This window comes from Salmo salar, chromosome ssa11, assembly GCF_905237065.1.
Source record: "Salmo salar chromosome ssa11, Ssal_v3.1, whole genome shotgun sequence".
In the NCBI taxonomy this organism is placed as follows: Eukaryota; Metazoa; Chordata; class Actinopteri; order Salmoniformes; family Salmonidae; genus Salmo; species Salmo salar.
This window is the reverse complement of record NC_059452.1, coordinates 63,905,701-64,049,879: the sequence shown is the minus strand read 5'-3', so window position 1 is coordinate 64,049,879 and position 144,179 is coordinate 63,905,701. Positions and strand designations below refer to the sequence as shown.

Genomic DNA, 144,179 nt, shown 5'->3' with positions numbered 1-144,179 from the left:
CAGTGTGTGTCCTTGTTTGTTTACATACATACTTGTGCATGTACACACACATACACGAAAACATCTCATGCATGTACAGTCGTGGCCAAAAGTTTTGAGAATGACACAAATATTAATTTTCACAAAGTCTGCTGCCTCAGTTTGTATGATGGCAATTTGCATATACTCCAGAATGTTATGAAGAGTGATCAGATGAATTGTAATTAATTGCAAAGTCCCTCGTTGCCATGCAAATGAACTAAATCCCCAAAAAACATTTCCACTGCATTTCAGCCCTGCCACAAAAGGGCCAGCTGACATCATGTCAGTGATTCTCTCGTTAACACAGGTGTAAGTGTTGACAAGGACAAGGCTGGAGATCACTCTGTCATGCTGATTGAGTTTGAATAACAGACTGGAAGCTTCAAAAGGAGGGTGGTGCTTGGAATCATTGTTCTTCCTCTGTAAAAAAATGGTTACCTGCAAGGAAACGCGTGCCGTCATCATTGCTTTGCACAAAAAGGGCTTCACAGGCAAGGATATTGCTGCCAGTAAGATTGCACCTAAATCAACCATTTATCGGATCACCAAGAACTTCAAGGAGAGCGGTTCAACTGTTGTGAAGAAGGCTTCAGGGCGCCCAAGAAAGTCCAGCAAGCGCCAGGACCGTCTCCTAAAGTTGATTCAGCTGCGGGATCGGGGCACCACCAGTACAGAGCTTGCTCAGGAATGGCAGCAGGCAGGTGTGAGTGCATCTGCACGCACAGTGAGGCGAAGACTTTTGGAGGATGGCCCGGTGTCAAGAAGGGTAGCAAAGATGACACTTATCTCCATGAAAAACATCATGGACAGACTGATATTCTGCAAAAGGTACAGGGATTGGACTGCTGAGGACTGGGGTAAAGTCATTTTCTCTGATGAATCCCTTTCCGATTGTTTGGGGCATCCGGAAAAAAGCTTGTCCGGAGAAGACAAGGTGAGCGCTACCATCAGTCCTGTGTCATGCCAACAGTAAAGCATCCTGAGACCATTCATGTGTGGAGTTGCTTCTCAGCCAAGGGAGTGGGCTCACTCACAATTTTGCCTAAGAACACAGCCATGAATAAAGAATGGTACCAACACATCCTCCGAGAGCAACTTCTCCCAATAATCCAGGAACAGTTTGGTGATGAACAATGCCTTTTCCAGCATGATGGAGCACCTTGCCATAAGGCAAAAGTGATAACTAAGTGGCTCGGGGAACAAAACATCGATATTTTGGGTCCATGACCAGGAAACTCCCCAGACCTTAACATATTCGGGCTAGGGGGCAGTATTTTCACGTCCGGATGAAAAGCGTGCCCAAAGTAAACTGCCTGTTACTCGGGTCCAGAAGCTAGGATATGCATATAATTGGTAGATTTGTATAGAAAACACTCTAAAATTTCTAGAATTGTTAAAATTATGTCTGTGAGTATAACAGAACTGATATGGCAGGCGAAACCCTGAGGACAAACCATCCCCCCCTAAAGAAAATTCAGCTTACCTCTATTTTCAATGGCTAGTACTATAATTATAAGCCCAAGTCCTCCCAAATTGCAGTTACTAGGGCTTCCACTAGATGCCAACAGTCTTTAGAAAGAGTTTCATGCTGGTTTTTGGAAAGATTACCCAGAAATTTTTGTTTTTATAGGTGGCTCTCATTTTGGCTTATAGTGTTTCCATGCGCATGGATAAATGCGCATTCTTTTTCTTTATCTCCGGTAAAGACAATAATGATTCCCCGTCTTAAATTTTATAATTTATTTGCGTAATAGGATACCTAAGGTTTGATTATAAACATTGTTTGACTTGTTTGGAAAAGTTTATTAGTAATGTTTAGGATTCATTTTGTAAGCATCTTGACGGAGGGAAACTGAGTGGATTTTTGACTGAATCGCACCAGCTAAACTGAGTTTTTATGGATATAAAGACGGACATTATCGATCAAAAGGATCATTTGTGATGTAACTGGGACATTTTGGAGTGCCAACAGAAGAAGATCATCAAAGGTAAGGCTTTTTTATATTGCTATTTCTGACTTTCGTGTCACACCTCCCTGGTTGAAAATGATTTGTTATGCATTTGTATAATGGGGTGCTGTGCTCAGATAATCGCATGGTTTGCTTTCACCTTAAAGCCTTTTTGAAATCTGACATGGCGGCTGGATTAACCTCTCTGGGCTAGGTGGGACGCTTGCCACCTACTCAACAGCCAGTGTAATCCCGTGGCGCGATATTCAAATACCTCAAAAATGCAAAAACTTCAATTTTTCAAACATATGACTATTTTACACCATTTTAAAGACAAGACTCTCGTTAATCTAACCACACTGTCCGATTTCAAAAAGGTTTTACAACGAAAGCAAAACATTAGATTGTCAGCAGAGTACCCAGCCAGAAATAATCAGACACCCATTTTTCAAGCTAGCATATAATGTCACATAAACCCAAACCACAGCTAAATGCAGCACTAACCTTTGATGATCTTCATCAGATGACAAGCCTAGGACATTATGTTATACAATACATGCATGTTTTGTTCAATCAAGTTCATATTTATATCAAAAAACAGCTTTTTACATTAGCATGTGACTAGCATGTGACTAGCGTTCCCACCGAACACTGCCGGTGAATTTACTAAATTACTCACGATAAACGTTCACAAAAAGCATAACAATTATTTTAAGAATTATAGATACAGAACTTCTCTATGCACTCGCTATGTCCGATTTTAAAATAGCTTTTCGGTGAAAGCACATTTTGCAATATTCTCAGTAGATAGCCCGGCATCACAGGGCTAGCTATTTAGACACCCAGCAAGTTTAGCACTCACCAAAGTCAGATTTACTATAAGAAAAATGTTATTACCTTTGCTGTTCTTCGTCAGAATACACTCCCAGGACTTCTACTTCAATAACAAATGTTGGTTTGGTCCCAAATAATCCATTGTTATATCCAAATAGCGGCGTTTTGTTCGTGCGTTCAAGACACTATCCGAATGGTAAAGAAGGGTGACGAGCACGGCGCATTTCGTGACAAAAAAATTCTAAATATTCTATTACCGTACTTCGAAGCATGTCAACCGCTGTTTAAAATCAATTTTTATGCCATTTTTCTCGTAAAAAAGCGATAATATTCCGACCGGGAGTGGTGGTTTTCGTTCAAAGAGAGGGAAAATAAAAACATCTCGTGCCCTCGTGCACGAGCCCCAGTCTAATGGTCCTCTGACAGGCCACTATCCAAACGCGCTAATGTGTTTCAGCCTGGGGCTGCCTCGATATCATTCAGCTTTTTCCCGGGATCTGAGAGCCTATGGGAGCCGTAGGAAGTGTCACGTTACAGCAAAGATCCTCAGTCTTCAATAAAAAGAGCCAAGATGAACAACAACTTGTCAGACAGGCCACTTCCTGTTCAGAATCTTCTCAGGTTTTGGCCTGCCATTTGAGTTCTGTTATACTCACAGACACCATTCAAACAGTTTTAGAAACTTTAGGGTGTTTTCTATCCAAAGCCAATAATTATATGCATATTCTAGTTACTGGGCTGGAGTAGTAACCAGATTAAATCAGGTACGTTTTTTATCCGGCCGTGTAAATACTGCCCCCTATCCCCAACAGGTTTTAACAACAAGTTAAGCTTTATTTTGATGTATTGCACTTGTGATTTCATGAAAGTTTAATATTTATAGTAATTTAATTTGAATTTGGCGCTCCGCAATTTCACCGGATGTTGTCGAGGGGTTCCGCTAGCGGAATGTCTAGCCGTAACTTAACAGCACATTACTCAACACTAGTGAGACTCATGTCGCCTACGGTAGGCCTACAGTATATTGAAAAAATATGACGTGACTCTCCGCCAATAATTACATATAGAGGATTTGAGGATTCTAAATTAAAACCAAAAACCGCCTCATGGGTCTCCCGGTGGTGGCCGGCATGGGTATCGAACTTGCATCTGTAGCAACGCAATTTGCACTGCGGGAGCCCCCATCCACAAAGTATCAAAATACAGAGGTGTTGGTAAAGGTATATTGTCCTGCTAATAGCCCATGGTGTCCAGGTCAGGATAACCAAAACATTTCTTTATTATAGACTATCAGAAAGAATGTTGTTACTTATTTATTTTGATCCAAAGCCATGAATGAGTGAGTCACTCAGCTTTATGTAGATGCTGGGCTATATGACTGTGCCAACAACTTGATAATATATAATGATATTGTGGAGGTGATTTCATTTTCAAAAAAACAAAAGTGAGCGATTGTAATCTGAATAAATGCCAAAATAATATTTGTAAAGGCCAAAACATTTATTTCTGATTTTAGAGGGAGAAAAACGCTGGTCCGGAGCAATGAAGAAGTGATGCAGAGTATTGTACTAAACCACAAATTACCTGTAATTCCCGCAGCATAATCGCAAAACTTTTAGTGGAACAACCACTAAGTGGAGCAACCAGGCGCCAGTTTAAACCTGGAGCCTGGTGCATGGTTCACAGCAGTCGGACCATTGTCATCACTCTTCCATAATTGGGGAGGATTATTAGGGTATTTTATAGGACTACTGTTCAAATCCCTCTTGTACACTTTTATCACTTTCCAATATTTCATGGATTGAACAATTGAATATGGCAAATTTAAAGATGACTGAAACCACTGTATTTTTGGGACAGTGAAACATCTTTTGGCGATATACTCTAAAGGTTTGGATTTGAAATCAGACAATGACTGAGGTAAAAGTTTAGACTTTAAATGGAAGGTATTTTCATCCATATCGGGTGAACCGTTTACAATTTACAGTACTTTTTGTACATAGTCCACCCATTTTAGGACACCAAAAGTATTGGGACAAATGCACTTATGTGTATTAAAGTAGAACAAAGTTAAGTATTTGGTCCCATATTCAAAGCATGCAATGACTACATCAAGTTTGTGACTACAAATTTGTTGGATGCATTTGCTGTTTGTTTTTGTTGTGTCACAATATTTTGAGTCATAATTTGGACTCCTATTTGATCATATAATTTGAATTGGGCAGGAATATGGTTTACAGAGGTTCTATGACAATGACTGATGGTTAGGTTAAATAACAGTAGTTCAAGTTGATGCTCTCAGTTTAGATGAATAGAATTTAATGTTATTGATCAGATTGCCCTTATTACTGTTGCTTAACATATCATAATGCTTTAGCTACTTAAACTTTATTTTGGCTCTGGAAATTTGAATATCTTCATAAAATCCCAGAGAATGAAATATATAAAACTCTCAATTTCAGATGTAACATCAATTTCCCAAACAAATGCAAAACAAGACTATCCCTTAAATTCAAGTAACAAGAAAAAACAAATTATAATTCTAGTCGCGTCCTTAGTCATAGTGCAAATATGGTTTAAGCAAGGTATACATAGACCCTTCACTATAACCCTGAAAAGACATCACCTGACAACACAAAACAACTCCAAACGGGAAGAACCACAAAATAACAAAAACAGTCAAAATTGCTACCAGTTGAAGCTGAACTGGAAAGAACGCTTTCCCCAGAAAGCAGCCATGACACAGGAAGCGCAACTTTGTATGCATACACTGGCCACTATGAAGGCTATCACTTCTCCCCCTCAACTAGCCAAACTATATGTTATTTGGTTGTCTTCAATGGGAATTTCCGTGTTTTTGTTCTCATCATGTCATGTATGTTTAATTAAAGATGTGACAAACAGTGCTTACAAACTGTTAGGGCCTACATAAAGCTGTCCCAACAGCAGAGATTTATTTTCAGCACCATGGAGTGAATCCTTACCACGCTACACCTGGCTATCAGCGGAGTCTTGTCTGGCAGTGAAACAGTTCATTCAACCTCATTTACTGCCATTTAAAAAAACATAGCTGATATGACTGACTTGCTTTATGTGGTTTCTACTGACAATTGAGATGTGCAAACTATGGCATAAGGGGATGAAGAGTGGATAAGAGGCAATCCGTAATTTCGATTAAGACATTGATGAGTGAGCTAGGACGGACATAATCAATATGAGTATTTGTTCAGCACTTTTGAAATGTACAGCGACAGATTTCAGAAGATAGGCCTTTTTTACAGTATGTTCCCTGTACACCAAGTCAGAACCGTAGGATAAATAAAGGGGCATATAAGCAGACAATGGAAGCTCTTACAATATTCAATGATTACATTTAGCTAAAATGGGCTATAGGCTACATGTGCACCACCAAGTCAGAACAGTAGGCTAAATTATGAGGGGGAAAGGGACCAAATTATTAGGGTGAGGCACATGGGTTACTAACAGCTTACTACACAACATACACTTAGTATTACTTTCGTAGCTACAGTATACATATCTCCATGGCATGTTACATAATTTATGCAGCAGCATACAATACATTAATGGACTCACCTTGTTGTGCTCACTTGAACAGGAAGGTGGCGCAGGGGTCCTTGTCGGCAAATTTTGTCATCAAAGTCTGGCATTCTTTAAATTTACGGGGCTTTCAAGACAACTGGGAACTCGCAAAAAACAAGTTCAAATCATGATGTCAGTGATCTTTAGGTCCCGACTTGGATGACCGTTCAAAACTTATTTTCCCAGTCGGAGATAATTTTTTTCTGAGTCCCAGTTGTCTTGAACTTCGCAGAAGTCATGATGGATTGACCGCATGAATGTTTATCATTTTAAGCTTGGGAAAGAGACCAGTTGTTGTTTACTAGTTGTGGTAAGTAGTGGTCAGCAGTTGTGTGCTTCTGGTCCTTAGTTGTGTGCTCAGTAGTTGTGATCAGTAATGGACAGTAGTTTTGTGGTTGTGTTCAGTAGTTGTGATACGTAGTGGTCAGTAGTTTTGTGGTTGTGGTCAGTAATGGTCAGTAGTTTTGGTAAGTAGGTGTGTGGTTTAGTAGTTGTGGTCAGTAGTTGTGTGGTTGTGTTCAGTAGTTGTGATACGTAGTGGTCAGTAGTTTTGTGGTTAGTAGTTGTGTGGTTGTGGTCAGTAGTTGTGTGGTTCAGTACTTGTGTATTTCAGTAGTTGTGGTTAGTAGTTGTGTGGTTGTGGTCAGTAGTTTTGTGGTCAGTAGCTGTGTGGTTCAGTAGTTGCATGGTAAGTAGCTGTGGTGGTGAGTATGTGTGGTCAGTAGTTTTGGTAAGTATGTTTGTGGTTCAGTAGTTGTATGTTTGTGGTCAGTAGTTATGTTGTTGAAGTCAGTAGTTGTGGTCAGTAATGGTCAGTAATTTTAGTACGTATGTGTGTGGTTTAGTAGTTGTGGTCAGTATTTTTGTGGTTGTGGTCAGTAATTGTGGTCAGCTCCAAATACACCTCTGCTGTTTTCAATCAAGATCTCAGCGATCACTGCCTCATTGCCTGCATCCGTAATGGGTCTGCGACAAAACGACCACCCCTCATCACTGTCAAACGCTCCCTAAAACACTTCTACGAGCAGGCCTTTCTAATCGACCTGGCCGGGGTATCCTGGAATGACATTGACCTCATCCCGTAAGTAGATGATGCCTGGTTAATCTTTAAAAGTGCCTTCCTCACCATCTTAAATAAGCATGCCCCATTCAAAAAATGTAGAACTAGGAATAGATATAGTCCTTGGTTCACTCCAGACCTGTCTGCCCTTGACCAGCACAAAAACATCCTGTGGCGTTCTGTATTAGCATCGAATAGCCCCTGTGATATGCAACTTTCCAGGGAAGTTAGGAACAAATATACACAGGCAGTTAGGAAAGCTAAGGCTAAATTTTTCAAACACAAATTTGCATCCTGTAGTACAAACTCAAAAAGGTTCTGGGACACTGTAAAGTCCATGGAGAATAAGAGCACCCCCTCCCAGCTGCCCACTGCTCTGAGGCTAGGAAACACTGTTACCAACGATAAATCCACTATAATTGAACATTTCAATAAGCATTTCTCTATGGCTGGCCATGCTTTCCAACTGGCTACCCCTACCCCGGTCAACTGCCCGGCACCCTCCACAGCAATCCGCCAAAGCCTTCCCCATTTCTCCTTCACCCAATACAGATAGCTGATGTTCTGAAAGAGCTGCAAAATCTGGACCCCTACAAATCAGCTGGGCTAGACAATCTGGACCCTCTCTTTCTAAAATGATCTGCCGAAATTGTTGCAACCCCTATTACTAGCCTGTTCAAACTCTCTTTCGTATCATCTGAGATTCCCAAAGATTGGAAAGCTGCCGCGGTCATCCCCCTCTTCAAAGGGGGAGACACTCTAGACCCAAACTGCTACAGACCTATATCTGTCCTACCCTGTATTTCTAAGGTCTTCGAAAGGCAAGTTAACCTGTTGGGGATAGGGGGCAGTATTTGCACGGCCGGATAAAAAACGTACCCGATTTAATCTGGTTACTACTCCTGCCCAGTAACTAGAATATGCATACAATTGTTTGATTTGGATAGAAAACACCCTAAAGTTTCTAAAACTGTTTGAATGGTGTCTGTGAGTATAACAGAACTCATTTGGCAGGCCAAAACCTGAGAAGATTCCAAACAGGAAGCGTCCTCTCTGACCATTTCTTGGCCTTCTTTGTTATCTCTATCCAAAACAAAGGATCTCTGCTGTAACGTGACATTTTCTAAGGCTCCCATAGGCTCTCAGAAGGCGCCAGAACGTTGAATGATGACTCTGCAGTTACTGGCTGAAAAACAGTAGCGCATTTGGTAAGTGGTCGATCTGAGAACAATGAGACGGGCGTGCGCGTGCACGAGATGACTCCATTTTCAACTTTGAGTCTTTGAACGAAAACAGGGTTTCCCGGTCGGAATATTATCGCTATTTTACGAGAAAAATCGCATAAAAATTGATTTTAAACAGCGTTTGACATGCTTTGAAGTACGGTAATGGAATATTTTGAATTTTTTGTCACGATATGTTCAGTACTTGTGTATTTCAGTAGTTGCGGTTAGTAGTTGTGTGGTTGTGGTCAATAGTTGTGGTCAGTAGCTGTGTGGTTCAGCAGTTGTATGGTAAGTAGCTGTGGTCAGTAATTGTGGTGAGTAGGTGTGGGCAGTAGTTTTGGTAGGTATGTTTGTGGTTCAGTAGTTGTATGTTTCTGGTCAGTAGTTATGTTGTTGAAGTCAGTAGTTGCGGTCAATAGATGTGGTCAGTAGGTGTGGTCTGTAGTTGTTGTTTAGTAGTTATGGTCGGTAGTTGTGTGGTTCAGAGGGTGTGTGGTCGGTAGTTGTGATCAGTAGTTTTGTAGTTATGGTCAGTAATTTTGTTAACCTCTTACATCTAGACGTTCCGCTAGCGGAACACCTGCTCCAATATCCAATGATAGGCGTGGCGCGAATGACAAATTCCTCAAAAATACAAAAACTTAAATTTTTCAAACATATGACTATTTCACAGCATTTTAAAGACAAGACTCTCCTTTATCTAACAGTTTTAGAAACTTTGGAGTGTTTTCTATCCAAAGCCAATAATTATATGCATATTCTAGTTACTGGGTAGGAGTGGTAACCAGATTAAATCGGGTATGTTTTTTATCCAGCCGTGAAAATACTGCCCCCTAGCCATAACAGGTTATCTAACCACACTGTCCGATTTCAAAAAGGCTTTACAACGAAAGCAAAACATTAGATTATGTCAGCAGAGTACCCTGCCAGAAATAATCAGACACCCATTTTTCAAGCTAGCATATAATGTCACAAAAACCAAAACCACAGCTAAATGCAGCACTAACCTTTGATGATCTTCATCAGATGACACTCCTAGGACATTATGTTATACAATACATGCATGTTTTGTTCAATCAAGTTCATATTTATATCAAAAACCAGCTTTTTACATTAGCATGTGACTAGCATGTGACTAGCATTCCCACCGAACACTTCCGGTGAATTTACTAAATTACTCACGATAAACGTTCACAAAAAACATAACAATTATTTTAAGAATTATAGATACAGAACTCCTTTATGCAATTGCGGTGTCCGATTTTAAAATAGCTTTTCGGTGAAAGCACATTTTTCAATATTCTGAGTAGATAGCCCGGCCATCAAGGCTAGCTATTTTGACACCCACCAAGTTTGGTACTCACCAAACTCAGATTTACTATAAGAAAAATTGGATTACCTTTGCTGTTCTTCATCAGAATGCACTCCCAGGTCTACTTCAATAACAAATATTGGTTTGGTTCCAAATAATCCATAGTTATATCCGAATAGCGGCGTTTTGTTCGTGCGTTCCAGACACTATCCGAAATGGTAAAGAAGGGTCGCACGCATGGCGCAATTCGTGACAAAAAAATTCTAAATATTCCATTAGCGTACTTCGAAGCTTGTCAACCGCTGTTTAAAATCAATTTTTACGCCATTTTTCTCGTAGAAAAGCGATAATATTCCGACAGGGAATCTCCTTTTCGGCAAACAGAGGAAAAAATCACAAAGGCGGGGGCGGTCGGGTCACGCGCCTAAGCCCAGAGTCCCTTGATCGGCCACTTGAGAAAGGCGATAATGTGTTTCAGCCTGGGGCTGGGATGACGACATTCTGTTATTTCCCGGGCTCTGAGCGCCTATGGACGACGTAGGAAGTGTCACGTTAGAGCAGAGATCCTTAGTAAAAGATAGAGATGGAAAAGAAGTTCAAGAAATGGTCAGATTATGCAAACAAGGATGAGATGGTCAGGGACTGTATTGTATTTGGAATACATTCACCGTGAGTGAGAGAGGAACTTTTGAATGTTGGGTCTGAGCTAACGTTGGACAAAGCTATCGACATAGCCAGATCTCACGAGCTAGCACAGGCTCAGATGAAAACCATTTCGCATGGCAGCATGAGCGCATCACAAGCAGTGCATGCAGTCAGGCAGACATCAAAGCACACCTCTGGTGCCCAGAGAGCGCGTTTTAGAACGGAGAGAGACATAACTCCAAAACAGAGCGACACAGACTCAAAACGCCCCAAAACATGTGGATATTGTGCATACAAAGTGCATGGCGAACAAGGAAATTGCCCAGCTAAAGGCAAACAGTGTACTAAATGTGGAAAATGGAATCACTTTGCAAAAGTGTGCAGAGTTTACCGTGGAAAAACAGTACATGCAGTGAGTGAAGATGAAATGTCAATCAAAGAGTCAAACACTGATGAACTGTTTATTGATTCAGTGACACAGAAAAGTAAAATATCAGAGAGCAAGCCTTTGCTGACATTGAGATAGGAACACAAGGCACAGAGCTAAAGTTCAAACTAGACACTGGTGCACAAGTAAACATTATTCCTCTGAATAAGTACCGCAGCTTGACATCTGAGTGCGAGCTACAGCCCACCACGTGCAGACTGACTGGTTATGGTGGTGAACAGCTCCCAGTAAAAGGCACATGCACTTTCAAATGCAAATACAAGGAAAGTGACATGATGTTGGACTTTTACGTTGTTGACACTAGAGCACCTGCAGTGCTAGGTCTTAAAGCATGTTTAGACATGGACCTCATCAAGCTAGTTTTATCAGTGACAGCACCAGTAGAGACAGAAAATGTACTGGAGGAGTTTGCTGATGTTTTTACAGGAATAGGATTATTCTCAGGAAAATGTACCATTCACCTTGACCCAGACGCAACCCCTCTGGTCTACCCACCGAGAAAGATTCCCCTTGCTCTCCGTGCCCATCTGAAGAAAAAGTTGGAGAGCATGGAGCAATCAGACATAGTCACCAAGGTTACAGAACCGACTGACTGGGTAAACGCGTTAGTGGTGGTGGAGAAACCACGCACAGGCAAACTCCCAGTATGTGTCGACCCAAGAGACTTGAACAAGGCTATCAAACGCCCCCATCACCCAGTGCTATCAAACGCCCCCATGTCATCACACACAAGCTAGCGGGAGCACACTACTTCAGTGTCATGGACGCTAGATCGGGCTACTGGGCTATCAAGCTCACAGAAGAGTCATCTAAGATCACAACATTCAACACACCGTTTAGATGCTACAGGTTCCGTCGCCTGCCTTTTGAAAGATACGTTTCAGTGAAAGATCAACGAAGTGTACGAAGGCCTCGATGGAGTTGTAGCAATTGTGGACGACATTCTTGTCTATGGTCGAACCAAAGAGGAGCACGACCGAAACCTCCGCGCGATGCTGCAAAGGTCCCGCGAGAGAGGAGTCCGGCTCAACCCAGAGGAGAGCACAGTCGGCGCAACAGAGGTCAGCTACGTCGGACATCTTCTCACAGCGAATGGAATCAAGCCAGATCCACAGAAGATCTAAGCCATAAAAGAAATGGAGCCACCAAAGAACCGTGCAGAGCTGGAAACAGTGCTTGGCATGGTCAACTACATTTACATTTACATTTACGTCATTTAGTAGACGCTCTTATCCAGAGCGACTTACAAATTGGTGCATTCACCTTATGATATAACTACTTAGCCAAGTTCGCACCCAGCCTCTCCAATGCTAATGCACCCCTGCGTCAACTGCTAAAGCGAGAGAACCAGGACCAATCCTTGCCTACTACGACCCCAACAAAGAGCTCAGACTCCAAGTGGACGCGTCGAAGTATGGACTAGGTGCAGTGCTACTGCAAGAAGGAAAGCCCATCGGCTACGCTTCCAAATCTCTCACAGACTGAAATCAACTACGCTCAAATCGAAAAGGAGCTCTACGCCATTCTGTTCGGATGTAAACGTTTCCATCAGTGCGTATATGGACAACTATATGGACGAAGTCATTGTGGAATCCGTCCACAAGCCCCTTGAGTCAATCATGAGGAAACCACTAGCCGCAACCCCGCCAAGGCTACAGAGAATGATCTTTCAACTACAAAAATACAACTTCGCAATCACTCACCGTCCAGGCAAAGATCCCTGTCGCAGACACACTCTCCAGGAAGTTTCTTACCTACAAGCAGCTTCAGTGAAGGCATGGACATGCAAGTGCACACTTTGTACAGCAACTTACCAGTTAGTGACACAAAACTGAAGGAGATCCGAGCAGAAACAGAAAAGGACTCACAACTCACACAGCTGAGGAAAGTCATACAGGATGGATGGCCTGAGGAGAGGAGAAAATGCCCTCAGAGCGTCTCAGAATTCTGGAACCATCGTGATGAACTATCACAGATCAACAGAATAATTTTCAAAGGAGAGAAAATCATTATTCCTACCAGTCTCAGAGAAGAGATTTTGACAAAGATCCATGCTGGACACATGGGCATGGAAAAGTGCAAACAGAGAGCACGGGACATTTTGTTTTGGCCCTGAATGTGCAAACAAATAGAGGACATAGTTGGTAAATGCGCCATCTGTCTTGAACGACTCCCCTCAAACACCAAAGAGACAATGTTACCTCACTGTATCCCAGACCAACCCTGGCAGGTCGTGGCAATATCTGTTCACCTGGAACAACGAGGACTACATTGTAACAGTGGACTACTACAGCAGATACTTTGAACTCGACAAGCTTCACAGCATCACATCTGCAGCTGTGATACACAAGCTGAAAGCAGCCTTTGCCAGGCATGGCATTGTAGAGACTTTGATTTCTGACAATGGGCCCTGTTACAAATCAAATGAGTTTGAATCCTTCACAAAAGCGTGTGAGTTCACACATGTCACCACAAGCCCACATTCCCCTCAAAGTAATGGCTTTGCTGAAAAATCTGTGCAGATTGCTAAATCACTCATGGACAAAGCAAAAGCAGACAAGAGAGACCCCTACCTCAGTATCCTTGAATACCGAAACACTCCAGTTGACAACTTCAAATCACCAGCCCAGATGTTGATGAGCCGCAAACTTCGCTCAATCCTTCCCAGCACCAACCAGCAGCTGCAACCTGAGGTCGTCAGCTCAAGGCAATGCATGAAAAACATGCACAGAGACAACAACAACAAAAGTGAGACTATGACAGGTCAGCTAGACCACTGCCACCCCTGATCGACGGAGAGTCAGTTAGAATCCAGGAGCATGGCCTCTGGAAGCCAGCAGTCATCATCCAGCCAGCTAACACTGAACGTTCATATCACGTCCGCACCGCAGAAGGAGCGGTGTACCGCCGCAATCGTCGTCACCTACTGAACACAAAAGAACAACACACTGATGAGATTAACTGTTCCCCTGAAAGAGAACGTGATGGACTAGACACACACACAGCACAACATACACCATACACAGAAGCATGCTCAGCATCATATCGCACAAGGTCAGGAAGCGAGGTCAAGCCCAGAGCTGTCCTAGACCTGTGAAATGTCAAAGGGTGTAGCGGATCGCTGCCCTAAAAGAGTTCCAGACTGTAAACTTGTTATTGAAAGTGCACTTGAAATGCTTTGGTATTGTATTTGTTTGAAATGTTAAGATGTCATTTCTACAGTGAAAGAGGAGTTGCTGAGAATCCCTTGTTCGAAAAGTAACAGTATGTTGGATCATTGTTTCAGAGTCTATGTTGATTCAGTTGTAGTATGCAATGTAAGTGGTTACTTACCTTGAGTTCAAACTACAGAGCATGTATTCAAAAGAAACGCTTAGAATATGTAAACATTTTTCTTTTGTTTTAAAAGAAGGGGGATGTAATATTCACATGTGTAAACATACTGAATAAAAACAGTCCTGTAAGGCACACAGCTTACATACGGAACAACTACCCACAAAAACCCATAGAAAAACACCCCTACTAAATAGGACCTTCAATTAGAGGCAACGAGGAACAGCTGCCTCCAATTGAAGGTCAACACAATAAACTAAACATAGAAATAGAAAAACTAGAATGAACATAGAAATATACTAACAAAGAACATTAACCAAAAAACCCGAAACACATAAAACAAACACCCCCTGCCATGTCCTGACCAAACTACAATAACAAATAACCTCTTTACTGGTCAGGACGTGACAGTACCCCCCCCCCATAGGTGCAGACCCCGGATGCACCTCAAACAAAAAAAACACAAAAATAAACCCCAAAACAAAAATAATCCCAAACTAAAGGGAGGGAGGGTGGCCACCGTCACCGACGGTTCTTGTGCTACACCCCCCCCTCCCCAATCCTCCTACTATGGAGGTGGCTCAGGCTCTGGCCTTAGTCCCCAACCTAACCTGTCCACCACCGCTGAAGGCTCAGGGCAAAAGCGCGTCACTGGAGAACTCGGGCTGATGCGCGTCGCTGGAGAGCTCCGGACTGAAGGGCGACTCTGGGAGCTCCGGACTGAAGGGCGACTCTGGCTGCGCCGGTTCCGGACCGAAGGGCGACTCTGGCTGCGCCGGTTCCGGACCGTAGGGCGACTCTGGCTGCGCCGGTTCCGGACCGTAGGGCGACTCTGGCTGCGCCGGTTCCGGACCGTAGGGCGACTCTGGCTGCGCCGGTTCCGGACCGTAGGGCGACTCTGGCTGCGCCGGTTCCGGACCGTAGGGCGACTCTGGCTGCGCCGGTTCCGGACCGTAGGGCGACTCTGGCTGCGCCGGTTCCGGACCGTAGGGCGACTCTGGCTGCGCCGGTTCCGGACCGTAGGGCGACTCTGGCTGCGCCGGTTCCGGACCGTAGGGCGACTCTGGCTGCGCCGGTTCCGGACCGTAGGGCAACTCCGGCTGCGCCGGTTCCGGACCGTAGGGCGACTCCGGCTGCGCCGGTTCCGGACCGTGGGCCGTCTCCGGCTGCGCAGGCTCCGGACCGTGGGCCGGCTGCGCAGGCTCCGGACCGTGGGCCGTCTGCGCAGGCTCCGGACCGTGGGCCGTCTCCGCAGGCTCCGGACCGTGGGCCGTCTCCGCAGGCTCCGGACCGTGGGCCGTCTCCGCAGGCTCCGGACCGTGGGCCGTCTCCGCAGGCTCCGGACCGTGGGCCGTCTCCGCAGGCTCCGGACCGTGGGCCGTCTCCGCAGGCTCCGGACCGTGGGCCGTCTCCGCAGGCTCCGGACCGTGGGCCGTCTCCGCAGGCTCCGGAATGTGGGCCGTCTCCGCAGGCTCCGGAATGTGGGCCGTCTCCGCAGGCTCCGGACTGTGGGCCGTCTCCGCAGGCTCCGGACTGTGGGCCGTCTCCGCCGGCTCCGGACTGTGGGCCGTCTCCGCCGGCTCCGGACTGTGGGCCGTCTTTGCAGGCTCCGGACTGTAGGACGTTGCCGGAAGCACTGGACGGGGAACTGTCGCCGGAAACTCTGGACGGGGAACTGTCGCCGGAAGCTCTGGACGGGGAACTGTCGCCGGAAGCTCTGGACGGGGAACTGTCGCCGGAAGCTCTGGACGGGGAACTGTCGCCGGAAGCTCTGGACGGGGAACTGTCGCCGGAAGCTCTGGACGGGGAACTGTCGCCGGAAGCTCTGGACTGGGCTGACGCACTGGAGGCCTGGTGCGTGGTGCTGGCTTTGGAGGCGCCAGACTAGAGACACGCACCTCAGGGCTAGTACGAGGAGAAGGAACTGGATACACCGGGCCATGAACAAGCACTGGAGGTCTGGAGCGCACAGCCTGCACCACCCGTCCTGGCTGGGTAGTCACAGCAGCCCTGCACGAGCAGAGTGCTGGCACAGGGCGAACTGGGCTGTGCAGAGGCCTGATGGCTGCCGTGTGTAGAGCAGGCGCAGGGTAGCCTGGGGCTAGGAGACGTACTGGTGGCCAGATGTACTGCGCAGGCATACTCCTACCTGGCTGGATGCCCACTCTAGCACGGCACTTGCGAGGGGCTGGAATCGCTCGCACCGGACTGTGCGTGCGCATGGGCGAGATTGTGCGCACTTCCGCATAGACCGGCGCTCTCCTGATCCGCTGCTCCCCATAATAAGCATGGTGATTTGGCTTAGGTCTATTACCTGACCTAGCCACTCGTCCCGTGTGCCCCCCCCCAATTTTTTTTATTGGGGCTGCCTCTCACACTTGCCAATCTGCGCGTATAATGCCTCGTAATGATGCCGCTCCGCCTTGGCTGCGTCCAGCTCCTCCTTAGGTAGCCGGTACTCCCCAGCCTGGTGCCAAGGTCCTGCCCCGTCCAAAATTTCCTCCCATGTCCATGACTCCAAATCCCTCTGCTGCTCCTTTCTCCGCTGCTTGGTCCGTTGGTGGTGGGTAGTTCTGTCACGTTCGTCGTAGGAATTGGACCAAGGCGCAGAGGGAATGTGTATACTCATCTCTTTGTTGTGAAGAAAGCCAAAATAAACACTTACACAAAAACAATGACAAAAAACAGTCCTGAAAGGCACACAGCTTACATACGGAACAACTACCCACAAAAACCCATAGAAAAACACCCCTACTAAATAGGACCTTCAATTAGAGGCAATAAGGAACAGCTGCCTCCAACTGAAGGTCAACCCAATAAACTAAACATAGAAATAGAAAAACTAGAACGAACATAGAAATATACTAACAAAGAACATTAACCAAAAAACCCCGAAACACATAAAACAAACACCCCCTGCCACGTCCTGACCAAACTACAATAACAAATAACCTCTTTACTGGTCAGGACGTGACAAATATATCAAAAAGCTTTATACAAGCACACTATTCCAGATCGATCTGCACGTGTTAAAGCTTGAATGACATTTCTAACTGAAACTGTGTAGGAGGAGTAGCGTTCAGAAGAAGAAGATTTAGAATGGGACATTTGCTTCGCAAGTCCCATTAACCCCTGTGCGGCCGGGACGGACATCCAGCGAAAAATCCTATCGCCATTAGCATAACAAAATGTAATATTTTTTTTTTTCAGTTTTTCTAAAAATTATATCGTTTTATAGATACACCTCTCCTGAATCGAACCACGTTGTCCGATTTCAAAAAGGCTTTACAGCAAAAGCAAAACATTAGATTATGTTAGAGGAGTATATCGTAAAAGTAGCCACATAGCCATTTTCCGACCAACCACATGCATCACAAATAACCAAAAAACAGCTAAATGCAGCACTAACCTTTGACAATCTTCATCAGATGACACACCTAGGACATCATGTTACACAATACATGCATTCTTTTGTTCGATAAAGTTCATATTTATATATAAAAACAGCATTTTACATCGGTGCGTAATGTTGACTAACTATTTTCCCTCAAATGCATCCGATGAAACAGCGCTACAATTTACTAAATTACTATTCAAAAACATTTTAAAAATGTAATATTGTCATTCTAAGATTTATAGATGAATATCTCTTGAAAGCACCTGTAATGCCAGATTTAAAAATAACTTTACTGGGTAATCACACTTTGCGATAAAAGGGGATGCGATACTCAGAACAATAGGCTAGCAATAGCAATAGGCTAGCCATCTTGGAACAATCGCATATAAAATCTAGTCTTGTATACTATTGTCAATAATCCCTTACCTTTGATTATCTTCATCCTTAGGCACTTCCAGGAATCCCAGGTCCACAACAAATGTATTTTCGTTCGAAAAAGTTCATCCTTTATGTTCCATTAGCTTGTTGTTGTTAGCGCGTTCTGAAGGCTGCACCAAAAGTTCTGACGTGCGCGGGGCTACTCTTTCAACAAAATGCATTTTTTTTAAATTTAGGTTCGTTCAAACATGTCAAATGTTGTATAACATAAATCTTTAGGGCCTTTTTCAACCAGAGCTCCAATAAGATTCGAGGAGGACGATTGCATTGTGTTTCAAAACGTTTCGAAAGGGGAGGGTAACCAGGGGCGCTGACGTCATAATGGTGATGGCCCTCTCCGTGTGACCACGTTCCACAGCGTGTCATTCTGTCAGTTTTCACAGTAGGAGTCTCAAATCACTTTGTAAAGACTGGGGACATCTAGTGGAAGCAATAGGAAGTGCTCAATGAACCATAGCTCACGGTGTGATTAATAGGCAACGTGATGAAGTTGAGTTCGCAATTCAGAATTCCACTTCCTGTTTCCATCTGTCTCGGGGTTTTGACTGCCATATGAGTTCTGTTATACTCACAGACACCATTCAAACAGTTTTAGAAACTTTAGGGTGTTTTCTATCCACAAGTATTAATTATATGCATATCCTAGCTTCTGAGTTTGAGTAGGAGGCCGTTGAAAATGGGCACGAATTTTTTTCAAAATGCGCTGTATCCTAGGCGACCGTCAAGAGGTTAATAATAACTTGATAGTCATTTTCCATGAAGGATTTATGTATTTTATTCATTTTCTAATGGGGGTGGATGTCACGCCCTGACCTTAGAGATCCCTTTTATTCTCTATTTGGTTAGGTCACAGTGTGACTAGGGTGGGACATCTATGTTTCTATTTCTTTGTTGGCCTAGTATGGTTCTCAATCAGAGACAGCTGTTTGTCATTGTCTCTGATTGGGGATCATACTTAGGCAGCCCTTTTTCCCACCTTAGATTGTGGGATCTTGATTTTGTTTAGTTGCTGTGTAGTCTGCAGAACTTTATGTTCGTTTTTGTACTTTGTTGTTTTTTTCGGTGTCATCAATAAAAGTAAGATGTACGCCTACCACGCTGCACCTTGGTCTCCTCATTCAAACGACGAGCGTAAGAGTGGATCAGCTTTAATAATGCAGATAGATTGTTGATTCCAGCCATGTAATTGTCTGCATCATTTCCAATCCCCCATATATACATTACCGTTCAAAAGTTTGGGGTCACTTAGAAATGTCCTTGGTTTTGAAAGAAAAGTAAAATACACCAGTTTCAAAGTCAACAGTGAAGAGGAGACTCCGGGATGTTGGCCTTCTAGGCAGAGTTCCTCTGTCCAGTGTCTGTATTCTTGTGCCCATCTTAATCTTTTCTATTTATTGGCCAGTCTGAGATATGGCTTTTTCTTTGCAACTCTGGCTAGAAGGCCAGCATCCCGGAGTCGCCTCTTCACTGTTGACATTGAGACTGGTGTTTTGCGGGTACTATTTAATGAAGCTGCCAGTTGAGGACTTGTGAGGCGTCTGTTTCTCAAACTAGACACTTTAATGTACTTGTCCTCTTGCTCAGTTGTGCACCGGGGCCTCCCACTCTTTCTATTCTGGCTAGAGCCAGTTTGCGCTCTTCTGTGAAGGGAGTAGTACACACGAGATCTTCAGTTTCTTGGCAATTTCTTGCATGGAATAGCATTTCTCAGAACAAGAATTGACTGACGAGTTTCAGAAGAAAGGTCTTTGTTTCTGGCCATTTGGAGCCTGTAATCGAACCCACAAATGCTGACGCTCCAGATACTGAACTAGTCTAAAGAAGGCCAGTTTTATTGCTGCTTTAATCAGGACAACAGTTTTCAGCTTTGCTAACATAATTGGGTTTTCTAATGATCAATTAGCCTTTTAAAATTATCAACCTGGATTAGCTAACACAACGTGCCATTGGAACACAGGAGTGATGGTTGCTGATAATGGGCCTCTGTAGGCCTATGTAGATATTCCATAAAAAATCTGCCGTTTCCAGCTACAATAGTCATTTACAAGATAAACAATGTCTACACTGTATTTCTGATCAATTTGATGTTATTTTAAATTGACAAAAAACGTGGTTTTCTTTCAAAAACAAGGACATTTCTAAGTGACCCCAAACTTTTGAACGGTAGTGTACATAGACTTAAAATCACTGGCCACTTTAATAATGGAACACTAGTCACTTTAACATTGCAAACATCTGAAAGCACTAAATAAACTTCAGCTAGTACTTAGTATGGCTGCTAGAATATTTTTACTCCTGTGCTAGCCTCTCTACGCTGGCTTGCTGGGGCTGAGTTTAAGGTTTTACTGCTAACCTACAAAGCCTTACATGGACTTGCTCCTACCTATTTCTCCGATTTGGTCCTGCCGTACATACTATACCTACACGTATGCTACAGTAACAAGGCGTAGGCCTCCTTATTGTTTCTAGAATTTCTAAGCAAACAGCTGGAGGCAGGGCTTCCTCCTATAGATCTCAATTTTAATGGGATGGTCTGACGATCCATGTGAGAGACGTTTACGTCTTTACTGAAGACTCATCTCTTTAGTAGGTCCGATGATTGAGTGTAGTCTGACCCAGGGGTGTAAAGGTGAACGGCAAGGCACTGGAGTGATGAACCTCTGCCTGGCTGGCTCTCCACTGGGATTCTCTGCCTCTGACCCTATTACGGGGGCTGATTCACTGGCTTGCTAGTGCTCTCCCATGCCGTCCCTAGGAGGGGTGCATCATGTTGTGCCAGGCTTTTTCCCCTATATTCGACTTGAGTGGGTTGAATCACTCAGGCTCGTGCCGTGAGGGAGATGTTTGTAGGCTATACTCCGTCTTGCCTTAGGGTAGTAAGTTGGTGGTCTGTAGATATCCCTCTGGTGGTGTGGGGGCTGTGCTTTGGTAAAGTGGGTGGAAGTTATATCCTACCTGGTTGGCTCTGTCCAGAAGTATTGTCGGAAGGGCCACAATGTCCCCCGACCCCCCCGACCCCCCGTCTCAATCTCCAGTATCTATACTATAGTAGTTTATGTGCCGGGGGGCTAGGGGCAGTCTTTCCTATCTTGTGTCCTGTGTGATCTTAAGTATGCTCCCTCTAATTCTCCCATCTTTCTCTCCCTTCCCGGGGGGCCTGAGTCCTCGGACCAAGCCTCATGAAAACCTGGCCTGACGACTCCTTGCTGTCCCAGTCCACCTGGTTGTGCTGCTGATCCAGTTTCTGCTGTCCTGCCTGCGGCTATGGAACTGTTCATCGGACGTGCTACCTTATCCCGTACCTACTGATTCAACCCTCTCTCTCCCTCTCTACTGCACTTCGTTGACCTGTCGTTGACCTCTGAATGCTCGGCTATGAAAAGCCGACTGACATTTACGCCTGAGGTGCTGACCTCTTTCACCCTCTATAACCACTGTGATTATTAGTTGACCCTGCTGGTCATCTATAAACATTTGAAAATCTTGAACGATCAGGCCTTTATAGCCATGTACTCTTATAATCTCCACCAGACAGCCAGAAGAGGACTGGCCATCCCTCAGAGACTCGTTCCTCTCGAGGTTCCTGCACTTCTAAGGAGTTTTTCCTAACTGTTGTGCTTCTACATCTGCATTGCTTGGTCTTTGGGGTTTTAGGCTGGGTTTCTGTATAAGCGCTCTGTGACATTTGCTAAAGTAAAAAGTGCTTTATACATTTGATTGATTAATTGATCCAAGACATCTAGTGAAAACGGTGCCTGAGGAAGGCCCGCAGCATCATCAAGAACCCCACACACCCCAGCCGTGAGCTGTTCACTACCTTTCTGTCAAAGCATGATGTCTGAACCAAAAGGCTCAGAGACAGTTTTATCAACAAGCCATCAGACCTCCGAATACTTAAATGATGCTTTCCTGTACTTTTTTATTGATCCGTTATTTTACCAGGTACGTTGACTGAGAACACATTCTCATTTACAGCAACAACCTGGGGAATAGTTACAGGGGATGAATGAGCCAATTGTTAACTGGGGATTATTAGGTGACCATGATGGTTTGAGGGCCAGATTGGGAATTTAGCCAGGACACCGGGGTTTACACCCCTACGATAAGTGCCATGGGATCTTTAATGACCTCAGAGAGTCAGGACACCCGTTTAACTTCCCATCCAAAAGACAGCACCCTACACAGGGCAGTGTCCCCAATCACTGGGGCATTGGGATATTTTTTAGGCCAGAGGAAAGAGTGCCTCCTACTGGCCCTCCAACACCACTTTCGGCAGCATCTGGTCTCCCATCCAGGGACTGACCAGGACCAACCCTGTTTAGCTTCAGAAGCAAACCAGCAGTGGTATGCAGGGTGGTATGCTGCTGGCATTATACTTCTGCTAAAATGTTTTTTCTATTCTACTTAGCCATTACTTTATGTTCGTATTCTTATCTTTTATTATTTCGTATTGTTGTTGCATTGTCAAGAAGGAACCTGCAAGTAAGCATTTTGTTGGACGGTGTATACCATGTGTATCCTGTAGATACGACTAATAAAATGTGAAACTTGAAACATCCATGACCACATTTTTAGGTTACTGTAACTAAATGTCTTATTATGTAATCATAGAAAGCGTGCATGTTCAAGATAGTATGCAACGGTCACAAGTCTGTGGAGATCTTCACAATTGCGATAATAATCTGTGCAGAGTCTTGAACAACATTGATCACTTGCAATATGGACTTTTAATGGAATCTCAACTGAAATCCAGGTAATTTGGTTGTGCTATTAAATGCAGCACAGTAATAACACATCAAGTTGTTGTTTAAATACAAAATATCTGAAATGTTATTCCTATTTGAACTTTTTTTGCACTTTTAAATTATTAAAAGTACAGTGATAACACATTTAGATGATAACAAAAAAAAAAAATCTGACATTTGTTTTTCCACTGAAATTTGGTTGTGCTTTTAGATGGTTGAAAGCACAGTGATAACACATTGAGAATTCACCAAACTTCTGGCTGTCTTTTTGAGTGGGTGAATAAAGGTAGAAATCTCATTGATAAACATCTCAAACAAATATAATCCACATTTCCACGTTGAAATGACATTATGTGCCCAGTAGGAAGTAACTTAATTTAGCAGCTGACTGCATAATTCCATCAGAAAACGATGTGCTGTATAAAATATGTGCTTCAATCACAATTACTTTTGGAAAAGTTGAAAGGTTGTTATTAAGATAGTTTGAACATGTTCAAATAAACACTTTCTTCTAGATAAAAACAATGGAGAAAATGCAATAGAGAATTTATCTGATATTTCCAGATACACAGCAAAGAACAAAATAATTTATGAAAATCAGGCCTATTTTATGCAAGTGTTTTCGTCCTATTCAGGCTTATGGATCCGTTTATGTTGCCGTCCTCACAAGTGAACGGTCCTCACAAGTGAATGATGAATGATCCAAAAACAGCAGGTTGACTAAAGTATCTTTCTCCATTAGATGGTGAAACACACAATGTTCCTCTGAAAGAGGAAAATAAACGTAGGCCTTTGCGTCCAGTCATTAAACGTGGTTAATTGTTAGGAGTATAAAAATGCACTGGGTTGACACAGCCCAACAGCTGGCAGTGAGAAAATGATCTCAAATCTCCAAAAAACTGGCTGAACTCTGAGGACATCAAGGAATGCAAGGAGACTTGTATAGAAGAGCTCGACACATTTTTTTCTAACATTGTGCTGTGTGGCAACTGGCAACTATATTTTTTAATCTGAAAGAAAAAAAGCATACTTTTCTTTTACATTATTTTCAATATAAATGTAGGTTATAAAACAACTTTGAAATGAAACTGGAACACATTGTAGCTAGGCATAATAGACCAGTAGCCTACACTATTTATTTAATGTAAAACTGTTAAATTAAATAAATGGCACATGATTTATGAATCTAAATGTGCTTAGCAATCTTAGCAATGAGCCGATGTTAAGAACATAATTATTATAGACTTATGATGGATTTTGTTTCCCACATCTCTGGCGTCATCTAGCGGTGAATGTTGTGTCACACGGAACAATTGTATGTCCAAGCCTATGGTCCAAATCAAATCAAATTGTATTTGTCACATACACGTGTTTAGCAGATGTTGTTATTGAGGGTGTAGCGAAATGCTTGTGTTTATAGCTCCAGCAGTGCAGTAATATCTAACAAGTAATAACTAACAATTCCACAACAACAAACACAAATCTAAAGTAAAGGAATGGAATTACAAATATATAAATATTTGGATGAGCAATGTCAGAGCGGCATAGACTAAGAGTAGAATAGGATAGAATACAGTATATTCAGTTGAAGTTGGAAGTTTACATACACCTTTGCCAAATACATTTCAATTCAGTTTTTCACAATTCCTGACATTTAATCCTAGTAAAAATTCCCTGTCTTAGGTCAGTTAGGATCACCACTTTATTTTAAAAATGTTAAATGTCAGAATAATAGTAGAGAGAATTATTTATTTCAGCTTTTATTTCTTTCATCACATTCCCAGTGGGTCAGAAGTTACCATACACTCAATTAGTAGTTGGTAGCATTGCATTTAAATTGTTTAACTTGGGTCAAACCTTTCGGGTAGACTTCCACAAGCTTCCCACAATAAATTGGGAGAATTTTGGCCCATTCCTACTGACAGAGCTGGTGTAACTGAGTCAGGCTTGTAGGCCTCCTTGCTCGCACATGCTTTTTCAGTTCTGCCCACAAATTTTCTATGGGATTGAGGTCAGGGCGTGGTGATGGCAACTCCAATACCTTGACTTTGTTGTCCTTAAGCCATTTTGCCACAACTTTGGAGGTATGCTTGGGGTCATTGTCCATTTGGAAGACCCATTTGCGACCAAGCTTTAACATCCTGACTGATGTCTTGAGATGTTGTTTCAATATATATACATAAATTCCCTTCCTCATGATGCCATCTATTTTGTGAAGTGCACCAGACCCTCCTGCAGAAATGCACCCCCACAACATGTTGCTGCCACCCCTGTGCTTCATGGTTGGGATGGTGTTCTTCGGCTAGCAAGTCTCCCCCTTTTTCCTCTGAACATAACGATGGTCATTACGGCCAAACAGTTCTATTTTTGTTACATCAGACATTTCTCCAAAAAGTACAATCTTTGTCCCCCTGTGCAGTTGCAAACCATAGTCTGGCTTTTTATGGCAGTTTTAGAGCAGTGGCCTCTTCCTTGCGGAGCGACCTTTCAGGTTAGGTCGATATAGGACTCATTTTACTGTGGATATAGATACTTTTGTACCTGTTTCCTCAAGCATCTTCACAAGGTCCTTTGCGTTTGTTCTGCGATTGATTTGCACTTTTCGCACCAAAGTACTTTCATCTCTAGGAGACAGAATGTGTCTCCTTCCTGAGCGGTATGATGGCTGCGTGGTCCCATGGTGTTTATACTTGCATACTATTGTTTGTACAGATGAACGTGGTACCTTCAGGCATTTGTAAATTGCTCCCAAGGATGAACCACACTTGTGGAGGTCTATCATTTTCTTTCTGAGGTCTTGGCTGATTTCTTTTGATTTTCCCATGATGTCAAGCAAAGAGGCACTGCGTTTGAAGGTAGGCCTTGAAATACATCCACAGGTACACCTCCAATTGACCTAAATTATGTCAATTAGCCTATCAGAAGCTTCTAAAGTCATGACATCATTTTCTGGAATTTTCCAAGCTGTTTAAAGGCACAGTCAACTTAGTGTATGTGAACTTCTGACCCACTGGAATTGTGATACAGTGAATTATAAATTAAATAATCTGTCTGTAAACAATTGTTGGAAAAATTACTGTGTCATGCACAAAGTAGATGTCCAACCCGACTTGCCAAAACTATAGTTAGTTAACAAGAAATGTGTGGAGTGGTTGAAAAACAAGTTTTAATGACTCCAACCTAAGTGTATGTAAACTTCCGACTTCCACTGTACATATGAGATGAGTAAAGCAATGTGGATGTGGAGGATGAGGGCTGCAGTAAATATCTCAGATAAGGGGGAGAGATACCAAAGAGGGTTTTACAAATAAGCATCAACCAGTGGGTCTTGCGACGGGTATACAGAGATGACCAGTTTACAGAGGAGTATAGAGTGCAGCGATGTGTCCTATAAGGAGCATTGGTGGCAAATCTGATGACCAAATGGTAAAGAACATCTAGCCGCTCGAGAGCACCCTTACCAGCCGATCTATAAATTAACTCTCCGTAATCTAGTATGGGTAGGATGGGCATCTGAATAAGGGTTAGTTTGGCAGCTGGGTTGAAAGAGGAGCAATTACGATAGAGGAAACCAAGTCTAGATTTAACTTTAGCCTGCAGCTTTGATATGTGCTGAGAGAAGGACAGTGTACCATCTAGCCATACTCCCAAGTACTTGTATGAGGTGACAACCTCAAGCTCTATACCCTCAGAAGAAGTAATCACACCTGTGGGGAGAGGGGCATTCTTCTTACCAAACCACATGACCTTTGTTTTGGAGGTGCTCAGAACAAGGTTAAGGGCAGAGAAAGCTTGTTGGACAGTAAGAAAGCTTTGTTGTAGAGCGTTTAACACAAAATCCGGGGAGGGGCCAGGTCTCATGCATATAAATGGATGAGAGAGCTTCATACTGCCTGAGCTATGTAGTTCATGTAAATTGAGAAGTGCGTGGGGCCTAGGATCGAGCTTTGGGGTACTCCCTTGGTGACAGGCAGTGGCTGAGGCAGCAGATGTTCTGACTTCATACACTGCACTCTTTGAGAGACGTAGTTAGCAAACCAGGCAAAAGACCCCTCAGAGATAGCAGTATTCCTTAGCCCACAAAAATGGAATTGGCTACCGTATCAAAAGCTTTGGCCAAGTCAATAAAAATAGCAGCACAACATTGCTTAGAATCAAGGGCAATGGTGACATCATTGAGCACCTTTAAGGTTGCAGTGACACATCCATAACCTGAGTGGAAACCAGATTGCATACCAGAGAGAATATTATAGACATCAAGAAAGCCAGTCAATTGATTATTGTCAAGTTTTCAACACTTTTGATAACCAGGGAAAAATAGACATAGGCCTATCAGCTTAATCTCCCCCTTTAAATAAAGGACGCACCGTGGCTGCCTTCCAAGCAATGGGAACCTCCCCAGAGAGAAGACACAGGTTAAAAAGGTCAGAGATTAGCTTGGTGATGATAGGGACAGCAACCTTAAAGAAGAAAGGGTCTAAACCATCTGACCGTGATGTTTTGTGACCGCCTGAAGGGAGAATCTTTGAAGCGGCGCAAGGGGAAAAAGGGAGAAGCATCGGGGATAGTTGCATTAGAAGGGATGGGAGATGAGGAAATGTTGGATGGGCAAGGAGGCATGGCTGAGTCAAATAGGAATCCTGACTTAATGAAGTGTTGATTGAAGTGCTCTGCCATGTGCTTTTTGTCAGTAATAAACATCAACATTAAGGGACATGGGCAGCTGTGAGGAGGAGGGTTTATTTATTCTCTTTAACCGTTTTCCAGAACTTCTTCGGGTTTGTCGTAGAATTACAACATTATGTTAATCACATTACTTTTATATTAGAATGTATTGCTATATTAGTACATTCACATTGTCTGTTTTTCTGAGAGGCAACATAATATGGTTTTTATAACTCTCATGTGTCTGTGTGAACTGAGATGAGCCTCTGAGATTTTACGCTGACAGTCGATTTACGATTGCTTGGTGATAAGACAACATTCCATTCCATTCCATGATTAGTGTCTGTGTGCCTGTCTGTCAGTGCCAGGGAGACCCAATCTCCAGTTTATTTTTTCCATATGGAAGATGAACACTGGACTTAATCATTTGAGGGAATGACCTAGTGTCCTAGGTTACATTAGTATTTCTGTATGAACAAGCAATAAAGGAACTAGAGACAGATATTTGGCGCCATGTCGATCTTGATGTCTGTTGCATAAGAGCACAATGTACCTTTGTCTAATTTCTATATCTGTTCTTCGTCACAAGGACTCAGGAAGAGTATAAAGAGTTGTAACCTAACCTTGTTTATTGGGGCTTTCACTCTACACCATCGGGTGACCGTTAACGCTCCGCTACTGCAGTAATTAATTAATAATAAAGTTTAATTGTTTAGAAGAAATCTAGAAGTCTCTCTCCTTTGATTAGAATAGTTACCATGACAGGTTAGACCTACAAAGAGAGAACTGCTCCTTAACCTGTTTAGGATAGGGGGCAGTATTTTCACGGCCGGATAAAAAACGTACCCGATTTAATCTGGTTATTACTCCTGCCCAGAAACTAGAATATGCATATAAGTATTAAGAGTACCCAGCCAGAAATAATCACACAGCCATTTTTCAAGCTAGCATATATGTCACAAAAACCAAAACCACAGCTAAATGCAGCACTAACCTTTGATGATCTTCATCAGATGACAACCCTAGGACATTATGTTATACAATACATGCATGTTTTGTTCAATAAAGTTCATATTTATATCAAAAACCAGCTTTTTACATTAGCATGTGACGTTCAGAACTAGCATACACACCGAAAACTTCCGGTGAATTTACTAAATTACTCTTGATAAACGTTTACAAGATACAGAACTCCTTTATGCAATCGCAGTGTCAGATTTTAAAATAGCTTTTCGGCAAAAGCACATTTTGCAATATTCTGAGTAGATAGCTCGGCCATCAAGGCTAGCTAAACAGACACTCGCCAACATCGAGGCTCAGTAAACTCAGAATTACTAGTAGAAAAATTGGATTACCTTTGCTGTTCTTCGTCAGAATGCACTCCCAGGACTTCTTCTTCAACCACAAATGTTGTTTTGGTTCAAAATAATCCATAGTTATGTTCAAATACCCTCCGTTTTGTTGCGTTCAGGTCACTATCCGAAGTGTGATGCGCGGACGCATGTCGTGACAAACAATTTCAAAATATTCCATTACCGTACTTAGAAACATGTCAAACGCTGTTTAAAATCAATTTTTATGCTGTTTTTTTCTCGTAAAATAGCGATAATATTCCAACCGGCGACGTTGTTTTCGTTCAAAGGCTGAAAGAAAAACATGGCCACTTCTCGGGGCCGCGCATCTCCTGTCTCTGAGCCACCTGCCTGACCACTCACAAACAGCGCTCCTGTACCTAGCCCAGAGACAGCAGAGATCTCATTCCACATTCTGGCGCCTTCAGAGAGCCTATGGGAGCCTTAGAAATTGTCGCGTTACAGCAGAGATGCTGTATTTTCGACAGAGATGCCACAGAAGCAATGGTCAGAGAGGGCACTTCCTGTATGGAATATTCTCAGGTTTTGGCCTGCCATATGAGTTATGTTATACTCACAGACACCATTCAAACAGTTTTATAAACTTTAGAGTGTTTTCTATCCAAATCTACCAATTATATGCATATTCTCGTTTCTGGAAAAGAGTAGTAACCAGTTTAAATCGGGTAAATTTTTTATCCGGCCATGAAAATACTGCCCCCTACCCTAGAGAGATTAACTAAGCCATGCCCGAATGAGGTCAGAAGAGCGTGTCAGTATGATGGAACCGCTCTTTTCGACCAGAGTGCTTAAAAGGACTCGCAAAGAGTTAACATATGCAGATCAGCAGACGTGAAGTGTGAGCTAAATGTAAAATGTTACATGAAACTCTGAAACGCAACACGAGAGCCTTACACCTATCAAGCCATTCCCCATAGTAGGATAGATTGGTTTCAACAGAGAGATGACAGATAAAGACATCTTCATGCAAATAAATTATATTTCTTACCCAAATGGGCAGGGACTCATGTGCAAGGTATATGGTTACTGTGAGCATAGTTACCAAATGTACGATAAATGTCCCTTTCTCTCTATCTCTCTATTTTCCACACCCCCTTCTCCATCTTTGTGTAATAAGTTGTCATATCTTGTCAGTCCACAAGGGACTTTTGTCTCATGTATGTGTATTCTGTGTTATTATTTAGTTAGTCAGTAAATAAATAATTAAATCAGTATAGTTAAATTAATTTGTGTAGAACTGAATAATCAAAAAAGGCTGGGATTCTTGCGGATTCAAGAAATCTGCAACGTTCAGAATGAGACTGACATGAGGTAATGATTAATAAGTAACTGTTACTGTTATCTATGATATATAACTGATATATATATATATATATATATATATATATATATATATATATATACACTGCTCAAAAAAAAATAAAGATAACACTTTAACAACACATCCTAGATCTGAATGAAAGAAATAATCTTATTAAATACTTTTTTTCTTTACATAGTTGAATGTGCTGACAACAAAATCACACAAAAATAATCAATGTAAATCCAATTTATCAACCCATGGAGGTCTGGATTTGGAGTCACACTCAAAATTAAAGTGGAAAACCACACTACAGGCTGATCCAACTTTGATGTAATGTCCTTAAAACAAGTCAAAATGAGGCTCAGTAGTGTGTGTGGCCTCCACGTGCCTGTATGACCTCCCTACAACGTCTGGGCATGCTCCTGATGAGGTGGCGGATGGTCTCCTGGGGGATCTCCTCCCAGACCTGGACTAAAGCATCCGCCAACTCCTGGACAGTCTGTGGTGCAACGTGGCGTTGGTGGATGGAGCGAGACATGATGTCCCAGATGTGCTCAATTGGATTCAGGTCTGGGGAATGGGCGGGCCAGCCCATAGCATCAATGCCTTCCTCTTGCAGGAACTGCTGACACACTCCAGCCACATGAGGTCTAGCATTGTCTTGCATTAGGAGGAACCCAGGGCCAACCGCACCAGCATATGGTCTCACAAGGGGTCTGAGGATTTCATCTCGGTACCTAATGGCAGTCAGGCTACCTCTGGCGAGCACATGGAGGGCTGTGCGGCCCCCCAAAGAAATGCCACCCCACACCATGACTGACCCACCGCCAAACCGGTCATGCTGGAGGATGTTGCAGGCAGCAGTACGTTCTCCACGGCGTCTCCAGACTCTGTCACGTCTGTCACATGTGCTCAGTGTGAACCTGCTTTCATCTGTGAAGAGCACAGGGCGCCAGTGGCGAATTTGCCAATCTTGGTGTTCTCTGGCAAATGCCAAACGTCCTGCACGGTGTTGGGCTGTAAGCACAACCCCCACCTGTGGACGTCGGGCCCTCATACCACCCTCATGGAGTCTGTTTCTGACCGTTTGAGCAGACACATGCACATTTGTGGCCTGCTGGAGGTCATTATGCAGGGCTCTGGCAGTGCTCCTCCTGCTCCTCCTTGCACAAAGGCGGAGGTAGCGGTCCTGCTGTTGGGTTGTTGCCCTCCTACGGCCTCCTCCACGTCCCCTGATGTACTGGCCTGTCTCCTGGTAGCGCCTCCATGTTCTGGAAACTACGCTGACAGACACAGCAAACCTTCTTGCCACAGCTCGCATTGATGTGCCATCCTGGATGAGCTGCACTACCTGAGCCACTTGTGTGGGTTGTAGACGCCGTCTCATGCTACCACTAGAGTGAAAGCACCGCCAGCATTCAAAAGTGACCAAAACATCAGCCAGGAAGCATAGGAACTGAGAAGTGGTCTGTGGTCCCCACCTGCAGAACCACTCCTTTATGGGCAGTAACTAGAATATGCATATACTTATTACATATGGATAGAAAACACCCTAAAGTTTCTAAAACTGTTTGAATGGTGTCTGTGAGTATAACAGAACTCATTTGGCAGGCAAAAACCTGACAAGGTGTCGTTCTTCTTGTCTCTGTTTATTGAAGAGTGAGGATCTTAGCTGTCCCGTGACACTTCCTACGGCTGCCATAGGGTCTCAGAAGGCGGTAAAAAGCAGAATCGTGGCTTTGCAGGCTCTGGCTGAAAAAAAGTAGCGCGTTTGGGTAGTGGCTGGTTACAGTACTGTGAGACTCAGGCTCGTGCCCGCGTCGACCGAAAGCTTTGTTTACTTTCCTCTGTTTAGCTAAATGGACATTCCCGGTCGGAATATTATCGCTTTTTTACGAGAAAAATGGCATAAAATGGATTTTAAACAGCGGTTGACATGCTTCGAAGTACGGTAATGGAATATTTAGATTTTTTTTGTCACGAATTGCGCCTTGCGCTCAACCCTTATTTACCCTTTCAGATAGTGTCTGGAACGCACGAACAAAACGCCGCAATTTGGATATAACGATGGATTATTTTGGACCAAACCAACATTTGTTATTGAAGTAGCAGTCCTGGGAGTGCATTCTGACGAAGACAACAAAAGGTAATCAAACTTTTATAATAGTAAACCTGATATTGGTGAGTGCTAAACTTGCTGGGTGTCTAAATAGCTAGCCCTGTGATATCGGGCTATGTACTTAGAATAGTGCAAAATGTGCTTTCACCAAAAAGCTATTTTAAAATCGGACATATCGAGTGCATAGAGGAGTTCTGTATCTATAATTCTTAAAATAATTGTTATGCTTTTTGTTAACGTTTATCGTGAGTAATTTAGTAAATTCTTAGCAAATTCCTCCGGAAGTTTGTGGGGGGTATGCTAGTTCTGAACGTCACATGCTAATGTAAAAAGCTGTTTTTTGATATAAATATGAACTTGATTGAACAAAACATGCATGTATTGTATAACATAATGTCCTAGGTGTGTCATCTGATGAAGATCATCAAAGGTTAGTGCTGCATTTAGCTGTCTTCTGGGTTTTTGTGACTGTGACGTAGAAGTCCGTCACTGGCCGCGGGCAGCATTTGGTATTTTAACGCACGCACACATTCATCACTCCTCCCTGCTCCGTTATCAGATAAGTTAACAATGTGGGTCGACACACAAGTTAACGTCTCTATCTTAGTACATACATTTCACACTTACTTCAGTAACCAGTTAGGGTATAAAGAAATAAAGACAGGTGTTCATATTTAATATAAGCAATATTTAGTATACTTATCGATGTTATGGATGAGCGCGGTTGTTTGTTCTGTTCCTCTCTCTCTCCATCTCTGTAGCTTCCAGGTATGCTGGATAAGGACCCGAGCTAAGGGAATTGGGCTTACTTTGTAGTGCCTGTCCGGAATGGCTCATTAATGTAAACGGGCATATTGGAAGACACTGTCAGTAGTGATGTAATTTTGTAAATGTTATATTGTGATGTTGTTTCATAAACGTGTTGCAATGTATATATTTTGGTATGTTTAGATAAATGGAAACTGTATGTTGAATAGGTAATTGCTTAATTAATTAGTGTTAATTGTTCTGAGGGGAGGGGCTACCCCTACAAAAGGAGCCTCTCTCAGTTCAAGGAGAGGCATTTTGGATTGAGCTGTGGGTGGGGCAGCTTTGTTTTTAAGCTGTCCCATAAGGTATACGTTTGATGGCAGTACTGTTGTTTTGTTCCGGAATCACTATGTAAATAAACACCGTTACACAGAAGAACTTTTGCGGCTCCGGCATCTTTTTATTTTTTATAGAGGTTAGGTTTTCCAGTTTAGCCTTCTGGCCTACTCTACGTGACATATGGTGGCAGCAGTGGGATGGCGCACCGCAAATCAGTGAATTCCAACAAGAGAGGTAAAGGAATGCGTACAGGATTGCGTTCTCAGCAGCAGCATCAACTGTCATAAAAGGTAATTGAAGTTGAAACTGGGTGGAATACCATGGAATCTTCTGGTGAAGAGGTTAATTATGAGAAACTAGGAGCCCGACCAAGGGGCCAAACACAACCAGAACTGTTTGAACTACCGGTTGAACCAGCAGATACAGCAATAAGAGACCAGCTGACTGAAGGAGCAGTTGGGGGACCAGAACCACACCCAACCATGGGAGCCCTTTTCCAGCAACTTTTCACCTGCCTTGAGAAGAGGGACGAAGACCTCAAGCAGGAGTTTCGGGGCCTACGCCAATCTATCCTCACAGCTCCTCACCAAGCGGAACTCGTCAGTGAGAGCCCAAGATTGGGTCTGCCAACACCAGGACGACAAAGGCTCGACGCAGCAGGGACTTCAACTCCACAGCAGGATCCCCAAGCAGTAATGAGGCCAGCCCCAGCACCAGGAGACCAGTCCAGCAGTGTTAACGTTCATCTTCCAGCATTCCTGAGGAAGGAGCCAAAGATGCCCTCATACCAGCAGGGGGAGGACATTGAAAACTACTTGCTGAGGTTTGAGCGAATGGCCAAGACGTGGCAGTGGCCGGAGGTAGAGTGGGCCTGCAGGCTTGTCCCATTGCTCACGGGCAAGGCCTTAGAGGCTTACACAGCAATGGATGAGGGGCTGTCCAACGTCTACAAGGGCTTGAAGGAAGCGCTGCTGATGAAGTTCGACATCTCCTCGGAGACCTACCGTCAACGCTTTAGAGCTGCATCGACGCCATCGGGTGAGTCACCGACAGAGACGTACCACCGCCTCAAGGGTCTCTACCGACGATGGGTTCGACCAGAGGAGAAGACACAGGACGAGATCGGTGAGGTCATCATCCTCGAGCAACTTCTACAAGTTCTACCACACGACATTCGAACCTGGGTTCGAGAGCACGAGCCCAAGGACGGGCTTATGGCGGCCAAGCTTGCGCTGCAGTACCTTAATGCACGTAAAGGGGGCCCACCACGACCTGCAGCACCCGCTCCAAGGAGTCTCCGAGACACAAGGGACATCAGAGATACCCGAGATGGTGGAGGTAACTCTGGGGGTTATGTGTCTGGGAGGAGGGAGGTAAGGGATTATGCAGTTCGCTCTGATGGGAGTGGTCTGACCTGTTTTTACTGCCGACAGCAGGGGCACAAGGCTTCAATGTGTCCACTACGTAAATCCAAGCTCTCAGGTTACTGTTATGTGCCCAGAGAGGGGGATGGTGTTCAGAATAGACTGGGGAAGGGTCAGTCTTGGTACCTGTAAAAGTGAATGGTAAAAGTCTTACTGCAATGATTGACACCGGCAGTTCACTGTCGTTGATCAGAAAATGTAATGTACCTGTTAATGACATTGATTACGGTCACCAGACACTGATCCAATGTGTCCATGGTGACCAGTCACAGCAGCCCACAGCTGAACTCACAGTGGAGATTCAGGGTCAGAAATACCTCCTCAAAGTTGGGGTAATGGAGAAGCTACCTTTTGAGATGATTTTGGGGAGGGATGTGCCTGTACTCTCTGATCTGTTGGGAAGTGTGGGGGGTCAGCTATATGAGCAGTCAGTTTGCCAGTCTGATGTTCAGGTGTCATGTTCAGTTGTCACTCGTGCACAGGCCAAAGCTGGTTTACAACCTCTGCCTGACTTGTGTGATAGTCTGTGTGAGGGGGGAACCAAAGGGCCCAGAAAGTCACGCCGCCAGCGGCGTCTTGAGAAGTATGTGGGAACCCCTGTACCTGTTGCTGATGTGTCTGGGTTAGAAGTGCAATGGGAAGTTCCACAAAATTTTGCTACACTGCAGAAGTCTGACGCAACCTTGAAAGGTTTATTTGATAAGGCCTTAGCTGGGGACAGCCAATCTTCATGTGGGGGAATATACACAGTAGACAACCACATACTCTACCTTGGGTCAGAAGCAGATAGCAGGAAGTTAGTGGTGCCATCTACATGTAGACCACTTGTTCTCAACCTTGCACATACAGTTCCATGGGCAGGCCATCTAGGGCAACATAAGACCTATCTTAGGCTAGGCTCCCGTTTCTTTTGGCCCTCCATGTATACTGATGTACAAACATACTGCAAAACATGCCCCACGTGCCAGAAAACCAGTGCTGTCCGTAGGTCTGACCGGGCTCCTCTATGTTCACTGCCAGTTATCTCTACCCCATTCAAGAGAATTGCAATGGACATTGTTGGACCCTTGGAGAAGAGTAGTGCAGGTTACCAGTATATATTGGTGATCTGTGACTATGCCACCCGGTTCCCAGAAGCCTTCCCACTCCGTTCCATAACCACTCCAAAAATAATCAGTGCTCTTGTTCAGCTCTTTTCTCGTGTAGGAATCCCAGATGAAATCCTGACGGACCAAGGCACAAACTTCACTTCACGACTGATGGTTCAACTCCACCGACAGCTGGGCATTAAAGGCTTGAGGACCACTCCCTACCATCCCCAAACGGATGGGCTTGTAGAGAGATTCAATCAAACGCTCAAGAATATGCTGAGGAAGTTTGTGGCTGACACTAGTAAAGACTGGGATAAGTGGTTACCCTTTCTGCTTTTTGCTTACAGGGAGGTGCCTCAGGCATCGACAGGTTTCTCACCATTCGAACTCCTCTATGGATGGCCAGTGCAGGGACCACTGGACCTGCTGAAGAAGTGCTGGGAAGGTTCCCCAGTAGCTACCTCAGGACAGGGGATTGTCCAGTACGTTCTCCAGATGCGAGACAGGCTGGAGCGGTACCGAGAGGAGGCTAGGGCAAATCTTCAGCAAGCCCAGAAGGCCCAGAAGCGAGGGTATGACCAGCACGCTCGCCACAGAGCGTTTGAGCCAGGACAGAAAGTCCTGCTCCTCCTTCCCTCGTCTACCAGCAAGCTCCTTGCGCAGTGGCAAGGGCCGTACCTAATCGGGAGGAAGATGGGCCCGGTGACCTACGAGGTGCTGCACCCGGACAAGGGTAAGGAGAAGCAAACCTACCATGTGAACCTCCTCAAGGCCTGGGAGGAGAAAGGGGAACTCTCCAAGGTAAAGTCCTTTCTGGTCCGCAGAGTAGAAGAAGAGGACGAGTCAGATGGGGTCACAGAGGCATGGAAAGGACGAGCAGAGGTCATACTGGCTCACCTAGAAGAAGACAAGCAAGATGAGCTGAAGCAGCTGTTTGGCAAGTATCCGGCCCTCTTCAGTCAGAGGCCAGGAAGAACCAAAGTCCTGGAACACGTCATTCGTTTGAAGCCTGGCCAGAACCCTGTCCGCCAGCATCCTTACCGTGGGCCTGAGAGGCTGGTGGTAGCCCTCAAAGAAGAGGTCCACACCATGATAGAGATGGATGTTGTCGAGCCATCATCAAGTGAATGGAGCAGCCCTATTGTCATTGTCCCAAAGAAGGATGGCTCTTTGCGTGTCTGCATGGACTTCCGTAAGGTGAATGCCATCTCCCAGTTTGATGCCTACCCCATGCCCCGCATTGACGACTTACTGGAGAGAATCGGTAGAGCTCATTACATCACCACATTGGATCTCTGCAAAGGGTACTGGCAGGTGCCCCTGGACGAACAATCCAAGGCCTACACTGCCTTCCGGACACCGATGGGCCTGTTCCAGTTTAAGGTCATGCCGTTTGGCCTTCATGGGGCCCCTGCAACTTTCCAGAGGCTTATGGACAAGGTCCTCCAGGACTGTGACGATTACTGTGCTGCTTACTTGGATGACGTGGTGATCTACAGCCACTCCTGGGAGGAGCACATACAGCATCTTAGCAGAGTCCTGGGGAAGATCCATGATGCAGGCCTCACGCTTAACCTCCTGAAGTGTGAGTGGGCAAAACAGGAGACTAAGTATCTGGGTTACCAGCTGGGTAAGGGTGAAGTTCGACCTCAGGTGGACAAAGTGGAGTCCATCAGGAACAGCCCTCAACCCAGAACCAAGACACAGGTGAAGTCCTTCCTAGGTCTGGCAGGATGGTACCGGAGATTCATTCCGCAGTTTTCGACCATCGCTGTCCCTCTAACCAACCTCACTTCAAAGGTGGCCAGCAACCCTGTGAAGTGGACTGAGGAGTGTGAGGAAGCCTTCAGGATACTGAAAACACGACTGTGCTCATTCCCTGTTCTCCAGACCCCTGATTTTCAGAAGAGGTTTCTCGTGCAGGTGGACGCTTCGGCTGTGGGAATTGGAGCTGTACTGGCCCAAGGGGAGCCAGGAGAAGAGCTTCCTGTACTGTACCTGAGTCGGAAGCTGTTGCCGAGGGAAACCAGGTATTCGACAATCGAGAAGGAGTGCCTGGCTATAAAGTGGGCCCTAGATAGCCTCCGTTACTACCTTCTTGGGAGGGAATTTGACCTGCACACAGACCACAGAGCACTGACCTGGATCCAGACCATGAAGGACCGGAATTCTCGTGTGACCAGGTGGTATCTGGAGCTCCAGCCTTTCAGGTTCTGTGTCCGTCATAAGGCAGGAAAAGAAAATGTCACGGCAGACTACCTATCCAGACTCCCGAACCTGGTCGCTTCAGGAGAGGAGGAAGGTAATGTGACGTAGAAGTCCGTCACTGACGCGGGCAGCATTTGGTATTTTAACGCACGCACACATTCATCACTCCTCCCTGCTCCGTTATCAGATAAGTTAACAATGTGGGTCGACACACAAGTTAACGTCTCTATCTTAGTACATACATTTCACACTTACTTCAGTAACCAGTTAGGGTATAAAGAAATAAAGACAGGTGTTCATATTTAATATAAGCAATATTTAGTATACTTATCGATGTTATGGATGAGCGCGGTTGTTTGTTCTGTTCCTCTCTCTCTCCATCTCTGTAGCTTCCAGGTATGCTGGATAAGGACCCGAGCTAAGGGAATTGGGCTTACTTTGTAGTGCCTGTCCGGAATGGCTCATTAATGTAAACGGGCATATTGGAAGACACTGTCAGTAGTGATGTAATTTTGTAAATGTTATATTGTGATGTTGTTTCATAAACGTGTTGCAATGTATATATTTTGGTATGTTTAGATAAATGGAAACTGTATGTTGAATAGGTAATTGCTTAATTAATTTGTGTTAATTGTTCTGAGGGGAGGGGCTACCCCTACAAAAGGAGCCTCTCTTTCAGTTCAAGGAGAGGCATTTTGGATTGAGCTGTGGGTGGGGCAGCTTTGTTTTTAAGCTGTCCCATAAGGTATACGTTTGATGGCAGTACTGTTGTTTTGTTCCGGAATCACTATGTAAATAAACACCGTTGCACAGAAGAACTTTTGCGGCTCCGCCATCTTTTTATTTTTTATAGAGGTTAGGTTTTCCAGTTTAGCCTTCTGGCCTACTCTACGTGACAGTGACATTATATGCTAGCTTGAAAAATGGGTGTCTGATTATTTCTGTCTGGGTACTCTGCTGACATAATCTAATGTTTTGCTTTCGCTGTAAAGCCTTTTTGAAAACGGACAGTGTGGTTAGATAAAGGAGAGTCTTGTCTTTAAAATGCTGTGAAATAGTCATATGTTTGAAAAATTGAAGTTTTTGTATTTTTGAGGAATTTGTAATTTGCGCCACGCCTATCATTGGATATTGGAGCAGGTGTTCCGCTAGCGGAACGTCTAGATGTATGAGGTTAACAAAACCACTGAAAATATAAAAAAAGAAGGTCCAAGCGTCTTCAACAGAGCGATCAAGCTGATTCTATACCAATTTACAGAGGTAAGGTCTTGAAGGAAGGCTTGCTCATTAAAGGTTTTTAGCAAGCGTCTATGACAAATCAGGACAGGTCGTTTCACTGAGCAGCCATTACGAACACAGGCTGTAAAACAGTGATCACTAAGGTCATTACAGAAAACACCAGACTGATACCTATCAGAATTATTTGTCAGGATAACATCGAGGAGAGTAGCCTTTTCTGTGTGTTTGGAGTCATACCTTGTGGGATTGGTAATAATCTCAGAAAGATTTAGGGAGTCCCATTGCTTTAGGACTTGGTCAGGTGGTTTAAATATGTCCCAGTTTAGGTCACATAGCAGGACAAATTCAGACTTACTGTAAGGGGCCAGGAGAGAGCTTAGGGCAGGTAGGGAACAGGGCGATGCTGATGGAGGACGATAACTCTCAGCAACAGTCAACAAAGAGCTATTTGAAAGTTTAATGCTTAAAACCAGCAAGTCAAATTGTTTGGGGACAGACTTGCTGGAGACAACCAAGCACTGAAGATGATCCTTAACGTAACGATTGCTACTCCCCCACCTTTAGAAGATCGGTCTTGCCAAAAAAGGTTATAACCACAAAGGTTAACATCAGTATTCAAAACACTCTTCCTTAACCATTTCTCAGTAATGACCAACACATCTGGATTGGAGCTGTGAACCCACACTTTCAATTGATCCATTTTTAGGTAATAAGCTTCTAGTGTTAACGTGCAGAAAACCCAGGCTTTTACGAGAGCAAAAATCAGTAAAGCAGATATCAGAGCACAAATTGGGCCTAGCAACAGTAGATGGGCCAGGGTGTACATGCACATTTCCAGATATCGTCAGCAGTAAGACAATCAAGGCACGGCAGAAGACAGGGAGACCTCTGCAGTGTTAATTTTTTACATTTGAATGTGCATTCAATGGCAACAAGATCATATTGTACAGCAATTTCATCAGGTAACATGAATACAAACCCGGCGAGAGATGGTTAGAATAGGATGGGAGGCCAAGAGTCTATTTAACCAATAGAGAGTCAGAGTCCCAAGTGTGGGAACAAACATAGTCTGTCCCATGGTTGGGTAAACAAGAAAGTTCATAGTCAAGAAAGCATGCAGGAGTCATGAAGCAAATAGCAAAATGCACAAGAAAAAATATATAATGACTTGAGGCTAGCCATTATAGGTTCAGAGTCACTCGCCCCAAAAGCGCGTGTGTGCTGGAGGCGAGCGAAAGTGAGAGGGGGGAGTGTGGTGGACCCAAAACAGCAGATGTGGAGGTGTTATATAGGCGGATGACGCTTGAGGGTTGAGGGTTGATGCTTGAGGGGGTTGTAGAGAGAAACGGAGAACACCATCGTGTTCGTGAGAGTCTCATCTTTCCATAGAGGCTTTCCCGTTGGGACATTACAAATTTCATGAGAAGACCGATTTTAGGGATGTCTCATGGTCTGACAAACACCTCTAGCTCTGTCACCTTTCACCGCAGATGTGGGGGTGTTACATAGGCGGATGCGGTGGATTGATATATATTTCTATCTTAAACTGACTGATTTTATGGGGGTTTGTTTATTATGCTAATTATATTTCTGCTGGGGTGCAGACATTAACCTTAGGGGGTTAAACACGCCATATTTATCTACTTACGGCATGAAAAGTTGAGGACGTGGTTCGTGAACCCAAAATAACACAGTAGCACATCCTCGCTCATGTTAATAGGCTTGTGTCAGTATGTAACATTTACATTTAAGTCATTTAGCAGACGCTCTTATCCGGAGCGACTTACAAATTGGTGCATTCACCTTATGATATCCAGTGGAACAACCACTTACAATAGTGCATCTAAATCTTTTAAGGGGGGGTTAGAAGGATTACTTTATCCTATCCCAGGTATTCCTTGAAGAGGTGGGGTTTCAGGTGTCTCCGGAAGGTGGTGATTGACTCCGCTGTCCTGGCGTCGTGAGGGAGCTTGTTCCACAATTGGGGTGCCAGAGCAGCGAACAGTTTTGACTGGGCTGAGCGGGAACTGTGCTTCCTCAGAGGTAGGGAGGCGAGCAGGCCAGAGGTGGATGAACGCAGTGCCCTTGTTTGGGTGTAGGGCCTGATCAGAGCCTGAAGGTACGGAGGTGCCATTCCCCTCACAGCTCCGTAGGCAAGCACCATGGTCTTGTAGCGGATGCAAGCTTCAACTGGAAGCCAGTGGAGAGAGCGGAGGAGCGGGGTGACGTGAGAGAACTTGGGAAGGTTGAACACCAGACGGGCTGCGGCGTTCTGGATGAGTTGTAGGGGTTTAATGGCACAGGCAGGGAGCCCAGCCAACAACGAGTTGCAGTAATCCAGACGGGAGATGACAAGTGCCTGGATTAGGACCTGCGCCGCATCCTGTGTGAGGCAGGGTCGTACTCTGCGAATGTTGTAGAGCATGAACCTACAGGATCGGGTCACCGCCTTGATGTTAGTGGAGAACGACAGGGTGTTGTCCAGGGTCACGCCGAGGCTCTTAGCACTCTGGGAGGAGGACACAGTATGTAACTCAAGCCTTCAACATCTAAATAGATAAAGGCATTTTAAGTGGACAGCATCATTACTGTGGGGGGTTCAAAGACGATAGCTAACAAGTCCAGGTGGTCTTTACCCTTTGGCTCAAGAGTGTGTGACTCTTCGCACAGGGAGTGTAGCACCAGCACACTGTCTCTTATCCTTAGGGGTAGGGTTAGTGTGGGACCCCAGAGAGGCTAAGCCGGCTTGTTCCCTTCCTTCTGCCCTCGTTTGATGCAGGTAACATATCTGGGTATAAGCAATATCTCTGTGTGGTTTCAGCCATAATCCCATCACCTATCCTGTTTTATTAAATCTGTGAAAGGTTAGCGAGCGGGGGCCGAAGGGGAGGGGACAGATCTGCTTAATGAACTACAGCCATGAGAAGCTGCCTTGCTGCCTCTCGGATAAGGAGGGGAGAGGTGGAAGGGCGACACATGGGAAATGTAGTTCTGTAGTAGCAAGAGCCTGTATGAGCTCGGTGACGGTGCCGGCCACGCACTTAGAGTAGTTGGTCAGCTCGCTGCTTGAGCTCATGGGACGGCTTTTGGATGATCTGTGGACAGGGGACAAAGGAGGGACAAAAACAGTAAGGCTATGTCTCTCTAGCTTTCTTTCTCCAACTACTAGGGTCTCTGTAGGACTGATAATGAATCTTTCCTCCAATCCTCTCTTCTCCTCAAAATGCATATGAGAAGAAGGAGAAGGGACTTTGGATCTTCTTCAATACGGTTTAGAAGAAGGTGAGGAGATAGGACGCAAGGAATCCCAGAAAGACTAATTGAGATAGAGCCACAGCACCCATATTGCCTATGCTTCAAGGCTTGGTTCACATCACGTGCTTGTCAGACACTGCAGTTTCATTGACACAATTCAATCATATTTTACCAGCTCTACCTACTTACACTGCTGTGTCTTCCATTTGGGACCATGAAAAGGCACCATAAGACTATTTTTAACTCACACATTTAAAGGTCTTTAAAAAAATAGGGTGAAAAATTAAGATAACAGGCTATTTACAGTTAGCAATCATAGCAAAGACACCTTGTCACTCATTTGAAACATGTTAATATAGACCACTCAGCCTCCACACTACAAAGCACCATTGCATTTTAGTCGAACATGTAGTTAGCGCTTACAAATTGGTAGTGGGAGAGTGTAAGATTCGTTTTGTTTAAAGGGTGGGCAATCCCAGAGCCATAGGCAGTGTCTGAATGTTTCCAGCCATCAAATCCTTGCTTCCCTGTATTTGTTTAAACAATTCCTCCCAAAACGCATTGGAGGAGAGGATCAAGATACCTCACTCAGTCCTCGTCCAATGACCTTTGAAACGAATTGAGGAAACAAGGATTTGACAGCTATTAACTTTTTCAGACACAGGCATAGATAGCCAGGTCTAAAATTATTGGCAGCCTTGATAAAGATGAGCAAAAAAATACTATAAAATAAATAATACAAATACTGACCTACAGTGGCAAGAAAAAGTATGTGAACCGTTTGGAATTACCTGGATTTCTGGATAACTTAGTCATAAAATGTGATATGATCTTCATCTTAGTCACAACAATAGACAAACACAGTGTGCTTAAACTAATAACATACAAATTATTGTATTTTTCTTGTCTATATTGAATACATCATTTAAACATTCACAGTGTAGGTTGGAAAAAGTATGTGAACCCCTACGCTAATGACTTCCAAAAGCTAATTGGAGTCAGGAGTCAGCTAACCTGGAGTCCAATCAATATGACCGAGATTGGAGATGTTGGTTAGAGCTGCCCTGCTCTATAAAAAACACTCACAAAATGTGAGTTTGCTATTCACAAGAAGCATTACCTGATTTTAACCATGCCTAGAACAAAAGAGATCACAGAAGACTTAATATTAAGAATTGTTGTCACGGCCTGACCTTAGAGAGCCTTTTAATTTCTCTATTTGGTTAGGTCAGGGTGTGATTTGGGTGAGCATTCTAGTTTTTCTATTTCTTTGTTTGCCGGGTAAGGTTCCCAATCAGAGGCAGCTGTCTATCGTTGTCTCTGATTGGGGATCATACTTAGGCAGCCTTTTTCCCACCTTAGTTTGTGGGATCTTGTTTTTGCATAGTTGCTGTGTAGCCTGCAGAACTTTACGTTCGTTTTGTATTTTGTTGTTTTGTCGGTGTTCATTTTAAGTAAAATGTTCGCCTACCACGCTGCACCTTGGTCCAATGTTTATGACGAGCGTAACAATTGTAGACTTGCATAAAGCTGGAGAGTGTTACAAAAGTATCTCTAAAAGCCTTGATGTTCATCGGTCCAAGGTAAGACAAATTGTCTATAAATAGAGAAAGAAAGTTCAGCACTGTTGCAACCCTCCCTCGGAGTGGCCGTCCTGCAAAGATGATTGCAAGAGCACAGCGCATAATGCTCAATGAGATTAAGTAGAATCCAAGACTGCCAGCTAAAGACAAATAGAAATCTCTGGAACATGCTAACATTTCTGTTGACGAGTGTACGACATGTAAAACACGAAACAAGAATGGTGTTCTTGGGAAGACACAATGGAAGAAGCCACTGCTGTCCGAAAAAAAACATTGCTACATGTCTAAAGTTTGCAAAAGAACACCTGGATTTTCCACAGCGCTTCTGGCAAAATAATCTGTGGACAGATTAAACTAAAATTGAGTCCATGAATGCTGTAAACAACACTATCTACCTAGAGAGTTTTCATCTACATACCACCACAGACCGATGCTGGCACCAGAACTCACTCAATGAGCTGTATACCGCCGTAAGCAAACAGGAAAACGCTCATCCAGAGGCGGCGCTCCTAGTGGCCGGGGACTTGAGTGCAGGAAAACTTAAATCAGTTTTACCTCATTTCAATCAAGATCTAAAATGTGCAAATAGAGGGGAAAAAAACTCTAGACCACCTTTACTTCACACACAGAGACACCTACAAAGCTCTCCCTCACCCTCTATTTGGCAAATCTGATCATAATTCTATCCTCCTGATTCCTGATTACAAGCTAAATTTAAAGCAGGAAGCAACTGTGACTCGGTCAGTAAAAAAGTGGTCAATGAAGCAGATGACAAACTACAGAACTGTTTTGCTAGCACAGACTGGAATATGTTCCTGGATTCTTCCAGAGTACACCACATCAGTCACTGGCTTCATCAATAAGTGCATCGATGACGTCGTCCCCACAGTGACTGTACGTACATACCCCAACCAGAAGCCATGGATTACAGGCAACATCCGCACTGAGCTAAAGGGTAGAGCTGCCGCTTTCAAGGAGCGGGACTCTAACCCAGAAGCTTATAAGAAATCCCGCTATGCCCTCCGACGAACCATCAAACAAGCAAAGTGTCAATACAGGACTAAGATCGAGTCGTACTTCACCTGCTCTGACGCTCGTCGTATATGGCAGGGCTTGCAAACTATTATAGACTACAAAGGGAAGCACAGCCGAGAGCTGCCCAGTGACACAAGCCTACCAGATGAGCTAAATAACTTCTATGCTCGCTTCGAGGCAAGTAACACTGAAACATGCATGAGAGCATCAGCTGCTCCGGACGACTGTGTGATCACGCACTTCGCAGCCGATGTGAGTAGGACCTTTAAACAGGTCAACATTCACAAGGCCACAGGGCCAGACAGATTGCCAGGACGTGTACTCTGAGCATGCGCTGACCAACTGTCAACTGTCTTCACTGAAATGTTCATCCTCTCCCTGTCCGAGGCTGTAATACCAACATGTTTCAAGCAGACCACCATAGTCCCTGCGCCCAAGAACACTAAGGTAATCTGCCTAAATGACTACCGACCCATAGCACTCACGTCTGTAGCCATGAAGTGCTTTGAAAGGCTGGTCATTGCTCACATCAACACCATTATCCCAGAAACCCTAGACCCACTCCAATTTACATACTGCCCCAACAGATCCACAGATGATGCAATCTCTTTTGCACTCCGGACTATCCTTTCACACCTGGACAAAATTAAAGTGGCCAGTGATTTTAAGTCTATGTACACTACCATTCAAAAGTTTGGGGTCACCTAGAAATGTCCTTGTTTTCGAAAGAAAAGCACATTTTATGTCCATTAAAATAACATGAAATTGATAAGAAAATTATCTAATAAAGGTAAATGAATCAATAATTCATTATTGATTATTAGTTAGGTAGCATGGATATATATATAGCCTGTAACAAAAGTAACTAAAGGGTTAAGTATAAGTCTCATGAGATTGACGAGGATAAGAGAGAAATGGAGGTCTGTGTGTTTAAGTAAACATAAATAACTGTTAAACTGTGGTTGACCTGACCTAGCTCGGACCCTCCAGGTTTCCCTAATCTCAGAGTACTAAAAACTGTCAGCTGGGTAAGAATTTCCGGTGTTGAGAGTTCTGAGGAAGAACAAAAAACTCTCCTTAGTGTGTAATGTGTGTGTGTAAATGAGGAGCCTGGTATATAATGGTGTTTTGTTATTTGGACTTCAGAACGTTCTCTGAATAAAGCTGTACAGATCTTTTGCAGAAAGCTGAGTCCTTGCCTAATTCTTACAAACCCTGGGGATTAGTCAAGGCTTAATGATTGTTAATTATTATCATTAAGATATAAAATTCTGTTAACAGAAATACAGTGTAGACATTTTTTATTTTGTAAATAACTATTGTAGCTGGAAACAGCAGATTTTTTATGGAATATCTACATAGGCGTACAGAGGCCCATTATCAGCACCATCACTCCTATGTTCCAATGGCACATTGGGTTAGCTAATCCAAGTTTATGAATTTAATAGGCTAATTGATCATCAGAAATCCCTTTTGCAATTATGTTAGCACAGCTGAAAACTGTTGTGCTGATTAAAGCAGCAATAAAACTGGTCTTCTGTAGTTGACTAGTTGAATATCTGGAGCATCAGCATTTGTGGGTTCGATTACAGGCTCAAAATGGTCAGAAACAAAACACTTTCTTCTGAAACTCGTCAGTCTATTCTTGTTCTGAGAAATGAATACTATTCCATGCGAGAAATTGCCAAGAAACTGAAGATCTCATACAATGATGTGTACTTCTCCCTAGACAGAACAGCGCAGACTGGCTCTAACCAGAATAGAAAGAGGAGTGGGAGGCCCCGGTGCACATTTGAGCAAGAGGACAAGTACGTTAGAGTGTCTAGTTTGAGAAACAGACGCCTCACAAGTCCTCAACTGGCAGCTTATTAAATAGTACCCGCAAAACACCAGTCTCAACGTCAACAGTGAAGAGGCGACTCCGGGATGCTGGCCTTCTAGCCAGAGTTGCAAAGAAAAAGCCATATCTCAGATTGGCCAATAAAAGAAAAGATTAAGATGGGCAAAAGAACACAGACACTGGACAGAGGACGATTGGAAAAAATTGTTATGGACAGACGAATCAAAGTTTGAGGTGTTCGGATCACAAAGAAGAACATCCGTGAGATGCAGAAAAAATGAAAAGATGCTGGAGGTGTCAAGCATGGTCTGTCAAGCCATGGTGGAGGCAATGTGATGGTCTGGGGGTGCTTTGGTGGTGGTGAAGTGGGAGATTTGTACAGGGTAAAAGGGATCTTGAAGAAGGAAGGCTATCACTCCATTTTGCAACACCATGTCATACCCTTTGGACGGCGCTTAATTGGAGCCAATTTCCTCCTACAACAGGACAATGACCCAAAGCACAGCTCCAAACTATGCAAGAACTATTTAGGGAAGAAGTAGTCAGCTGGTATTCTGTCTATAATGGAGTGGCCAGCACAGTCACCGGATCTCAACCCCATTGAGAAGCTTGACCCTATGGTACGTAAGAAGTGCCCATCAAACCAATCCAACTTGTGGGGGGTGCTTCATGAAGCATGGGGTGAAATCTCTTCAGATTACCTAAACAAATTGACAACTAGAATGCCAAAGGTCTGCAAGGCTGTAATTGCTGCAAATGGATGATTCTTTGACGAACGCAAAGTTTGAACGACACAATTATTAATTAAATTTAAAATCATTATTTATGACCTATATTTCCTATTCAGTTTGCAACTCATTTCATGTATGTTTTCATGGAAAACAAGGACATTTCTAAGTAACCCCAAACTTTTGAACGGTAGTGTGTGTGAGAATGCTATTCATTGACTACAGCTTAGCGTTCAACACCATAGTGCCCTCAAAGCTCATCACTAAGCCAAGGACCCTGGGACCAAACACCTCCCTCTGCAACTGGAACCTGGACTTCCTGACGGGCCGCTCCCAGGTGGTAAGGGTAGGTAACAACACATCCGTCACGTTGATAGTCAACACAGGGGGCCCCTCGGGTGCTTGCTCAGTCCCCTCCATTACTCCCTGTTCACTCACGACTGCACGGCCAGGCACGACTCCAACACTATCATTAAGTTTGCTGATGACACAACAGTGGTAGGCCTGATCACCGACAACGATGAGACAGCCTATAGGAGGTCAGAGACCTGACCATGTGGTGCAAGAACAACAACCTCTCCCTCAACGTGATCAAGACAAAGGAGATGATTGTGGACTACAGGAAAGGAGGACCGAGCACGCCCCATTCTCATCAATGAGGCTGTGGTGGAGCAGGTTGAGAGCTTCAAGTTCCTTGGAGTCCACATCACCAACAAACTAACATGGTCCAAGCACACCAAGACAGTCGTGAAGAGGGCAAGACAAAACCTATTCCCCTTCAGGAAACTGAAAAGATTTGGCATGGGTCCTGAGATCCTCAAAAGGTTTTAGAGCTGCACCATCAAGAGTATCCTGACTGGTTGCATCACTGCTTGGTATGGCAACTGCTCGGCCTCCAGCCGCAAGGCAATACAGAGGGTGGTGCGTACGGCCCAGTACATCACCGTGGCCAAGCTTCCTGCCATCCACGACCTCTATACCAGGCAGTGTCAGAGGAAGGCCATAAAAATTGTCAAAGACTCCAGCCACCCTAGTCATAGACTGTTCTCTCTGCTACCGGTACCGGAGCGCCAAGTCTAGGTCCAAGAGGCTTCTAAACAGCTTCTACCCCAAGCCATAAGACTCCTGAACATCTAATCAAATGGCTACCCAGACTATTTGCATTCCCCCCCCATCTTCTAAGCTGCTGCTACTCTGTTATTGTCTATGCGTAGTCACTTTAATAACTCTACCTACATGTCCATATTACCTCAATTACTTCGACACCGGTGCCCCCGCACATTGACTCTGTACCGGTAACCTCTGTATATAGCCCCGCTGTTGTTATTTACTGCTGCTTCTAATTATTTGTTATTCTTATCTCTTACTTTTTTTAGGTATTTTCTTGAAACGTTTATCAATTATAACTATATAAATTTGCATAAAATAACTCACCAACAGTAGCTTGAACCGTTCAAGCGAGAGACACATCCTATAAAAAAGCTAGCATGCACACCACATTCTCTTCAGGAAACTTAAGCTATTAACACGAAACCAACATCCAAATGTGCAGACTGCCCCAACTTTGCTTGAGAAAATCGTTTTGATATTATTTCGGATTTTTGTATTACAACAAAACTTAAATGAGCTCCCAATGCATTTCAAAGGGAATAAAGTTGCCATAGACTTACAGTTGAACTTGGAAGTTTACATACACCTTAGCCAAATACATTTAAACTCAGTTTTTCACAATTCCTGACATTTAATCCTACTAAGAATTCCCTGTTTTAGGTCAGGTAGGATCACCACTTTATCTTAAGAATGTGAAATGTCAAAATAATAGTAGAGAGAATAATTTATTTCAGATTTCATTTCTTTCATCACATGCCAGTGGGTCAGAAGTATACATACACTCAATTAGTATTTGGTAGCATTGCCTTAAAATTATTTAACTTGGGTCAAACGTTTTGGGTAGCCTTCCACAAGCTTCCCACAATAAGTTGGGTGAATTGGGCCCATTCCTCCTGACAGAGCTGGAGAAACTGAGTCAGGTTTGTAGGCCTTCTTGCTCTCACAAGCTTTTTCAGTTCTGCCCACAACTTTTCAATAGGATTGAGGTCAGGGCTTTGTGATGGCCACTCCAATACCTTGACTTTGTTGTCCTTTGTTGTCCTTTGGAAGTATGCTTGGGGTCATTGTCCATTTGGAAGACCCATTTGCGACCAAGCTTTAACTTCCTGACTGATTTCTTGAGATGTTGCTTCAATATATCTACATAATTTTCCTCCCTGATGATGCCATCTATTTTGTGAAGTGCACCAGTCCCTCCTGCAGCAAAGCACCCCCACAACATGATGCTGCCACCCCCGGGCTTCACTATTGCTGCCACCCCCATGCTTCACGCCTCACCAATATCCAATGGTAGCACCTGGCGCGAAATACGAAAAACCTTAAAAATGCTATAATTTCAATTTCTCTAACATATGACTATTTTACACCATTTGAAAGATAAGACTCTCCTTTATCTAACCACATTGTCCGATTTCAAAAAGCCTTTACAGCGAAAGCAAAACATTAGATTATGTCAGGAGAGTACCCAGCCAGAAATAATCACACACCCATTTTTCAAGCTAGCATATATGTCACAAAAACCAAAACCACAGCTAAATGCAGCACTAACCTTTGATGATCATCAGATGACACTCCTAGGACATTATGTTATACAATACATGCATGTTTTGTTCAATCAAGTTCATATTTCTATCAAAAACCAGCTTTTTACATTAGCATGATTTGTTCAGAACTAGCATACCCACCGCAAACTTCCTTGAATTTACTAAATTACTCACGATTAACGTTGACAAAAAACACAACAATTATTTTAAGAATTATAGATACAGAACTCCTTTATGCAATTGCGGTGTCAGATTTTAAAATAGCTTTTTGGTGAAAGCACATTTTGTAATAATCTGTGTAGATAGCCCGGCCATCATGGCTAGCTAATTTGACACCCACCAAGTTTGGCCCTCACCAAACTCAGATTTACTATAAGAAAAATTGGATTACCTTTGCTGTTCTTCGTCAGAATGCACTCCCAGGACTTCTACTTCAACAACAAATGTTGTTTTGGTTCGAAATAATCCATAGTAATATCCAAATAGCTCCGTTTTGTTCGTGCGTTCAAGTCACTATCCGAAGGGTGACGCGCCGGTGCGTTTCGTGACAAAAAAATTAAAAATATTCCATTACCGTACTTCGAAGCATGTCAAACGCTGTTTAAAATAAATTTGTGATTTTTCTCGTAAAATAGCGATAATATTCCAACCGCGTGACGTTGTATTCGTTCAAATACTGAAAGAAAAAAATGGAGTCGTCTCGTGCACGCGCGCGCCAGTTTCATTGTTCCCAGAAGGACCACTCACCAAAACCCCTGCTGTTTTTCGCCCAGAGACTGCAGAGAAGTCATTCCACTTTCTGGCGCCTTCTGAGAGCCATTGAAAGCCTTAGAAAATGTCTTGTTACAGCAGAGATGCTGTATTTTTATAGAGATGCCCTAGAAGTAGAACAAATTGTCAGACAGGGCACTTCCTGTATAGAATCTTCTCAGGTTTTGGCCTGCCATATGAGTTCTGTTATACTCACAGACACCATTCAAAACGTTTTAGAAACTTTAGAGTGTTTTCTATCCAAATCTACTAATTATATGCATATTCTAGTTTCTGGGCAGGAGTAGTAACCAGATTAAATCGGGTACGTTTTTTTATCCGGCCGTGAAAATACTGCCCCCTATCCCAAACAGGTTAAAGGCACAGTAGTGTATGTAAACTTCTGACCCACTGGAATTGTGATACAGTGAATTATAAGTGAAATAATCTTTCTGTAAACAATTGTTGGAAAAATGACGTGTCATGCACAAAGTAGATGTCCTAACTGACTTGCTAAAACCATAGTTTGCTAACAAGAATTTTGTGGAGTGGTTGAAAAACAAGTTTTAATGACTCCAACCTAAGTGTATGTAAACTTCTGACTTCAACTGTACATGGGGAAAATGTTGAAATGTTGGTGTGTATCTCCTTTTACACCATTTAAGCTATCAACACCAAACCAACTTTGAGATGTTCACACTGACCCAACTTATATTGCTTGTGTTTATTATAACTATATAAATGTTTATAACATTTGCCTAAAATAACTCACTAACAGTAACTCTTCAACCGTTCAAGCTAGAGACACTAAACCAACTTTCACATGTTCAGGCTATCCTAACCTCCAATTCTTAAAAACGTTTATCAATTATGACTATATATATTTGCATAAAATGACTCACCAACAGTAACTCTTATACCGTTCAAGGTGGAGACACCAAACCAATTTTCTCATGTTCAGTCTGTCATAACTTCAAATGGGTCAGCTTTATGCAAGCCCTAACAGTTTGTGGGCACAGTTTGTGGGCACAGTTTGTCACTGCAATAGTACAATGAATGTACAGTCGTGGCAAAAGTTTTGAGAATGACACAAATACTAATTTTCACAAAGTCTGCTGCCTCAGTTTGTATGATGGCAATTTCATATACTCCAGAATGTTATGAAGAGTGATCATGCAAATGAACTGAATCCCCAAAAAACATTTCCACTGCATTTCAGCCCTGTCACAAAAGGACCAGCTGACATTATGTCAGTGATTCTCTCGTTAACACAGGTGTGTTAGGTGTGGACAGGTGTGGACAAGGCTGGAGATCACTTTGTCATGCTGATTGAGTTTGAATAACAGACTGGAAGCTTCAAAAGGAGGGTGGTGCTTGGAATCATTGTTCTTCCTCTGTCAACCATGGTTACCTGCAAGGAAACGCGTGCCGTCATCATTGCTTTGCACAAAAAGGGCTTCACAGGCAAGGATATTTCTGCCAGTAAGATTGCACCTAAATCAACCATTTATCAGATCATCAAGAACTTCAAGGAGAGCGGTTCAATTGTTGTGAAGAAGGCTTCAGGGAGCCCAAGAAAGTCCAGCAAGCGCCAGGACCGTCTCCTAAAGTTGATTTAGCTGTGGGATCAGGGCGAAATCTTTTGAAGGATGGCCTGGTATCAAGAAGGGCAGCAAAGAAGCCACTTCTCTCCAGGAAAAACATGAGGGACAGACTGATATTCTGCAAAAGGTACAGAGTTTGGACTGATGAGGACTGGGGTGAAGTCCTTTTCTCTGATGAATCCCCTTTCCGATTGTTTGGGGCATCCTGAAAAAAGCTTGTCCGGAGAAGACAAGGTGAGCGCTACCATCAGTCCTGTGTCATCCCAACAGTAAAGCATCCTGAGACCATTCATGTGTGGGGTTGCTTCTCAGCCAAGGGAGTGGGCTCACTCACAATTTTGCCTAAGAACACAGCCATGAATAAAGAATGGTACCAACACATTCCCCGAGAGCAACTTCTCCCAACCATCCAGGAAGAGTTTGGTGACGAACAATGCCTTTTCCGGCATGATGGAGCACCTTGCCATAAGGCAAAAGTGATAACTAAGTGGCTCGGGGAACAAAACATCGATATTTTGGGTCCATGGCCAGGAAACTCCCCAGACCTTAATCCCATTGAGAACTTGTGGTCAACCCTCAAGAGGCGGGGGGACAAACAAAAACCCACAAATTCTGACAAACTCCAAGCATTGATTGTGCAAGTATGGGCTGCCATCAGTCAGGATGTGGCCCAGAAATTAATTGACAGCATGCCACGGCGGATTGCAGAGGTCGTGAAAAATATTGACTCTTTGCATCAACTTCATGTAATTGTCAATAAAATAAACTTTAGACACTTGTGAAATGCTTGTAATTATACTTCAGTATTCCATAGTAACATCTGACAAAAATATCTAAAGACACTGAAGCAGCAAACTTTGTGGAAATTAATATTTGTGTCATTCTCAAAACTTTTGGCCACGACTGTATTGTCACGGGTATCGTCCGTGAAGGAGGACCAAAATGCAGCAGGACTGTGTTTGTTCATTTTGAACATTTATTAAATCAAAACGAAACACAAAAACAACAAACAAGAGAACGAACGATCCACTGACAGTCTGGCAAGGCACAAGGCTAAACACAGAACATTTTCCCACAAACACACAGACAAACACACCCAACTAATATAGGACTTCCAATCAAAGGCAACACCACACAGCTGCCTTCAATTGGAAGTCCACCCCAATTAACTCCACATAGAAACACACTTACTAGACTACACATAGAAATACATAAACATAGACCAAAAACCCGGAAATACTAAATCAAACACCCTTTTTCCAAAACACCACCCCGGACCACATAAAACAAATACCCTCTGCCACGTCCTGACCAAACTACAATAACAATTAACCCTTATACTGGCCAGGACGTGACATGTATTGTTTAGTTTTGTGGCTTTGCTGGCATGCATAAAAAACATACATATTTTTTTGCCCTACCAAGATTTACAAGCTAAAATTGCCACTAATAACAACACAACTACAGACTTTAACTCCTGACCACAACCACAGAACTCCTGACAAAAATGAATGACCCCAATTACTGACCACAATCACACAACTACTGGCCACAACCACACAATTACTGACCACACAACTCCTGAACACAACTCCTAACCACAACTACTACTAACTATACATTTGCATCAAATAACTCCTGAACTGTTCAAGCTAGAAACACCAAACCAACTTTCACATGTTCAGGGTATCCTTACTTCCAATTCGTAAAAATGTTTATTAATTGTAACTTTATACATTTTCATAAAATAACTCACCAACAGTAACTCTTATACCGTTCAAGTTAGAGACACCAAACCAACTTTCTCATGTTCAATCTGTCATAACTTCAAATTCTTACAAACTTGTATGAACTCTAAATGTATAACTTAGCATAAAATAACCAACTGAACCTTTTAAGCTAGACATCAAACCAATGTTTGTTCAGGCTATCCTAAATTGAAATTGAAATTCTTTAAAACTTTTATAAATTATAATTATATAAATGTGCACAAATTAGCATCCCACCAACATTAACTCTTGATCTGTTCAAGACACCAAACCAACTTTCACATGTACAGCTTATTTCAACTTCCAAACATATCAACTATAACTATATACATTTGCATAAATCTGGACATGCTTCTCCTTCTACACCATTTAAGATATCAACACCAAACCAATGTTGAGATGTTCAGAATGACCCAACTATGTTGCTTGTGTTTATTATACAGTGCATTCGGAAAGTATTCAGACACCTTCACCTTTTGTTATGTTACAGCCTTACTCTAAAATGGATTAAATAGTTGTTTCAACCTCATCAATCTACACACAATACCCTATAATGACAAAGCAAAAGCAGGTTTTTAGAAAAGTTTGCAAATGTATTAAAAATTAAAATCTGAAATATTACATTTACAAAAGTATTCAGACCCTTTACTAAGTACTTTGTTGAAGCACCTTTTGTTGCGATATACAGCCTCGAGTCTTCTTGGGTATGATGCTACAAGCTTGGCACACCTGTATTTGGGGAGTTTCTCCCATTCTTCTCTGCAGATCCTCTCAAGCTCTGTCAGGTTGGATGGGGAGTGTTGCTGCATAGCTATGTTCAGGTTTCTCCAGAGATGTTTGATCGGGTTCAAGTCCGAGTGCTAGCTGGGCCACACAGTGATTTTCAGAGACTTGTCCCAAAGCCAACAAAAACAACCTGTTTTCACTTTGTCACTTTATGGGGTATTGTGTGTAGATTGATGAGAAAAAAAATCTATAATTTCATAAATTTTAGAATAAGGTAAAATGTGACAAAATATGGAAAAAGTGAAGGGTCTGAATACTTAAATGTTTTTATTTAACCTTTATTTAACTAGGCAAGTCAGTTAAGAACAAATTCTTATTTACAATGACGGCCTACACCGGCCAAACCCTAAAGACACTGGGCCAATTGTGCGCCACCCTATGGGACTCTCAATCACAGCCGGTTGTGATACAGCCTGGAATCTAACCAGGGTCTGTAGTGAAATGCAGTGCCTTATAATACTTTCCAAATGCACTGTAGTTACTGTATGTGCATCTTTCCCCACCTCATCTCGGAAACTCAGTTGAGCAGGTTTGACTGAAAAGGACTCTGTCTGAAGTATGTTTTTGTTTTGCTTAAAGAGAACCACATTCCTAACACCTTTTGTATTTGTATTATTTTTATGACAGGATAGGAGCAGAAGCAGGAAAACAGAATTGAGGGAGAATAAATGTGTATGCAGGGATTCCCACACCCAGACTCCGGGCCCTGCCTGCTTCAGTAATTCATATTAAAGTGAATAATACTTGTCTGTATTGATAAATGTAACACATGGTACATTGGCAAAACGACAGGAGGAACAAGAAACTTTTCCCCAAATGTGTTGTTTATTTACTATAAAGACAAACACCAAAATAACTTCCAATTTATGATATAAAATGCTTCGAATAGGGTAAAGATTTTAATAATTAAAATATCTTGATATATTGTAACTTACAGGATATAGCTTAATTAAAAAAAAAATCATAACCCAGAGATTTCATGAGATTCTTGCAAGAAAAATTTGCTAATATAAGTTAGCCCCTAGCCCTGGAATTCTTTTAAAAGAAAAACCAAAAAACACAATCGTCAATAAAAAAATAATATACTGTATATTTATATATATATTTAGAAAGTGAACTTTGGTAGAAGAGACTCTATAGGACACATGAGGTAGTGGAGACTGGAATAAAAGAGCAATAGACATTCTTTACAAATAAAAAGGTACCACCAAGTGGCATAGGAAACAGCATACAATTTCACACACATTTCAGTCCAGCTCAGATCCAAAAAAGGACATAAGATTACATCACATCAGCATAAAATAAGAAAATAAAATGCATAAAGACTAGAAAGCTGACTGAGACACAGGTGGATAAGAGGAGGATTCAGAAGGCATTGAGAGATTGGTCAGAATTATAGACATGACAAATTGAAGTAATTTCTTCGAGTGTATAAAAAAGACATGAGTGCATAACTTTAAAGTTTGTAAAAATACATTGAAAGGTAAGATAAGAAAAATAACCAGAAGCAGGAACAAAAACTAATATTTATGGAAAATAGTGTGGTATAAAAATACAGTCAAGTACAGTAATTTTAACTACCAAACTTCACATTTATTTACATTTAAGTCTTTAAGCTTGATCAGCTTATACTCCACATAAAGAAATATGATTAGTATTAAATATATACAATTTTATGCAACAAAAAAACAGTATTTTTGAAACTGTCTCAAACCATTGCCATTAAGGGATTCGAACTCTTGAACCCTTTAAACTAGAGATTCAAATATAAAAATAGCAATTAAATGCATATTTCCAATAAATATTTTTTTAAACTTTCTTCATCTTAATTATCATCATTTTACTTTCTTAACTGATTACAACGAGAACAACAACACTTGAAGAGTTATAGTTCATACAAGTAACACAATTTAGGATCCTGCTTGAGAAAGAACTCCAATAAAAAAAAGAGAAAAAAGTTTACAAGCTAAAAAGTCTAGCTTGAGTTAAAAAATATCACTTGACTCAAAAAAACTACATTGAACAGCATTTATATTCATCAAATAGGAAAACCCCCATGGAAAATACAAGTCTGAGAAAACCTCAGATATACACGGATTTTATAACATATTAAAAAAACAAATAGTTCCCAGATCAAAAATAAACTGAATTGTTGTGTGACATTCTACAAAGGAATAGCACCAAAAGAATGGTAGATTAATATTGAAAATAGAGGTTTTGAAGGTTCATTAAATTATAAACAAATACAAAAATATGCGTGACGCACACAGCTCAATCGTAACAGTGAAAGTTTTAAGAGGCCGACGAGGGGTTTTCTTTTAACGCCGTGGCCCGACATCAAAACGTTGTTGGGAGACCTTACCTCCATACTCAGCAGATGTCTCAAGTTGTAAGGATAGTTTTGAAGAGAGAATAACATCCAAAAAGCTAAGAAACATATCCGTTTATATATATATATACATACTGCTCAAAAAAATAAAGGGAACACTTAAACAACACATCCTAGATCTGAATGAAATAAATAATCTTATTAAATACTTTTTTCTTTACATAGTTGAATGTGCTGACAACAAAATCACACAAAAATAATCAATGGAAATCCAATTTATCAACCCATGGAGGTCTGGATTTGGAGTCACACTCAAAATTAAAGTGGAAAACCACACTACAGGCTGATCCAACTTTGATGTAATGTCCTTAAAACAAGTCAAAATGAGGCTCAGTAGTGTGTGTGGCCTCCACGTGCCTGTATGACCTCCCTACAACACCTGGGCATGCTCCTGATGAGGTGGCGGATGGTCTCCTGAGGGATCTCCTCCCAGACCTGGACTAAAGCATCCGCCAACTCCTGGACAGTCTGTGGTGCAACGTGGCGTTGGTGGATGGAGTGAGACATGATGTCCCAGATGTGCTCAATTGGATTCAGGTCTGGGGAATGGCGGGCCAGTCCATAGCATCAATGCCTTCCTCTTGCAGGAACTGCTGACACACTCCAGCCACATGAGGTCTAGCATTGTCTTGCATTAGGAGGAACCCAGGGCCAACCGCACCAGCATATGGTCTCACAAGGGGTCTGAGGATCTCATCTCGGTACCTAATGGCAGTCAGGCTACCTCTGGCAAGCACATGGAGGGCTGTGCGGCCCCCCAAAGAAATGCCACCCCACACCATGACTGACCCACCGCCAAACCGGTCATGCTGGAGGATGTTGCAGGCAGCAGAACATTCTCCACGGCGTCTCCAGACTCTGTCACGTCTATCACGTGCTCAGTGTGAACCTGCTTTCATCTGTGAAGAGCACAGGGCGCCAGTGGCGAATTTGCCAATCTTGGTGTTCTCTGGCAAATGCCAAACGTCCTGCACGGTGTTGGGCTGTAAGCACAACCCCCACCTGTGGACGTCGGGCCCTCATACCACCCTCATGGAGTCTGTTTCTGACCGTTTGAGCAGACACATGCACATTTGTGGCCTGCTGGAGGTCATTTTGCAGGGCTCTGGCAGTGCTTCTCCTGCTCCTCCTTGCACAAAGGCGGAGGTAGCGGTCCTGCTGCTGGGTTGTTGCCCTCCTACGGCCTCCTCCACGTCCCCTGATGTACTGGCCTGTCTCCTGGAAGCGCCTCCATGCTCTGGACACTACGCTGACAGACACAGCAAACCTTCTTGCCACAGCTCACATTGATGTGCCATCCTGGATGAGCTGCACTACCTGAGCCACTTGTGTGGGTTGTAGACTCCGTCTCATGCTACCACTAGAGTGAAAGCACCGCCAGCATTCAAAAGTGACCAAAACATCAGCCAGGAAGCATAGGAACTGAGAAGTGGTCTGTGGTCCCCACCTGCAGAACCACTCCTTTATTGGGGGTGTCTTGCGAATTGCCTATAATTTCCACCTGTTGTCTATTCCATTTGCACAACAGCATGTGAAATGTATTGTCAATCAGTGTTGCTTCCTAAGTGGACAGTTTGATTTCACAGAAGTGCGATTGACTTTGAGTTACATTGTGTTGTTTAAGTGTTCCCTTAATTTTTTTGAGCAGTGTATATATATATATATATATATATATATTATACACTGAGCATACCAAACATTAGGAGCACCTTATTTAACCTGTCTCCTACTCTTCACCTACACTGATTGAAGTGAATTAAACAAGTGACATCAATGATGGATCATAGCTTTCACCTGGATTCACCTGGTCAATTCAAGGGTTTTTCTTCATTTTTACTATTTTCTACATTGTAGAATAATAGTAAAGACATGAAAACTATGAAATAACACATATGTAGTAACCAAAAAAGCATTAACTTCACCAGGTTAGGGGGCACTATTTTCACCTCCGTATGAAAAGCGTGCCCAAAGCCTGCTACTCAGGCCCAGCAGCTAGGATATGCATATAATTGGTAGATTTGGATTGAAAACACTCTAAAGTTTCCAAAACTGTTAAAATAATGTCTGTGAGTATAGCAGAACTGGTATGGCAAGCGGAAACCTGAGAAAAATCCATCCAGGAAGTGGAATTTTCTTTATTTTTGTAGTTTTCTATTGAATGCCATTACAGTATCCATTAACTTAGGACTCAAATTGCACTTCCTATGGCTTCCACTAGATGTCAACAGTCTTTAGAAATTGTTTCAGGCTTGTATTCTGAAAAATGAGGGAGTAAGACCACTTTGAATGAGTGGACACTGCTTTGTCCCAGAGGTTTTTCATGTGTCTGACGGAGAGCACGCGATTCTTGTTTTCCTTTTATATTGACGAAGCTATTGTCCAGTTGAAATGTTATTGATTATTATGACTAAAAACAACCTGAGGATTGATTATAAACATCGTTTGACATGTTTCTACGAACTTTATTGATACTTTTCAGATTTTTCGTCTGTCCGTTGTGACTGCCTTTGAGCCTGTGGATTACTGAACAAAACGCACGAACAAAACTAAGGTTTTTGGATATAAAGAGGGACTTTATCGAACAAAACAAACATTTATTGAGTAAATGGGAGTCTTGTGAGTGCAACCATATGAAGATCATCAGAGGTAAGAGATTCATTTTATCACTATTTCTGACTTGTGTAACTCCTCTACTTGACTGGTAACTGTTTGTAATGATTTGTCTGCTGGGCGCTGTTCTCAGATAATCGCATGGTATGCTTTCGCCGTAAAGCCTTTTTGAAATCTGACACCGTGGTTGGATTAACAAGAAGTTCATCTTTAAACCGATGTATAACACTTGTATGTTTTATGAATTTTTATAATGTGTATTTCTGTTTTTGAATTTGTCGCTCTGCAATTTTACTGGATGTTGGCCAGGTGGGACGGTAGCGTCCCACACCCCCTAGAGAGGTTAAACAAATCAAAATATATTTTATATTTCAGATTCTTCAAAGTAGCCAACCTTCGTCTTGATGACAGCTTTGCACACTCTTGGCATTCTCTCAACCAGCTTCACCTGGAATGCTTTTCCAAGAGTTTTGAAGGAGTTCCCACATATGCTGAGCCCTTGTTGGCTGCTTTTCCTTCACTCCAGGGTCCAACTCTTCTCAAACCCTCTCAATTGGGTTGCAGCACTACCTCACTCTCCTTCTTGGTTAAATAGCCCTTGCACAGCCTGGAGGTGTGTTGGGTCATTGTTCTGTTGAAAAACAAATTATAGTCCCACTAAGCGCAAACCAGATGGGATGGCGTATCACTGCAGAATGCTGTGGTAGCCATGCTGGTTAAGTGTGTCTTAAATTCAAAATAAATCACTGACAGTGTCACCGGGCAAAGCACCCCCACACCATCACACCTCCTCCTCCATGCTTCACGGTGGGAACCACACATGTGGAGATCATCCGCTCACCTACTCTGCGTCACACAAAGACAAGGCGGTTGGAACCAAAAATCTCAGATTTTGACAGATTTCCACTGGTCTAATGTTCATTGCTCGTGTCTCTTCTTGTTATTGGTGTTCTTTAGTAATGGTTTCTTTGCAGCAGTTCGACCATGAAGGCCTGATTCACACAGTCTCCTCTGAACAGCTGATGTTGAGATGAGGCTGATAACTCTAATGAACTTATCCTCTGCAGCAGAGTTAACTCTGGGTCTTCCTTTCCTGTGGTGGTCCTCATGAGAGCCGGTTTCATGATGGTGCTTGACATTTTCCGGCTTGACTGACTTTCATGTCTTAAAGTAATGATGGACTGTTGCTTTTCTTTGCTTATTTGAGCTGTTCTTGCCATAATATGGATTTAGTCTTTTACCAAATAGGGCTATCTTCTGTATACCACCCCTACCTTGTCACAACACAACTGATTGGCTCAAACACATTAAGAAGGTAAGAAATTCCACAAATTAACTTTTAAGAAGGCACACCTGTTAATTGAAATGCATTCCAGGTGACAACCTCATGAAGTTGGTTGAGAGAATGCCAAGAGTGTGCAAAGCTGACATCAAGGCAAAGGGTGGCTATTTGAAGAATCTCAAATATAAAATATATTTTGATTTGTTTAACACTTTTTTGGTTCCTACTTGATTCCATACGTGTCATTTCATAGTTTTGATGTCTTCACTATTATTCTACAATGTAGAAAATAGTAAAAATAAAGAAAAACCCTTGATGTCTTTTCATGTCTTAAAAACAAAAAAACATTTTAGACAAATACCGGCATCATAAGCGTTCACATTCAGTGTTAAGCTTGCCAAACTAGCAAAGTTTCTGTTAGATATGTCACCAATCCCTGAAACACTTAAGTGATCTTCATGATTATTCGACTAAGCTTGATGGCCCAACAGTAAAATGCACATTTTAAAGGCATCTTTGTAGAAACGCACAAAATCAACCGATTAAACCGCTTCATTATGCCTTTCTTCTACACATCTAAAAAGACTTATGACCAGACGATACAACATAAGTGATAAAAAACATCTATACTCCATCGTCTTCCGTTTGCGGTTCTAAGGCCTTATTTTTGACTCACGAGTTAAAATGGGAATAACTTCTTGAAAACCTTTGCGGCACTGCAAAATGACTAGGGGCTAGGGGGCAGTATTTTCACGGCCGGATGAAAAACGTACCCAATTTAAACAGGTTACTACTCTGGCCCAGAAAATAGAATATGCATACTATTTGGATTATTTGGATTTGGATAGAAAACACTGAAGTTTCTAAAACTGTTTGAATGGTGTCTCTAAGTATAACAGAACCTGAGAAAAAATACAAGCAGGAAATGAAAATCTTGTGGCTGTACTATTTTCAAGTCATTGCCAATAAAACACACAGTGACAAAGGATTCATTTTGCACTTCCTATGGCTTCCACTAGATGTCAACAGTCTTTATAAAGTTGTTTGAAGTGTCTATGATGAACAGAGACCGGATGAGAAGGAAGGGAAGTTGATGTCCCTGGCATGTCGTCACTTCATTATTGCGCGTTCATGCGCATTCATGTGGGTTGAGACCTTTTTCAAAACGTTTTTCAAGACACAGGAAAGGTCCGGTTGAAATATTACTGATGTTTCACGTTAAAATGGCCCTAAAGATTGATGCTAAACAACGTTTGACATGTTTGAACGAACGTAAATAGATTTTTTTTTGACTTTTCTACATTTTGAGTAGCCTACCGAACGCGCTAACAACACGGAACAACATGGAGTTATTTGGACATAAATTATGAACTTCATCGAAAAAAAACAACATTTGTTGTGGACCTGGGATCCCTGGAAGTGCCTTCTGATGAAGATTATTAAAGGTAAGGGAATATTTCTAATGTTATTTATGATTTTAGATGATTCCAACATGGCGGCTATCTGTATTGCGTAGTTTATTTTTCTGAGCAGAGTACTCAGATTATTGCAAAATGTGCTTTCCCAGTAAAGATATTTTGAAATCTGTCAATGCGGTTGCATTCAGGAGATGTTAATCTATAATTCTTTGAATAACAGTTTAATACTTTAACCACGTTTTATAATGAGTGTATTTTGTAAATTCACTGGCAGTTTTGGGGGAGACACATTTTCTCAACGACACGCGCCGATGTAAAATGCTGTTTTTGGATATACATATGAACTTGATAGAACAAAAAATGCATGTATTGTCTAACATAATGTCCTAGGAGTGTCATCTGATGAAGATTGTCAAAGGTTAGAGCATAATTTTAGCTGGTTTTCTGCTTTTGGTGACGCCTGTCCTTGAATTGAAAATGGATGTGTGTACTTTTTTGGCTATGTACTCGCCTAACATAATCTAACTTTATGCTTTCGCCGTAAAGCCTCTTTGAAATCGGACAATGTGGTTCGATTAAGGAGATGTTTATCTTTTAAATGGTGTAAAATAGTTGATTGTTTGAGAAATTGAAATTATTAGAATTTTGCTGTTTTGAATTTCCCGCCATGCTAGCAATCCCGTCAGTGGGATTCTATCCCCAAGAGGTTTTAAGGAGCCATTTCATTAACAGAACAAAGCCTTGAAGAGCAATACAGACTACAGTATACCAACATGGCCCTCTGACTAAGAATGCACCATTTTCGTAGGAGAAATTTTGCGACTTGCTTTTTGCATTTTGTGCTAAGATACAGCAGTTTGAGGCCACAGTAGAAGGGAGGGAGAGAGGAGAGCCCAGATACTACTGTCCATTCCAGGCCCTCCACTCATGACTGGGAAAGGTCTGGGGTGCAAGGAAGGTGGTAATGGTAGCGGTTAGGGAGGTTATTCTGATTGGCAGCGTTTAAAGGAGGAGAGAAAGCAGGCTTGGCTCGGCCTTCAGTAGTATTTCCGTGCGGACGCTTTGGGATAGGGAGGGTAGGGGACTGGGGGAGGATGTTGGGGACTACCAGTTGAGACGGAAGATGGGGTGCTTGAGGAGTTCCCTGGAGGGGGGGCGGTCCGTGGGCTGCAGCTCCAGGCAGCACAGGGTGACATCCCTCAGGCCCGCGGTCAGCTGGGGAGGGATGGAGGGTGCACAGGTGGCACTCGCAATCTGGGGGAGAGGGAGAGAGGAGGTGAGGGTGAAGTTATGATACTGTAGAACCCCAATCACCCACAAGGTCTTTGGATGAAAGAGGAAGGCCAATAGGGTGCTTTTTCAGCTATATATACAGTGGGGTCCGAAATTATTGACACCCTCGATAAAGATGAGCAAAAATAAATAATTGAAATACTGAGCTATAGGGGATCATGTGACCCTTGAACGAGATGGCAGCATGAACTAAGAGCTCCGCACAAGTAGTTTACAATTCTTAATCTGACCTCCACTTCAAATTAAAACTCCATTAGCTTTAGTCAAAAAGTCATGGTGGCTACAAAAGGCGACATTACAGGTGACATTTTTACCCGGACTCGACCAATAGCCGCGGAAAAAGCCTTGAAGAAACAGCTAGCTTCAGAAAAAGATAGTGCCATTAGTCAGGAGCAAGAGGAACCGTCCCCATGTGAGGGCCAACAACTGCCAATCTCGCACTCTGTTGAAGACATCCTTTCTGAGCTAAGATCCCAACGTACAGAACTCAACATCAAATTAGATCACAATTATCTCAGCTCAGTGTGATGGGGGCAAGGTGACAACCCTGGAAAATGCTTTGCCTAACATCCACAACAAGATAACCATCAACGCGGGGCGCCTGGATGAAGCAGAGGGGCGAATCCTATCCATGGAAAAGTCACTGGCAGACGCCATGGAAACAACAGCATCTGCTAAAAAGAAAATAGAGCATCTGGAAGAGAAAACAGAGGACCTGGAAAATAGGGGGCGAAGGAATAACTGTGTTCTATTAAACCTGGCCAAAAAAGAAGAGGGAAACATGCCACTGATCCGCTACCTGCAAGACAAACTTCCCGAGTGGCTCCACCTGTCCACCGACAGGCCCATAGAACTGGAGAGAGCTCACCGAGCACTGAGGCCCCCACCAGCAGCCAGACAACCACCGTGCCCAATCATCATACGATTCCTGAGATTCACCAACAAGGAACGAGTCCTACAGGCGGCGAAAATCAACACCATTACAGTGGGTAATGCCAAACTCACCTTACACCAAGACCCGTCCGCTGGAATACGGCAAAAGCGCAGAGAGTTTGACGAGGTGAAGAAATACTCCATTAACCGAGGCATCTTTAGGGGATTCAAATACCAAAACAAGCTCAGGATTCTTCACCAAGGAGCCCTGTGACACTTCAAAACTCCCGAAGAGGCAAAAAGTTTTTTGAAGGACAATGCTGGCCACTGAGAAATGGACCAATGATTAATAGTGATTACTGTTATTACTAAAGGAGGTAAGACAACATATAGCCGCCATACAATGACCCACCCGCCACGCTAAATGTCATTATAGCCGTCTAATTTGTATTTATTTTCTTTTAGCTGAGAGAGGGATAGGCCCTATAGCCTAACCTAGGCCTACTAAACTTTTATCCTACTTTATTTTTACCCTTTTTCATTATTATTTACATAGGCCTCCACCATTTATAGCCTGTGGATTATGACACATTTACAGACGTAACGAGAGGCTCAATGTGTCAATTTTATGCCTATGGCCTTATCCTGTTGATACTTTGTTTTAATAAAAGCAAACAACTTATCCTAAAGATCCATCTTAAGGATTTGCTCCATCATTTCTGTTTTATTTGGTCCAAAACTGTTCCCGTTTTTCGGTACACAGAATTGAGACTGAGCGTGGGGTTAATAGATCCAACGGGATATATCGAGTTGTTTGGGAACTCGGCTGGGGTGTTCAGAGATTGGTCTTTTATGTACACCATTTATTTTATGTGATCGCAGCTGTGACTATTATCCACCTATACCCAGAGATGACGAGCACTAGAGTTTGATTACTGCTTGATGACATTGACTAGTACCTTAAATCTACTGACATGGAACTGCCATGGTCTAGGTCATGCAATAAAACGGAAAAAGATACTATGTGCTCTAAAAAAGGAAAAAGCAAACATCACACTATTACAAGAGACGCACCTCTGTGATGCCGAACATGCTAAACTCCGCAGAGCTTGGGTGGGACAGGTGTATTTCTCGTCTTTCAAATCAAACAGTAGAGGTACAGCCATTCTTATCCATAAGCATGTTCCATTCATAAATGACAAAAACATATCTGATCCGGGGGGAGATTTATTCTGATAACTGAGTCACTGTATGGGCAATCAGTTACTATCTTAAACATATACGCCCCTAACACAGATACTCCTGCTTTCATGTCGAAAATGATAACCCTGTTCAATGAGCATTGTGTTTCCTTTGGAGTGCTGGCTGGAGATTTTAATTGTACCCTCAACCCAACCCTGGACAAATCATCTCAAGTCCCCACCACAAACCCTAAATCTGCAAAGATGTTGAACTCTCTTACTAAAGAGATGGGACTGATAGGGCGGCAGGTAGCCTAGTGGTTAGAGCGTTGGACTAGTAATGGAAAGGTTGCAAGATCGAATCCCTGAGCTGACAAGGTAAAAATCTGTCGAACTGCCCCTGAACAAGGCAGTTAACCCACTGTTCCTAGGACGTCATTCTAAATAAGAATTTGTTCTTAACTGACTTGCCTAGTTAAATGAAGGTAAAATAGATATCTGGAGAGAGACTAATAGCTCATCTATGGACTATAAATACTACTCTAATGTCCATAACACCTACTATTGTATACAGTTGAAGTCGGAAGTTTACATACACTTAGGTTGGAATCATTAAAACTAGTTTTTCAACCACTCCACACATTTCTTGTCTACAAACTATAGGTTTGGCAAGTTGGTTAGGACATCTACTTTGTGCATGACACAAGCAATTTTTCCAACAATTGTATACAGTGTGTCACAATTCCAGTTTACATACACTAAGCTGACTGTCCCTTTAAACAGCTTGGAAAATTCTTTAGGATTTAGAAGCTTCTGATAGGCTAATTGACATCATTTGAGTCAATTGGAGGTGTACCTGTGGATGTATTTCAAGGCCTACCTTCAAACTCAGTGCCTCTTTGCTTGAAATCATGGGAAAATCAAAGGAAATCAGCCAAGACCTCAGAAAATAAATTGTAGACCTCCACAAGTCTGGTTTATTCTTGGGAGCAATTTCCAAATGTCTGAAGGTATCACGTTCATCTGTACAAACAATAGTACGCATGTATAAACACCATGGGACCATGCAGCCATCATACCACTCAGGAAGGAGACGTGTTCTATCTCCTAGAGATGAATGTACTTTGGTGCGAAAAGTACAAATCAATCCCAGAACAACAGCAAAGGACCTTGTGAAGATGCTGGAGGAAACAGGTACAAAAGTATCTATATCCACAGTAAAACGAGTTCTACACCAACATAACCTGAAAGGCCGCTCAGCAAGGAAGAAGCCACTGCTCCAAAACCGCCCTAAAAATGCCAGACTACGGTTTTCAACTGCACATGGGGACAAAGATAGTACTTTTGGAGAAATGTCACCTGGTCTGATGGAGTAAAAATAGAACTGTTTGGCTATAATGACCATCATTATGTTTGGAGGAAAACACTTGCAAGCCGAAGAACACCATCCCATTAGTGAAGCACGGCGGTGGCAGCATCATGTTGTGGGGGTGCGTTGCTGCAGGAGGGACTGGTGCACTTCACAAAATAGATGGCATCATGAAGGAGGAAAATTATGTGGATATATTGAAGCAACATCTCAAGTCATCAGTCAGGAAGTTAAAGCTTGGTCGCAAATGGATCTTCCCAAATGGACAATGACCCCAAGCATACTTCCAAAGTTGTGGCAAAATGGCTTAAGGACAACAAAGTGAAGGTATTGGAGTGGCCATCACAAAGCCCTGACCTCAATCCTATAAAATATTTGTGGGCAGAACTGAAAAAGCATGTGCGAGCAAGGAGGCCTACAAACCTGACACAGTTACACCAGCTCTGTCAGGAGGAATGGGCCAAAATTCACCCAACTTGTTGTGAGAAGCTTGTGGAAGGCCTCCCGAAATGTTTGACCTAAGTTAAACAATTTGAAGGCAACACTACCAAATACTAATTGAGGTATGTAAACTTCTGACCCACTTGGAATGTGATGAAAGAAAGAAAAGCTGAAATAAATAATTCTCTCAACTATTATTCTGACATTTCACATTCTTAAAATAAAATGGTGATCCTAACTGACCTAAGACAGGGATTTTTAATAGTTTTAAATGTATTTGTCTAAGGTGTATGTAAACTTCCGACTTCAACTGTAGATGACATTTTTATCCCAGAGATTTTCATAAATTCTGCCACGTGTACAAATCGGACCCATAGCACTTTCAGATCACGCCTTTGTCCACCTCCGCTTAGACCTCTGCAAAAATATCCTGAGGTCAAAGAGCTAGAAATTCAACACCTCCATGTTATCAAACGAAGCGTTCCATACATTGGTTAGTACAAGAATAGACAACTACACACAAGACAACAAAGACTCCTGTTTCTCCGGCCACAATGTGGGACGCTGCCAAAGCCACACTAAGAGGTCATATAATTGCATATGCTCCCTCTAATAAAAAAGCAATGGAAGCACACAGGTTAGATCTTGAGAGGGAGCTGGAACGATGTGAAAAAAGTACATAAATAATCCCCAGACAGAGCCTCCTGGAGTCAACTTAAAGCAGCCAAAGCCAAACTGAACTTGGACTATACTCGGGAGATAAAAAAATATGTTTTCTTTACTAAACAGAAATACCATGAGTATAGCAATAGGCCTAGTAGATTGCTTGCTTACCAATTAAAAAAAGAGCAGTCAGTGCGTACAATCATGGCCATCCGAACAGCAGATGACGAGGTCACATTTTATTTATTTATTTGTTTAACCTTTATTTAACCAGGAAAAGCCCATTGAGACCCAGAGTCTCTTTTTCAACGGAGACCTGGCCAAGAAGGCAGCAACAATCAATACATTACAGAATTAAATATACAACATGATCCAGCCTAAAAAAGCATTTACACTCCTCCGTAACAGAGTCTCCCATCAATATTTTAAATTAATTCAGTGGCACTAACATCTAGATGAAGCATGGATTGTAGATTATTCTATGCATCTGGTGAGCAAGCAGAGAAGGCAGTCTTGCCTAATACTGTGAATGTCCTGGGGACTTTAAGTAGCAACCACCTAGCAGACCAGGTATGGTAACTGCTGGTGGTGAAGGAGACCAGACTACAGAGGTAAAGAGCGAGTTTACCCAAAAGGCCTTTGTAGATGAACACATACAAATCTATCTTTCTGTGCATAAAAAATGAGGTCCAACCTACCATTTGGTACAATGTGCAATGGTGGGCGAGTGACTTGGCATTTGTAATAAAGCGCAAGGCTGCATGATAAACAGAGTCCAGTCTCTGTAAGACGGAGGAGGTTGCATGCATATACAACAAGTCACTATAATCAATTACAGAGAGAAAAGTGACCTGAACAAGCTTCTTTCTAGCCATAAGCGGGAAGCAAGCCTTATTATGAAAAGAAAAACCCAATTTCAATTTAAGCTTTGTCACAAGATTATCCACATGAACTTTAAAGGACAACTTGTCATCCAACCAAATACCTAGGTATTTGTAGGATGACACTTTTTCAATGGATAAGCCACCAGATGTGACAATGCTAACGTTCTCTGGCAGAGTTCTAGCTCTGGTAAAGGTCATGAATTTAGTTTTTTGTATATTCAAGACCAGTTTGAGACCATAAAGGGAGGCCTGCAGTGACTGAAAAGCAGTCTGGAGCTCTTCAACAGCCGGAACCAGAGAAGGAGCACATGAATATATAACTGCATCATCTGCATATAGATGTAGCTTTGCTGGTTGCATCCCATTTCTCAAATCATTAATACAAATTGAGAACAACACAGGAGCTAAAATGGAACACTGGGGCACACCTCTATTAATCTCAAGAAAGCTAGACTTGTGATTGTCAGTATATACGTATTGTGTTCTGTCAGAAAGGTAGTTCCTAAACCAATTTACTGCCCCTTCACTGAGATAAATCCACAAACAGAGCAGCACAATGTTGCTTTTTATATCAAGTGCATTTCTGATGTCTTTTCCCACTGCCATAGCTGCAGTTGTGGTGCTGTGCCCCGATCTAAAGCCAGACTGAACCCCGCCCAGTATGTTATTTTCATTGAAGAAGTTTTTTTTAACTGTGAGTTCACTAGGGATTCATAGACCTTGGACAGGATAGGGAGTTAGAGAGAGGACGATAGTTATTAGCATCTGAGGGATCTCCACCCTTTAGCAGTGGGAGGATGTAAGCTGATTTCCAAATGCTGGGTATGGAATTGGTCAAGAGACTCAAGTTGAAATTGTGAGCCACAGGTTCAGTAATAATACCAGCTGCTATCTTTAAAAGGTAGGGGTCCAGGTTGTCTGGACCTGAAGACTTTTTAGTGTCTATTGCCTTTAGTGATTTATAGACCTCAGTATAAGAAACGGGATCAAAGTTAAATGGTTCACATGAGGGCCTATATCATAGTTTACTGTAATAGAGCTTACATTAGAGGCCTGGGCCCCACCATTATCAAAATCTGAATCAGCAGATATGAAGTGCTTGTTAAAAACCCCTACAATATCGGCTTTATCCTTCACTTCACACATATGATCCAAATAAGATCAATTTAACTTTTCATGATTTTTAGAGCAAACTATATACTTCTGAGAGAAAACATACTGATGCAGAACTCCATTCCTTCCTAGAGGGAATCTTGCTACCAAAACTATCAGAGACCGACCCAAGAAGATCTCAACTCCACCTTCACTCCTGAGGAGGTCCTGGAGGCAATTACCTCCATGCCACCTAAAAAGTCACCAGGCCCAGACGGATTTCCCAGAGAGTTCTGCAAAGTTTTTTAGCACCAGTTTAGCCCTATTTTCATGCCAATGCTGGCTGATTTTTCCAAAAACCGAGCTCTCTCAGACTCAATGTAAACAGCCCTAATTACAGTGTTGCTCAAAAAAGACAAGGACCCTCTATCCTGCTTGCCCTTCCGGCCCATAAGCTTGTTGGATTTCCACTGCAAAATAATTACCAAATTGCTCGCCAAAAGACTAAATACTCTTATTCCCAAAATAATAAAAGCGGACCAAACTGGATTTATTAGAGACAGGTACTCTTCTGATAACATTGCCGTATTTTTGATATTATTGATCAAGTAAACGCACAGAAGACCCCTGTCCTGCTGGCTTCACTGGATGCTGAGAAGGAGTTCGACAGGATGGAGTGGAGCTTTCTGTTCTCAGTCTTAGAAAAGTTCAATATGGGCCCAAACTTTATTAAATGGATTAAGTCCCTATACTCTCATCCAAATGCCATGGTGACTATTAACGGACTGAACTCTGACAGATTCCCTTTGGGACATGGCACAAGACAAGGATGCTCGCTGTCCCCACTGCTCTACTTGTTGGGGGCGGAGCCTTTGGCAGAGTTGATAAGGAGCAATCCAAGTATTATGGGTGTTTCTGCAAGCGGCCTGCAGCACAGGATTTCGCTCTACGCGGATGACGTCTTGCTCTACATATCCAACCCTGAGAAATCCCTCCCTTCCATTTTAGACACAATTTCTCAGTACGGCAAGTTGTCAGGATATAAGATACATTTTAACAAATCCACTGTTTGCCCTCTCAATCTTACACTCAACAGCTCTATGAAGAGTTCAATATACTGCTCCTGAAGACACTGTCCGTTCCAATGGAAGACACAGGGGTTTCAATACCTTGGGATCTTTGCAACCAGACAAATGCAGCAGTATGAATAATTTTGCACGGCCAATTTTTCAGTTTTTTATTTGTTAAAAAAGTTTGAAATATCCAATAAATTTCGTTCCACTTCATAATTGTGTCCCACTTGTTGTTGATTCTTCACAAAAAATTACAGTTTTATATCTTTATGTTTGAAGCCTGAAATGTGGCAAAAGGTCGAAAAGTTCAAGGGGGCCGAATACTTTCGCAAGGCACTGTATGTCTGCCACATCTGTGAATGTGGAATGTGTTTTGTTGCTTGATTGAAAAACAAGAAAACAATAAAACTTTGAATTGGAAATACTGAGCTATATTGTATGATCCAAAAAGTGGGGAAATTATATTATTTTATACTAATATAATTGCTCAGAGAAAAATATTTAGTTTAATAGTAATATTATTTTTTCTCAAAAAGCTAGGGATCAAAATTATTGATAACCCTGTTTTGAATACCTTTCAATAACTCACCTTGCGAGGAGAACGGCACTGAGGATTGGGAGGGATCTTAGACCATTCCTCCATACAAAATCTTTCCAGATTCTTGATATCCTTTATCTGCGCTTATGGACTGCCCTCTTCAATTCAAACCACAGGTTTTCAATGGGGTTCAAGTCCAGAGGGAGACTGAAATATTGATTTTGTGGTCAATTAACCATTTCTTAATGGATTTTGATGTGTGCTTGGGGTTACTGTCTTGCTGGAAGATCCACTTGCAGAGTGTCAGCCTCCTTCCTGGCAGAGGCAACTAGGTTGTTGGGTAAAATGTCCTGGTACAGGGCAAAGTTCATGATGTTGTTGACCTTAACAAGGGCTCCAGGACCAGAAGAAGCAAAATAGCCCCATAACATCAAAGATCCACCACCCTGTTTTACAGAAGGTATGGGGTTCTTATCTGCTTTTGCATCTTTCTTTCGACCCAAAATCCACCACAAAGTGTTCTATTTTCATGTCATCTGATCAGTTTAAGTGCCAAAGCCAAGACCTCAGAAATATTATTGTAGACCTCTACAAGTCTGATTCATCCTTGGAAGCAATTTCCAAACGCCTGAAGGTACCACGTTCATCTGTACAAACAAAAGTACGCAAGTATAAACATCATGGGACCACGCAGCCATCATACCGCTCAGGAAGGAGACGTGTTCTGTCTCCTAGAGATGAACGTACTTTGGTGCGAAGAGTGCAAATCAATCCCAGAACAACAGTAAAAAGGACCTTGTGAAGATTCTGGAGGAAACAGATACAAAAGTATCTATATCCACAGTAAAACATGTCCTATATCGACATAACCTGAAAGGCCGCTCAGCAAGGAAGAAGCCACTGCTCCAAAACCGCCATAAAAATGCCAGACTATGGTTTGCAACTACACATGGGGACAAAAATCGTAATTTTGGAGAAATGTCTTCTGGTCTGATGAAACAAAAATTGAACTGTTTGGCCATAATGACCATTGTTATGTTTGGAGGGAAAAGGGTGAGGCTTGCAAGCCGAAGACCACCATCCCAATAGTGAAGCACAGGGGTGGCAGCATCATGTTGTTTGGGTGCGTTGCTGCAGGAGGGACTGGTGCACTTCACAAAATAGATGGCATCATGAGGTAGGAAAATGATGTGGATATCTTGAAGTAACATCTCAAGACATCAGTCAGGAAGTTAAAGCTTGGTTTGAAATGGGTCTTCCAAATGGAAAATGACCCCAAGCATACTTCCAAAGTTGTGGCAAAATGGCTTAAGGACAACAAAGTGAAGGTATTGGAGTGGCCATCACAAAGCCCTGATCTCAATCCTATAGAAAATTTGTGGGCAGAACTGAAAGAGCGTGTGCGCGCAAGGAGGCCTACAAACCTGACTCAGTTCACCAGCTCTGTCAGGAGGAATGGGCCAAAATTCACCCAACTTATTGTGGGAAGCTTGTGGAAGGCAACCCAACATATTTGACCCAAGTTAAACAATTTAAAGGCAATGCTACGAAATACTAATTGAGTGTTTGAAACTTCTGACCCACTGGGAATGTGATGAAAGAAATAAAATCTGAAATAAATAATTCCCTCTACTATTACATTCTCTCGACATTTCACATTCTTAAAATAAAGTGGTGATCCTAATTGACCTAAGACAGAGGATTTTTACTAGGATTAAATATCAGGAAATGTGAAAAACTGAGTTTAAATGTATTTGGCTAAGGTGTATGTAAACTTCCAACTTCAACTGTACATGATGAGATTATTATGGACAGCCAAGCATCGATCATCATGTCACCAGAATAAGATATTTATTGGAAAGGAGTGTGAAGCTCATTACCCTGTGAAGTTCATCATAATTTATTTAATCTGCAGACTAATAAACTGCATGCTTTCCAAAGTCATAGTGGGAGGACCAGACAATATCACTGTGTGGGTCGAATTTACTTCAATATGATGGTTGTTATATCAATATTTGCGCATAAAAGCGTTTTTATTTCTCGCATAAAAATATCCCACCTTTTCTAGCGTATTTTTTTGTGTCAATATGTGTAAAGTTTACTGTCAAAATTGCTGATCCCATCAAGCTTGTCATGACATGTTTTATCCGCAATGTACTTTAGGTTGGATGTACTTTAGGTTGGATGGAAACCTAGTTATTGAAAACCTGTGGTTTGAATTGAAGAAAGGGGGATACCTAGTCAGTGGTACAACTGAATGGATTCAACTGAAATGTGTCTTCCACATTTAACCCAACCCCTCTGAATCAGAGAGGTGCGGGGGGCTGCCATAATCGACATCTACGTCTTCGGCGGCAGGGAACAGTGGGTTAACTGCCTTGTTCAGTGGCAGAAAAACAGATTTTTACCTTGTCAGCTCAGGGATTCAATCCAGCAACCTTTCAGATACTGGCCCAATGCTCTAACCACTAGGCTACCTGCCGGGCAGTCCATCAGCGCAGACGAAGGATATCAAGGATCTGGAAAGATTCTGCATAGAGGAATGATCTAAAATCACTTACAATGTGTTCTCCAATCTCATAAAATTCTGCCTGAAAATGGAATTATGTGGAATTATGTTTTTCGAAATGACCTTAACATTTATCTGTACGGTCTCAGTCAAGCAGTACATTTTAAAACACAGATTCAACCACAGAAATCAGGGAGGTATTCCAAAACCTCGCAAATAAGGGCACCTATCGGTAGATGGGTTAAAGGAAAAAAAGCAGACATTGAATATCTCTTTGAGCATGGTGAAGTTAATTATACTTTGGATGGTGTATCAATACACCCAGTCACTACAAAGATACAGGCGTCCTTCCTAACTCAGTTGCCGGAAAGAGGCCAATGGTGACTTTAAAACAGCTACAGAGTTAAATGGCTGTGATAGAAGAAAACTGAGGATGGATCAACAACATTGCAGTTACTCCACAATACTAACCTAATAGACAAAGTGAAAAGGAAGGAAACCTATACAGAATAAAAAAATATTCCAAAACATGCTGTTTGCAACAAGGCACTAAAGTAATACTACAAAAAATGTGGCAAAGGAATTCACGTTTTGTCCTGAATACAAACTGTTATGTTTGGGGCAAATCCAATACAACACATTACTGAGTACCACGCCCCATATTTTCAAGTATAGTTATGGGTATGCTTGTAACTCTTAAGGACTGGGGAGTTTTTCAGGATAAAAAATAAATGGAATGGAGCTAAGCACAGGCAAAATCCTAGAGGAAAACATGTCTGCTTTCCATCAGACACTGGGAGATGAATGAACTTTTCAGCAAGAGAATAACCTAAAACACAAGGCCAAATCTACACTGGAGTTGCTTAGCAAGAAGACAGTGAGTGTTCCTGAGTGGCTAAGTTGTTGTCTAGCAATGATAAACAACCAATTTGACAGAGATTGAATACTTAGAGACAGTTGTAATCGCTGCCGAAGGTGCTTCTATGAAGTATTGACTTAGGTGTCTGAATATAGAATATAATATATAGATTTTTCTGTATTTCATTATTTTCAAACAATTAGCAAACATTTTTAAAAACATGTTTTCACTTTGTCATTATGGGGTATTGGTGAGAAGAAGAAAAAAATATTTAATACATTTTGAATTCAGGCTGTAACACAAAAAAAATTGGAACAATTCAAGGGGTATGAATGCTTTCTGAAGTCACTAGAGTACTGTATGTCTTTTACAACCATACGTGAGTCTTTACAGCTATATGTGTACTTTTTCAGCTATATGTGTGTACATCAATCAATATAAAGTAATGTTGTGGCAGTATATCGTGTGAATTCTTTCAGTTCAAGCCTTACAAGCAGAGAGTGCCAACTCCATCTAGTTGGGGAAAACACTGATTGTGCAGTTTTTTGTGGGTCGCATATTCAATGATAATGCTAAAGACCAACAATAAAATGTCTAGCTATAGGATATTTCTGGTCCTGAAGACAAATTGATCACATATCTAAGTGACTGGACATGGTTTCCTTAAAATCCTAACTTTGTGGCTTTAATTATAATAATAATAATAATAATATATGCCCTTTAGCAGACACTTTTATTCAAAGAGACTTGTAGTCATGCGTGCACACATTTTTCACATTGGGTGGCCCCAGGAATCAAACCCACAATCCTAACATTTCAAGCGCCATGCTCTACCAACTGAGCCATACAGGACCACACTACTTGTATTGACGGTACCTTGAATATGAGGGCCAGATGGTTGGAGTGTTTTTCAGCGTTCCAGGGGGGCTTGGCACACGACATCTCAATGATGGCACAGCCCACACTCCACACATCACAGCTCCGGCCGTACTGCTGTCCACGTAGCACCTACAGAGTCAACCATACACTGAATGTATCAACATATGGACAAATACATTACGTTTATTGAATTTAAGCATTTAATGCACGCACCCACTAAACACTCACACTTAACTCTACTCCATTCATAGTATTTAATGTGCAAATAGTGGCAGAATGGACCGAAATGGCAAGCCATTATTTTACAGCACTTGACTGGGTGTTGTTGAGGAGTGGCATAGTTACACAACAGACTTATTTTTGGTGGATGGACACATAATGTCAAACCAAAGGATGTGACTCGGCCAACGAGTTAAATTTATCACGGAGCCTCCCATCATGTTTTGTTGGGTCTGTATTTAGTTGCCCTCTTTCTTCATTCTTTATCACGACTATGGCTTCAATTAATTCTGAGGCCAAATCTTGCTTTCTTATGTTTGGGGTAGGATATTTAAATGTCAATGGCTTCTGACAAATATTTTTTTCCGCGGCGAAACACAGCCGCCATTATGCAGGCCATTCATAATCACGTGTCCGCTGGGGAACTGAATTAAAGTGAATTTAGATTTCTCAGTAAATCCCAAATGAAAGAAAATGATAATCCCTTTTGAGAGAGGGCCCCCACAATGGAGTCCGGACCTTTAATGCCTTGTTACTACTGTGGCTCCCAAAACCTTGTTAAATTAGGAGGGAGTTCAGCTGTGAAATGCCTATCACAGCACAGCAGCCCAGTTCATTATCAGCATCCTCAGGGACCTCTTCAAAAAAACAGCCCCCACAGAAGGCTACTGCTTCTGCCACTGTTTCTTCTTTCTCTTTCAGATCCTCTCCACAAACAGGATACAGAGGATTGAGAGGTTTTGATCTTAGGGCATTCGTTTAAGTGGCAGAATTTTCTAGCTTTATGCTCACAAGCTTCATGCCAGCCATCACTTGTACACAGTGTGTGTGTTTGAAATGCTCTGTGGCTCTGGTTAAAAGTAGTGTACTATAAATGCCGGGAAGAGAGTGCTAATTCTGACACAGATTTAGTCTCTCTCTCTCATCCATGTTTACCTCGGGGGCCATGAAGGCGATGGTTCCCAGGAGTTGGCCTTGGAACTCCCCTGCTCCAGTGCCCTTAGAGGCCAGTCTGGCAGCAGCCCCGAAGTCGGCTATACGTAGCCTCTGACCTGTGCTGTCAATCAGCAGGTTGGCACCTGGGGGAGAGAGAGAGAGTGGAGTGGGGGAAGGGTAGTTATTGAAGAGATAGGATGTCCTGACCAGTAAAAATCCCAAGCCCTTATTATAGTAAGCCCCCACAGTCAAAAGCTAAAATGTGGAACACATAAATGAGTTTGTTTCTGTCCTGGGTCAAGCACATAGGGGCTTGCCATCCCCCCTCCTTCAGCTCTGTGACAGGCAGCACAATTTCAGCAGGGATTTCCTGTGTGCTGGTGGTTGTTTGTTTGTTTTTGTGTTTGTGTTTGTGTTTGTGTGTGTGTGTGTGTGTGTACTCACCTTTGATGTCTCTGTGGATGATCTGATTCTCATGGAGGTAGGCCAGGCCTCGGAGCAGCTGCTCCGTGTAGTTGATGATCACAGCCTCCTTGAAGGCCCCGTACTTGTTCAGGAGATGGGACACACTCCCACCTGGACACAACAGAGAGAGGATAAACCATAGAGATAGAATTACTATAACCTAATCATTCTATTTCTAAGGGAGCAACAAGTGTGATTGTTATAGGAGGGAGGACAATGCTTCATGGTAGGAGGGATAGGGTCAAAAGTTACAATATCTACTATGACGTTAAACTTCTGGCATTTCTTAATTAGTTACATGAAGTTATTGCAGCTGATACATATTCATCCCATAACTTGGTAGTTCACTCATTAGTAATACATTTTAGTCATTTAGCAGACGCTCTTATCCAGAGCGACTTACAGTAGTGAATGCATACATTTCATAATTTTTTTCCCGTACTGGTCCCCCGTGGGAATACAAGTTCAATTAATACTATACATTTTGAAAAGTAAAAAAATAAATAATGAATGATCATGTCACAAAGATAAAAAGCAGGAAACAATAATCTATCAAATTAGATTAAAAAAAATAAAAAATCTATATTTTCTAGAGGCTAAATCAAACTGGATTGATTTGAATTGAACAAAGGATGAAAGCGGGAAACGTTTTTTCAACGTTAGATCTGTCATCATCAAAGGCCCTTACCTGCCATCCACTCTACCATCAGGTTGTAGTTGCTCTTCTCGCAGGTGGCCCCCATCATGCGGATTATGTTGGGGTGGTTGAGGTGGGCAATCATCCGGATCTCCTCCCTCAGAGCCTCCACCACCTCCTCCTGCTCCGACGATGTGTTCCTCACATACGTCACCTAGATGGAGAGGACACACACACTCATGGTTATTAGGGGATGAAAGAGCTGGACATTCTCTTTACGAGCTACATCTCAGTTTGATGTCACTTGTTAAAATTGAATCAACTCTGAAATGGAATCCATAGGCCCCACCTAGAAACAACACCTAGCTACTAATTCTAGACAATCCTGCAAATCTGAAAGAATTGAATCGGTATAGAAAATATGGTAATAGGTCCCCCTTGCCCTCTGAACGGCTTGGATGAATTTTCACAATATTGCTTATACCTATCCATTTCTATCATATCAACAGGAGTACATAGGGGTTGTTTGGAATTCATCATAGGATAATCAGCCCTAGGATAGGATCTCTGATTGCCTTGTATGTGTCTCCTCTTCTCACCTGTTTGACTGCCAGCAGGGTGCCAGTGCCCACGTCCTGGGCCTGGTAGCAGGAGGAGAAGGCCCCCAAGCCAATCTGCTGGCCCTTCAGCCATTCGTGGCCCTCCCTGTAGGGCTGCTTTGCTTTGGTAAGGCCAGGCAGAGTCTCTGGGTTCTGGGGAACCATAGAAGACATCATGTCAGTATGCCATCCCATACCAAGGCAGGATACAATGTTGTGGAACACTATGATAGATATTATGTGGAACAAACATGCATTTCTGACAGGAATCACGTCAGTTCTATTTATGACGTTTCTATCTGCAACGTTTCACGTCTGTCGACTGAACGTGGCCTAGGCCTATTGTCACAACTTGCAGACTTGTTTACGTGCTGCTGTGCGTTTTGTTGCCAATCTTATTTTGCTACCTGACTACTTCACGGTTTTTACTTTTTCATTACTGTATAATTTTAGTTTTTCCCTCACTCAACTTTTTTCATTCAACTTTTTCACCCCGGAGGTTTTATCTGGACATGGTTCGTCAGGACTTCAAACAGCCGAAGCTAAGTAACATTAACATGATGCCTTCTAATTGCAGTCGTTGTACTTATAATATACAGGAGAACGATCGCCTTACGGCGAGGATAGCTGTGCTGCAAGCCCAGCTTCAGACGCAATCGTTAGGCAAGGGCAATTTCAGTGTAGGAAAGGATGAAACAGCGTCTGTGCCACCAGTAAGTACAGATAGTAACGTTAGTATAAACCCCCTCGTACGGTCCCCGCAGCCGGACAACTTTCTCATGGCTTCTGGAGGGAAACGCTGTAGGAATGCTCAACCGGTGTCGCTTATTCAGCCGACAGAAACTTTCAACCGGTTCTCCCCATTAAGCGAGTCGGAGTCGGAGGCCGAGACTTCTCTGGTCTCTGCTCCTCCCGTTATGGGGTCTGAGACGCCGAAGCCTCCCACCATTAGCTCTGACAAATTGAAAACCCTAGTCATTGGCGACTCCATTACCGGCAGTATTAGACTTAAAACGAATCATCCAGCGATCATACACTGTTTACCAGGGGGCAGGGCTACCGACGTTAAGGCTAATCTAAAGACGGTGCTGGCTAAAGCTAAAACTGGCGAGTGTAGAGAGTATAGAGATATTGTTATCCATGTCGCACCAACGATGTTAGGATGAAACAGTCAGAGGTCACCAAGCGCAACATAGCTTCAGCGTGTAAATCAGCTAGAAAGATTTGTCGGCATCGATTAATTGTCTCTGGCCCCCTCCCAGTTAGGGGGAGTGATGAGCTCTACAGCAGAGTCTCACAACTCAATTGCTGGTTGAAAACTGTTTTCTGCCCCTCCCAAAAGATAGAATTTGTAGATAATTGGCCCTCTTTTTGGGACTCACCCACAAACAGGACCAAGCCTGGCCTGTTAAGGAGTGACGGACTCCATCCTAGCTGGAGGGGTGCTCTCATCTTATCTACGAACATAGACAGGGCTCTAACTCCTCTAGCTCCACAATGAAATAGGGTGCAGGCCAGGCAGCAGGCTGTTAGCCAGCCTGCCAGTTTAGTGGAGTCTGCCACTAGCACAGTCAGTGTAGTCAGCTCAGCTATCCCCATTGAGACCGTGTCTGTGCCTCGATCTAGGTTGGGCAAAATTAAAGATGGCGGTGTTCACCTTAGCAATCTCACTAGTATAAAGACCTCCTCCATCCCTGCCATTATTGAAAGAGATTGTGATACCTCACATCTCAAAATAGGGCTACTTAATGTTAGATCCCTCACTTCAAAGGCAGTTATAGTCAATGAACTAATCACTGATCATAAGCTTGAGGTGATTGGCCTGACTGAAACATGGCTTAAGCCTGATGAATTTACTGTGTTAAATGAGGCCTCACTTCCTGGTTACACTAGTGACCATATCCCCCGCGCATCCCGCAAAGCCGGAGGTGTTGCTAACATTTACGATAGCAAATTTAAATTTACCCCCCAAAAAAACAACAACGACGTTTTCCTCTTTTGAGCTTCTAGTCATGAAATCTATGCAGCCTACTCAATCACTTTTTATAGCTACTGTTTACAGGCCTCCTGGGCCATATGCAGCGTTCCTCACTGAGTTCCCTGAATTCCTATCGGACCTTGTAGTCATCGCAGATAATATTCTAATTTTTGGTGACTTTAATATTCACATGGAAAAGTCCACAGACCCACTCCAAAAGGCTTTCGGAGCCATCATCGACTCAGTGGGTTTTGTCCAACATGTCTCTGGACCTACTCACTGCCACAGTCATACTCTGGACCTAGTTTTGTCCCATGGAATAAATGTTGTGGATCTTAATGTTTTTCCTCATAATCCTGGACTATCGGACCACCATTTTTTTTTGTTTCTAAATCGCAATAAATAATCTGCTCAGACCCCAACCAAGAAGCATTAAAAGTCGTGCTATAAATTCTCAGACAACCCAAAGACTCCTTGATGCCCTTCCAGACTCCCTCTGCCTACCCAAGGACGTCAGAGGACAAAGATCAGTTAACCACCTAACCGAGGAACTCAATTTAACCTTGCGCAATACCCTAGATGCAGTTGCACCCCTAAAAACTAAAAACATTTGTCATAAGAAACTAGCTCCCTGGTATACAGAAAAAACACGAGCTCTGAAGCAAGCTCCAGAAAATTGGAACGGAAATGGCGCCACACCAAACTGGAAGTCTTCCAACTAGCTTGGAAAGACAGTACCGTGCACTATCGAAGAGCCCTCACTGCTGCTCGATCATCCTATTTTTCCAACTTAATTGAGGAAAATAAAAACAATCCGAAATTTATTTTTGATACAAAGTTAACTAAAAAGCAGCATTCCTCAAGAGAGGATGGCTCTCACTTCAGCAGTAATGAATTCATGAACTTCTTTGAGGAAAAGATCATGATCATTAGAAAGCAAATTACGGACTCCTCTTTAAATCTGCGTATTCCTCCAAAGCTCCGTTGTCCTGAGTCTTCACAACCTTGCCAGGACCTAGGATCAAGGGAGACACTAAAGTATTTTAGTACTATATCTCTTGACACAATGATGAAAATAATCATGGCCTCTAAACCTTCAAGCTGCATACTGGACCCTATTCCAACTAAACTACTGAAAGAGCTGCTTTTTGTGCTTGGCTCTCCTATGTTGAACATAATAAACGTCTCAGTATCCACCGGATGTGTACCAAACTCACTAAAAGTGGCAGTAATAAAGCCTCTCTTGAAAAAGCCAAATCTTGACCCAGAAATTATAAAAAAACTATCGGCCTATATCGAATCTTCCATTCCTCTCAAAAAAAATTTAAAAAGCTGTTGCGCTGAAAACAAACAACATATGCGAAATGCCTCAGTCTGGTTTTAGACCGCATCATAGCACTGAGACTGCACTTGTGAAGGTGGTAAATGATCTTTTAATGACGTCAGACCGAGGCTCTGCGTCTGTCCTCGTGCTCCTAGATCTTAGTGCTGCTTTTGATACCATCGATCACCACATTCTTTTGGAGAGATTTGAAGCCCAAATTGGTCTACATGGACAAGTTCTGGCCTGGTTTAGGTCTTATCTGTCGGAAAGATATCAGTTTGTCTCTGTGAATGGTTTGTCCTCTGACAAATCAGCTTTAAATTTCGGTGTTCCTTAAGGTTCCGTTTTAGGACCACTATTGTTTTCACAATATATTTTACCTCTTGGGGATGTCATTCGAAAACATAATGTTAAATTTCACTGCTATGCGGATGACACACAGCTGTACATTTCAATGAAACATGGTGAAGCCCCAAAATTGCCCTCGCTAGAAGCCTGTGTCTCAGACATAAGGAAGTGGATGGCTGCAAACTTTCTACTTTTAAACTCGGACAAAACAGAGATGCTTGTTCTAGGTCCCAAGAAACGAAGACATTTTCTGTTGAATCTGACAATTAATATGGATGGTTGTACAGTCGTCTCAAATAAAACTGTGAAGGACCTCGGCATTACTCTGGACCCTGATCTCTCTTTTGAAGAACATATCAAGACTGTTTCAAGGACAGCTTTTTTCCATCTACGTAACATTGCAAAAATCTGAAACTTTCTGTCCAAAAATGATGCAGAAAAATTAATCCATGCCTTTGTTACTTCTAGGTTGGATTACTGCAATGCTGTACTTTCCGGCTACCCGGATAAAGCACTAAATAAACTTCAGTTAGTGCTAAATACGGCTGTTAGAATCCTGACTAGAACCAAAGAATTTGATCATATTACTCCAGTGCTAGCCTCCCTACACTGGCTTCCTGTTAAGGCAAGGGCTGATTTCAAGGTTTTACTGCTAACATACTAAGCATTACATGGGCTTGCTCCTACCTATCTTTCCGATTTGGTCCTGCCGTACATACCTACACATACGCTACGGTCACAAGACGCGGGCCTCCTAATTGTTCCTAGAATTTCTAAGCAAACAGCTAGAGGCAGGGCTTTCTCCTATAGAGCTCCATTTTTATGGAATAGTCTGCCTACCCATGTGAGAGATGCAGACTCAGTCTCAACCTTTAAGTCTTTACTGAAGACACATCTCTTCAGTAGGTCCTATGATTAAGTGTAGTCTGGCCCAGGGGTGTGAAGGTGAACGGAAAGGCTGGAGCAACGAACCGCCCTTGCTGTCTCTGCCTGGCCGGTTTCCCCTCTTTCCACTGGGATTCTCTGCCTCTACCCCTATTACGGGGCTGAGTCACTGGCTTACTGGTGTTCTTCCATGCCGTCCCTGGGAGGGGTGCGTCACTTGAGTGGGTTGAGTCACTGATGTGGTCTTCCTGTCTGGCTTGGCGCCACCCCTTGGGTTGTGCCGTGGCGGAGATCTTTGTGGGCTATACTCGGCCTTGTCCCGGGATGGTATGTTGGTGGTTGGAGATATCCCTCCAGTGGTGTGGAGGCTGTGCTTTGGTAAAGTGGTTATATCCTGCCTGTTTGGCCCTGTCCAGGGGTTTCATCGGATGGGGCCACGGTGTCTCCTGACCCCTCCTGTCTCAGCCTCCAGTATTTATGCTGCAGTAGTTTATGTGTCGGGGGGCTAGGGTCAGTCTGTCACATCTGGAGTATTTCTCTTGTCTTTTCCAGTGTCCTGTGTGAATTTAAATATACTCTCTCTAATTCTCTCTTTCTCTCTTTCTTTCTTTCTTTCTTTCTCTCTCTCGGAGGACCTGAGCCCTAGGACCATGCCTCAGGACTACCTGGCTTGATGACTCCTTGCTGTCCCCAGTTCACCTGGCCGTGCTGCTGCTCCAGTTCCAACTGTTCTGCCTGCAGCTATGGAACCCTGACCTGTTCACCGGACGTGCTACCTGTCCCAGACCTGCTGTCCCAGACCTGCTGGAACCCTGACGTGTTCACCGGACGTGCTACCTGTCCCAGACCTGCAGTTTTCAACTCTCTAGAGACAGCAGGAGCGGTAGAGATACTCTCAAAGATCGGCTATGAAAAAGCCAACTGACACTTACTCTTGTGTTACTGACTTGTTTCACCCTCGACAACTACTATGATTATTATTATTTGACCATGCTGGTCATTTATGAACATTTGAACATCTAGGCCATGTGCTGTTATAATCTCCACCCGGCACAGCCAGAAGAGTACTGGCCACCCCTCAAAGCCTGGTTCCTCTCTAGGTTTCTTCCTAGGTTTTGGCCTTTCTAGGGAGTTTTTCCTAACCACCGTGCTTCTACACCTGCATTGCTTGCTGTTTGGGGTTTTAGGCTGGGTTTCTGTACAGCACTTTGAGATATCAGCTGATGTAAGAAGGGCTATATAAATATATTTGATTTGATATTGCCTATACACATACAATTAACTGCCAAAATAAAGAAACACCAACATAAACTGCTTAATAGGGCGTTGGGCCACCACAAGCCAGAACAGCTTCAATGCACCTAGGCATAGATTCTACAAGTGTCTGGAACTCTATTGGAGGGATGCGACACCATTCTTCCACAATAAATTCCATGATTTGGTGTTTTATTGATGGTGGTGGAAAACGTTGTCGGAGGCGCTGTTCCAGAATCTCCCATAAGTGTCCAATTAGGTTGAGATCTGGTGACTGAGACGGCCATTGTAAAAACAGCCAGCTTCAGTCAGCTATTTAGTGCTTTCTACATAGACAGTTCAGCCTCCTATTCACAAGACCCAAACTTCTTTAGTTCTTATTGGTCAAGGTCATGCCAGACAGCATTATGTTAGCCTATCAGCAGTTAGTATTCCTGGGACGTTCAGTGTAGCACGAGCAGGGCAGATGTCAGAAAAGTGCTTCAGTCAGAAACTTACTTTCACCATACTGACAGCATTTCATGTTTTCCATCCTACTAGTCTTTCTCCTATGGTTAAAATACCTTTGCTGTCTGATATTTTATTGTGTGTGCATCTAAAAGTGCCATAAGATGTTTATATCTTGTTGTTTTCAGAGCTCAATATTAACTATTGTTATAACTGCCATTTGTATTGAGGGTGTTAGCTAGCTCGCAGTCTCGCTAGCGTTAGCTCTAGCATTAACAATTGAATTCAGAATGTATTAGGATTTAGCACGCTTATTAGCATTTAGCCATTTGTTAGCATTTCTCATGCATGGTGCTATGCTAGATTATTTGTGTATATCGCTCATGCTATATTTAAGCAATAAGGCATGCTTGGGTGGGTGTGGTATATGGCCAATATACCATGGCTAAGGGCTATTCTTAGGCAAGATGCAACACCTTTAGCTGTGGTATATTGGCCATATGTCACAAACCCCTGAGGTGCCTTATTGCTATTAAAAACTGATTCCCAATGCCAGTCAACATTCAGGGCTCGAACCACCCAGTTTATAATCTGGGTTATATTCGTAGACATTTCTACATTGCTGTACTTGCTATACAGTGCCTTGGGAAAGTATTCAGACACCTTGACTTTTTCCACCTTTTGTTACGTTACAGCCTTATTTTAAAACTGATGAGAAAAAAAAATCCTCATCAATCTACACACAATACTGAAATATTACATTTATGTAAGTATTCAGACCCTTTACTCAGTACTTTGTTGAAGCATCTTTGGCAGCGATTACAGAGTTGAGTCTTTTTGGGTATAACACTACAAGCTTGGCACACCTGTTTTGGGGGAGTTTCTCCCATTCTTCTCTGCAGATCCTCTCAAGCTCTGTCAGGTTGGATGTGGAGCGTAGCTGCACAGCTATTTTCAGGTCTCTCCTGAGATGCTCGATCGGGTTCAAGTCCTGGCTCTGGCTGGGCCACTCAAGGACATTGAGACTTGTCCCGAAGCCACTCCTGCGTTGTCTTGGCTGTGTGTTTAGGGTCGGTGTCTGGTTGGAAGGTGAACATTCCCACAGTGTGAGGATCTGAGCGCTCTGGAGCAGGTTTTCATCAAGGATATCTCTGTACTTTTCTCAGTTCATCTTTCCCTCGATCCTGACAAGTTTCCCAGTCCCTGCCGCTGAAAAACCTCTCAACAGCATGATGCTGCCACCACCATGCTTCACCGTAGGGATGGTGCCAGGTTTCCTCCAGACGTGAAGCTTGGCATTCAGGCCAAAGTGTTTAATCTTGGGTTCATCAGACCAGAGAATCTTGTTTCTCATGGTGTGAGTCTTTAGGTGCCTTTTGGCAAACTCCAAGTGGGCTGTCATGTGCCTTTTACTGAGGTGTGTCTTCCGTCTGGCCACTCTACCATAAAGACCTGATTGGTGGAGTGCTGCAGAGATGGTTGTCCTTCTGGAAGGTTCTCCCATCTTCACAGAGAAACTCCAGAGCTCTGTCAGAGTGACCATCGGGTTCTTGGTCACCTTCCTCCCCCGATTGCTCAGTTTGGCCGGACGGCCAGCTCTAGAAAGAGTCTAGGTGGTTCCAAACGTCTTCCATTTAAGAATGATGGAGGCCACTGTGTGTCTTCAATGTTGAAGACATTTTTGGTACCCTTCCCTAGATCTGTTCCTCGACACAATGCTGTCTCGGAGTTCTACAGACAATTCCTTCATCCTCATGGCTAGGATTTTGCTCTGACATGCACTGTCAACTGTGGAACCTTTATATATATATATATATATATATTTTTTTTAATTTTAATATATTAGCACAAATTTCTAAAAACCTGTTTTCGCTTTGTCATAATGGAGTAGTGTGTGTAGATTGCTGTGTATTTAAAAAAAAATCCATTTTAGAATAAGGCTGTAACGTAACAAAATGTGGAAAAAGTCTAGGTGTCTGAATACATTCCAAATGCACTGTATAAAGTAAAATATTGTTGGTTGCATTGGGAATTTTGGGGGTGGTTGCCTATGGCTACAGCCCTGCATGCGCACCTTAACCTGTTAGGGCTCGGGGGCAGTATTGACACGGCTGGATAAAAAACGTACCCGATTTAATCTGGTTACTACTCCTGCCCAGTAACTAGAATATGCATATAATTATTGGCTTTGGATAGAAAACACTCCAAAGTTTCTAAAACTGTTTGAATGGTGTCTGTGAGTATAACAGAACTCAAATGGCAGGTCAAAACCTGAGAGATTCCTTTACAGGAAGTGGCCTGTCTGACCATTTATTGTCTTTCTTTGACATCTCATTCAATTACAAAGGATCTCTGCGGTAACGTGACACTTCCCACGGCTCCAATAGGCTCTCAGAGCCCGGGAAAAACCTGAATGTCGTCATTTCAGCCCCAGGCTGAAACACATTATCGCCTTTCTCAAGTGGCCGATCAAGGGACTGTGGGCTTAGGCGCGTGCACTGGCCGCCCCCCGTCTTTGTGTTTTTTCCTCTGTTTGCCGAAAAGGAGATTCCCGGTCGGAATATTATCGCTTTTTTACGAGATAAATTGCATAAAAATTGATTTTAAACAGCGGTTGACATGCTTCGAAGTACGGTAATGGAATATTTAGATTTTTTTTGTCACGAATTGCGCCATGCGCACGACCCTGATTTACCATTTCGGATAGTGTCTGGGACGCACGAACAAAACGCCGCTATTCGGATATAACGATGGATTATTTTGGACCAAACCAACATTTGTTATTGAAGTAGCAGTCCTGGGAGTGCATTCTGACGAAGACAACAAAAGGTAATCAAACTTTTAAATCTGATTTTGGTGAAGGCTAAACTTGCCGGGTGTCTAAATAGCTAGCCCGTGATGGCTGGGCTATGTACTTAGAATATTGCAAAATGTGCTTTCACCAAAAAGCTATTTTAAAATCGGACATATCGAGTGCATAGAGGAGTTCTGTATCTATAATTCTTAAAATAATTGTTATGCTTTTTGTGAACGTTTATCATGAGTAATTTAGTAAATTGTTAGTAAATTCCCCGGAAGTTTGCGGGGGGGTATGCTAGTTCTGAACGTCACATGCTAATGTAAAAAGCTGTTTTTTGATATAAATATGAACTTGATTGAACAAAACATGCATGTATTGTATAACATAATGTCCTAGGGTTGTCATCTGATGAAGATCATCAAAGGTTAGTGCTGCATTTAGCTGTCTTCTGGGTTTTTGTGACATTATATGCTATCTTGAAAAATGGGTGTCTGATTATTTCTGGCTGGGTACTTTCATGTCATGCATATCAGTGCTACAATTGAAGTTGATTTATTCTTTCTTTTCAGAACCACAATCATTGTCAGTCACAAGTCAGACTCAGAGTGGTCTTGGATGTGTGTTTGTATCATCATTAAACCTGCTTAAATTGGTCTCCTTGTTCTGGACGGACATTGCTGAAGGATTTGTATTTTGTATTTATTATGGATCCCCATTCCTGTGGTCCAGCAAAATTAAGGCAGTTACTCAGGCCCCTGTTTAAGCCTACTAGAAAGTGTGTGTCCTCAGGCCTGGAGGGAAGCTAAAGTCATTCCTCTACCCAAGAATAGTAAAGCCCCCTTTACGGGCTCAAATAGCCGACCAATTAGTCTGTTACCAACCCTTGGTAAACTTCTGGAAAAAATTGTGTTTGACCAGATACAATGCTATTTCACAGTAAATAAATTGACAACAGACTTTCAGCACGCATATAGGGAAAGACACTCAAAAAGCACGGCACTTACACAAATTAATGATGATTGGCTGAGAGAAATTGATGATAAAATGATTGTGGGGCTGTCTTGTTAGTCTTCAGTGAAGCTTTCGACTTTATGGATCATCATCGTCTGCTGCTGTAAAAACATGTGTGTTATGGCTTTACACCCCCTGCTATAATGTGGATAAAGAGTTACTTGTCTAACAGAACACAGAGGGTGATGTTTATTTATTTATTTCACCTTTATTTAACCAGGTAGGCAAGTTGAGAACAAGTTCTCATTTACAATTGCGACCTGGCCAAGATAAAGCAAAGCAGTTCGACAACATACAAAAACACAGAGTTACACATGGAGTAAAACAACATACAATCAATGATACAGTAGAAAAAATAAGACTATATACAATGTGAGCAAATGATGTGAGATAAGGGAGGTAAAGGCAAAATGGAAGCCTTAATGGAAGCCTCTCAAACATAATCCAGGTAGAAGCAGGAATTCCACAGGGTAGCTGTTTAGGCCCCTTGATTTTTTCAATCTTTACTAACAACATGCCACTGGTTTTGAGTAAAGCCAGGGTGTCTGTGTATGCGGATGACTCAACACTATACACCTCAGGTACTACAGCGAAATGACTGCAATACTTAACAAAGAGTTACAGTTAGTTTCAGAGTGGGTGGCAAGGAATAAGTTAGTTCTAAATATTACTAAAACTAAAAGCATTGTATTTGGGACAAATCATTCACTAAACCCTAAACCACAACTAAATCTCGTAATGAATAATGTGGAAATTGAGCAAGTTGAGGTGACTAAACTGCGTGGAGTAAACCTGGATTGTAAACTGTCATGGTCAAAACATATTGATACAACAGTAGCTAAGATGGGGAGAAGTCTGTCCATAATAAAGCGCTGTTCTGCCTTCTTAACAACACTATTAACAAGGCAGGTCCTACAGGTCCTGGTTTTGTCACACCTGGACTACTGTTCAGTCGTGTGGTTAGGTGCCACAAAGAGTGACTTGGGAAAATTGCAGTTGGCTCAGAACAGGGCAGCATGGCTGGCCCTTATAAGTATACAGAGAGCGCAATCTCTCATGGCTCAAAGTGGAAGAGAGATTGACTTCCTCATTACTTGTTTTTGTAAGAGGTGTTGACAAGCTGAAGGTACCGAGCTGTCTGTTTAAAATACTAGCACACAGCTCGGACACCCATGCATACCCCACAAGACATGCCACAAGAGGTCTCTTCACAGTCCCCAAGTCCAGAACAGACTATGGGAGGTGCACAGTACTACATAGAGCCATGACTACATGGAATTCTATTCCACATCAGGTAACCGATTCAAGCAGTAGAATCAGATTTAAAAAGCAGGTAAAAATACACCTTATGGAACAGCTGGGACTGTGAAGTAACACAAACATAGGCACAGACACATGCATACATACACATGATAACATACGTACTATACACACACTTACACATGGATTTTGTGCTGTAGATATGTGGTAGTGGAGTATGGGCCAGAAGGCACACACTTAGTGTGTTGTGAATTCTGTAATTAATGTATTGTAATGTTTTTAAAATTGTATAACTGCCTTAATTTTTTCAGACTCCAGGAAGAGTAGACGCTGCCTTGGCAGCATCTCATGGGGATCCATAATAAATACAAATATAAATCTGTTGTGAAGCCAGACTTATTTGCCATTTCTTTTGCCTCATCTCTCTCAACCATAACATTTTTCAATTTCTCATCAATCCACGGGGATTTAACAGTTTTTACAGTCATTTTCTTAATGAGTGTGTGCTTATTAGTAACTGTGATAAGCAATTTCATAAATGTGTCAAGTGCAGTGTCTGGTTGCTTCTCATTACACACCACAGATCAACAAATATTCTTTACATCATCAACATATGAATCACTACAAAACGTATTGTATGACATCCTATACACTATATTAGCCACAGCCTTCGGAACTTTGGTTTTCCTAGATATGGCAACTATATTGTGATCACTATATCCGATGGATTTGGATACTGCTTTGAAGCTAATTTCTGCAGCATTAGTAAAGATGTGAACAATGTTGATGATTTCATTCCTATGCTGTTTGTAACTACCCTGGTAGGTTGACTGAGAACCTGAACCAGGTTGCAGGCACTGGTTACAGTTTGAAGCTTTCGCTTGAATGGGCAGCCTGATGAAAGCCAGTCAATATTTAAATCCCTCAGAAAATATACCCCTCTGTTGATATCACATACATTATCAAGCATTTCACACATGTTATCCAAATACTGACTGTTAGCACTTGGTGGTCTATAGCAGCTTCCCACCAGAATGGGCTTTAGGTGAGGCAGATGAACCTGTAGCCATATTACTTCAACATTATTTTAAACATGAAATCCTCTCTTATCTTTACAGGAATGTGGTTCTGAATATGAATGGCCACACCTACACCTTTTGTATTTCTTTCTTTTCTATAGATCTTATAACCATGTATTGCTACCAATGTGTCATCAAAGGTATTATCTAAGTGAGTTTCAGAGATTGTCAGAATGCAAATGTCATCTGTTACTAGCAAATTATTGATTTCATTTGACCTTGTTTCTTAAGCTACATATGTTAACATGGGTTATTTTTAGCACTTTTCTGAGATGCTTGATTGTTTTTATTGCTTTTCTGGTGTCGTGTCTTCGGCTAAGGATTAAGTGATATGACATGCTATTCTATAAAATCCTTTCTCTGTAATTAATATTACCTGATTGAGCTAATCATGTAAATTTAATTAACTAGAAAGTCAGGGCACCACGAAAGAGTGTTTATAGAGTTGTTATCTTCCGAATAAACTCTGAAAGACCTAGTAATATTTTACATCAATAGCAGTCAATATTAATCGTCACCTTATTTCAGTCTCATCTGAAAGTTGTACATTCTTGGTCATCTTCACGAACCCTGGCTAACAAGTTGAATCAGCAATACAAAATTGGGTTTAATTATTTATTTACTAAATACCTAACTAATCACACAGAATTACATATACACAGAATGCAAATGATGTCATACAGAAAACGTCCCTGGTGGACAGAACCTGTATGATGGCTTGTTACACAAAGAGAGGGGGTTGGGCTTGAATGAAAGAGCGGGAAGACTGAGGAACAAAGGGAGAAGCTAAGCTTTCATAAATACAGTATCTTAGGCATTCTAAATTACCGGCCATTTGGAAAAGGGAAATGCAATAAATATTTACTCTGAGCTGCGCTTCGGTAGGTTGGTCGTAGATGCTGGTCGTGTTGGCCAACAGAGATCATGCTGTCCTCGGAAGAATGTCTCTGGTGGTAAATTGAATACATTGTAGTATCTTCGTTGTGTGTTAGACTGGATACGTCGACCGTCCTTTCCTAGCCCACGTTTACAGCTGCTGTTGCTAACTCAAAGGCTAGGATGTCTCACTTCTTTAGTGAATAAGAGTTCAAAGTTCATACCATTCACAACCAAAGCTCACGCTGAGGTTGGCTTAGTTCTGTAGTTGACATGTTAGTCCTTTTTAACGTATGGACCGTCGTCCTTTCATCCTCGGAACAGAAAGTTATTCGCCCTTTTAACGCAGAGGCTGCAGGCCTCGCATACTCGTAACAGAAAGTTACATTTTCGTCACGGGCTTATATAGTGGAGGGAGAGAAGAGTGTGTTTCATAGTTTATAACCAATGTCTCTTCACAAGGGCGGGCCACTGATTGAACAGAGCTCTAACCTTATGAAAACCCAATTCTCTCATTTGGAAGCTAAAATTACATTTAATCTTTTCACAAATAGTTTCATTTAAATTGCATTGATATTGCACAACAATTCCATGTGAATCTGATAACTATAATCTGTAGACTTTCCCAGATACAGTTTATGTCATCCTGTCATCCGTCATAATGTCTCAGATGACAACCGAACTGACATCATATTCATTAAGTACCAACGCATATTTACAACTGGTTCTATTACTGAAATATGGTTCCTTTCCCCCCACTTGTTTGATGTTCCCAGACTCTCTATGTTTAACAAAGGCTATTCAAGAGTCCTTCAGTAGTCAGAGAGAGAGGGAAGGGAGAAAGGTATTTATGGGGGGGGGGGTCATAAACCTTACCCACAGGCCAACGTCATGACACTGGGAAGCTTAGCAGAGGTAGACATGCTCAGGTTATTTATGTTAGTGCAGGGTGAGATGCACACAGTGGACTTCCTGCTATGGCACACCACCTCAGTTCTAACAGTATAACTATGGTTCATAGGCACAGGTCGCAATTGTAAATGAGAACTTGTTCTCAACTTGCCTACCTGGTTAAATAAAGGTGAAATAAAAAAATTAAAAAAACATGATTACTGCATACAATAGCTGTAGGATCAGCAGAGGCATTCAGGGCAGGACAAGGGACATAAATTATGTTACTTACATTGTGTCTTCCAACGCCCCTGGGATAATGTACATTTGCTGAAGCATTATGACAACTCAGCAACACAATGGTAGGTATTGACTGAGCTGGGCTTGGGTCAATGATAAGTCATTGTCTCAATGTAGCCTTATAATGCTGTGAAAGGATCCAGGAACCTAAATGATTTGGGTGGATCCCATCCTCCTTATAATACAAGCTTTGTTTCCAATAGGTATCAACATTGTCAATAAATGTTCCACCCACAGAGCTGCAATAGTCTCGTAGCCACTTATGGAGGGCTAAAATTCTTCTGAACCATTCCTTGCTATGATTTAGGGAGGGCAGAGGGCCAGATATTATGGGACTTTTGCTGGTGTCAAGTAGTGTCAATTAGTTCTTTAAAATCAATTTTCAGCTGTTCTGTGTTGCCCTTCATAATGTCATTGAATCCCACATGAACATTGATAGACTCAATTTCCTGATGCTGGTTTAACATGTTTGGGAGAAGCTTATTGATGTCCTGTACTCATGCTCCTGGATAGCACAACATTTTTGCTCCAGAGGACTGAGACATTTCTCACCATTGAACTGCCCAATACAACGGCCGGAGAAGGGAATTGAGAAATCCGCCCATTCTCACCCCTCACACAATTTCGTTGAGCCTTTCAAGGGCCCACAAGTAGCAGGATAACGTTTGACCGCTGCTCCTGGCGATATGTCCAAACCTCCCACAGCAGTGGTTACTACTGGCCTCGAAACCAGCACCTGAGTTTTCTATCTATTTTAATGGTCCTTCGATTTTGTAACCAACCACAATTTTAACTTTTTAGTGACGGGGCAGTATTCGGAAATTCAGATGAATGACGCGCTCAAATTAAACTGCCTGCTACTCGGGCCCAGAAGGTAGGATATGCATATTATTAGTAGATTTTGATAGAAAACACTCTGAAGTTTCTAAAACTGTTTGAATGATGTCTGTGAGTATAACAGAACTCATATGGCAGGCAAAAACCTGAGAAAAATCCAACCAGGAAGTGTGGAAATCTGAGGTTTGTAGTTTTTCAAGTGATTCACTATCCAGTATAGAGTGACTTAGGAAGTGCAAAATGAACCCTAAGGCTTCCACTAGATGTAAACAGTCTTTAGAACCTTGTTTCATGCTTCTATTCTTACTGGGGAGAGAATAAGAGCCCATTCAACCAGTGGACCAGCCTGAGACCAATGAGTTGCTTACTGGGCGGTCACACAGGCGCACCGTTCCTTCTTTTTCCTCTGTAATGAATACGCTATTGTCCGGTTGGAATATTATCGAATATTTATGATAAAAAGACCCTAAGGATGTATTGTAAACATTGTTTGACATGTTTCAACGAATGGTAATGGAACTTTTTGACTTTTCGTCTCGGGTTTTGCGCTCGCGCAATATGCCTTTGGAACAGTGATCTGAACGCGTGAACAAAACAGAGGTATTTGGACATAAATATGGAGTTTATCGAACAAAACTAACATTTCTTGTGGAAGTGGGAGTCCTGGGAATGCATTCTGACAAAGATCAGCAAAGGTAAGTGAAGATTTATAATACTATTTCTGAGTTTTGTTGACTCCAGAACTTGGCGGGTAACTGTATAGCTTGCTTTGATGGTTGAGCTCTGTACTCAGAATATTGAACAATGTGCTTTCGCCGTAAAGCTATTTTGAAATCTGACACAGCGGTTGCATTAAGGAGAAGTGTATCTTAGCTAGCGTCCCACATGTCCCAGAAAGGTTATTAATGTTCCTTCGATTTTGGAACCAACCAATATTTTTCAGTCATGACTTATGGTTTATATCGTTTTCATGCTAATCAAACTATTCAATGACCACTCATGCCCATTGTCTTCCTATGGGGGCATAGCCATGGTAGCCAAAATAATGGCCTGCCCAGCATTTTTATATATGACCGTAAACATGATGGGATGGGCTAGGGGGCAGTATTTTCACGGCCGGATGAAAAACATACCCAATTTAAACAGGTTACTACTCTGTCCCAGAAACTAGAATATGCATATTATTAGTAGATTTGGATAGAAAACACTCTGCCGTTTCTAAAACTGTTTGAATGGTGTCTGTGAGTATAACAGAACTCATATGGCAGGCAAAAACCTGAGAAAAAGTAAAGCAGGAAGTGGGAAGTCTGGTGCTTGTAGTCCTTTCAAGTGATTGCCTTGACTGTATACAGTGACTTAGGGTTCATTTTGCACTTCCTAAAGCTTCCACTAGATGTCAGCAGTCTTTAGAACGGTGGTTGAAGATTCTATGGTGAATTTGAAGGGAATACCAGCTGTGGTAAACTGGTGTCCCATTATAAGGCATGGGCTCAAGTCACGCGCAATGACTTGGGAGCGAGCTGAGTTCATATTCACTCCTAAAGAGAACGGATAGGTCCGGTTGGAATTTTATTCAAGGTATATGATAAAAACAACCTAAAGATTGATTCTATACATCGTTTGACATGTTTCTACAAACTGTAGTATAACTTTTTTGACTTTTCGTCTGGACTAAGTAAGCACGCGCGTAGTGGATTTGGATAGTGAACCTAACGCGCGAACAAAATGGATTATTAGGAAATAAATATGAACTTTATCGAACATTTATTGTGGAGCTGGGAATCCTGGGAGTGCCTTCTGATGAAGATAATCAAAGGTAAGTAAATATTTATAATGTCATTTCTTAGTTTTATTGACTCCAAGATGGCGGGTTTCTGTTTGCTAGTTGTTAGTGTCATCTGGGCTGTACTCAGATTATTGCAAATTGTGCTTTCGCCGTGAACCTTTTTTGAAATCTGACAAAGCGATTACATTTAGGAGAAGTGTATCTAGAATTCTGTACATAACAGTTCTATATTGATCAATGTTTACGATGAGAATTTAAGTACTATGTGTGCTCATTGTGCTGATTCACCGGTGGGTTTGGAGGGAAAACATTTCTCAACATTACGCGCCAATGTAAAATGCTGTTTTTGGATATAAATATGAACATTATCGAGCAAAACATACATGTGTTGTGTAACATAATGTCCTAGGAGTGTCATCTGATGAAGATCGTCAAAGGTTAGTGCTTCATTTAGCTGTGTTTTGGGTTTTTGTGATGCATCTAGTTGCTTGGAAAATGGCTGTGTGGTGTTTCTTGTGAAGTTTATGTCCTAACATAATCTAATTTTATGCTTTCGCCATAAAGCCTTTTTGAAATCAGACAATGTGGTTAGATTAACGAGAAGTTGATTGTTTGAGAAAATGGAATTATGAGATTATAGCTGTTTTAAATTTGGCGCTCTGATTTTCCACTGGCTGTTGTCAACATCAATCCCGTTAACGGGATGAGAACGGGAAGGGGTCCCATAGAGGTTAATTGTTTAATTTACTCAGGAACCACACCTGTGTGAAAGCATCTGCTTTCAATATACTTTGTATCCATCATTTACTCAAGCGTTTCCATTATTTTAGAAGTTACCTGTACATGCTACATGTTAGACTTTTTGGGCTTTTCTGGAGAGCTGGTGGGGGATACTATTTGTAAATCATGGTTTATTTAAGCAAAAAGGCCAATATAACACAGCTAAGGGCTGTTCTTAGCCGTGGTATACTGGCCATACACCACAACCCGAGGTGCCTTATTGCAATTATAAACTGGTTACCAACCTAAATAAAACAGTAAGCAAGTATTTTTGTGTCATACCCGTGGTATATTGTCTGATATACACAAGGCGGAAATGCTGTTTCAACCAATCAGCATCCAGGTCCCAAACTAACCGGTTTATAATACGGTTTAGCAGTCAACAGGTTGATATGTATGATATAATTCAGATGAAGTCTATGAGCTTTGGTGTAACAATGTTCAATGTTCTCTACTCGTCTGCCAGTTATTATGTCTACTCAACCTTGTATTGTTAAGGTAAACATTTTATTGAGTCTAAACCTTTATTGGTTAATTTGCCGGACCTGGACTAAGAAGCAAGCTTAATGAAGATTCTCAGTTCAAAGTATTTTTTTGTCCAGTTTTACACTAAATCTGTGTCTGGGAAATTGGTCTTATGTAAGTTCCTGAGGGTGTTTTAATTAACTCACATCTGCCTGGACGATGATGCAGTCCTGGTCCTTGTCCACCTGTAGCTGGGGGATGACGGGCAGCGCATCCTGTGACTCCGACATGGCCATGACCACGGCCAGCGCCTCTTCCTCCTCCATCTTCTCCTTGCACTTCTGGTGCTGCGTCACATCCTCACTGTACGTCCCCACAGCCCCCCCTCCCCCTGGCATGTCCCCGACTTGCTCTGGCGATAGCACGGCCACCTCCGACTGGAAGGTGATGGTGGTGGCATCGCCGGCTACCGATATTGAGGTTTCCAGGAGGTCTTCCATGGAGGAATTGAGCTCGGCTGAGGCGTTCAAGCCGCATAACTTCTCCTCCATGGGGGTGAAGCAGCTGTCCTCGCTGGTGATAAGGGTGGTGGCTCCCTCCATGTGGCCCTCTGTGGAGAGGCCTTCGCCTCCGGAGGTGCTAGTAGAAAGGCTGGTTGACTCCCCCTGGAGGTCCAGCTTCAAGCTGCTCTTAGAGACTCTTGGTGTGGATGGGGTGCAGAGGACCTTGGGCAACTCGGGGGTGGTGGATCGGGAGGGCTTTGGTCTGTGGATCTGGCTGGAGGGGACGTGTTGCGCCTGGGTGAAGCAGGTGGAGGGGAGCTGCTTCTCAGGGTCCTTGCTGCTACAGGGCTTCTGCTGGTGGAACATGCACTGGGCGCCAGGGGAGCAGGAGGAGGCAGAAGATGCCAGCTTGCTGGGGACGAAACTCTGGGGTCGGGGTTTGGGATTGCTGTCAGGGCCCGGGAAGGAGGTGGAGGGTGAGGGGAGGCTAGGGGCTTGGCTGGAAGAGGAGGAGTTCAGAAACTGGCTGAGGGGGCAGTTACGTGCCCGAACAGGAAGCTTTGGGTGCCCGGCCTGGGCCCCACTGCACGCGGAAGCTGCCATATCGGGATGCCAGGTGCTAGTTGAAATGGCCGCTAACCTCTCAGTAATATCCTCAGGACTTGCTCCCACCTTGCCAAAGCAACCTCTCACTCCCTTTCCACTGGCTAGCTGAATCGTATGCGTTGGTGTGTTGCTCTCGGTCATGTTGGGCGAGTTCTGAGGTGCGGAGGGCTCCAGGAAGGCGGCGCTGACCAGTTCATGTGCCTCACTGGTGCTGTAGTCCATGATCTCCAGGCCCAGGTTGATGGCGTCCAGGATGTCCATCTCCTCGGCGATGGCGAGCAAGCAGCGGCGCATGCGGGCGTAGTGCGTGGAGCTGATGATGCTAAGCATGTCCAGGAGTTTGACGAAGACATGCGGCACGCGGGCCACCATGCGTGCGGCGCTCAGGAAAACGCGGCGAGACAGCTTACCCACCATGGAGTGGGAGTTGTCGGTGGACTGCAGCGTGAAGCTCAGCAAGGGAAGCAGCTTCTGATACCTGGAGAGAGGAGAAGGACAACTTAAAAGGCTGTGTCTCAAATGACTCCCTATTCCCTAGAGAGTGTACAATGTTTTGCAATAAATGCACTGTGTGAGATACAAATGTATGATTCAAGAAAGAAATCCAGAATGGAGAGTGGTTATGAGTCTATATATTCTTACTTGAAAAAAAGGTTTAGCATTTCCATAATGCTACCAACATTACAAATAGCCCAAAATACTGAATAACAAACTACTAATCAGGACACCATTTCTAATAAAGTTTGAGGTGTTTATTAAAAGGCCCAGAGAATATATAATAGAACCTTAGGAGTCTGGCAATGAACATTTAGATTAATGGACCAGGTCAAGGCTATGTGTCAAAGGATACGCACTCCAGTCTAAAAGGTCTTGACCTTGTTTCGGTGGTCGAGGATATACCAGGCTATACCTACTCAGTGGCCTTGTGGTTAGAGTGTCTGCCCTGAGACTGGGAGTTCAATTCCCGGCCGAGTCATACCAAAGACAGTAAAAATGGGACCGGGGCGGCAGGTGGCGCTATTTTAACTCATATTAGGCTGTCAACCATGTCCAATCACCATCTCCATGTCCATGTTTCAAAAGCCAATCATGTATTGCTTCTCATTCTTTGGAAGAAGGACACAGCCTCACACCACTCCATATTTTGAACAATGGAGGCTATTGGATGACTCATTCAACCACTTGGGAAAAAAAGAGCAACGTCCAGACAGTGCACGATTGAGACAGAACTGTAGCTCGCTAGCTAGCCAACCTTCTCCAACTTTCTCTTGGACTATCAGATTAAAAACATGAATTATACTGCAATGCTGATATTAACCACAGCCAACTTGTTTTCCAACAATAGAATTTAAATAGTAACCGCTAACTTGTGGCTATCAATAGCTGCTACATAGCTTAGCTACCTGGCAAGCTAGCTAGCTAGCATGGTAACAGTATAGTACATTTACAGTAGCTCTCATTTTCATAGGTAAGAGAACTGTCCAAGTAAAATATAACGCAATCTGCTAACATTACCATGGTTAAGTTATTGCCCATTTTAATAAATGCTATTCAACTAGCTAAGTTCATTAGCTATCTAGCTAAAGTTTTCTATCTATGTAAACAGCTTTGCTATCTATGTAAACAGGTCACAGGTTTTTTTTTTAAACTACACTTACAATATCACATTTATGTAAGTATTCAGACCCTTTACTCAATACTTTGTTGAAGTACCTTTGGCAGTGATTACAGCCTTGAGTCTTCTTACGTATGACACTACAAGCTTGGCACACCTGTTTTTGGGGAGTTTGTCCCATTCTTCTCTGCAGATCCTCTCAAGCTCTGTCAGGCTGGATGGGGAGCATCGCTGCACAGCTATTTTCAGGTATGTCCAGAGATGTTCGATTGGGTTCAAGTCCGGGCTCTGGCTGGGCCACTCAAGGACATTCAGAGACTTGTCCCGAAGCCACTCCTGCATTGTCTTGGCTGTGTGCTTAGGGTCGGTATCCTATTGGAAGGTGAACCTTCGTCCCAGTCTGTGATTCTGAGTGCTCTGGAGCAGGTTTTCATCAAGGATCTCTCTGGACTTTGCTCCGTTCATCTTTCCCTCGATCCTGACTAGTCTCCCAGTACCTGCCGATGAAAAACATCCCCACAACATGATGCTGTCTCCAACATGTTTCACCGTAGGGATGGTGCCAGGTTTCCTCCAGACGTAACGTTTGGCATTCAGGCCAAAGAGTTCAATCTTGGTTTCATCAGACCAGAGAATCTTGTTTCTCATGGTCTGAGAATCCTTTAGGTGCCTTTTTGGCAGACTCTAAGCCGGCTGTCATGTGCCTTTTACAGAGGAATGGCTTCCATCTGGGTACTCTACCACAAAGGCCTGATTGTTGGAGTGCTGCAGAGATGATTGTCCTTCTGGAAGGTTCTCCCATCTCCACAGAGGAACTCTGGAGCTCTGTCAGAGTGACCATTGGGTTCTTGGTCACCGCCCTGGCCAATCTCCCGATTGCTCAGTTTGGCCAGGCGGCCAGCTCTAGGAAGAGTCTTGGTGGTTCCAAACTTTTTCCCTTTAAGAATGATGGAGGCCACTGTGTTCTTGGGGACCTTCAATACTGCAGAATTTCTTTTGGTACCCTTCCCCAGATCTGTGCTGCCACACAATCCTATCTCGGAGCTCTACGGACAATTTCTTCGAACTCATTGCTTGGTTTTTGCTCTGACATGCACTGTCATTTGTGGGACCTTATATAGACAGGTGTGTGCCTTTGCAAATCATGTCCAATCAATAGAATGTACCACAGGTGGACTCCAATCAAGTTGTAGAAACATTTCAAGGATGATCAATGGAAACAGAATGCACCTGAGCTATTTCTGTATTGTTTTTTATTTTTGCAAAAATTTCTAAAAACTTATTTTCTCTTTGTCATTATGGGGTATTGTGTGTAGATTGATGAGGATATGTTTTATTTAATCCATTTTACAATAAGTCTGTAATGTAGCAAAATGTGGAAAAAGTCAAGGGATCAGAATACTTTCTGAATGCAAATTATATACTTACGTATTTGTTTATGAATTAAAATCAGTCAGTCCATGATATAGTCTCACCACATTCTTTTGGAGAGATTGGAAACCCAAATTGGTCTACATGGACAAGTTCTGGCCTGGTTTAGATCTTATCTGTCGGAAAGATATCAGTTTGTCTCTGTGAATGGTTTGTCCTCTGACAAATCAATTGTAAATTTCGGTGTTCCTCAAGGTTCCGTTTTAGGACCACTATTGTTTTCACTATATATTTTACCTCTTGGGGATGTCATTCGAAAACATAATGTTAAATTTCACTGCTATGCGGACGACACACAGCTGTACATTTCAATGAAACATGGTGAAGCCCCAAAATTGCCCTCGCTAGAAGCCTGTGTTTCAGACATAAAGAAGTGGATGGCTGCAAACTTTCTACTTTTAAACTCGGACTAAACAGAGATGCTTGTTCTAGGTCCCAAGAAACAAAGAGATCTTCTGTTGAATCTGACAATTAATCTGGATGGTTGTACAGTCGTCTCAAATAAAACTGTGAAGGACCTCGGCGTTACTCTGGACCCTGATCTCTCTTTTGAAGAACATATCAAGACTGTTTCAAGGACAGCTTTTTTCCATCTACGTAACATTGCAAAAATCAGAAACTTTCTGTCCAAAAATGACGCAGAAAAATGTATCCATGCTTTTGTTACTTCTAGGCTGGACTACTGCAATGCTCTACTTTCCGGCTACCCGGATAAAGCACTAAACAAACTTCAGTTAGTGCTAAATACGGCTGCTAGAATCCTGACTAGAACCAAAAAATGTGATCATATTACTCCAGTGCTAGCCTCCCTACACTGGCTTCCTGTTAAGGCAAGGGCTGATTTCAAGGTTTTACTGCTAACCTACAAAGCATTACATGGGCTTGCTCCTACCTATCTTTCCGATTTGGTCCTGCCGTACATACCTACACGTACGCTACGGTCACAAGACGCAGGCCTCCTAATTGTCCCTAGAATTTCTAAGCAAACGGCTGGAGGCAGGGCTTTCTCCTATAGAGCTCCATTTTTATGGAATGGTCTGCCTACCAATGTGAGAGACGCAGACTCAGTCTCAACCTTTAAGTCTTTACTGTAGACTTATCTCTTCAGTAGGTCCTATGATTAAGTATAGTCTGGCCCAGGAGTGTGAAGGTGAACGGAAAGGCTGGAGCAACGAACCGCCCTTGCTGTCTCTGCCTTGCCGGTTCCCCTCTTTCCACTGGGATTCTCTGCCTCTAACCCTTTTACAGGGGCTGAGTCACTGGCTTACTGGTGTTCTTCCATGCCGTCCATGGGAGGGGTGCGTCACTTGAGTGGGTTGAGTCAATGACGTGGTCTTCCTGTCTGGGTTGGCGCCCCCCCTTGGGTTGTGCCATGGCGGAGATCGTTGTGGGCTATACTCGGCCTTGTCTTAGGACGGTAAGTTGGTGGTTGGAGACATACCTCTAGTGGTGTGGGGGCTGTGCTTTGGCAAAGTGGGTGGGGTTATATCCTGCCTGTTTGGCCCTGTCCGGGGGTATCATCGGATGGGGCCACAGTGTCTTCTGATCCCTCCTGTCTCAGCCTCCAGTATTTATGCTGCAGTAGTTTATGTGTCGGGGGCTAGGGTCAGTCTGTTACATCTGGAGTATTTCTCTTGTCTTATCCGGTGTCCTGTGTGAATTTAAATATGCTCTCTCTAATTCTCTCTTTCTCTCTTTCTGTCTTTCTCTCGGAGGACCTGAGCCCTAGGACCATGCCTCAGGACTACCTGGTATGATGACTCCTTGCTGTCCCCAGTCCACCTGGCCGTGCTGCTGCTCCAGTTTCAACTGTTCTGCCTGCGGCTATGGAACCCTGACCTGTTCACCGGACGTGCTTGTTGCACCCTCGACAACTACTATGATTATTATTATTTGACCATGCTGGTCATTTATGAACATTTTAACATCTTGACCATGTTCTGTTATAATATCCACCCTGCACAGCCAGAAGAGGACTGGCCACCCCTCATAGCCTGGTTCCTCTCTAGGTTTCTTCCTAGGTTTTTGGCCTTTCTAGGGAGTTTTTCCTAGGGAGTTTTTCCTAGCCACCGTGCTTCTTTCACATGCTTTGCTTGCTGTTTGGGGTTTTAGGCTGGGTTTCTGTACAGCACTTTGAGATATCAGCTGATGTACGAAGGGCTATATAAAAATACATTTGATTTGATTTGATATAGCCTGTTGACTAATTTGCCATGATGCTTGATTAGCCTATTTGCTTGAATACAGAAAATGTTCCAATAATACCATGGATTCTTATAGGCTTACTATTTTAGCCTAGTTTACATTAGGTTTGACATGTATTGGTAGTTGTTCTTGTGGTAGTCTGATACATTCATCCTGTTCATTTTAGATGTCCAAAAAGCCCCATAAGGGAGTGGATGTCTCGCTTGCGGACATTTGCCACCACAGGGGATTGGTTTGCTGATGCGGGCAACAGGCCAGCTCTGAGGCAGGTATGACCTCTTTCAGAAGGCATATGGTAAATGGCAAAACATGCATTGGCCTATAACATTTGAACTGTGTGTTCATCCAGAAAACATGCTGTGTTACTAGAAATACCTGTCATTAAATGTAGGCCTTTACTACTAATGAACATCAACTTTATTATAATATCTGGCCATCAAATTGTCATTGCATTTTGTAACAAAGTATACACAGTGTCAAAGTCCCAAGCTGTGATCTTGTCAACCAACAAAAACAGGTTAAGGAAAGTTCCAGAGAGAGCTAGAGTTCATCACCCCTTGACTCCTGGTTTCGGGTGTGGGGGATGGGTAGTGGGGTGAGCTGCTTGAGAGTGCTGTGAGATGGTGAAGTCACCAGCAGGGGCCCTTCTGGTAACACTTTACTTGACACTTAGTGCCATCACACGTTATGACACATTCCTAACCATGTCATAATGTCATAACAGCTGACATGGAGGCGAAAGAAATGCACACCTGTTTAGGTGAGGTGCTGGCTAGCGGAGTAAAACACTTGAAAAAGAAAAGGAGAGCCGCACACTCTAGGAGCTCAGATGCAATAATTTAACTTCTATGGGAAACGTGGGACGTGAGCGTACCACTCTATTCAACAGCCAGTGGAAGACCGTGGTGCGAAATACAAAACCTTAAAAATGCTATAACTTCAATTTCTCAAACATATGTCTATTTTACACCATTTGAAAGATAAGACTCTCGTTAATCCAACCACATTACAAAAACATGCAAAAATCTCTGAAACTGGAAACACTTATCTCCCTCACTAGCTTTAATCACCAGCTGTCAGAGCAGCTCACAGATCACTGCACCTGTACATAGCCCATCTATAATTTAGCCCAAACTACTACCTCTTCCCCTACTGTATTTATTTATTTTATTTATTTAAATATTTAAATATTTTCATATTTATATAAAAAAACAGCTTTTTACATTAGCATGTGATGTTCAGAACTAGCATACACACCGAAAACATCCGGTGAATTTACTAAATTACTCAGCATAAACGTTCACAAAATACATAACAATTATTTTAAGAATTATAGATACAGAACTCCTTTATGCAATCGCGGTGTCAGATTTTAAAATAGCTATTCGGCAAAAGCACATTTTGCAATATTCTGAGTACATAGCTCGGCCATCACGGCTAGCTATTCAGACACTCGCCAACGTCGAGGCTCAGTAAACTCAGAATTACTATTACAAAAATTGGATTACCTTTGCTGTTCTTCATCAGAATGCACTCCCAGGACTTCTACTTCAACAACAAATGTTGTTTTGGTCCCAAATAATCCATAGTTATATTCAAATAGCTCCGTTTTGTTCGTGCGTTCAGGTCTCTATCCGAAGGGTGACGCGTGGGCGCATTTCGTGACAGAAATTTTTTAAATATTCCATTACCGTACTTAGAAGCATGTCAACCGCTGTTTAAAATCAATTTTTATGCTATTTTTCTCGTAAAATAGCGATAATATTCCAACCGGGCAACGTTGTATTCATTCAAAGGCAGAAAGAAAAAAATGGCCACATCTCATGAACGCGCATCTCCTGCCTCTGAGCAGACCACTCACAAACAGAGCTCCTGTACTTAGCCCAGAGACAGCAGACACCCCATTCGACTTTCTGGTGGCTTCAGAGAGCCAATGGAAGCCTTAGAAAATGTCACATTACAGCAGAGATGCTGTATTTTCGATAGAGATGCAACCGAAGGCCAACAAATTGTCAGACAGGGCACTTCCTGTATGAAATCTTCTCAGGTTTTGGCCTGCCATATGAGTTCTGTTATACTCACAGACACCATTCAAACAGTTGTAGAAACTTTAGAGTGTTTTCTATCCAAATATACTAATTATATGCATATTCTAGTTTCTGGGCAGGAGTAGTAACCAGATTAAATCGGGTAAGTTTTTTATCCGGCTGTGAAAATACTGCCCCCTATCCCAAAGAAGTTTTAAGAATGTGAAATGTCAGAATAATAGTATAAAGAATTATTTATTTCAGATTTTATTTCTTTCATCACATTCCCAGTGGGTCAGAAGTTTACATACACTCTATAGTATTTGGTAGCATTGCCTTTAAATAGTTTACCTTGGGTCAAACGTTTCAGGTAGCCTTCCACAAGCTTCCCACGAAAAGTTGGGTCAATTTTGGCCCATTCCTCCTGACAGAACTGGTGTAACTGAGTCAGGTTTGTAGGCCTCTTTGCTCGCACACACTTTTTCAGATCTGCCCACAAATTTTCTATAGGATTGAGGTCAGGGCTTTGTGATGGCCACTCCAAAACCATGACTTTGTTGTCCTTAAGCCATTTTGCCACAACTTTGGAGGTATGCTTGGGGTCATTGTCCATTTGGATGACCCATTTGCGACCAAGCTTTAACTTCCTGACTGATGTCTTGAGATGTTGCTTCAATATACCCACATAATTTTCCTACCTCATGATTCCATCTATTTTGTGAAGTGTACCAGTCCCTCCTGCAGCAAAGCACCCCCACAACATGATGCTGCCACCCCCGTGCTTCACGGTTGGGATGGTGTTCTTCGGTTTGCAAGCCCCTCCCCCCTTTATCCTCCTAACATAACGGTGGTATAATGATGGTCATTATGGCCAAACAGTTCTATTTTTGTTTCATCAGACCAGAGAACATTTCTCCAAAAAGTACGATCTTTGTCCCCATGTGCAGTTGCAAACCGTAGTCTGGCTTTTTTATGGCGGTTTAGAGCAGTTGCCTCTTCCTTGCTGAGCGGCCTTTCAGGTTATGTTGATATAGGACTTGTTTTACTGTGGATATAGATACTTTTGTACCTGTTTCCTCCAGCATCTTCACAGGTGTGCCTTTGCTGTTGCTCTGGGATTGATTTGCACTTTACGCACCAAAGTGCGTTAATCTCTAGGAAAAAGAACACATCTCCTTCCTGAGCGGTATGACGTTTGCGTGGTCCCATGTTGTTTATACTTGCGTACTATTGTTTGTTCAGATGAACGTAGTACCTTCAGGCGTTTGGAAATTGCTCCCAAGGATGAACCAGACTTGTGGAGGGCTACAATTTATTTTTTGAGGTCTTGGCTGATTTCTTTTGATTTTCCCATGATTTCAAGCAAAGAGGCACTGAGTTTGAAGGTAGGCCTTGAAATACATCAGCAGGTACACCTCCAATTGACTCAAATGATGTCAATTAGCCTATCAGAGGCTTCTAAAGCCATGACATCATTTTATGGAATTTTCCAAGCTGTTTAAAGGCACAATCAACTTAGTGTATGTAAACTTCTGACCCACTGGAATTGTGATATAGTGAATTATAAGTGAAATAATCTGTCTGTAAACAATTGTTGGACAAATTACTTGTATCATGCACAAAGTACATGTCCTAACCGACTTGCCAAATCTATAGTTGGTTAACAAGTAATTTGTGGAGTGGTTGAAAAACGAGTTTTAATGACTCCAACCTAAGTGTATGTAAACTTCTGACTTCAACTGTATGTATGGCAGAAAAACATAAAACGTATTTAAGATGTTTTGGTACTTAATTGGTCTAGCCTATACTCCAAAATTTGAGTAATCACTGTTGTGTGCACTGTATTATCGCATTTTGTTGCGAAAACATTGACGTCCCGAACAGATAACACTTGGTTTCCCAAACTAAGCACTGGGTAGCTGCAGGAACAAGGTTGGAGAGAGACCATGGCATAGAGTTTGGGAGAATATCACCTATCGAGCAGCGAGAGCATGCTCGTCAAACAGTGGTTGATGCATGGAGTGAAGTAAGTGTTCTTATATTTATTTCTCAGTTGCTCATATTATATATTAAGCATATGCTCCGCTATTAAACCGAAGTAACCTACATAACAGACCGGCGGGAAAGCGTGCAGCCTACATTCACTAGGCTATTTGAGTGCATACAGATGACATGTCTTTTTTCCACTGTCCCTGTTCCTGCCCATTTGATAATGGGCCATTGTAAATCAAAAATAATTAGTAAAGACAAGATCAAATTGAGAATAGTCTGATGCGTGAAAATATGATCAGTTGATGAGAAAGTAGCTGTGCAGCCTGAGACAAGGAACAGAGCAATCTGTTTTTGCTACTTTCTCAAATCATCAATAGTGTCACGACTTCCACTGAAGTCGGTCCCTCTCCTTGTTCGGGCGGCGTTTGGCGGTCGACGTCACTGGTCTTCTAGCCATCGCCGCTCCACCTTTCATTTTCCATTTGTTTTGTCTTGTTTTCCCGCACACCTGGTTCACATTCCCTCATAAGACTAAATGTATATTACCCTCTGTTTCCCCCATGTCTGTGTGTGGAATTGTTCTTTGTTTAGGGTGTTACGCTACAGGCTGGCTTGCGCTAGGTTTGATTCAAACCTAGGTTTGTTTGTTTCGTTTATCCGGTTCATGTTACTGTGGTTGTGCTTTGTGCTGCCTCGCCTGTGCCTTTGGGCCAGGGTGTATATTAAAGTTCTCCTGTTATCACCCATCTCTGCTCTCCTGCGCCTGACTTCCCGGCAACCAGTCACTCACCCCGTTACAAATAGCCTATAGTCACACCATGCAGCCCATATATGTTTTGATTTCCAAGATATTCTAAGGTTTGTATCATTCACAACTAAAGTTGCCAAATAACTCTAAATCTAGCATATAGGACTTGTTCAAATTTTCACTTATAGCAATATATAGCAACTTCATATGCGCGCAGGCAATCTGTAATGGGAAAAATATCCTTTCTATTTTATTCAGCTAAGTTCAACTATATTCATTTTACTATAAAATCAGATAAAATACAATAATGGCATATGAACCATATCTTGTCATCTAAATGAACAAGCCTACAGCCTATGGCATGGAGCATAGCCAGATAACTTAGGTCTACAGTAGGCCAACACATATTCTCTTCTTTGGAAATACATTATTTTCATATTATAATGTTTCTTTAGATCTGACTAAAATAAATAATGGATTTGTTGTGATGGTGTTTATTAAATTGATTTATTAGCCTTTTTTTAATGTAGATGTTCCAAAGGCACGCAACAGCGGCTTGTATGGCTAGAGGCCTGGAGATGGTAAACATGTTTAAGTTAATTACTGTGAGACCAGCAGTCTTTTGCATGGCAATAACCGGCTGACAAAATTTCATGACCGCCACAGCCCTGTGTACGGCCCCATGTTGCAAGGATTTGTACACAATTCCTGGAAGATGAAAATGTCCCAGTTCTTCCATGGCCTGTATACTCACCAGACAGGTCACCCATTGAGCATGTTTGGGATGCTCTGGATCGACGTGTATAACAGCGTGACCCAGTTCCCGCCAATATCCAGCAACTTCACACAACCATTGAAGACGAGTGGGACAACATTCCACAGGCCAAAATCAACAGCCTGATCAACTCTATGCAAAGGAGATGTGTCACGCTGCACGGCGGTCACACCAGATACTGATTGGTTTTCTGATCCAGGCCCCTACCTTTTTATTTAAGGTATCTGTGGCCAACAGATGCATATCTGTATTCCCAGTCATGTGAAATCCATAGATTCATGCCTAATGAATATATTTAAATTGACTGTTTTCCTTTGATGAACTGTAACTCAGTAAAATCGTTGAAATTGTTGCATGTTGCGTTTGTTTTTGTTCAGTATATTTACAATTATATCTGGTAATATGCAGTCCACAAGAAACCGCAGCAGATAACTGATAATTTAAGATACTAATTGCATAAACAAGGTAATGGGAGTATAGTACAGCAATAAAGCAACCTCATTAGAACAACACTTCTATATGTTATGATAATCGTTCCATTAACTTAGGTGATTTTAAATTCACTAATGTGAAAAAGAACACTTTTGAAGACTAAAGTGGTTGTTTAGAAATTTAAATTCTGGCCGAGGTGGGATTCGAACTGTGGACCTTTGGGTCTACCCTTCCCCTTCCTCAAACACAGGGAAAAATACATTGTCTTGTTTTTCAGCTATCATAATACATAATTAATGATAAAAAGTTATATTACGAAGAAGAACCCTACATTTTTCAATTGTCCTCCTTTTTTCCTAATTGCTCCAGGGTCGATGTTGATAATGACAGACTGGCCGTGACCCCAGGATATGCAACAAAAAAATATCTCAAATTCACACATGTATACTTGTGCATGTGTGAAATAGAACAAATATAAGCACCCACCAAATTGTTTTTCCAAGGTCACCAACTCAAGGCTGTGCGCTCAAGGCTATATGATATGACTATAAAATCACGGACCTCTCCCCCAGGGTCTGAGACTGGCGGCAGTCCCCTCCGGAAACTACGTGGGGGTAGAACTCAGCAGGGAACTCTAGCAGGAGCCTGTCAATCAGACAAAGGCGGCCCAGCAGGGCCTGCCAGTTATTGGCCTCCATCTGGGGCCCCAGGATGCAGTTCAGGACATAGTCCACCCCGCCAATACCGATGGACCCTGGGAGAAAGGTAGAGACGTTTACAATGAGTAGCCAGTTTAATCTTTTTTAAATTTGTAAACTGTTGTTAAGTCACATACAGTGCCTTGCAAAAGTATTCATCCTCTTGGCGTTTTTCCTATTTTGTTGCATTACAACCTGTAATTGAAATTGAGTTTTATTTGGATTTAATGTGAAATGGAAAAAAATATTATTTCAAAAAATAAATAAAAAATTTAATGGAAAAGTGGTGCGTGTAAATGTATTCACCCCCTTTGCTATGAAGCCCCTAAATAAGATCTGGTGCAACCAATTACCTTCAAAAGTAACATAATTAGTTAAATAAAGTTCACCTGTGTGCAATCTAAGTGTCACATGATCTGTCACATGATCTCAGTATAAATACACCTGTTCTGAATGGCCCCAGAGTCTGCAACACCACTAAGCAAGGGGCACCACCAAGCAAGCGGCATGAAAACCAAGGAGCTCTCCAAACAGGTCAGGGAAAAATGTATGGAGAAGTACAGATCAGGGTTGGGTTATAAAAAAATATCTGAAACTTTGAACATCCCACAGAGCACCATTAAATCCATTATTAAAAAAATGGAAAGAATATGTCACCACAAACTTGCCAAGAGAGGGCCGCTGACCAAAACTCACGGACCAGGCAAGGAGGGCATTAATCAGAGAGGCAACAAAGAGACCAAAGATAACCCTGAAGGAGCTGCAAAGCTCCACAGCGGAGATTTGAGTATCTGTCCATAGGACCACTTTAAGCCGTACATTCCACACAGCTGGGCTTTATGGAAGAGGGGCCAGAAAAAAGCCATTGCTTAAAGAAAATAATAAGCAAACACGTTTGGTGTTCACCAAAAGGCATGTGGGAGACTCCCCAGACATATGGAAGAAGGTCCTCTGGTCAGATGAGACAAAAATTGAGCTATTTGGCCATCAAGGAAAATGCTATTTCTGGCGCAAACCCAACACCACTCACCACCCCAAGAATACCATCCCCATAGTGGTGGCAGCATCATGCTGTGGGGATGTTTTTCATCGGCAGGGACTGGGAAACTGGTCAGAATTGAAGGAATGATGGATGGTGCTAAATACAGGGAAATTCTGAAACCTGTTTCAGTCTTCCAGAGATTTGAGATTGGGACGGAGGTTCACCTTGCAGCAGGAAAATGACCCTAAGCATACTGCTAAAGCCACACTCAAATGGTTTAAGGGGATACATTTAAATGTCTTGGAATGGCCTAGCCAAAGCCCAGATCTCAATCCAATTGAGAATCTGTGGTATGACTTAAAGATTGCTGTACACCACCGGAACCCATCCAACTTGAAGGAGCTGAAGCAGTTTTCCCTTGAAGAATGGGCAAAAATCCCAGTGGCTAGATGTCCCAAGCTTGTAGAAACATACCCCAAGAGACTTGCAGCTGTAATTGGTGCAAAAGGTGACTCTACAAAGTATTGACTTTGGGGGGGTGAATAGTTATTTACGCTCAAGTTTTCAGTTTTTTTGTGTTATTTCTTGTTTATTTCACTGTAAAAAATATTTTGCATCTTCAAAGTGGTAGGCATGTTGTGTAAATCAAATGATACAAACCCCCCAAAAATCAATTTTAATTCCAGGTTGTAAGGCCACAAAATAGGAAAAATGCCAAGGGGGTTGAATACTTTCGCAAGCCACTGTACATCAATTTAAGTGATATGGGGAGAGATAGTGCTATTTCAGTTGAGCTCCCAGCGGGGATAAATGGGATTTGTAGTTTTTACCTGCTTTGAGGATCTCTCTGCCCACGGCCAGCTCTCCCACCTGGGCTTTACACAGCTCCAGTAGTGTTGACACTGACAGCTGGCTGGTATGACTGGATATGACATAGAGAAACGACACTCAAAATGTATTTATGTCCATGCTAGACTGCTAATGCTTTTCATTAATTTTGAAATCATACTTTTTTTACAGTTTGTAATCTATCGTGGACAGACTACGTAAACATATCTGACCAGTGAGATTGTAGTTCTGGGTTAACCAAGATTATACATTGTGCAATTGAGACATTGAAATGAGACATGGGGAATGTAATCTGTTAATTCATGTACTATCAACCTAATGAATACAGTATTATATCATAAGAAAAGGTGGTCATGTTTGAGTCAGTTCTTGAAGATGTATATCAGACAAATTCTAATCTGGACTTCAATGCCAGTTCCACTGCTGATTTTCATTCGTCCCCTCTAATCAGGGATTGATTTAGAGCTGGGACACCCGGTGGGTGCAATTAATTACAAGGTAGAACAGAAAAGAAGCAGTGCTCTGGACCTCCTGGCTCATATTTGAATACCCCTGATATACAGTACATCATACAGTATGATCAGTGTGGGGAGTTCTAACAAGTGCATGTCATATTTGATATTCCCCACCAAAGGGCACTAGCTACTAGCAGTTGCAGTGAACCACTGACAGGCTCGCATATCTATCCCACTACTTAGTTTGAGACGGACTTTACCTGTTGGCGTCGGCACATTTGACAAGGATAGTCTCCACCACGGGCCGGAGCAGCTGCTGCAGCCGTGAGCACTCAGACACCGAGTGGCAGGGCGTGTACACCAGCATGGCCCGCAAGGTTTTCTACAGAAAGGGGACAAGAGACCAGGGTTCACATTTACAACTCAAACATAAAGTACCAATATTGTTACTGTGTGTCCAGTGTGTGGAAAGTTAAAAAGGAGATATGGTGATGTGTAGTGAAAAGCATCACAAAATATTAGATGGGCTGGTCAAACTAATGACTGAGAACTTACTATCAAGTATGAGTTGAGAATTCTATATATCAAGCGAAAAAAGTATAGGCCTAAAAAGTTAAAGTTGTTGGAAAACACGAGACAGAGAGAAAACAAATCTCTGGGCATTTAGTAGAGTCAATGAGAAACACAAGACCTCTTGGAGCTCCCTAACATAACACTGTGGTTCGATGGTGGGAGGAATTGCACTTTTGACCCCACCAAGTTACAACTCTGTCTATTCCTGTGACAATATGGCTGTCTGGGCCTGACCTCAAGGCCATTAGAGAGGCCTCTGTGGCCTTGGCAGGAGGTGGAGAATTGGTGGTGCTCCGCCTCAGCCTGACTCCCAGAGAGAGAGAAGAGGCGTGGGAACTGGTGACTGATAGAGCGTTGCACTGGAACGCTGCCCAGAGACTGATTCAAAGTTCTTTCTCACTCTCCGTCTGCCAGGAATGCAAGGTTACTCCTTCCTCCCCCTCATGCTTCCCTCCCTCTAACTACTTTGTCCCACTCGCTCTTTCATGCTCACACACACAATGCACACTATCTCTCCCTCTCAACCCCCATTACTCCATGCTCCCCAGTCTACTCCACTCCCTCTCAACCCCCATTACTCCATGCTCCCCGGTCTACTCCACTCTTAGCAGACAGATCATATCAATAAACAAGTGTTTACTTCCAATAGGGAGGGCCACATCACATGGTACGAAAAGGTAAGAAAATAAGAGCCCAACTTCTCTAAGTTCTTGAAATGGTGGCTCTGGTGTTTTCACTTGCTACAAGGTCCCAGGTAGTTCACACGTAGCTAACGACTTTGCCCCGTGATGCGAGTGCACTCTTCAACCTCAAACAAAATAGATCCTTTTCAAAGCGACAATTTAAGTCGATCTGGCCCACTCCAAATCTGGTGGTGCCCGTGGTATTCTTTGTCCACCCGCCATCACCACCATCCTCTTCTTGGTCTTGATAGAAGAATACAGTAAACACCAAAGTCTGTCTGCTACTAAACACCCAGGAAAACCCCCAAGAGGACAGAACTTTTTTGTTTTCCATAACTGCTGCTCTGCTGAAGCAAAGTGCTGCGTGGAAATGTTGATTGTCCAGAGGGCCTGCATTTTTTGAAACACGCACCAGAACTAGGATCCCGTGTGTCTAGGTAGGTAGAGCATAGCGCTTGCAACGCCAGGTTGTGGGCTCGATTCCCACAAGGGATCAGTAAAAAAAAGTAAGAGGTAAGAGTGTCTCCTAAATGACAAATACATTTTTTTTAAAATCAACTATTATTCAAAGAGACCAAGTAAATAAATAGCGAGAAAGACCTTTTTTTCTCGCTCAGTCTGTCCCTGGAGAATCCCTGCTGGTTTGACTCTGTTGAGACTTCCTGGATGTTCAGTGGACTTTAGAGCTAACCAGACTACCTTGTTGTTGAAGTGAACTTCAGCACAATTCAAGAGATAACTTTCATCAATATTGGGTGGGAGGGAGAAGGGCCAAAGGGTGAACGCAGAGATCGGGTAGCGCTAATCAACTAATCAAGTGAAGATATATTTTATATATGGGCCTTTCACTTATCAGGAACACGTATGAATATCAAAAGGCCCAGTCCAGAAACAACCACTAGATGGATCTACAACCATATTTCTTAGACATATCCAATTCTTTCCTTTGATCAAATTACAGAAGTTAGTTTGATTTTCTATCATTTAATACATGGGGTCCCAACCCCAAGATTAGCTGTCATCATGGCATCCTAATAAAGATAAACTTTTGGGAATCGCTGGGCTAGGGCCTAAGACTTTAAGGGGTCCAAAATGCTTTCCCTGACAGCTGGAGTATGGTACAGTTATAGAATTACACAGTAAAACTTGATTCTTAATTTCATAGGATCTGTGGGGTTACAGTAATATTAAAGAGTCTCACCAGTGCGGCCACGTAGACCTTGTAGACAGGGTCGGCACACACCATGGAGAGGACATTGCAGCATGACTCCAACACCACATCACCTGACACCTCTGTACAGCCCGCCCCGGCCCCCAGCCCGGCCCCCGGGCAGGAGTGCTCACCATTGGCCAGGAGGAGCGCGCTGCTGACGTCGTGCAACAGCCGCCGCAGGGCCATCTCCCGGATGTTCCAGTTCCTGGAGAACAGGCAGCCCACCAACTCCATGCCAAACACCTGGAGAAGAGGACACACTCAAAATTATAACTACGAACGGAATATGGCACTGATCTGATACAGACATCAACTACATGTAAACCCTCTTGGTATGCAAAGGGATGAAGGCAGTTGGTTTGGTTTGCCTAGTGCAATGGAACACAATCCCAAAATGGAATGGAATAGTCCCAAAATGCAAGCTCAAAAGGTAAATCAAGTATTTGAAAGTATTGTACATATGTGTTTGATCCAGGTCTGGTCCACATTATTAGACCCCACATCTATTTTTCCACCACATCTATTTTTCCACCCCTCTCACCTTGATCCAGGGTTTGACCAGTTCTTTGTAGGTCTGGGGGACCTGCTGGACCCCGAATTGGGGCAGGGTGAAGTCCCCATCCTGGGACGGTGACCAGCCTCTGGAATCCCCCTCGCTGTGGGACGATGATGACGCCTGGGGATGACCCACCGCTGCCGCGTTCTCAATGGAGACAGAGGGGTCATGGCTGCCGAGAAAGATGCCAAAGTCAGCCAGTGAGGATTTAGCAACTTTTGGGGGACTTTTTAAAATGGTTGCAGTAGAGTCAAGGTTTGAATTGTAAATTTGAGTATTAGCATTTTCATGTTTTGAGCAACTGATATTACAAATAGCCTTGGTCAAGAATATGCTGATACAGGCATGGTCAGGAATATAGTTTTCCAAACAGGATGAAATGGGGGGAATTTAGTCAAAGGAGAGGGCGGTAAAATTCCCTTTTCTGAAGACAGCAGTCACCAAACTGGTGAAAAAATCCTAATCTCTTCTTTCGAAACTATATTCTACCTGTTGGATTGGCACAAGGGTCATGTGACATTGCAGATCATTATCATAATTGCGGTTCGACATTTTTCAGCAAAAAACAACTGGTTACAGTTTCAGTGCACTGCGGAAGCGGAGGGGGTAACACAGACCCTTTCTGATTGTATTCATGTCTTGAGGGGGAAAAACAACAAGAAATGGGCTTCTATCATTTCATCCCAGGCAGACGCACAAAACAAGGGCTGGTGCCTGGCTGTCTAGCTCATCTAACCAAGCCGTGGAGAGGATCCAGCTCACAACAAACCTACAAGCACACACACAAACGCAGACGCGCACACTTGCTCATAAACGCACGTAAACACACACACTCACACACAGAGAGCCAGGGCACCAGCATAGGCCCTGGGTAAGCCCTGCTGAGCATTCTACCTTAACCTGTGGTACTTAAAGTTCAAAGATATTCTTGAGGCTAGTGTATTTAGCATACATGCATGTACTTATGGTAGGGCATGAGCTCATTCAGTGGTATGCAATATTATATATTTCTTGTTAACAAACTATAGCTTTGGCAAGTCCATTAGGACAACTACTTTGTGCATGACACAAGTAATCTTTCCAACAATTGTTTACAGACAGATTATTTCACTTATAATTCACTGTATCACAATTCCAGTGGGTCAGAAGTTTACATACACTAAATTGACTGTGCCTTTAAACAGCTTGGAAAATTCCATAAAATGATGTCATGGCTTTAGAAGCCTCTGATAGGCTAATTGACATAATTTGAGTCAATTGGAGGTGCACCTGTGGATGTATTTCAAGGCCTACCTTCAAACTCAGTGCCTCTTTGGGAAAATCAAAAGAAATCAGCCAAGACTGTACAAACAATAGTACGCAAGTATTGTATTCGGCGCTCGTGACAAATAAACTTTGATTTGATTTGTGTCTTTCATCCCTTGGCTGTAAGGATTGAGAGCTAAGAGGTCTCTAATAGTGGTGTGCAGGGTCTAATTTGGGGCCTGATTCCTGAATTCCTACCCTGGGCTCAGTTGTTGGCTTTTATTAAGAGTTACTGGATGGTCGCCGTTTTGGAAGCTCCGACACAACTTTGCTATTTTGTGAAATGTATCTGCTATAATTTTTTTCAACTGACAAGTACTGTTGAACACCATAGTACCCTCCAAGCTCATCATTAAGCTCGGGGGCCTGGGTCTGAACCCCACCTTGTGCAACTGGGTCCTGGACTTCCTGACGGGCCAGCCCACTGGTTAAATAAATAAATGCAAAAATAAGCATAGAGAAACAACAGTCCATCAAGACATGGTCAGTCAATCCGAAAAACTTCAGGAACTTTTAACGTTTCTTCAAGTGCAGTCGCAAAAACAGTGAAGAGTAGGATGAAACTGGCTCTCATGAGGACCGCCACAGGAAAGGAAGACCCAGAGTTACATCTCCTGCAGAGGATAAGTTCATTAGAGTTACCAGCCTCAGAAAGTGCACCCCAAATAAATGCTTCACAGAGTTCAAGTAACAGACACATCTCATCATCAACTGTTCAGAGGAGACTGTGAATCAGGACTTCATTTTTATGAATTTATTTATTTATTTCACTTTTATTTAACCAGGTAGACCAGTTGAGAACAAGTTCTCATTTACAACTGCAACCTGGCCAAGATGAAGCAAAGCAGTGCGACAAAACAACAACACAGAGTTACACATAAACAAACGTACAATCAATAACACAAAAGAAAAGAAAAATAGAAAAACCTATGTACAGTGTGTTCAAATGTAGAAGAGTAGGGAGGTAGGCAATAAATAGGCCATAGAGGCAAAAATAATTACAATTTAGCATTAATACTGGAGTGATAGATGTGCAGATGATGATGTGCAAGTAGAGATACTGGGGTGCAAAAGAGCAAGAGGGTAAGTAATAAAATGGAGATTAGGTAGTTGGGTGTGCTATTTACAGATTGGCTGTGTACAGGTAAGCTGCTCTGACAGCTGATGCTTAAAGTTAGTGAGGGAGATATAAGACTCCAGCTTCAGAGATTTTTGCAATTCGTTCCAGTCATTGGCAGCAGAGAACTGGAAGGAAAGGTGGCCAAAGGAGGTGTTGGCTTTGCGGATGACGAGTGCAAAATACCTGCTGGAGCGCGTGCTACGGGTGGGTGTTGCTATGGTGACCAGTGAGCTGAGAAAAGGCGGGGCTTTACCTAGCAAAGACTTATAGATGACCTGGAGCCAGTGGGTTTGGCGACGGATAAGTAGTGAGGGCCAGCCAACGAGAGAATACAGATCGCAGTGGTGGGTAGTATATGGGACTTTGGTGACAAATCGGATGGCACTGTGATAGCCTCCAACACTCTACTCAGCAAACTGGATGTAGTCTGTTTTGTAAATGACATTGCCGAAATCAAGGATTGGTAGGATAGTCAGTTTCACAAGGGTGTGTTTGGCAGCATGAGTGAAGGAGGCTTTGTTGCGAAATAGGAAATCGATTCTAGATTTAATTTTGGATCGGAGATGCTTACTGTGAGTCTGGAAGGACAGTTTACAGTCTAACCAGACACCTACATATTTTGTAGTTGTCCACATATTCCAGGTCAGAAATGTCAAGAGGAGTGATGTTAGTCGGGCGGGAGGGTGCGGGCAGCAATCGGTTGAAGAGCATGCACTTAGTTTTACTAGCATTTAAAAGCAGTTGGAGGCCACGGAAGGAGTGTTGTATGGCGTTGAAGCTCGTTTGGAGGTATGTTAGCACAGTGTCCAGAGAAGGGTCAGATGTATACAGAATGGTGTCGTCTGCGTAGAGGTTGATCAGAGAATCACCAGCAGCAAGAGCGACATCATTGACGTATACAGAGAAAAGAGTCGGCCCGAGAATTGAACCCTGTGGCACCCCCATAGCGACTGCCAGAGGTCCGGACAACAGGCTCTCCAATTTTAGAAAGGCAGGGCAGGATGGATATAGGTCAGTTAAGAGTTTGGGTCTAGAGTGTCTCCCCCTTTAAAGAGGGGGATGACCGTGGCAGCTTTCCAATCTTTGGGGATCTCAGGCTAGAAATTGGGGTTGCAACAATTTCGCCGGATAATTTTAGAAAGAGAGGGTCCAGATTGCCTGGCCAAGCATATTTGTATGGATCCAGATTTTGCAGCTCTTTCAGAACATCAGCAGTCTGGATTTGGGTGAAGTGGAAGCAGGGGGGGGGGTTTGGGGAAGTTGCTGATTTTTCCAGCCGTGGAAAAATGCTTATTGAAATAATCGATTATCGTACATTTATTGGTGGTGACAGTGTATCCTATCCTCAGTGCAGTGGGCAGCTGGGAGGAGGTGCTCTTATTCTCCATGGACACAAAACGTTTTGGAATTAGTGCTACAGGAATCAAATCTCTGTTTGAAAAAGCTAGCCTTAGCTTTCCTAACTGACTATATTGGTTCCTGACTTCCCTGAAAAGGTGCATATCGCGGGGGCTATTCGATGCTATTGCAGAACGCCACAGGATGTTTTTGTGCTGGTCACTGGCAGTCAAGTCTGGGGTGAACCAAGGACTATATCTGTTCTTAGTTCTACATATTTTGGAAGGGGCATGCTTATTTAAGATGGAGAGGAAAGCACTTTTGAAGCGCAACCAGGCATCCTCTACTGACGGGATGTGGTCAATATCCTTCCAGGAAACCTGGGCCAGGTCAATTAGAAAGGCCTGCTCCCTGAAGTGTTTTAGGGAGCGTTTGACAGTGATGAGGGGTGGTCGTTTGACCACGGACCCATTACGCACGTAGGCAATGAGGCAGTGATCACTGAGATCCTGTTTGAAGACAGCAGAGGTGTATTTAGAGGGCAAGTTGGTCAGGATGATATCTAAGTGGGTGCCCATGTTTACGGATTTAGGGTTGTACCTGGTAGGTTCCTTGATAATTTGTGTGAGATTGAGGGCATCTTGCTTAGATTGTAGGACAGCATGGTGTTATGCATGTCCCAGTTTAGGTCACCTAACAGTATGAACTATGAAGATAGATGGGGGGTGATAAATTCACATATGGTGTCCAGGGCACAGCTGGGGGATGAAGGGGGTCTATAACAAGTGGCAACGGTGAGAGACTTGTTTCTGGAAAGGTGGATTTTTAAAAGTAGAAGCTCGAATTGTTTGGGCACAGACCTGGATAGTATGATAGCTGCAGAGTTCTATCTCTGCAGTAGATTGCAACTCTGCCCCATTTGGCAGTTCTATCTTGTCGGAAAATGTTATAGGTAGTGATGGAAATTTCTGGATTTTTGGTGGCCTTCCTAAGCCAGGATTCAGACACGGCTAGGACATCCGGGTTGGCGGAGTGTGCTAAAGCAGTGAATAAAACAAACTTAGGGAGGAGGCTTCTAATGTTAACATGCATGAAACCAATGCTTTTACGGTTACAGAAGTCAACAAATGAGAGCACCTGGGGAATTGAAGTGTTGCTGGGGGCTGCAGGGCCTGGGTTAACCTCTACATCACCAGAGGAACAGAGGACAAGTAGGATAAGTGTACGGCTAAAGGCTAAAAGAACTGGTCATCTAGGGCGTTCGGAACAGAGAGTAAAAGGAGCAGGTTTCTGGGCGGGGAAGAATAGATTCAAGGCATAATGTACAGACAAGGGTATGGTAGGATGTGAGTACAGTGGAGGTAAGGCACTGAGTGACAATGAGAGAGGTTTGGTCTCTAGAGGCACATTATAAGCCAGGTGCGGTCACCGCATATGTGGGGGGTGGGACAAAAGGGCTAGCTGAGGCATATCGAGCAGGGCTGGAGGCTTTATAGTGAAATACGACAAAAATACTTACCAAAATAGCAATAGACAAGGCATACTGACATTAGGGAGAGCATGTGTAGCCGAGTGATCATAGGGTCCAGTGAGTAGCTAGGTGAGCTGGAGGCACGGCGATTCAGACAGCTAGCAGGCCGGGGCTAGCAGGCTAGCAGATGGGCCTCAGGGGTACATCGCAACGGGAGAGCCTGTTGAAACCCCCTCGGACGGTTACGTCGGCAGACCAGTCGTGATGGATCGACGGGGCTCCGTGTCGGCAGCAAGCAAATTCATGGTCATATTTCTGCAAAGAAGCCACTACTAAAGGACACCAATAATAAGAAGAGACCTGCTAGGGCCAAGAAACACGAGCAATGGACATTAGACCAGTGGAAATCTGTTCTTTTGCCTGATGAGTCCAAATTTGAGATTTGTGTCTTTGTGAGAAGCAGAGGAGGTCGATGATCGGATGATCTCTGCATGTGTAGTTTCCACCGTGAAACATGGAGGAGGAGGTATGATGGTGCTTTGCTGGTGATGCTGTCTGTGATTTAATTATAATTTAACCTCTTGGGGCTAGGTGGGACGCTAGCGTGCCACCCGTGGTGCACTCCATCAACAGCAGGTGCATTTCAAGAGCGGCAAATTTGAATCCAAATAAATGTCAAAATTCAAATTTTTCAAAAATACAACTATGTTACACCATTTGAAAGATAAACATCTCCTTAATCTAACAACGTTTTACGATTTCAAAAAGGTTTTACGGCGAAAGCATAAATTTAGAGTATGTTAGGACAGTACATTTACAAGAGTTGTGTGTAATGTTTTGTCAAGTCAAAGACAGGGTCACCAAAACCATAAAACCAGCTAAAATGATACACTAACCTTTTACAATCTCCATCAGATGACACTCCTAGGACATTATGTTAGACAATGCATGCATTTTTAGTTCTATCAAGTTGATATTTATATCCAAAAACAGCGTTTTACTATGGCATTGATGTTGAGGAAATCGTTTCCCTCCAATAACCGGCAGTCAAGTCAGCGTCACAAATTAAATAATTAAAATTAGAAAACATTGGTAAAATATTATATTGTCATTTAAAGAATTATAGATTTACATCTTTTGAACGCAATGAACTTGCCAGATTTAAAAATAACCTTACTGGGAAATCACACTTTGCAATAATCTGAGCACTGTGCCCAGAAAAATACGGCGTTGCGATACAGACTAGACGTCATGTTGGGGAGATCTAAAATCGAAAATACTATGTAAATAATCCATTACCTTTGATTCTCTTCATCAGATGTCACTTCCAGGTATCACAGGTCCATAACGAATGTAGTTTTGTTCAAAAAAGCTCATCATTTATGTCCAAAAATCTCCGTCTCGTTAGCACATGATGTAAGCCAGCCGGACTTCTCGTCATGAACGAGGGGAAAAAATATATTTCCGTTCGTTCAAACATGTCAAACGTTGTATAGCATAAATCATTAGGGCCTTTTTTAACCAGAACATGAATAATATTCAAGTTGGACGAATGCATACTCTTTTATAACATATTGGAACGAGGGTACCCAACATGAAGTAGCGCGCCAGGTGTCTAATGGGACATCATCGTTCCATGGCTCTTGTTCGGTCAGATCTCCCTCCAGAAGACTCAAAACACTTTGTAAAGGCTGGTGACATCTAGTGGAAGCAATAGGAAGTGCCAAAATATTCCTAAACCCCTGTGTTTTTCAATGGGATAGGTTTAAAGTCAATACAACACATCAGGTATCCACTTCCTGTCAGAAAATGTCTCAGGGTTTTGCCTGCCAAATGAGTTCTGTTATACTCACAGACACCATTCAAACAGTTTTGGAAACTTTAGAGTGTTTTCTATCCATATATAATAAGTATATGCATATTGTAGTTACTGGGTAGGATTAGTAACCAGATTAAATCGGGTACATTTTTTTTATCCAGACGTGCAAATGCTGCCCCCTAGACCCAACAGGTTAAGGAACACTTAACCAGAATTGCTACCACAGCATTCTGCAGCGATACGCCATCCCATCTGGTTTGCGTTTAGTGGGATTATCATCTGTTTAGTGGGACTATCATCCAATTTATCAACCCATGGAGGTCTGGATTTGGAGTCACACTGGAAAACCACACTACAGGCTGATCCAACTTTGATGTAATGTCCTTAAAACAAGTCAAAATGAGGCTCAGTAGTGTGTGTGGCCTCCACGTGCCTGTATGACCTCCCTACAACACCTGGGCATGCTCCTGATGAGGTGGCGGATGGTCTCCTGAGGGATCTCCTCCCAGACCTGGACTAAAGCATCCGCCAACTCCTGGACAGTCTGTGGTGCAACGTGGCGTTGGTGGATGGAGCGAGACATGATGTCCCATATGTGCTCAATTGGATTCAGGTCTGGGGAACGGGCGGGCCAGTCCATAGCATCAATGCCTTCCTCTTGCAGGAACTGCTGACACACTCCAGCCACATGAGGTCTAGCATTGTCTTGCATTAGGAGGAACCCAGGGCCAACCGCACCAGCATATGGTCTCACAAGGGGTCTGAGGATCTCATCTCGGTACCTAATGGCAGTCAGGCTACCTCTGGCGAGCACATGGAGGGCTGTGCGGCCCCCCAAAGAAATGCCACCCCACACCATGACTGACCCACCGCCAAACCGGTCATGCTGGAGGATGTTGCAGGCAGCAGAACGTTCTCCACAGCGTCTCCAGACTCTGTCACGTCTGTCACATGTGCTCAGTGTGATCCCGCTTCATCTGTGAAGAGCACAGGGCGCCATTGGCGAATTTGCCAATCTTGGTGTTCTCTGGCAAACGCCAAACGTCCTGCACGGTGTTGGGCTGTAAGCACAACCCGCACCTGTGGACGTCGGGCCCTCATACCACCCTCATGGAGTCTGTTTCTGACCGTTTGAGCAGACACATGCACATTTGTGGCCTGCTGGAGGTCATTTTGCAGGGCTCTGGCAGTGCTCCTCCTGCTCCTCCTTGCACAAAGGCGGAGGTAGCGGTCCTGCTGCTGGGTTGTTGCCCTCCTACGGCCTCCTCCACGTCTTCTGATGTACTGGCCTGTCTCCTGGTAGCGCCTCCATGCTCTGGACACTACGCTGACAGACACAGCAAACCTTCTTGCCACAGCTCACATTGATATGCCATCCTGGATGAGCTGCACTACCTGAGCCACTTGTGTGGGTTGTAGACTCCGTCTCATGCTACCACTAGAGTGAAAGCACCGCCAGCATTCAAAAGTGACCAAAACATCAGCCAGGAAGCATAAGAACTGAGAAGTGGTCTGTGGTCACCACCTGCCGAACCACTCCTTTATTGGGGGTGTCTTGCTAATTGCCTATAATTTCCACCTGTTGTCTATTCCATTTGCACAATAGCATGTTACATTTATTGTCAATCGGTGTTGCTTCCTAAGTGGACAGTTTGATTTCACAGAAGTGTGATTGACTTGGAGTTACATTGTGTTGCTTAAGTGTTCCCTTTATTTTTTTGAGCAGTATACATTTGCAGACCTTTTAGATATTTATTTACCATCACAAGAGGAAAATAAAAAAATATGATGAAATGGGAAATAAGAGAAAAAACACAAAGGTAAACACCAGCAACATGTGAATGAGGACGTATAAAACAACGGCACAAAAAAATGACCCACTACCCTAAAGTATGGATAAGAAAAAAAAGCACAGAGCAACAGTTTTTGAGCTCCCGAGTGTCGCAGTGGTCTAAGGCACTGCATCTCAGTGTTAGAGGCGTCACTACAGACACCCTGGTTCGAATCCAGGCTGTATCACAACCGGCCGTGATTGGTAGTCCCATAGGGCGGTGCACAATTGGCCCAGCATCATCCGGGTTTGGCTAGTGTAGGCTGTCATTGTAAATAAGAATTTGTTCTTAACTGACTTGCCTAGTTAAATAAAGGTTAAATAAATAAAAACGGGGTGAGACAAACGGGAGATATAGATCAGCAGGAATAGACACCATCCATGGTACCACGATGTTGTAGACAGACTTTGCTGGACACTGTTTCTGCGCTGGACTGTGCAGGCGCACTGGAAGCCTGATGCGTGGGGCTGGCTTTGGGGGCGCCAGACTAGTGACACGCACCTCAGGGTTAGTGCGAGGAGCAGGAACAGGATGTACTGGACTGGGCAGGCGCACTAGAGGCCTGATGCGTAGGGCTGGTTTTGGAGGCGCCAGCCTAGTAACATGCACCTCAGGGCTAGTGCGAGGAGCAGGAACAGGGTAAACTGGACCGAGGAGATGCACTGGTGGCCAGATGCGCTGCACCGGCGCACTTCTCCCTGGCTGCCGGCTAACTCTCGCCTGGCAACGCTGCGCAGCCCTTATTGATTGCACCGGACTGTGCTTGCGTATGGGCAACACAGTGCGTATCTCCACATAACAAGGTGCTTGCTTGATCCGTCGCTCCCCATAATAAGCACGGGGAGTTGGCTCAGGTCTCCATCCTGACTCTGCCCAACTCCCCGTGTGCCCCCCTCCCTTAGTTTCCTCTCCCAGAAACGTCATTCTGCCTCCCACGTCCATCCTTCTCGTCGGTGCTCCAATCCCCGCTGCTTGGTCCTTGTTTGGTGCTCCAATCCCCACTGCTTGGTCCTTGTTTGGTGGGTGGTTCTGTCATAGGCATCGTACCGATTGGACCAAGGCGCAGCAGGTAAAGTGCTCATCTTCTTTCTTTATTAAAGAACACACTTAAACAAAATAAACTGACGACGAAAACAGTCCAGTAAGGTGCACAGACTATACTGGAAACAACCACCCACAAAACACAAGAGAAAACATTTACATTTACATTTAAGTCATTTAGCAGACGCTCTTATCCAGAGCGACACAACAAACCCAACTAAATATGGCCTCCAATTAGAGACAACGACAACCAGCTGCCTCTAATTGGAGGTCATTGCCAAAAACCCAACACAGAAATACAAAACTAGATAAACACATAGAAATAGATAACATAGAACCTAAAGCAAAAACACCGAAACACACAAAAGAAACACCCCCTGCCACGCACTGACCAAACTACAATGACAAATAACCCCTTTTACTGGTCAGTACGTGACAAATATAGCCTAGTGCCATGCTAAAATGCTAATGTAATGACACACTGTTAGCTATGTGAGGCATAGTCTAATATAGCTTATCTCACCGCTAAACACTCAAGGCTCTTTCCTGTCTCTAGGCTACTGTGCGCCATTGACGTAGCCTACAATAAATCCATCACAGGTTTGAGTGCATTTCCACACGAAATGCTCTAGTTTAAATCATTAACACTTTGTGAGCATACAGTATAAATAGCTTATAAACCATTGAATAGTTAGATAACTTTAAGTTGACCATAACTCGCATTCAGCTCGCATGAGATTTGCAAAACTGAAAAGCTGTTCTGACGTCTCAGACTGAGGCAGGTGTTTCCCACAAATATAGTGAAGCCGCTTCCCCCGTGTTTCACACAACAATACCAGATACCAGCTGGTAGGCTGCTGAATTCATCCCCCACTCCAGGAGTCTTGACAAGTAGTTCCTAGATCCTAGCCCGCATACATTTTAAAATTACCTGTAAAAACCATGGGACTTCCACTTGGCTCTACAGAGGGGGCAAATGAGCGTCTCGTGGTTCTGCCGGCATTCCTCAGCCCCTGCGAGACACAGACAGAGAGACAGACAAAATTAGCTCTATCCCCAGTTTAGATAGGGGACAATGCACCGACTGGCTGTCAAGGAAGTCAAGGCTCTGATAAAATGGAGCAAAAATTAGACTGGAGTTTAAAGAGAGAAGGGAAGGGCCTCGGGATGAACATATAAGACTTCTATCGAGGGGGCTATAGTGTGAGGTGTGTGTGTGTGTGTGTGTGTGTGTGTGTGTGTGTGTGTGTGTGTGTGTGTGTGTGTGTGTGTGTGTGTGTGTCTGAACATTGTATCCAACATTGTATCCAAAAATAAACTGGTCACATTCAGGACATTGTAAGGACTGTGTTTGTGCTAAATGTTTCTGTGAAAAAAACAGTGTAGCCAGCACAAACGCTGACTGCTGGGTCAATTTAAACTGGACGTTCTAAATAAGCATTCTAATCACACTGGTTTGAGCATACTCTGCAAGGACCACAATAGAATGATCACACCCTTTTGTTGGTACGTGTCAAATGGTTAAGAGGAGATGACCACTCCACTCAAATTTCAGTGTCAACTCTCTGATATGAACTGAAGCCATGTGTCTCATGTGTCCTCTCATCCATTGGCACATTGAATGTATACTTTTCAAGCATTGGGAGTAGCCCTGTCAATTTTCTCTCATTACTGTATGTAGAGTCAATCACATACACAATCACATTATTACAAATCAATGTGATTTTAATCCATGCTTAGACTAGCTCATTCTTAGCTCTTTTGTATAACTGTGTTGTTGTTTTTGTCTTCTCAGTCAAATCCTGTCCTGCCCTCAGTGGAAGAGTAGAGCTCTTCTCTAACACCATCTGTCCATGATGAGCCTGTCCTGCACTGAAGTCAAGCCTCTGAACACCTCAACTCATGCCTCATACCCTCATTTTATCACTGCTGTGATCCCTTCCCGACACTGTAAGTAGCCCTCATTCACACTCCCATAATATGTTACTATAAATATCTTTATTAAATGTTTTAGGTTAAAATAGTTTGAAACACACTTTGTCGTTTTTGTGCGGTCCACGCCTATACCGTGGGTCTCCCATTCTCCTCAATTTGTCAAGTCACCAGCCTCCACCGTTTCTGATAGTGTACAGTTGTCCTCACAAATGGACATGCAGTGGTGGTGCAGTTTGTTCCTGCAGCCCTCCTCACACACAGTCAGACTCTCCTCATCCAGCATGTCCAACAGACAGATAGGACACATCTGCTCCTCCTCCTCCTTCAGACTACTGACAGAGAGGGGGGAGAGAGGGGAAGATGGATAGAGAGAGAGAAATCGATTAAGGGAAAGAAAGAGGGATGAAGAAAGACATGGGAGATAGGGACAAAGGGAGAAAGAGTGAGAGAGAGCACAAAAGAGCGCGAGAGAGAGCACGAGAGAGAGCGCGGAGAGAGAGGTATAGGGGAGAGAAACATTAAGAGACAGAGAGACGGAAAGGAAAGGAAAGATACAAATAAAGGAAAAATTAGCAAGTAACATTTTTGGTTCTCCAAAGAATCAGTGTACCGTTAATGTAAAAATCTAAACATCTATCAAAACATGTATCAAAATACAACTTGGATGTATTCAAGGGCCTTCTGGCAAAATAGGTTTTACAGTACAACAGCTAAACCTGGTGTATCTGTGTGCTTTATGTGCGATTGACTGTTCATGTGCGTGCGTGTGTCTACTCTACCTGCTCCCATTGCTGGAGGCGCTGGAGGTGCTGGATGGACAGGACGTGTGGGGGTTAGACATGCGCAACACAAACATCTGGATGGTATTGCGCGATGGCGCCTTGATGCGCGAACTGCGGCGATTGTGATACTTCTGGAACAAGCTCTCCACCTGGATGACGTGGAGACAATGATACAGTTAGATGCTGATCTTGGGTCAGTTTAGCATTTTCCCCACTTGTGATTAAGGCTAGGATTGGGGCAGAGGAAGAGGATCCTAGATCTGTCCCTAGGGGAAACTTTACCCCGGAGCCAGTTTACCATTGAGGTCAACCTTAACCATCATGAAGTATCTACGTATATCTAACGTGCATTCAATACAGTGCAAGTCACTGAAAGTTATCCTCAATGTAAATGGACATATGCGACCCGATTCAGGAAACTAGACAAGTCACGACTTCACACAAGAGCCGTTTGAACGTAAAAAATATGTTTTTTTAATCAAAATGCATTTTTTGGGAAGAAATGCCTTCTCGAACATGTGAACTTTCATGTGCCGTAATAACAAACTTGTATGTCATCTGTAAATATGAATACATTTGCTAAATTACGAGCCTTGTTGGTTAAGCCACAGAAAAAGTCAGCAACCTTCCCACTAGCCATAATTGGCTGAGCTAATGAGTGGGCTGAACATGCTGAGAGAGGAAAGAGGATTCGTCTGCCATATAGAGGACTTCTGTCTATTTGTGCTGGTCAGTCTGTTGGTAATCCTGTCGAGCACAGTTTTTTGGAGCTGCATAGCTAAGTGTCCACTCTCTGGAGGATCAAGTTTTGAAATCAGTGGAATTAGAGTTGGATAGCTAAAGAGATGGAGAAAACCGGATTACATCTTCAAACTAAGGGCAACTGTGGCATGTCATCCATGACAGGGAGACACGTCCATCATGCATGATGATGTATACAGGTAAGATAGTCTAGCATTAGCTAGCAGAATTTTTTGATATTACATGTTTCTAATTTTGACAGAAAGTGGCTTCATTTCAAGCTAAAGTGTACTGTTAGCTAGCTAGCTAACGTTAGCTGGCTGGTTCCCAACTGATGTTATTATTCGTATTCCAGAGCTGTTTGCTTTGCTAGTTAGAGCCTAATTTTAGCTAGCTAACATTGAACCTGGTTGGTTATCTCCCAGCATATTCATGCAGTGTAGTAACGACATGATTTGGCACTATGCTCATTGTTGTTTAACTATGTTAGCTGGTTGGCTCGTTACCTAACATTGCGTGACATCTGGTTTTACACGTTGTTTACCTAGCTAGGTTCATTGTTTACCTAACTAGGTACTATAGCTACATGTCTTAAGCTAAAGTGTATTGTTAGCTAGCTAGCTAACGTTAGCTGGTTGGCTAACATTGAACCTGGTTGGTTAACTCCCAGCATATTCATGCAGTGTAGTAACGATATGATTTGGCACTATGTGTCACGTCCTGACCAGTATAAGGGTTATTTGTTATTATAGTTTGGTCAGGACGTGGCAGAGGGTATTTGTTTTATGTGGTTCGGGGTGGTGGTTTATTTAGTAGGGCGTTTGATTTATTATTTCCGGGTTTTTGGGTAATGTTCTATGTTTGTATTTCTATGTGGTCTCTGGTCTTTTGTATTTCTATGTCTGGTTTATTGGGGTTGGACTCTCAATTGGAGGCAGGTGTTTTCTCGTTGCCTCTGATTGGGAGTGCTATATATGGGTATGTGTTTGGTTTAGTGTTTGTGGGAGATTGTTTCTTGTTTTGCGTGTGTGAGCCTGACAAGACTGTTTTGTTGTTCGTCCGTTCTTCATTTTGTTATTTCGGTGTTTTCTTGGTTTAAAATAAAATACAAGATGAGCATCCACATTCCTGCTGCGTTTTGGTCCTCCATTCCCGACGACAACCGTTACAGAATCTCTCACCACAAATGGACCAAGCAGCGGAGTAAGGAGCAAGGGGAATTCAATATGGACTGGCGGGAGAGATGGACGTGGGAGCAGATTCTGGCCAGAGAGGGCCCATGGAGGAAGTCTAGTGAGGACCGGGAAAGCTACCGGGGAACACGACTGGCGTTTAAGCCTGAGAGGCAGCCCCAATAAAAAAAATTGGGGGGGGCACATGGGTAGTTTGGCTGGGCGAGGAGTGAGCCCCAGGCCAAATCCCCGTACCTTTTCTGGGCAACCAGTGAATGGACAGGTCCCGTGCTTCAGGGTAATGGGTACTGTGGCGAGGCCAAGTATTTTTAGGCCGATACGCGCAATACCAGCGCCCCGCATTTGCCAGGGGGAAGTGGGCATCCAGCCAGAAAGAGCGATGCCAGTTCTGCGCTCGAGACCACCAGTATGCCTCTACGGTCCAATGCATCGACATTCCTGCTGCGTTTTGGTCCTCCATTCCTGACGACAACCGTTACACTATGTTCATTGTTGTTTAACTAGCTAACGTTAGCTGGCTGGATCGTTAGCTAACGTTACGTGATGTGTGTGGTTTTACACATTGTTTACCTAGCTAGCTACATGTCTTAAGCTAATGTGTACATCACGTGTTGAACATTGCCCGTGTCTGTAAACGTCTACAAAGAAGCGTAATGAAATTGTTGCCAGCAGAGCTGGTTAGACTATTTTCATGTTATCCATAAGTAAACAAATCATTGGCCAAAGCGTCAAGTGTGTGCTCGAAACAAGATGGGTGGGGCTACATTTTAAGAGGGTGTGAACGATGCTGAATGGGTGAAGACAAAAAAGAGCTTTTCACTAGGTACCAAAACATTCAAATGCCATTGAGTTTACAAGTTTATCAACTTTCAAAGAAGAATTACTTTCCCATTGTTGCCCAACAATGCAGTATGATATACCATTTTGTAGCTCTGAGTCTCTACTTTAATCGAATGTAAAAAAAAAAAAAAAAAACACAATTTCAAGTTTTGCTACATAAGACCGAATCCAGGTGGTGAGTCACATATTCTAAAGTGGACATATTCTGGCTCTTAAGTTTTTAGAAAATTGGTCATTACATACAATGGGTTCAACAAATCATGTATACCCCTTTCACACCATTGTGCTGAGCCGAACCATACTGTGCTGGCACGGATATTGCCTTTCCACATTTTCCCGTCCAGCACAGTTCAAGCACTATGGTGGATAAGGGGAATTATACAGATTGGTTAGAGGGCATGTCAGTTGGTTGCTGGAAGGTTACCTCAAAGTTTTTTAGGCTTTTCCTCCAGAGCATTGGGTCTGAGGGCTCCAGCTGGAAGACTCGGAGCATGACGAAGAGGACGTGGATACAGAATGCCCCTCGGCCACAGCTACAGGTCTACAGAGAGAGGGGAGGATGAACTTAGACCGGGGGTTACTCACGAATGTGTGTGTATATACATACAGTGGTCACATACACAGTCCATTATGGTCGCAAACACACACATCTTCAGCGACTTCCCTTTTTCGACAGAACACTAAGTCAAAAATCACTCAGGAGAGCCCAATTTAATCTACACCTGATTAAGAATCATTGGATGCGTTCCAAATGGCACCGTAATCCACATATAGTGCACTACTTTTGACAAAGGTAGTGCACTATATAGGAAGCAGAGTGCCATTTGGGACGTAGACCTTTAGTAAGAGGAGCTCTACATCAATCCAGCTCTATAGTAGCAAATGGCTGGGTAAAAAAAACAAGCTGGCCAATGTACAAGTAAAGTAAATTCTTAAGGGATACTTCAGGATTTTGGCAATGAGGCTCTTTATCTACTTCCCCAGAGTAAGTGGAACTCATGGATATCTTTTTTTATGTCTTTGCAAGCAGTTTGAAGGAAGTTGCATGCTAGTAGATACCATAGACTTCTAGTCATTGCGTTAACACTAGTTAGCATTGGCTCGCAAAACTACCTCTTAACTTCCTTCATACTGGATGCAGAGACATAAAAATGAAATACATGACTTCATCTGACTCTGTGGGAGTAGATCAAATATAATAAAATCAAATGTTAATTGTCACATGCGCCAAATACAACAGGTGTAGACCTTACCGTGAAACGCTTACTTACAAGCCCTTACCCAACAATGCAGTTCAATAAAAAGAGTTAAGAAAATATGTACTAAATAAACTAAAGTAAAAATAAAAGAAAAAGTAACACAAGAAAATTACATAACAATAACGAGGCTATATACAGGGGGTACCAGTACCTGTTAAGGAGCCTTTTGGACCTAGACTTTGCGCTCCGGTACCACTTGCCTTGCGGTAGCAGAGAGAACAGTCTATGACTTGGGTGACTGGAGTCTTTGACCATTTTTTGGGCCTTCCTCTGACACCGCCTAGTGTAAAGGTCCTGGATGGCAGGAAGCTTGGCCCTAGTGATGTACTGGGCCTTACTGTCAGATGCTGAGCAGTTGCGATACCAGGCGGTGTTGCAACCGGTCAGGATGCCCTCGATGGTGCAGCTGTAGAACTTTTTGAGGATCTGGGGACCCACGCCAAATCTTTTCATTCTGCTGAGGGCGTTGTCGTGCCCTCTTCACGACTGTCTTGGTTTGTTTGGACCATGATAGTTAGTTGGTGATGTGGACACCAATGAACTTGAAATTCTCGACCTGCTCCACTACAGCACCGTCTATGTGAATGGGGGCCTGTTCGGCCCTCCTCTTCCTATAGTCCACGATCAGCTCGTTTGTCTTGCTCACATTGAGGGAGAGGTTGTTGTCCTGGCACCACACTGCCAGGTCTCTGACCTCCTCCCTATAGGCTGTCTCATCGTTGTCAGTGATTAGACCTACTACTGTTGTGTCGTCAGCAAACTTAATGATAGTGTTGGAGTCGTGCTTGGCCACTCAGTAGTGGGTGAACAGAGAGTACAGGAGGGGACTAAGCATGCACCTTTGAGGGGCCCCAGTGTTGAGGATCAGTGTGGCAGATGTGTTGTTGTCTACCCTTACCACCTGGGGTAAGGAAGTCCAGGATACAGTTGCAGAGGGAGGTGTTAAGTCCCAGGGTCATTAGCTTAGTGATGAGCTTTGTGGGAACTATGGTGTTGAATGCTGAGCTGTAGTCAATGAACAACATTATCACATAGGTGTTCCTATTGTCCAGGTGGGAAAGGGCAGTGTAGAGTGCGATAGAGATTGCATCATCTGTGGATCTGTTGGGGCGGTATGCGAATTGGAATGGGTCTAGGGTTTCCGGCATGATGGTGTTGATGTGAGCCATAACCAGCCTTTCAAAGCACTTCATGGCTACCGACGTGAGTGCTATGGGGCGGTAATCATTTGGGCAGGTTACCTTCACTTTCTTGGGCACAGGGACTATGGTAGTCTGTTTGAAACATGTAGGTATTACAGGCTCGGTCAGGGAGAGGTTGAAAGTAGACACTTGCCAGTTCGTCCGTGCATACTTGGAGTACACATCCTGGTAATCCATCTGGCCCAGCAGCTTTGTGAATGTTGACCTGTTTAAAGGTCGTGCTCACATCAGCTACGGAGAGCGTGATCACACAGTCGTCAGTAACAGCTGGTGCTCTCATGTATGCTTCAGTGTTGATTGCCTCAAAGCGAGCATAAAAGGCATTTAGCTCATCTGGTAGGCTCTCGTCACTGGGCAGCTCGTGGCTGGGTTTCCCTTTGTAGTCCGTAATAGTTTGCAAGCCCTGCCACATCCAACGAGCGTCAGAGCCAGTGTTGTAGGATTCAATCTTAGTCCTGTGTTGATGCTTTGCCTGTTTGATGGTTCGTCTGAGGGCATAGTGGAATGTCTTATAAGCTTCCGGGTTAGAGTCCTGCTCCTTGAAAGCGGCAGCTTTAGCTCAGTGTGGATGTTGCCTGTAATCCATGACTTCTGGTTGGGATATGTGCGTACGGTCACCGTGGGGACGACATCGTCGATGCACTTGTTTATGCAGCCGGTGACTGAGGTAGTATACTTCTCAATGCCATTGGATGAATTCCGGAACGTATTTCAATCTGTGCTAGCAAAACAGTCCTGTAGCGTAGCATCTGCAAAATCTGACCACTTCCTCATTGAGCGAGTCACTGGTACTTCCTGATTTTGTTTTAGCTTGTAAGCAGAATCATGGTAGATATGCCAAATGGAGGGCAAGGGAGAGCTTTATATATGGGTCTCTGTGTGTGGAGTAAAGGTGGTCTAGAGTGTTTCAAATTCTGGTTGCACATATTACATGCTGGTAGAAATGAGGTAAAATGGATTTTAGGTTACCCTGCATTAAATTCCACGGTACTAGGAGCGCCGCTTCTGGATGAGCATTGTCTTGTTTGCTTATTGCCTTACACAGCTCGTTGACTGCGGTCTTAGTGCCAGCATCGGTTTGTGGTGGGAAATAGACAGCTACGAATAATATAGATGAGAACTCTATTGGTAGATAGTGTGGTCTATTGCTTATCATGAAGTATTCTACCTCAGGCGAGCAATACTTCGAGACTTCTTTAATATTAGACATCACGCACCAGCAGACATTGACAAATAGACACACACACCCACCCCTCGTCTTACCACGTAGCTGCTCTGTCCTGCCGATGCACGGAAAACCCAGCCAGCTCTGTATTATCCGTGTCGTCATTCAGCCACGACTCGGTGAAACATAAGATATTGCAGATTTTATTGTCCCGTTGGTAGGATAATCTTAAATCGTAGATCGTCCAGTTTATTTTCCAATGATTGCACGTTGGCCAATAGTACGGAGGGTAGTAGTGGTTTACCTACTCGTTGACTAATTTTTACAAGGCACCCCACCCTCCTCCCCCCTTTTCTCCATCTTTTCTTCACGCTAATGACAGGGATTTGGGCCTGGTCTAAAGAAAGCAGTATATCCTTCGCGTCAGACTCATTAAAGAAAACATCTTTGTCCAGTTCAAGGTGAGTAATCGCTGTTCTGATGTCCAGAAGATCTTTTTGCTCATAAGAGATGGTAGCAGCAACATTATGTACAAAATAATTTACAAACAATGCAAAAAACAAACAAAATAGCACAGTTGGTTCAGAGCCCGTAAAACAGCAGCCATCCCTACCGGCGCCATTATAACAATGGAATAAAGGGCTTCATTCCAAGTGTCCCTTTAAAACTAAAATCTATTGCTGTAAATGCAATTTGGTAAAAGTTGGGGTCTTGTTGCAGCTTAGCCTCAATCTTGCCAGACCGTTGTAATCTCGCAAACTTGCATCAGCTAAATCAAACTGACACAAAAGGCCCAATTCCAACTAGCTACTTATACATTTGAAAGAACTGTATAAGCATAATAGGTAATACAGTGACCTTGTCTTCTGATAGGCTAGGTGGAATTTCTGTAATATTGAACACCTATCCAATAATTTTGATTACCTAGAGGGTAGAGGGAGTCAATTTGAAATTGAGCGTGAGTCTTTTAATTCTGTCTAATCTTTTTTCATTGGTCTGAGTGGACTGCGAGCACTTCTTATCTGTGGGCCAATGAATAATTCTGTCAATTTTTTTTTTCATTGGTCTGAGTGGACTGCGAGCACTTCTTACCTGTGGGCCAATTAATAATTCAGTCTAATCTTTTTTCATTGGTCTGAGTGGACTGCGAGCACTTCTAACCTGTGGGCCAATGAACACCCTGTATTTGTTGTCAGGGCTGTCTCCTCCAATCAGGAAGGAGTTGGGGCCTATCTGCTGCAGTAGGTAGAGGCGGGCCCTCATGACCTTGTTGACACGGCGATTAGTCTCCTCAACAACAACAAATCAACAATAACAAAATTACATTAATATTAGATCAAGACAGCCTCAGAGAAAAACTAGTCTTAATCCTCTCCCATTCATAGTTATTGTCTAATAAATAGTCACTTAGGACTTAACAATTCTTCAAACCCAAAGTGAAGAGGGTTAATATCTAATCAATGGTATATTATTATAAAATGTCTTGCATTCTCATGTTTCTTTAACTCACATCATAGTTCATCGTAAAATCTATATTATTATCACTGCATTCTTGGGAAAGAGCTATGAAGTCAAGGTAAGAATTTCCCTGTACTGTTTTACATCTGTTGTATCCTGTGCACGTGGCGAATAAACTTTGAAACTTGAAACTATATGTCTATGCATTCTCAAATAATATGAAGTACGCTTAAACACGTAGCTGATGTTCTCATATGTGTGTGTGTGCATGCTACGTATGTGTGTGTGTGGCTAATCACTGGCACGGGCGAGGCCCTCTTCCTGTGCACCCCTGGGGACTCAGGCTTCTCGCAGGCCCTGCCAGAGGAAGAGGAGGAGGAGGAAGAGGGGTGTCCGGGGGAGGGGCTGCGGCAGCCACCGCTCTGCTGGGGGGCAGCGCTGGTGAGCGTGTTGGATTCATCCTCGGCCCCCTTGCAGCCTGCCTTGCTCCCGTCCGGTCGCAGGAAGACGGGCTTCACCACCTGAGAGGGAGGGAGGGAGGGAGTTAGAGGGGGAATGGGATGTCAGTAGGCCAAATGAGGGCCAAATGACAGTTCCATTACAGTGGCTAAATGCAAAATACGGCCAAAACCCTATTCCCTAGCCACTCCTGTAGATCTTAGAGAATTGTCAATCAGAAGGCAAGATGTAGCTATATTACCATAATACTTACATTGAGTATACCATATATTAGGGACACCTTCCTAATATTGAGTTGTTCGGGGCATGGACACTACAAGGTGTCAAACGCGTTCCACATGTTGACTTCAATGCTTCCCACAGTTGTGTCAAGTTGGCTGGATGGCCTTTGGGTGGTGGACCATTCTTGATACACACGGGAAACTGTTGAGTGTGAAAAACCCAGCAGCTTTGCAGTTCTTGAGACAAAACAGTGTGGCTGATACCGACTACCATACCCCGTTCAAAGGCATTTAAATCTTTTGTCTTGCCCATTCTCCCTCTGAATGGCACACAGGGGCTAGACTAAAGGTACATTTAGAAGTCAGCATCTGTGTCTGCTGTGATAGACTGGCTGCAATTTAATAGAGCAATGCCCAGAGTTGGAAAATGTCCAATTCCCTTAGTCTGCTAGATTTCACTTAGTCATGAAAAAAAAATCTTTATTTCAAAGCAATAACAGTATCATATCAGTCTTTAGTAGAGTAGGGAATATTTGATAGTCGCTTGTATCTATAATGTTGAGTGTGACACAGTAAGCAAAGCACATATGTACTGTTTGTGTTGTTCTGTGATGTTTGTGTGTGTGTATCGGTTTGTATATTTCATGTGTGTAACATTCCTGCATGTGAGTGTATATTTATATGGACATGTGTTTATGCATGTGGAGATACATGGATTTATATGTTAATGTGTGGACATATGAGGGCTTATCTTTATATGCGTTTGGACGTACATGTTTATATATATGCTTCTGTTGGTGTCGGTGTTTGTGTGTGTCTCTCCATGTGTAACAGTGTGTGTGTGTGTCTCTCAGTGTGTGTTTATAGGGCTGGAACAATTACCGTATAACCATGTAACCATGGTTATGGATGAAGACCATCATAATATGATAAACACTACATGAACAAAAGTATGGGGACACCTGATCGTCGAACATCTCATTCCAAAATCATGGGCATTAATATGGAGTTGGTCTCCCCTTTGCTGTTAGAACAGCCTCCACTCTTCTGGGAAGGCATTCCACTAGATGTTCGAACATTGCTGCAGGGACTTGCTTCCATTCAGCAACAAGAGCATTAGTGAGGTCAGGCACTGATGTTGGGAAATTAGGCCTGGCTCACAGTCGGCGTTCCAATTCATCTGCCATGCTGAAACAGGAAAGGGCCTTCCCTAAGCTTGGAAGCACAGAATTGTCTAGAATATCATTGTATGCTGTAGTGTCCAGCATATTGACTGGTACTTGTGTAATTAATTAACAATTTATTTGATTAATATTACGTTTTTTCTATTCCAAGAAAAACAAAAAACCCTCAGTTTCCATTAGAATGGAACAGACAATATGGTGCTGTACAACGTAACTGTCGGCAGTACAGTACTGGGCTATATAGCTAAAGAATAGGCTGTTCTTGTAAATAAGAATTTGTTCTTAACTGACTTGCCTAGTTAAATAAAGGTTACGCTAAGAGCATAACATTTCTGCAACCTAGTTTTATAATTCTAATAATTACATTTAGAGGATTGGAGGACTCTAAATGAATATCTAAGGGGCATTTTCCATTAGGATCTGTGAGAATATCTGAGAATATCTAAGGGGCTTTTATATATTTATAAATGTATTAATAATAATCGCTTTGTTTAAAAAGTAACAATATTTTGGAGATTTTGTTTTCATTTAACCTAGAGTGAGCGAGAAAAAGGCAATTCTTGAACATGGGGTGAGACATTCTCACTAATTTGTACATAAAGCCAATCTTATTTAGAATAATTTATTTCTGGAGAAACCTAACTTGATTATTTAGCAGACATGACTTGCTTATATTCATGAAGACGATAACATTTACATTTTACATTTACGTCATTTAGCAGACGCTCTTATCCAGCGCGATTGGCAAAGGCAATCTGTAATCTGCTGGCATCACGGCACGACATCAACATCGTTCTAATTACACTCAGAAGAGAGTTGAAGAAACTTGCGTGGACTTATGGATAGGCTTGGTAAGAAATGTTATATATACAGTGGGGAGAACAAGTATTTGATACACTGCCGATTTTGCAGGTTTTCCTACTTACAAAGAATGTAGAGGTCTGTAATTTTTATCATAGGTACACTTCAACTGTGAGAGACGGAATCTAAAACAAAAATCCAGAAAAATCACATTGTATGATTTTTAACCTGTTAGGGCTAGGGGGCAGTATTGACACGGCCGGATAAAAAATGTACCCGATTTAATCTGGTTACTACTCCTGCCCTTTGGATAGAAAACACCCTAAAGTTTCTAAAACTGTTTGAATGGTGTCTGTGAGTATAACAGAACTCATATGGCAGGCCAAAACCTGAGAAGATTCCATGCAGGAAGTGGCCTGTCTGACAAGTTGTGTTTCATCTTGGCTCTTTTTATTGAAGACTGAGGATCTTTGCTATAACGTGACACTTCCTACGGCTCCCATAGGCTCTCAGAGCCCGGGAAAAAGCTGAACGATATCGAGGCAGGCTCTGGCTGAAACACATTATCGCTTTTGGCAAGTGGCCGATCAGAGTACTATGGGCTTAGGCGCGTGCCCGAGTCGACCCCATGCTTTATTTTCTTTCGTCTGTTTACCTAAACGCAGATTCCCGGTCGGAATATTATCGCTTTTTATGAGAAAAATGGCATAAAAATGGATTTTAAACAGCGGTTGACATGCTTCGAAGTACGGTAATGGAACATTTAGAAATGTTTTGTGACAAATTGCGCCATGCTCGTCACCCTTATTTACCCTTTCGGATAGTGTCTTGAACGCACGAACAAAACGCCGCTATTTGGATATAACAATGGATTATTTGGGACCAAACCAACATTTGTTATTGAAGTAGAAGTCCTGGGAGTGCATTCTGACGAAGACAGCAAAGGTAATAACATTTTTCTTATAGTAAATCTGACTTTGGTGAGTGCTAAACTTGCTGGGTGTCTAAATAGCTAGCCCTGTGATGCCGGGCTATCTACTGAGAATATTGCAAAATGTGCTTTCACCGAAAAGCTATTTTAAAATCGGACATATCGAGTGCATAGAGGAGTTCTGTATCTATAATTCTTAAAATAATTGTTATGTTTTTTGTGAACGTTTATCGTCAGTAATTTAGTAAATTCACCGGCAGTGTTCGGTGGGAATGCTAGTCACATGCTAGTCACATGCTAATGTAAAAAGCTGGTTTTTGATATAAATATGAACTTGATTGAACAAAACATGCATGTATTGTATAACATAATGTCCTAGGAGTGTCATCTGATGAAGATCATCAAAGGTTAGTGCTGCATTTAGCTCTGGTTTTGGTTTTTGTGACATTATATGCTAGCTTGAAAAATGGGTGTCTGATTATTTCTGGCTGGGTACTCTCCTGACATAATCTAATGTTTTGCTTTCGTTGTAAAGCCTTTTTGAAATCGGACAATGTGGTTAGATTAACGAGAGTCTTATCTTTAAATGGTGTAAAATAGTCATATGTTTGAAAAATTGAAGTTTTTGCATTTTTGAGGAATTTGAATAACGTGCCACGGGATTAAACTGGCTACTACATCTCTATCTGTATTTCAATGTAAAGCATCTATTTTTAATAATACTTCCTGTTGACCTGACCTCTCACCTATGATCATGCTCTGCCCTCTGTGTCAGCCAGTATAACAGAACTCATATGGCAGCCAAAAACCTGAGAAGATTACAAGCAGGAAGTGGCCTGTCTGACAATTTGTGGTCCAACTGTTGCATCTCTATCGAAATTACAGTATCTTTGGGGTTACGTGACATGTTCTAAGGCTTCCATTGGCTCTCTGAAGGCGCCAGAAGTGGATTGGAGCGTCTGCTGTCTCTGGGCAAGGTACATGAACTCTGTTTGAGAGTGGTCTGCCTGGTGGCTCAGAGCCTGGAAATGCGCAGTCACGAGAGACCACCATTTTTTTTCTTTACCTATTTGAATGAATACAAAGTTGTCCGGTTGGAATATTATCGCTATTTTACGAGAAAAATCGCATAAAAATTGATTTTAAACAGCGTTTGACATGCTTCTAAGTACGGTAAAGGAACATTTTGAATTTTTTTGTCACGAAATGCGCCCGCGCGTCGCCCTTTGGATAGTGACCTGAACGCACAAACAAAACGAAGCTATTTGAATATAACTATGGATTATTTGGAACCAAAACAACATTTGTTGTTGAAGTAGAAGTCCTGGGAGTGCATTCTGACGAAGAACAGCAAAGGTAATCTAATTTTTCTAATAGTAATTCTGAGTTTACTGAGCCTCGACGTTGGCGAGTGTCTGAATAGCTAGCCGTGATGGCCGAGCTATGTACTCACAATATTGCAAAATGTGCTTTTGACAAAAAGCTATTTTAAAATCTGACACCGCGATTGCATAAAGGAGTTCTGTATCTATAATTCTTAAAATAATTGTTATGTATTTTGTGAACGTTTATGCTGAGTAATTTAGTAAATTCACCGGATGTTTTCGGTGTGTATGCTAGTTCTGAACATCACATGCTAATGTAAAAAGCTGTTTTTTAATATAAATATGAACTTGATTGAACAAAACATGCATAACATAATGTCCTAGGAGTGTCATCTGATGAAGATCATCAAAGGTTAGTGCTGCATTTAGCTGTGGTTTGGGTTTTTGTGACATATATGCTTGCTTTGAAAATGGCTGTGTGATTATTTCCGGCTGGGTACTCTCCTGACATAATCTAATGTTTTGCTTCCGCTGTAAAGCCTTTTTGAAATCGGATAATGTGGTTGGATTAACGAGAGTCTTGTCTTTCAAATGGTGTAAAATAGTCATATGTTTGAGAAATTTAAGTTATAGCATTTTTAAGGTTTTGTATTTCGCGCCACGGTCTTCCACTGGCTGTTGAATAGAGTGGGACGCTCACGTCCCACGTTTCCCATAGAAGTTAACTTCCTCGCAGGCAAGCAAACAAAACAGCAGTTTAGGTCAGAAAGGGGAAATAAGTCCAAGCCGATATCCTGCAATATACATGCCTGACAGACTGAAACTGGTCAACCAATATCAAGAGGAGCAATTCCCCACTTCCGCTTCAGATCACGTGGACAGGCGAGGGAAAAAACAACAGCATGACCTGAGATATTTCACAAGATTTTGAAAGATGCATTCCACAAGCTGCCGGTTTGAAACCATACACTGCCACCCCTGTCAATTCAGATAAAGAGTTGGTAAGATAGGAAGAACAAAAATGAATGAGGGCCTCAAAAGCAATCTGATGCAAAGATGGAAAAATCAAGCTTCCCTGCCTCAGACTTTTTTAAGAGATTTACTACAGACAGAGGTGATGTCATTGGGCGGAAATGCTACCGGTAGGTACAGTTGAAGTCGGAAGTTTACATACACCTTTGCCAAATACATTTAAACTCAGTTTTCCACAATTCCTGACATTTAATCCTTGTAAAAATTCCCTGTTTTAGGTCAGTTAGGATCACCACTTTATTTTAAGAATGTGAAATGTCAGAATAATAGTAGAGAGAATTATTTATTTCAGATTTTATTTATTTCATCACATTCCCAGTGGGTCAGAGGTTTACATACACTCAAATAGTATTTGGTAGCATTGCCTTTAAATTGTTTAACTTGGGTCAAACGTTTCGGGTAGCCTTCCACAAGCTTCTCACAATAAGTTGGACGAATTTTGGCCCATTCCTACTGACAGAGCTGGTGTAACTGAGTCAGGTTTGAAGGCCTCCTTGCTCGCACACGCTTTTCAGTTCTGCCCACACATTTTCTATAGGTTTGAGGACAGGGCTTTGTGATGGCCACTCCAATACCTTGACGTTGCTGTCCTTAAGACATTTTGCCACAACTTTGGAAGTATGCTTGGGGTCATTGTCCATTTGGAAGACCCATTTGCGACCAAGCTTTAACTTCCTGACTGATGTCTTGAGATGTTGCTTCAATATATCCACATCATTTTCCCTCATGATGCCATCTATTTTGTGAAGTGCACCAGTCCCTCCTGCAGCAAAGCACCACCACAACATGATGTTGCCACCCCTGTGCTTCACGGTTGGGATGGTGTTCTTCGGCTTGCAAGCTTCCTCCTTTTTCCTCCAAAAATAACGATGGTCATTATGGCCAAACAGTTCTATTTTGTTTCATCAGACCAGAGGACATTTCTCCAAAAAGTACAATCTTTGTCCCCATGTGCAGTTGCAAATCGTAGTCTGGCTTTTGTATGGCGGTTTTGGAGCAGTGGCTTCTCCTTGCTGAGCAGCCTTTCAGGTTATGTCGTTTTACTGTGGATATAGATAATTTTGTACCTGTTTCCTCCAGCATCTTCACAAGGTCCTTTGCTGTTGTTCTGGAATTGATTTGCACTTTTCGCACCAAAGTACGTTCATCTCTAGGGGAGAGAACGTGTCTCCTTCTTGAGCGGTATGTTGGCTGTGTGGTCCCATGGTGGTTATACTTGCGTACTATTGTTTGTACAGATGAACGTGGTACCTTCAGGTGTTTGGAAATTGCTCCCAAGGATGAACCAGACTTGTGGAGGTCTACAATTTTTTTTCTGAGGTCTTGGCT

The 144,179-nt window shown here is 42.9% G+C and overlaps 1 protein-coding gene across 1 annotated transcript; it reads right to left on the bottom strand.

The window, feature by feature from the left end:
* Positions 1-63,695: 63,695 nt before the first annotated feature.
* Positions 63,696-137,868, bottom strand: LOC106562896 (mitogen-activated protein kinase kinase kinase 1). The gene is made up of 19 exons (XM_045688879.1): positions 137,854-137,868; positions 137,197-137,418; positions 136,601-136,744; positions 132,238-132,354; positions 129,037-129,188; positions 128,465-128,586; positions 127,254-127,335; positions 116,382-116,568; positions 115,829-116,083; positions 113,632-113,753; positions 112,898-112,989; positions 110,949-111,141; positions 98,260-99,640; positions 79,733-79,885; positions 79,185-79,347; positions 78,476-78,607; positions 78,032-78,174; positions 76,874-77,005; positions 63,696-64,476 (listed from the first exon to the last, which is right to left on the bottom strand). The coding sequence occupies exons 1-19, from the start codon at positions 137,866-137,868 to the stop codon at positions 64,327-64,329; spliced, it is 3,957 nt and encodes a 1,318-aa protein (XP_045544835.1). The 3' UTR covers positions 63,696-64,326.
* Positions 137,869-144,179: the final 6,311 nt, after the last annotated feature.

What these genes read in the sequence shown, in the direction of transcription:
- LOC106562896 (XM_045688879.1), bottom strand. An exon ending in GCATCATCGTCCAGGCAGAT is followed by an intron (nt 79,886 to 98,259) that starts GTGAGTTAATTA and finishes ATGGTTCCCCAG; the next exon opens with AACCCAGAGACTCTGCCTGG. An exon ending in CATCCACAGAGACATCAAAG is followed by an intron (nt 78,175 to 78,475) that starts GTGAGTACACAC and finishes TCTCTCCCCCAG; the next exon opens with GTGCCAACCTGCTGATTGAC.